Raw genomic sequence first — 144,179 nt, forward strand, 5'->3', positions numbered from 1 at the left:
GATGAATCATAAGTTTAGCTTTAAAATAGTAAATAATGAGCACAGATTCCTCTAAAAATTCCAGAGGGGGCACAACCGAAGTTCTGTCTGTCCGCGTGCCTATTATGCCAATGCCAAATTACACTCAAATGTCCTGCCAATCTCATTAGCATATGCCCAAACATAAAGATGGCATAAATAGGTGTAAATTAACAGAAATCAGCATAAACAATCGGGCCTAAGGAAAGCACTGAACTCACACCATATACCTTCTTTATGTATGAAAAACAAAGTTTTAGCTCATTTAGCCATCATGGAGGCAGTTCAGAGATGGTTCAGGTTGATTCCTGGGATGAAGGGGATGTCTTATGAGGAAAGGTTGAGCAGGTTGGGCCTATATTTATTGGAGTTTAGAAGAAAGAGAGGTGATCTCATTGAAACATATAAGATTCTGAGGGGGCTTGACAGGATAGATGCTGAGAGGATATTTCCTCTCATCGGGGACTCTAGAACTAGGGTCAGTTTCAGACGGAGATGAGGAGGAATTTTTTTCTCTCAGAGGGTCGTTAATGTTTGGAATTCTCTACCTCAGAGAGCTGTGGAAGGTGCATCATTGAATATATTCAAGGCTGAGTTAGACAGATTTTTGATCTATAAGAGTGTCAAGGGTTATGGGGGGCAGGCAGAAAAGTGGTGTTGAGGCCACAATCAGATCAGCCATAATTGAATAGAGTGTTGGAGTAGGCTCGATGGACTGAAAGGCCTACTCCTTCTCCTATTTCTTATGTTCTTATCCACGCCTACTAGGCACAGCATGTTTAAGAAACTGCAATCAGGGAAACTTTTCAAATGTTTAATTTGACTGATATTGATGCCATTAAACTGCATTCAAAGACACAGTAAATACAGCACAGGTCACAGTGAAGATTTTTTTTTTAAAAGAGCACTCAAACAATTACAATCAAACACCAGAAAAATGACTGTTTCCTGTTGTGCCTGAAACTCTGGGCATAATTTGAAGAGAGCCTCTGAGCAGTGGCAATTGTAGGAAACTCATGTATAAGATTCTATAAACCTCAAGAAACATAAGTTGGCCTTGGAGCTGGTACAGTGCAGATCAATCAGAATGATTGCAGAGTTTAAAGGTTTAAATTATAAAGGCAAGTTGCATAAACTTCATTTGTATTCCCCACAGTTTCCAAAGGATCCCAAAGCTCATTACATTGAATAAAATACTTTTAAAAGGTAATCACTGTTGTAATGTAGGAAATGTGGTAGTCAATTAGTGCACAGCAAGGTTCCACAAACAGCAATAAAAAGCAGATGATTTGGTTTAATTATGTAGTTTGAGGATCTTTTATAGCCACCTGTGTAGTTAGACAGGGCCTCAGTTTAATATTTCATTTAAAAGTTGGCACCTTTAACAATGGTGCTCACCCTCGGTACTGCGCTGAAATGTCAGTCTAGACTTGGAGGTGAGAGCACTACCATTAAGCCAAGGTTGACTCTTAGGGTAACAACTTGCAATGGATAAAACCTTAAGCCTCAAACCAAACCCATAGGTCCCGAAATCTGTGACTCACGCAGACCTCATCCCGAACTGTGGAAATAGGGTCATTTAATTACTCAGGTTGGACGGTCTAGCTTGTAAGGGAGTAACCAGACCTTTACTTTTCTCCAGGATTGATTACCTTTATCCTGGGTACTCTTCAGATCTTATTGAGGCCCTCAATGGAACTTGTGCCAGCAATCAGCTAGACAGAGATCCATTGGACTGTACAAGGGTGTAATGGATAGAGTTCCCTTGGGAACACCTCCAGCTACACCCCCTTGATGCAAGGGGGTGGTGGGTGGCAGAAGACCCGCCTAACCCTCCCCCTCCACGCCCCCACCTGAATTTCCAGTGCTTCTTGCATGTGGCAGAATCCCAGTGGAACCAGATTTCACCAAAATGTCGACCCCAAAAGGCAAAGCACCTCCTTTCTGTGATCTGGGATAGAATCTAATAGCAATCCAATTGATTACAATGAATGCCAATAAAATGAAAAAGCTATAAATTCTGGACATCAACCCTCACTTACAATTTTGATTACAAAAGCAAAATACTGTGCTGGAAATCTGAAACAATACTCAATAAATCAGGCAGCATTTGTGGACAGAAAAACAAAGTTAACGTTTCAAGTCTGTGTGACCTGTCATCGGGTTCAGAGTATTTCCAGCATTTTCTGGTTCTGTTTACAATTTTGACCAGTCGCATTCCATGGGTGACTCATTCACAGTTTCAGCAGTACATGAACCATTTTGTTCCACAGAGAATTTGTTCACCTGTGGCTGTTTTTATCCGTATAATCTTGATTCTAGTGCTGAAACAAATATTTATCTAGTTCCTTTAAGAAGAGTTGGCAGTCTTTGGAAGCAATCAGGAGGAGCAAGGCTTCCCTGTTCATGAAATGGCTGTGCACAATTTATTTAACTTGTGAAATATATTGCTCTACATCCTTTTACATATCTTACAAATTGATAAGCTAAAGTATATCAGTATGAAATAATTTGCCTTCCAAACATACTATATTTGATATTAAATATCAAATAAAGGAATTTATACTGTGCAAACAATACACACACTCAATTTGTGAGTGCCAAGTCAAATATACCAAGTGGGAGAAAGATCCGTGCATTACGATGTACTCTTATCAAAACTTCACTTTCCACTGTCAGTAGCTGATTCCAGCGATAAACTGTTACCAAACTATCTGCCTTTTATTGGAGAAACCTGTGTGTAGTGCAATCAGTTGTAGTTATCAATTAGCCCAAGTAGTCACTAGCCCAGAGGATTGCAGTACAGGAATTCCCAACATGTACTGGACTACTGAATAGTTCTGCTCAGAACTCACCAGCACCTCAAGAAGCTGATTTGTCAGGTGTTCAGGCATTGCTCTCAATGGGGGCAATTTTGTCCTGGTGGGACCTTGCAAAATAGGTAAAGGGAATTGGAAGCCCGTTTTGCATCTCATCCCTGCTATTTATTTCCGTTAACCTACACAATCACGCTAAGTTAAAATTACCTCCAATTTCTGCGCTTAATTTCATCTTTTTTTTTGTTTCGTTTCATTCATTTAGTTCCAAACGGACATTGAGTGGAATCACCCTTAGCACCCACAGGTACAATAGAACGATAAAAAGATCGCAATAGAAGAACTTTCTTAAAAAGTTACCAGAAAACCTACTGCCTGATTACATTACAATTATCGTAGCAATGGCACAGATTTGGTTTGAAAATGGTAACAGCAACTAAATTTCATTCAAATTCAGAAGCACCCCCTCTGCTGAGACCCACTGTGTTGGTTGCCTAGTTAGGAACTAGAACTCATCAGCTCCATTCTAACAACCCCAGTATCAAATGCTTGTCATCACATCAGAACAATTCTACACCTACATCAAGACCTTTTGATTGATAAGTGAAATAGCAGTAAATGTACATGCACACTTGAAGCACACCAAGAAGATGAATTGGCAGAGGAACTGCGTAAATCCTAAAAAACTTAAAAGTTTTTCCATGCCTTCCACAGTCCTCCCGCTCAAGTTTAGCAGATAAGCAGGAGAACCCACTATAGAAAGTCACTCCTCAGCTTTCTCCAATATTTGAACATCCCTGTAAGTGTATAGACATGTATATGACAGATGAGAAAATACCCAAAACACACATGGCAAAGGTAATTAATGTGCCTCACTCCTACTGGCCATGTAAACAAAGATAGGCCTTAGCTACTCATTCTGATAATTCTCGTTTTCTTGCACTGAAGTTGAACAGTATGTATTAAAATTAAAATGACAACTTGATTTGATTCAACAATTGTTAGGTATTTAAGGGATAATTTTATTAAATTACACTTTGCCCAACAGAAACATATGTTGGGAATTTGGGTGCATGCACAGTACTATATAATGGGCTGCATTAAAAGCAAGATATGGGTGCACAGCAGAATTCTCAGTATGAGCTGTTAGCAGGGTGTGTGATTTTACAAAGTTATCCCTTTAATATTGAGGAAATAAATATGGAACTGCCTAATTTAAATGTAACAATCTTTCTTGTAAAGCAGTGTATTATACACTGCACCGTACATGACTCTTGCACACATTTACTGCTAAATGCTCATACTTGTCAGCTTGTCTGATGCATAGAGAGTGCTTCTCATTTTATATTTTGCATTGCAAAGGGGAGTGATATTTGCATACTAATTTGTTGAACTAAATGGGCACCAGAAAGATATTGGCTGGAGATATTTGAAATTCAGCAAATGAAAGTTAACTTTTTTTAAAATTGATACTTAGGTGCAAGAACCACACTCACCAGTGGCTATGTAAAACATTTGGGGGTGATAAATGGATGCAGATCCGTTTGTGCAGATCTCCACCTCATTCCAAGTTGCGTTGGGATTTTCTGTGGGGCAGGGGTGGGTGGCTTTTTACAACATTGCAGCCAGACATCCTCAATCAGTGGGATGACTGCTCCTGCTGCAATCCATGCTAGTCTTGCCTCTAGTGTCCCAAATGCAGATTTGTCTCAGACTGGTTAAAGCCTGGGACAGCTAAAGAAATTTAATTTGAGGCACTGGGTGAGCAGCCGTCCTGCAAAGAGCCAGATTTATTGAGGAACCTTTATCCTTTTGCCTGACCTGCAGGCTTTGGCCTCAAGCAACTAGTCAGCAATGCTGCATTTCTGTTGCCCAATAAATTGGTGCCTTCCCATGTTATACAAATTATCCAACTCCAGGAAAGTTGAGGGGGCACTTAACTCTGGTGTGTCACAGAAATCCTGATCCACCATAGTTACAGCCATGTCCACTGTGTCTTCAGAGACACAGAGTGACCTTTTCAAAGCATTCTTCAGTTGGTCGCCACACAACAGCCAATATACATGGTGAAAGGTTATCAGGGGTATTTGGGAATGTGGAGTCGAGATTACCATCAGTTCAGCCATGATCTTGTTGAATGGCGGAGCAGGCTTGACGGGCTGAGTGGCCTACTCCTGCTCCTAATTTGTATGTTCGTATGTACATCAAGGAAACCACTGCATTGAAGTTTGAGCCAGCCACAAGAATGGGCAGGGGAGACAGTGATCAGGTTTCAAAGATTACTCTTGATATGAATTAAAATTTAATGCGACATTAGTTAGATTTCGTACAAAATATCATGCTCTGCAGTTAGTACTGAAATGCAAAAGTGTAATTAAGTTCGCACATACGAAGAGATCTGAGACAAGAGGCAATGGTGCATTGGGTCACAGTGTAGACAACGGCCCTGAAATTCCTGAAGTGGCGCAATCCACGTCCCACTATAACTTTGGCAAAAAAAATCTGTGGAACACCTGTATTTTAGCCATTTACCCCACTTCTCCAGGAATCTGCTGATCTCCCGCCAAAGTTACCGCAGGACATCGGGAGAACCCCTGCGGAAAATCAGGACCAATAGGCCTTAGGATTTTGCAAATAAACTACTAGTTTTCAGTTGCAGGATGCAGTGGAGATTATCTTAATGTGAACATGTTGCAACCCAAATTGGGGCATAAAAGCAATCTCTGTTCAAGGCTTTAACTGGATCTCCTTCTTGTAATGCAAGATAAATTATGATAGTTGGACCACAAACAGTTATAGATTAGAAACAAATGGTAGCAAGTGTGATCAGTACTCAATGATGACAAGAAAAGCAAGGGAGAAAGGCAGATTGTAAATAATATTAATGAGGCACAATGAATTCCAAATAGTCTACGAAATAGGTGTGCAGGAATCAAACCAATGTCTTCAGGAGAAAAGTGTTTAGCAAATCTTTTTCTGTGTATCGGGGAGAGAGCAATGCCTCATTTCATCAGAATGATGTTGGGTGCCAATGTGACAATGATGGAGTTCGATGAGATTGAATGCATTACATCACGGATTTGTAAATAAATATTTGTGAAACATCTTTTTTCATGAAGGAACAGTTATTATGGTCCCATATGGAATGCTATCCTCTGGCCAATTCTTTCCTAGGCCTGTGTGAAAAGGTTTAACAGCACACAAGCCAGACAGATTAGCTGCAGCTCACTAAACCACTACACACTGCAAACAAATATGGGATTTGTTATGTGTTGCCAAGATAACTATTGGAAGGCATAGATTATCCACGTTACTCCTCTGTTTGATAATGAGAAGCAATGGCGGCGCAGTGGTTAGCACCGCAGCCTCATAGCTCCAGCGACCCGGGTTCAATTCTGGGCACTGCCTGTGTGGAGTTTGCAAGTTCTCCCTGTGTCTGCGTGGGTTTTCTCCGGGTACTCCGGTTTCCTCCCACCACCAAAAGACTTGCAGGTTGATAGGTAAATTGGCCATTATAAATTGCCTCTAGTATAGGTAGGTGGTAGGGAAATATAGGGACAGGTGGGGATGTGGTAGGAATATGGGATTAGTGTAGGGTTAGTATAAATGGGTGGTTGATGGTCGGCACAGACTTGGAGGGCCGGAGGGCCTGTTTCTGTGCTGTATCTCTAAATAAAAAAAATAAAAAGTGTTTACTTGGTCTCCACCAGATGAACACATTTTGCATTTGATGCTCACACGGGTGATATTATTGCCAATGTGCTCAGAATATGGGCATTACGACAGGATGGAATAATTATAGCTGACTCTTGTTTTGTTGATTGTAAACATAGTCATTGTGCTGTTTTTCAATTTATTTCTCCCCTAACACATGACTGGAATTGTTTTGAATAGTCCAGGAAATGTTTCTAGGTGGATAGAGAGTTTAGCAATCTGTTCCATACTTTGTCACTTCACCAAGTGTCCTTTTCTTCCCTTTATGTCCATAATATTTGCCAGCAAAATCTGTAACTATTAAGCTTATGTGCTTACTATTGCCAATGAAAAATAACTGCATCTCTAGATGTGCCACCCTTCCTGTCCGTAGTAAACATCATTCTGGACTGCGCAATTAATAGTAAATGATATGGACCTTTAAAAGATAATAAGTACAAGAACAGAAAGTGATTGGCAAATCAATAACTTAATTAAGAGAAAAGTTCCAAATAAGCCTTGTAATATCGTTGTACCAGTCATGTGATTCATTATTGCATCTTCGCAGCAGGCATCACTCCAGCAATGTTCTCAACATGTTTTCCACTGTAGAGATGGAAATAATAGAGGCAAATTCTTGAAACTTTACAGTCTGCAAATATAATGTTTTTATACGGTAGAATGGAGTGGTCTGCTTGTGTCTTTTTAACATCATACCTTTTCAATCAGGTTATGACTGCACAACTCTTTCCTATCTGTCTGTTACTCCCCACCCACAAATGGTATACTTGGAAGATCTTCCTTGTATCATAGCATTGCACAACTGACGTTAACCTGGGGAATGTCTCTTTAATGATTAGTGTAGCATTTCCAATGTCAGCCAAGGCAGCACACAAGCAAAACATTGTAGAAGTGAACTAAGATACAATAAGGCAAGATGGCAAGCAGCAAACAAGATCCATCCCAGTGATTAAAAAACTTGACTGTTCCAAGTCCAGTTGATATGACCAATACTACCTTCCTTTTAATACAGCAAAAAAGTTCTATGGTGGTAAACCAGGATATAAAGCAATGTTTGGCGACATAACGAGAGGCTTTTGTTGTGCTGAATCTATGAAGTGTTTTGATAACAAACAGCCAAGCTCAGAGCCAGCTCCGCACGAGGCAAATGATTTGGGGTACAGGTGGTCCTTCATAGAACTATGGTTCAGAGTCCTATGATAAAGAAAACAGAACAAAAGATTAAGGGAAGTTTTTCTTTCGCAAATAACTTTAAAAGGTAATTACAATGGAAGCCCCATTATCCACCCTCCTGTAATTCAATATCCCAAATGTCACACAGCAAAGCCTTGCACAAGACATCATCCAATAGCACAGCTTCATATGTTTGCATGTCATCTCCTTTTCTTGTTGAACAATATTACATAATGCTGACAATTTTCTTCTGTTATATTACAGGAGATTCAGTAATTTGGAAAAGAAATATTCCCAAGTTTGCAATCCGTAAGCCTTCCCCTGTGTCTGAAAAAAAAAATCACTGCCACTTCTCTAACAGCCTGCTTGAGCAGGCCAAGTCATGGCACTCCCAAGTACCAATTATAGACTGGTGTGGTACTGCTGTTGACAGAGTCTTGCCCAAAGTTACAAGATTCAGCACGCAATCGATTTTAATCGATTTCTAAATATTTTAATGAGGCCAGTAGCAAAGCCTCATTTTATCCCTCAAATTGGCCACCACAAAAACAAAACAGCACTAGTATTCCTAAAGTTTTTCTTCAATCAACAGGCTTATGGCTGCAAATTATTGAACCAATAAAATAAAGTGTCTGTGACTTTGTGCTGTACCTGGGTCACTACACAGAATATTAAACAATACCACAGACCTGATTTTAACTCGGTGAGAGATCAGCATGGGATGGTTGGTGCAGCAGCAGGCTATCCTCGACTCACTAATGTAAGACCTGAGCCATTTTAACTCCTAGAGCTCAAAACCATACTCCAGGTGCATCTCCCTTTCTAACCCAGTGGGAATGAGTGAAGACCGGCGGGTGGGAATGGGAACCAGTGACCTGAAGGAACCATTCCTTGCTCCTGGCAGTCAGGTGAGTGAAAGGACGTTAAAAAAAATTGTCAGACACTTGGCTGGAAAAGCATTTGCATACTAACAGACAGTGCTTGGAGAGACAAAGGACTATTCCCTGGTCCACTTATCCAAAATGGGCTGTGATCACCAGACATTGAAGGTGAGGACAGTCACATTCCAGGATGACTGTTGAGATGGCAGAATCCACAAACAGAAGTGGTCAAACCAGCTGGTCACTTGACTAATCTGCTGGGCAACCTGGGGTTTTTTGAGTTGTGCCACAGGGAAAGAGGCAAAAGGCTATTGAAACTGAAGCTGAAACAAGGAAGTCTCTCCTGACTGTCTCCCTCTCTCACTTTCTCCCAAGCCACTGGACCCACGGAAGACACGTAAACCTTAAGAGAGAAAAGACAAGACCTCGAAACAAGTTGAAGCGTGCTCTGGGCCCCAAAGAGTTACAAGTCTGACCGGAAACTAAAGACTTCACAGCAAACTCAAAGGACAGTAAAATAGAAACCCATCTATTGCCTCAAACTTTTCCCCTTTATTCCTTCTACTTTTTCTGTCTCTATCTGTGTGTGTGTGTTTATCGCGTATGCATGCTGGCGTGGTCGTGTCTCATATTTGTAGTTGTTAACCGGATTAGACTTTAAGATTAATAAACTTCTACCTTTCTTGTTTAAATCTAAGGAAACTTGTTTGATTTCTTTGCCTTACAATTGGAGCAGTGAACAAGGATTCACTAAGGGGGAGCTAAAACACAGTGTTTTTTAAAACATTAAACCCTGTTACGGTTAAACCAGGCAAAGGCAGAGAGGGAATCCCTAGATCCCTCTCACCTGATCATAACAGCAACCACTAGGTGGCGAACCACTGACACATGCGCAAATGCAGCCTCATCGATCGCTCCTTTAATACCCGCATTCCGTTCCTGCTCCCTCCCGCAATCACTGCTTCAATCGCCACTTCTCTTCCCCGCTCCCTCCTGCGATCGCCACCTAAATAGCTGCGTCCCCCCTCACTATTCGCTCCCCTCCTTGTCACTTCCCTCTCCCCCCCACTACCCCTCCTCCTGGTAGGCCACTCGCCCACTCGGTGCATGGTGATGTCATAATGTGCGGACATCATTACGTGTGACATCATTATGTGGTGACGTCAGTGTGCACATGAGCAGATTCATGCTGGCAAATGTTCTGATGCACTGATGACATCAGCGATCGCTCTGCACATGCTCTGTGTTGTCAGGAGACATGGTGAAAGAAAATACCTTTCTTTGTAATCTGAGGCATCAGCTCCTTACAAAGTACTATTTGGGGATTTCTTTTAATTTAGTTGTTATAATAAGTCTGAAAATGTGAAATCTTGTGTAAGTTTTAAAATTGGGGCGGGGGTGGGGGGTGGTGGTGTGCTGCAATTCATATCTCGTATTTTAACGTTAATGGTCTCACTGGGGTTGTAACAGGAGCTTCAGGTGTCTACCCTGCATTTGCCTATCTACTAATCCCTGAAAAGATAAGTTGCTATTGCCACAGACAAATGCAAAAATGAGTTGGTGGCATCTTGTCAGGTGGGGCCAATAAGGTAATAATGGTTTTCTCTAACCCAGTCATGCTTTTTGTCACGCTGTACCATGAGAACAACGACATACTAAAATCAAGCTGCTTCTGAAATCCCAATGCTGAAGTTAGTCAGGCATTCACATATCCTTGTGATGCTGATGCGGGTTGTTGGTTCAAGACTTCACCAGCACTACATCTGCCAAAGTGAGATATGTTCAACTGTATCTGTGCAGGTACCGGCAAGTGAGCATAGTGCGTCCCCTCGGTAGCTGTCTTCTCCTAAACGTGTCAGATGGTGGTGGGGGGAAATCTTATTTGAAACTCGCTGCCACCAGTAGTGGCAAAAAATAATTTACAAATGATTGACATAGATGCACGTGGTAATTTAAGTGGCAAGTAGGGAATCAAAAAAAAAAAATGGTTTAAGAGATGCAAAACTGCACTCAGCCTTATGTTGCCATGATTTCCAGCCCTGACATTACGAAACTGTGAAATCTTGTCAACACTCTTTAAAAACTGGAACTAGTCTGTGAACTAGAAAAAATGTCCCATGTTTCTGTAAAACTTGGTGCTCTTACTCATTAGTCAGACACCAAGTAATTCACTTTCAGAATCTGTAACCAATAGGAGAATTTATGTTGATAAATATAACCACTTAAAAAAATCCCCTGCATCATTAAAAGATTTTATAATGCAATGCTATTCTCTCAACTCTTGAACAATTGGTCACTGAGTGCTAATGGGGGAGAGCTACAATTCACAATTAGAAGTAATAATACATTGAATTCTACTGTAAACCAATCAAATCCCTCATTCTTTAGACAAACCAAATTCTGAAATCACCAGGGAACATTAACTCCATCCCCACAACCCAATGAGTTGCAATTAATTAACAACCACAAATAATTCTGATACTTCAATTTCAATTTCTCATACCCAACTTCAAAACAAGACAACACAAAATGCACTAGGTGAGAAATTGGGCTTGTTAGCACTCATTTTTTGGGCTCTACAAGTTCCTTTAGAGCTCCTTTGGCAACTTGCACCTGTGGTGCATGCGCACACTTTTGAAGTGAGCAGGACTGGATGCCATGTTGGCGAGGGCATTAGCGTAAAGTGAACGGCTGCTGGAAATATGCAGAGCAGGCAGATCATGACTTCAAACAGTGTGAAACACTGATTTGTCGCCCGTGCTGCCATTTTGGTACTCAACACTCCGTCTTAGGTCCTCTCTCAACCTTGCACAGCTGAGTACATGTTCAGCAGAAAGGACCCTCCACTAACTCTATTTAAACGGATCATCAAGTACTTTAAGGTTAGTTGCATGTTGATAGCTTCTGGATGTTGCTTTGGTTCTACAAGTGTTTGGTGTTTTCATTAGGATCGAGAATGCACTGCCTGAGAGCATGGTGGAGGCAGATTCAATTGTGGCCTTCAAAAGAGAATTGGACAATTATCTGGAGAGAAAACATCTGCAGGGCGGGCGACTGGGACTAGGTGAGTTGCTATTGCAGAGAGCTGGCACAGACATGACGGGCTGAATGACCTTCTGTGCTGTAACCAATCTATGATTCGATAGTTGTTAAAGTTGCCAAGGTCTACAGGGAGTGGGTGTGGCAGGTACTGAAGTGGCTATCCCCCTCTCTAACAAGTATACCGTTTTGGATACTGTTGGGGGGGATGGCCCATCAGGGGAAAACAGCAGCAGCCAGAGCAGTGGCACCACGGCTGGCACTGTTGTTCATCAGGGAGGGACAAAACGCAGAAGAGCAATAGTTATAGGGGACTCTATAGTCAGGGGCACAGATAGGCGCTTCTGTGGACGTGAAAGAGACTCCAGGATGGTATGTTGCCTCCCTGGTGCCAGGGTCAAGGATGTCTCTGAACGGACAGGGGGCATTCTGAAGGGGGAGGGTGAACAGCCAGAGGTTGTGGTACACATCGGTACCAGCGACATAGGCAGGAAGAGTGATGAGGTCCTGCGGGGGGAGTTTAGGGAGTTAGGTAGTAAGCTAAAAAACAGGACCTCTCGGGTTGTAATCTCTGGATTACTCCCTGTGCCACGTGCCAGTGAGGCTAGAAATAGGAAGATAGTGCAGCTAAACACGTGGCTGAGCAGCTGGTGTAGAAGGGAGGGTTTCAGATATCTGGACCATTGGGCTCTCTTCAGGGACAGATGGGACCTGTACAAGAAGGACGGGTTGCATATAAACTGGAGGGGCACTAATATCCTGGCTGCAAGGTTTGCTAGCGTCACTCGGGAGGGTTTAAACTAGTGTGGCAGGGGGGTGGGAACCAGAGCAGTAGGACAGCTAGTGAAATAAATGAGGAGGACATAGTAAATAAGGCCAGTAGGACTAAGAGGAAGAGCAGGCAGGGAGATGTTGCTGAGCACAGCGGGACAGGTGGTCTGAAGTGCATTTGTTTCAATGCGAGAAGTATAACAGGTAAGGCGGATGAACTTAGAGCTTGGATTAGTACTTGGAAATATGATGTTGTTGCTATTACAGAGACTTGGTTGAGGGAAGGGCAGGATTGGCAGCTAAATGTTCCAGGATTTAGAAGCTTCAGGCGGGATCGAGGGGGATGTAAAAGGGGTGGGGGAGTTGCATTACTGGTTAAGGAGAATATCACAGCTGTACTGCGGGAGGACACCTCAGAGGGGTCATGCAGCCAGGCAATATGGGTGGAGCTCAGGAATAGGAAGGGTGCAGTCACGATGTTGGGGGTTTACTACAGGCCTCCCAACAGCCAGCGGGAGGTAGAGGAGCAGATATGTAGACAGATTTTGGAAAGATGTAAAGGTAACAGGGTTGTAGTGGTGGGTGATTTTAACTTCCCCTATATTGACTGGGACTCACTTAGTGCTAGGGGCTTGGATGGGGCAGAATTTGTAAGGAGCATCCAGCAGGGCTTCTTGAAACAATATGTAGATAGTCCAACTAGGGATGGGGCCGTACTGGACCTAGTATTGGGGAATGAGCCCGGCCAGGTGGTCGAAGTTTCAGTGGAGGAGCATTTCGGGAGCAGTGACCATAATTCCATAAGTTTTAAGGTACTTGTGGATAAGGATAAGAGTAGTCCTCGGGTGAAGGTGCTAAATTGGGGGAAGGCTAATTATAACAATATTAGGCAGGAACTGAAGAATTTAGATTGGGGGCTGCTGTTTGAGGGTAAATCAACATCTGACATGTGGGAGTCTTTCAAACGTCAGCTGATTAGAATCCAGGACCAGCATGTTCCTGTGAGGAAGAAAGACAAGTTTGGCAAGTTTCGGGAAGCTTGGATAACACGGGATATTGTGAGCCTAGTCAAAAAGAAAAAGGAAGCATTTGTAAGGGCTGGAAGGCTAGGAACAGATGAAGCACTTGAGGAATATAAAGACAGTAGGAAGGAACTTAAGCAAGGAGTTAGGAGGGCCAAAAGGGGTCATGAAAAGTCATTGGCAAACAGGATTAAGGAAAATCCCAAGGCTTTTTATACATATATAAAGAGCAAGAGGGTAACCAGGGAAAGGGTTGGCCTACTCAAGGACAGAGATGGGAATCTATGTGTGGAGCCAGAGGAAATGGGCGAGGTGCTAAATGAGTACTTTGCATCAGTATTCACCAAAGAGAAGAACTTGGTGGATGATGAGTCTAGGGAAGGGAGTGCAGATAGTCTCAGTCATCTCATTATCAAAAAGGAGGAGGTGTTGGGTGACTTGCAAAGCATTAAGGTAGATAAGTCCCCAGGGCCTGATGGGATCTACCCTAGAATACTGAGGGAGGCAAGGGAAGAAATTGCTGGGGCCTTGACAGAAATCTTTGCATCCTCATTGGCTACAGGTGAGGTCCCAGAGGACTGGAGAATAGCCAGTGTTGTGCCTTTGTTTAAGAAGGGTAGCAAGGATAATCCAGGAAATTATAGGCCGGTGAGCCTTACATCGGTGGTAGGGAAACTATTTGAGAGGATTATTCGGGACAGGATTTACTCCCATTTGGAAACAAATGAACTTATTAGCGAGAGACAGCATGGTTTTGTGAAGGGGAGGTCGTGTCTTACTAATTTGATTGAGTTTTTTGAGGAAGTGACAAAGATGATTGATGAAGGAAGGGCAGTGGATGTTATCTATATGGACTTTAGTAAAGCCTTTGACAAGGTCCCGCATGGCAGACTGGTACAAAAGATGAAGTCACATGGGATCAGAGGTGAGCTGGCAAGATGGATACAGAACTGGCTCGGTCATAGAAGACAGAGGGTATCAGTGGATGGGTGTTTTTCTGAATGGAGGAATGTGACGAGTGGTGTTCAACAGGGATCAGTGCTGGGACCTTTGCTGTTTGTAGTATATATAAATGATTTGGAGGAAAATGTAGCTGGTCTGATTAGTAAGTTTGCGGACGACACAAAGGTTGGTGGAGTTGCGGATAATGCTGAGGATTGTCAGAGGATACAGCAGGATATAGATCGGTTGGAGACTTGGGCGGAGAAATGGCAGATGGAGTTTAATCCGGACAAATGTGAGGTAATGCATTTTGGAAGGTCTAATGCAGGTGGGAGGTATACAGTAAATGGCAGAACCCTTAGGAGTATTGACAGGCAGAGAGATCTGGGCGTACAGGTCCACAGGTCACTGAAGGTGGCAACGCAGGTGGATAAGGTAGTCAAGAAGGCATACGGGATGCTTGCCTTCATCGGTCGGGGCACAGAGTATAAAAATTGGCAAGTCATGTTGCAGCTGTACAGAACCTTAGTTAGGCCACACTTAGAATATTGCGTGCAGTACTGGTCGCCACACTACCAGAAGGACGTGAAGGCTTTGGAGAGGGTACAGATGAGGTTTACCAGGATGTTGCCTGGTCTGGAGGGCATTAGCTATGAGGAGAGGTTGGAAAAACTCGGATTGTTTTCACTGGAACGACAGAGGTGGAGGGGCGACATGATAGAGGTTTACAAAGTTATGAGCGGCATGGACAGAGTGGATAGTCAGAAGCTTTTTCCCAGGGTGAAAGAGTCAGTTACTTGGGGATATAGGTTTAAGATGCGAGGGGCAAAGTTTAGAGGGGATGTGTGAGGCAAGTTTTTTACACAGAGGGTGGTGAGTGCCTGGAACTTGCTGCCAGGGGAGGTGGTAGAAGCAGATACGATAGCGACGTTTAAGAGACATCTTGACAAATACATGAATAGGAAGGGAATAGAGGGATATGGGCCCCGGAAGTGCATAAGGTGTTAATTTAGGCAGGCATCAAGATCGGTGCAGGCTTGGAGGGCCGAATGGCCTGTTCCTGTGCTGTACTGTTCTTTGTTCTTTTTACTGACTTTAAGGCTTCTGCACAAACCAGTTGCTCCCAGACATGGGTGCATCAGTAGTCACTCCCTTTGGAATACAGCCTGACTTAAAGAATGAACAGACAATCTGCTGGAAGAGGGAGGAGGAGGAGGGGTAGAAGTGCTCTCAGCAGGAGGTTATATCCACCCAGAATGTTTACGGAACAATTCCCCTACCTGATTCTCAGCGAGGAACAATTTGAGAGACATCTGTACTTCAATAAGAGCAAAGTAGCCTGCTTGATTGGCACCTCATCCACTACCTTAAACATTCACTCCCTTCGTCATGGATACACAGTGGCAGCAATGTGTACCACATACAAGATGCATGGCAGCAAATCGCCAAGGCTCTTTTGACCACACCTTCCAAACCTGTGACCTCTACCACCTGGAAAGACAAGGGCAGCAGACACATGGGAACATACCACCTGCAAGTTCCCCTCCAAGTCACCCACCATCCTGACCTGGAACTATACCACCATTCCTTCACTGTCGCTGGGTCAAAAACCTGGAACTCCCTCCCTAACAGCACTGTGGGTGTACCTACATCACATGGACTGCAACAGTTCAAGAAGGTGGCTCACCACCACCTTCTCAAGGGCAATTAGGGATGGGCAAAAAATGCTGGCCTGGCCAGCGATGCTCACATCCCATGAAAGAATAAGGACATAGTCACTGAAATCTGCCACCTGCTGCAGCCACAACCACAAACTCAGAGCAGGGAAAGAACCCCATTGGCAGTGACTGTGAAGATGACTGTGTTGATGACCTTTTATACGTCTGGCTCCTTCCAGGCTGGAACTGAAGATAGTTGAAACATTCCGCAATTTGCCATCTAATGTTGCCTAAGGGAGGTCACTGAGACTCTTTAATGAAAGTTAACTACATTTCTTTCTCTCTTGCCAGAGAAATGCAGGAGGAGCGAGCACACAGCTTCACTTGGATTGCAGGCTTCCCCAGGGTGCAGGGTTCCATTCCATTGACTGCACACATATCGCTTTGTCATCTTTGCCATCTACCAGAACCAAAATGGATTCCATTCCCTCAACATCCAGCTGGTATGTGAGCATAGGCATGATGCCACACAAAATGCGAGAGCAAACCACTGGCATACTGAAACAACGCTTCCACAACCAGGACCACTCTGGAGGAGCCCTGCAGTACTTGGCAGAGCTGATGTCAAGATTCATAGTGATTTGCTGCATGTTGCACATCCTCTTCATCATGAGTGGCCAGAGCTTGCCACTAGCTATCGGGCAAGCAGCTGAGGAACAGAAACATGAAGGGGAGGAGGAGAAAGAGGAAGGGAAGAGGCAACTTAGACAGTTCCTTGTGAGTGTGAAATCATGCGATGGTGCTGTGTTTTCATCATCACTCTCTTGGTGTTCTTCCACTGCCTGCCCAGATTGTACCTCTTGAGTATCTGAAATGAAAAAGGCAAGGTTGTGATGAGGGAGGGGGAAATAAGAGGTGCATGCTTACACTGACTTGTAAATCAGAAGCGTGTGTGGGATGAGGGGAAGGGGCGATGTGAGCAACATTAGGTATGTGGATACCATCATCTTTGATGCTGTCATCCCCGCTGCCTTTCGAGGGTGTGTTTGAGGGACTCCTAGCCCCCTGTGAGTACAGGACATCTCTCCTACATTCCACCTTCTCCACTAAGACCTCCAGTGCAGCATCTGAAAGCCTTGGAGCCCGCTCTCTCCCATGTTATACCATTCTTCACAATTTCCTGGGTCAGAGTCAATTCCTGCATGGCTTCCAGCACATGCTCCAACCACAATGCACCTTCACTTTAAGAGGTGCAGGCTAGCTTTAAGCAGCACAGGTTAGCTTTAACTGGTGCTGGCAAGTTTCGATTTTGGGCCTCTTGTTGATGCATACAGCTGATGAACAGCACAGATAGTGAAGCCGGTGTGTTGCCTGCATTACATTGAACAAGTGTGGCTAATCACGCATAGTGACCTCTATGCCCATTTTTGGGGACTATCCCATTTCGCCCCACTGACATCTTATGCAACTTCATGAGGTAGCCAGCAGATGGCGCATTTCCCAAGCAGCATCGGACTGAACTGAATGCTTACCTAAAGCCAACAACTGGCATCTCTGTTGGGTTATAAATATTAACTAAGTGAGCCAAGAACTGATGAATATTTCCTTCTGTGCAAAATTACATGTGCCTATAATCCAGGCACAAACATTTTTTTTTATTCTTTCATGGGATATGGGCATCACTGGCAAGCCCAGCATTTGTTGCCCACCCCTAATTACTGTGGGTCTGGAGTCACATGTAGGCCAGATGAGGTAAGGATGGCAGATTTCCTGCCCTAAAGGACATGAGTGAACCAGATGTGTTTTTACGACAACTGACGATAGTTTCATGCCACCATTACCAAGACTAGCTTTCAATTCCAGATTTGTATTAATCAATTGAATTTAAATTCCACCAGCTGCCATGATGGGATTTGAACCAGTGTCCCAGAGCATTAGCCTGGGACTCTGGATTACTAGTTCAGCGACCTTACCACTACGCCACCGTCCCCCCAACACGATGAGACAACAGCCCTGACTTTCTGAAGCCTTGCCAGTGGCATGGGGTTTCCCTGGAAGTGTGTCCAGGTCAGAAAACCTGGTTTGGGATCTTGCTTACCACTTCCACATCACATGGTCCAATGGTTGAATTAGAGAGACATCCTTATAGACCAAAACTCAAACTGGGTTGGCTACAGTACAGCTGTGTACTGCTCTGAAGCTCTGTAGACTGCAACAAAACATCATTAGCATGAGTGGCATCAGTTGGCAGTGGGCACAGTTGCCATATCTCTCGAGATTGTTCACTGAAGATAGCTGAGGTGTTCTCGTCCACAATAACACGATAATGGTTTGCTTCTATAGGCTTGGAAAATTCAGACTATGATGTATGAAAGATTTGGAGACCTCAGGGCAGTGACTGTATTTGAGCAAATCAGTGGCCAGTGCAAGGATTCAGCTTCAACCGGGGCACAGGAAAAGACAGGTTGCTGCCATCAAGTACCAGTTTTTGTCTCTGGATAAGTAACTGAAGAATCCTTGCAAAGTCAGCTGGCCCCTGCAGATTATTCTTGGCATAGAGACAGCAGTGTCTTAGTCTCCAACAAGACAAGGTAAGCTATAATCAGATCTTCAACAACCCTCTATTCCTATTAGTAATGCATCATTTAATAGTGCATTAGGAAAATAGCACACCACTGCATACAGTACAAGAGAAACTGACTGCAGCACAGCAGGTTAAGTACATGCTACTGTTACGACCAGGTGAGAAAGATGTCGAGAGGTCTTTTACTGTCTTCACCTGATCTTACTGTAACAGGGTATTATTTTTCAACACACTGTGTTTTGAGCTCCCCTTTTGTGAATCCTTGTTTACAGCTTTCCAATTACAAGGCAAAGAAATGAGCATAAACAGGCTTTCATTGGTTTAAAGGCGAAAAGTGAAATTTCTTAAATCTTAAACTCTAATACGGTTAACGCCTATGGATATACAACACACCCACGCTAGCATGCACATGCAATACACAAATGCAAATAGTGACAGAAAAGAGCAGAAGAAAAATAAAATAGAGAGGTTTGAGGCAGCCTGTAAAGGGGGTTTCTTGTTACTGTTTCTGTGTTTCCAGCTCGCCGTAGAGTCTTTGATTGTATACAACTCTTACTTTTCGTTGGGACCCAGTATTCTTCTTAAACCTTGTTCACTGTAGGAGACTTTTCTCTCTTGGGGTTCATATGTCTTCAATGGTTTCTGAAGCTGGTGAGAGCGAGATGAGAACAGACAAGAGAAAGGTCTTCTCAGTCCAGGAGAAAAGTGCTTTCTTGATTTCAAATCTGTGTTCAAAAAGCTAACAGCCAGCCAGTTATGTGACTAAAACTGGTCTGACCACTTCTTCTGTGTATTGGGGAAGCAGAGACTGGGTCCTTTTGTTCCAACACTGTCTGTTACTATGCAAATGTCTTTCCAGTCAGGGGCTTGCAATTTTATGTTTTAATGTTCATGTGGCGAAATAATGTGTACCTCAGTCTTGGCAGGTGAGCTGATTGGGGATGCGGTTTGCCTGACATTACACTTTATTTTATACTTTTACAGAATATTGGCAGCGCTGGGTAGGCCAGCATTTATTGCTCATCCCTAATTGCCCTTGAGAAGATGGTGGTGAGCTGCCTTCTTGTATACAATTGAGTGGCTTGCTAGGCCATTTTAGAGGGCAGTTAAGAGTCAACCGTCGGTCTGGAGTCACATATAGTCCAGACCTGGTAAGGATGGCAGATTTCCTGTGCTGAAGGACATTCATGAACCCATGGGTTTTTATGACAATCCAATAGTTTCATGGTCACCATTATTGATACTAGTTTTTTATTCTAGATTTATTTAATTAATTGAATTTAAATGCTCCAGCTGCTGAGGTGGAATTTGAGTTCATGGTCGGGATTTTACATTGGGGCAGAGGCCCCATCCACTGGCTTAAAGGTCAGGGGCGAGCCTGCCTCCGTAGGCTTGGGGGCCACGCAAGATTCTACGTGGCCCAGGTCCTTAATTGGCCTCTGGCAGGACTTCTGCCCCTCTGAGGCTGGAAGTCCTGCCTCCAGGAGCTGTCGGCCAATGAGGACAGGCCATTTATCACCTCTCCCGTCGCTTGTAAAACTGCAGCAGGGGGCATGAAGATGATAGGAATGGCACCCCCTGCCTCCCACACAATTTTACGCCCCCCCAACCCTCCCACCCACCTCCAGCCTGCTCCCATGGTGGCAGGGGTCGTAACATTCCATGTCTCCAGATCATCAGTCCAGGTCTCTGGGTTACTCGTCCAGTAACATAACCAGTACACTGCCCAGTAATAATATTTGCTATTATTGAAATAAAAACACAGCACATCTCTATAATTTTATAGTAATTTTTTGATATAATGTTTTCCAGATAAATAATTAACAGGAATGCTTCATGAAACATAATATAAAGTAAAAATTACCAGTCCAAAACCAATGACATATAGCCTTTGGAGAAGTGAAGACGGTAGTAGGAATTACAGCTAGTACCCTTCAATATAAACGAGGGACAGAAGACCATTCCGCCATTCAATTAAATCATGGTTGATTTGCATCTTAATTTGATTTATCTGCCTTGGTTTCTTAACAAAAACTTCTGTTCTTGCCTAACAAAAATCTAAATCTCAGTTTTGAAATTCTCAATTCATCTAGCCTTAATAGCTTTTTGGGGACAGAATTCCAGATTTCCACTAGCCTTTTGAGTAAAGTAGAAGAAATACAATACTTTGTTTATAACAGGCTTTCGTGCAGCCACATCTAGAATTCTGTGTTCAGTTTTGGTCTCCTCACATGGCAAGAAACAGTGAGGCCCTGGAGAAGTTCCAGAGGAGGGCGACCAGAATGTTAGCTAATCTTAAGGCTTTTAATTATCAGGGAGACCCTGGGAACTGGGGTGTGAAAGGCAAGGATGAATAATTTTGCTTGTTCACCATCAACTAGCGCTTAACAAGCCAGAAAACTGTTACTATCTCATCTCTATCTTAGCAAGCATTGGGAGACAGCTGTCCACAAGTGGCAAGTAGCATATTAGGGCAATTAAAGGGCCTATTAGGGCCACTCAGCAGAAGCATGCAGGACCCCCGTTGAGGCCAAAATACGGCAGAGAGATGGAGGTGGCCTCCCGGTGGCACACTGGGGGTAGGTGGGGGGTGGGGGCACCAGCACTCCATCCGGAAAGGACAACCTGCTCCCTCTACTAGCATTGGAGGCAGTTCAGAAAAGGTTCACTAGGCTGATTCCTGGGATGTAGGAGTTGTCTTATCAAGAACAGCTAGACAGGTTAGGCCTTTATTCATTGGAGTTTAGAAGAATGAGAGGTGATCTTATAGAAACATATAAGATCTTAAGGGGGCTCGACAGGGTAGATGTTGAGAAGATGTTTCCACTAGTGGGGGAATCTCGAACTAGGGGACATAGTTACAGAATAAGGCGTCACATATTTAAAACTGAGATGCAAAGGAACTTCTTCTCTCAGAGGGTGGTGAATCTCTGGAATTCTCTGCCTCAGAGAGTTGTGGAGGCTAGGTCACTAAATGTATCTAAGGAGGAGGTAGATAGAAATTTGAAATCTTGGGGAGTGGAGGGTTAGGCAGAGCAGGCCCGAAAGAGAAGTTGAGGACTGGGACAGATCAGCCATAATCTTATTGAATGGCGGGGCAGGCTTGAGGGGCTGAATGGCCTACTCCTGCTGCTATTTCTTATGTTCTTATGTTCTCTCACACCTGCCACAGTCTATTGAACCACAGCAGCGGCTGCTGACTGTCCAGTAGAGGGGTTACCTCTCCAGGATGACGACTTGGCAGTTGCAGCCTTTTTGAATTTAAAAATTAATAAAAGCTTTTCAGAGGCTGCCTCCATCTTCAGGTGCCCTTTTGTTCCCTCCCTTTCTCAACAGCTCCCACTTTTGATGGTGGGGCTGTCTATCTTTCAGTGCTAGAGGTCCTCCTATTGGCCCTCCAGCCTCAGGAGCCCACCCACTGCCCATTGTCTTTAATTGAATGGCGAGCGCACACCATTGCCAGTAATTAGCCTGCTCATTGAAAATTGCATCGGACATCAGGCACTGGGATGACGCGAGGGTCGGGACCCTGACATGTTCCAACATCAGGGTCCCAAACTGAGAACAAAAACTCAGCTCAACATTTCAGGTCGATGACCTTACATCAGAACCCCAGATGAATCCTAGGTTCTGATGAAAAGTCATCAGTCTGAAATATTAACTCTGTTTCTCACTCCACAGATGCTGCCTGACCTGCTGAGTATTTCCAGCATTTTCTATTTTCTTTCAGATTTCCAGCATCTGCAGTATTTTGTTTTTGCCAAGATGCATAATATTGTTTTCTGAAAAGCAAAAAAGAGATAGAAACAATTTAAAAAATGAAAGTATCGACTTCATTTGGTTCTTGAGTCTTTCACTGCATAAATGAAAGCTTAAGCACTTAAGGACAAAGACTTTTAACATTTTTGGTGCTATCCATTGGAAGCGTACAACCTGCAAATACTTGAGTGACTAAAGTAGCTGCCCAGTGAAGTACTACTCCTCTCTCAGTCATTGGATAATTCCGTTAGACATCAGCTTCTCCTGATCTATTTCTGGTTCACTTTCAATCCATCCCCTTTCATCGTTAATGCCCATCTAATGGAAGAGTATTTGAACAACAAAGCTACAAGTGCTATACACTCAATACGTTTTATTATTATGGCTGGATTCATTTAAGGATTTATATACGGAATTTTTAAAAACAAAATAACAAGCTGCCGAACCAGAGACCAAAACCCTCCCCTAATATATTCCTGCTTCTGATATATACGTAGCGAAACCTCAATTACGAACCTTTCCTGTTACTTTTTTTACAGCCAAGCCTTGGAAGAGAAGTGAAATTAAATGTTTCTTTTGTTCTTTGTTTTTCATTTCCTTCTCTTGGTGATTAAAAATGGCACAAATGTTTATCCTGCTTTGGGGATTGCCCTGACTATTTTGTCACTGGTTACAAATAAACAGGAGTTCAGTATAAGATGACAATGGATGGTATTTGAGTGGAAAAGTGTGGAATAGGATGGTTTGGCCATGGTCACTTTGCAGATGTGGTTTTTCCTCTTTAACAAATGGGCTTGCTTTCAGACTCCTTGAAATTAGCATCTGGCACATCAATCTTTTTCATTGCACTGCCAGTACTGTTACTAATTCCTTATTAGCATTTCCATCCTCTTACTTTGCCATTCTGATCTTATGGAGCATACCGCAAACAACAATTATGCTGAAAACAATAAAGGGTTTACTGGAAGGCTGCCCCAGTTCGTTCAGACGCATGAAATGCTGCTTCAAGATGCTGATGATATGCTACAATCAGAATTAGAAAATAAGTGCTCTGCTTCTGTCCATTATTGGAACACAAGTGTCATGAACCATGGCTGTATAGGTTAACTGTGATATCTCCATAAGTCATGCTTCCAATCTTCATTAACCATCAAATAAAGATGGCACAGATGGTCATGCTAAAATGAAGGCATCATGAGAAGCTCCCAGGGTTTAGGCATTGACTTGCACATTTCTGTGTTGTTGGTCACAGGCCATATCCACACCAAGATTAAAAAAGTTCCTTCTCGGGTAATACGGACACAGCATTGTGCCCGGGGGCCCAAATGGCAACAGGAGTGCAGTAAACTACTTTTTGGACTCAGGGAAAGCCGGCGGTTCTGCAGAATTGTGTGGTCCTATCATGCAAGTGTTGTTGGCCAGTGGTGAAATTGAGTCATTGTTCCTGTTACATATTACATAAGTTACCTGGTCCAAATGGAATACATCTTATTTCTCTGAAGGAAGCAGAGGTAGAAATAGCAAAGGCATTGGTCACACTCTTTCAATCCTTATTGGATACAGGAGTAGTGCCGGAGGACCGGAAGGTTGCTAGTGTTATACCACTATTCAAGAAAGGGGAGAGGGATAAACCAGGAAACAGTCAGACTAACATCGGTGGTGGGGAAATTAATTGATTGGAAATCGTTATCAGAGACAAAATAAACTTATAGTGGCGCAGTGGTTAGCACCGCAGCCTCACAGCTCCAGCGACCTGGGTTCAATTCTGGGTACTGCCTGTGCGGAGTTTGCAAGTTCTCCCTGTGACTGCGTGGGTTTTCGCTGGGTGCTCTGGTTTCCTCCCACAGCCAAAGACTTGCAGGTTGATAGGTAAATTGGCCATTGTAAATTCCCCTAGTAGGTGGTAGGGGAATTGAGGGAAGGTGGGGATGGGGTAGGAATATGGGATTAATGTAGGCTTAGTATAAATGGGTGGTTGATGGTCGGCACAGACTCGGTGGGCCGAAGGGCCTGTTTCAGTGCTGTATCTCTAAATAAAAAAATAGATAAACTTTCATTTGGAAAGACATGTGTTAGTCAAGGAGGGCCAGCCAAAATTTGTTAAAGGCATATCATGTCTCACTAACTTGACTGAATTCTTTGATGAAGTAACAGAGAAGGTTAATCAAGGTAGTGCAGTAAATGCTGTATATGTGGCCTTTAGGAAGGCATTTGACAAAGTCCCTCACAGGAGGCTTATTAAAGAAGATGGAAGCCCACGGAAGTAAGAGGAAAATGGTGGTATGGATACAAAATTAGCTCAGTGACAGGAAGCAAAATGTATGGATATTTTCAGACCAAGAAGTGGTTTGCAGCGGTGTTCCCTCAGGCTCAGTTCTGGGTCCATTACTCTTCAATTTTTATAAACAACCAAGACTCAGGTGAAGGGAGCAGCATTATAATATTTGCAGATGACCAAGTAGAAGATCGTGTTATGGTCAAGTGAGGATAAAGGGCTTCCCTCTTTTCCCTCTCTTTGTTAGACCACAACAGGTTTAATTCTTTCTTAAAGTAGATGTACTGGCCAATTCTGTAGGTGCTTGATTGATTACTTAGTTGTTATGATCATAACAACTAAGTAATCAGACAGGTTTTCCTGAGTTAACAAAGAAAGTGGTTAGATTTATTGTACGTAAAGCAAACTAATAAAATAATAAACAACACGCCAACTTTGATACACACACACCAACCACACACACACCCACACCCACACACACACACACACACGGCTGGATTTTACGTCTGGCGGACAGGAGCTAGCCACTGACGTAAAAGTCGGTGGTGAACCCGCTTCCGCTTAGCCTGGGGATCCGTCCTGCATTTTACGGGTCCCAAGGCTTTAATTGTTTTGAGGCGGGACTTCCACCCGCTTTCACCAGATGGCTTTTCCCGGCTCCAGGACGCCTGCTAGCCATGGATAAAATCCCCGTGGAGGCGGGCGAAGGCTCTTAAGTGGTCGTTAATTGGCAACTTAAGGGCCTTGATTGACCTGGGGCGGGCAGCCAGTTTTTCGCCCTCCCCCAGCCCTACATAAAATGGTGCAGAGGCAGGAACGGGTCAGGAAGGCTCCCGCTCCATTTCACGCCACCCTCCTGACCCCCCCCCACCCCGCCCCCGCAACCATCCAGCTCCTGGAGTGGCATAAAATTCCAGCCTAGAAGTTTACACACACAGATAGGCTACACAGTGGGCAAGGTAGATTGGTTGAGTTAGAATCCATAAAAAATGTATACAGTCTGCAGAGTTTGGTGATTCAACTTGCTTCTAGCTGAATTCAATGATCCTGAGACTTTTAGTTTGAAGAGGTAGATGACTGATTCAGTGAGTCTCTTGGAGATAGCAATGTGAATGATTTCCTCCAACAAGATTTTGGATTGTAGCCAGAATATGCAAAGGTGGTCAGTCAACAAGCAGGATTTGAAAGTTTTCAAGCTGGAATAGAGAGAGATAGAGGGACCCCACTTAGTGTATGTTCATGTCAGCGTCCAGTTGCTTCTCCTCTGCTGCAGAGAAAACAACTTAGAACCACAGATGTTGACAGGCTTGTCACATGACAGTCACTCAGTGATTCAAAACATAGCAGTTAGCAGTATTTCTCTCTTGCAAAAAAAAAACATGCAATTCCTTTAAACTTCCTGGGTCTTGGTTCTTACTGGGGAAATAGCAGACGTTTCGTCTCCCTCCCCACAAGCATTGCAGTATAAGATACAGTGTTGCAAATTAGGTTACCAACATAAGCTGCCAGCAAAATCATCATTTTAGCTTGTCTTTTAAAAATGCCTGTGAAAAAAAATATAAATTCAGATCTCCACTCAGTGGATTAAGGAAAATTATCATTCAACACAGCACATTGGCGTAACAATCATGATGATAGTTATAGCCTTCAGGATGGCAAAAACATGATGGTAAAATGGGAAGAAGCATGGCAGATTGAGTTCAATGCTGAGAAGTGTGAAGTGATGCACTTTGGGAATTATAATGTGGAAAGACAGTATACTATAAATGGGACAGTTTTGAAAAGTGTAAATTAGCAGAGAGACCTTGGTGTCCATATACACAAATCCAAAGTGGTTAAAAAAGCCAATGGGTTACTTGGGTTTATAAATAGAGGAATAGGATATAAAAGCAAAGAAATCATGTCAGAGCATTAGTTTGGCCTTAGCTGGAGTACTGTGGACAATTCTGGGCATCCCGCTTCAGGGAAAATATAAAGGCATTAGGAAGGGTGCAGAGGCGATTTTACCAGGGATGAGGAATTTCAGTTAAGAGGAGAGTTTGGAAAAATTAGGTCTGTTCTCCTTGGAACACAGAAATTTAAGAGTTAACCTAATACAGGCTTTCAAGATGATAGGTTTTGATAGAGTGGAAGGCGAAGAAACTATTTTTCTATATGGCGTATGGGTCAATAACCAAAGGTCACAGATTCAAAACCATCGGCAAAAGATCTAGTGGGGAGATGAGGAAAAATGAGTTGTCAGGATCTGGAATACTGTACTTGGAAAAGTGCTGGAAGCTGATTCCATAAATAATTTTAAATAGGGATTTAGACAGGTATTTGAGGATGAGGAATTTACAGGGTTACAGATGAAAAAGCCTGGATGTGGGATTAAGCAGGACTGCTCTTTCTAACAGCCTGTACAAGCATGACAGATGGGAAAAATAGAAAAGTATAATATTTAAGTGGTGAGAGATTGGGAAATGTTGGTATTCAGAAGAACCTGGGTGTCCTTGTATATGAATCACAAAGTTAACATGCAGGTACAGCAAGCAACAAGGAAAGTAAATGGCATTTTAGCCTTTATTACAAAGGGATTGGAGTATAAGAGTAAAGATGTCTTACTGAATTATATAGGGCCTTGATGAGACCACACCTGGAGTACTGTGTACAGGTTTGGTCTCTGTGAATAAGGAAGGACACACTTACCTTAGAGGAAGTGTAACAAAGGGATTTTTCATGGGATGTGGGCGTCGCTGGCAAAGCCAGCATTTATTGCTCATCCCTAATTGCCCTTTACAACTGAGTGGCTTGCTAGGCCATTTTAGAGGGCAACCACATTGTTGTGGGTCTGGAGTCACATGTAGGCCAGACCAGGTAAGAATGGAAGATTTCCTTCCCTAAAGGACATTAACATTCCCTAGAGTTTAGAAGAATGAGAGGTGATCTCATTAAAACGTATAAAATTCTTAATGGCTTTGATGGGTTAGATGCTGGGAGAGTTGTTTCCCCTGGCTGGAGAGTCTAGAACTAGGGAACATAGTCACAGGATAAGAGGTCGGCGATTTAGGACTGGGATGTGGAAAGGATTCACTCAGAGGATTGTGAATCTTTGGAATCCTCTACCCCAGAGAGCTGTGGATGCTCACTGGCTGAGTATATTCAAGACAGAGATTGATAGATTTTTGGATACCAAGAAAAGCAAGAGATATGACAATAGTGCGGGAAGAAGGTAGAACATCAGCATGATCTTATTGAATGGTGGAGCAGGCTCAAAGGGCCAAATGACATACTCTTGCTCTTACTTATGTTCTGAATGACCTCCTACTGTGCTGTAAGTTTCTATGATTCTATGATCTTCTTGACACATCTATGGACAAGAAATGGTCTCTGCAACTGTGCACCATGCTGGCACAGAAGGCAGTGAAAAAATAAAAACTGAGGATCATGCTGACTTTGATGGTCGCTGATAATGTCATATGGATGTTATATCTTGTATGAAGGTCTTCTGAAAAATCAACGTTAAACCTCCGGCTCTTTATCCACAACTCTACTGTCATTGTCAGACTAGCAGAGGGACAGCACTTACAGTATGCAAATAATGCAAGTTAACATAATGCTTAGCCTTTTCCTGCTCTTGCTGGTCCCCTTCGCCAAGTCTAGTGCTAGTGCTAGTACACTGAAATTCATTCAGTGTAAAAACTAAACTAGAAAGTAGAAAGAAAATTTGGACCAACTTACCTTTAACTGAAGTCCGAGCACTCTCATTTTTGCCTGTCCAGTGATATGAACGTATTGCACCAACAATACGTTACGACTGCAATCCCTCGAATGCCCAATCTGCTAAGTTAATTGCCCCTAAACCAATCTTTAATAATTCAATAGAGTCAGGGATAGTTCCCTTAGATTAGAAGCTAGCTAATGCACTTCCTCTTTTCAAAAAAAAAAGGGACAAACAGGAACCAGGGAACCAGCCTGACATCAATTATTGGGAAAGTGCTGGAAGGGATCATAAAGCTTCTTATGATCACAGGTTAATGGAAAGGAGTCATCAGAAATTCACAACATGGCTTCTAAACAAATAGGGTGTGCCTAACAAATTTGATGCAGTTTATGAAGAAGTCACATAGGGTAGTGGATGAGGGAAATCCTGTCAACGTTACTTACCTAGAAGGACTTTAATAAGATACCTCATGATAAAATTTTGTGGTCTCAGTAGCAATCTGAAATGCTGGATTAGGATTTGGCTCCACTCCCACAACCAAAAAGTTTAGTTAACGGATGTGGTTCAGCCTGGAGACATGTTACTAATGTTGTCTTCACAGTCTTTATCAATCACCTGAATTGTGGAGTCGAGTGTATGGCAAGTTTGCAGATGATATCAAAGTCCATGCAAGGGTTAAAACAGTAGAGGAATGTGGTCAAATCCACGAAGATTTAGATGCATTAGGAGAGTGGGCCACACAATGACAAGTGCTGTTTAATTTAGATAAATGTAGTGTCATGCATGTTGGTAGGGCCAGCCCAGAACAGATATATCATTTGCTGGCAACAATACTGAAAGCGGTTCAAAGAGAAACAGATCATGCTGTTATTGTACACAGATCACTGTAGATTCATGACCAATGTAGAGAAACTGTAGCCAAAGCTAACAGGGTATCATTATTGGGTTGCATTAATAAAACCAGTCAATATAAACCAAAGAACATCATTTTGACACGATACAAGTCACTGGTCAGACTGTATCTAGAGTACTGCACCATCTTGGTATCTCCACATGGTGGAGATATAGCAGCCTCGGAAAAGATACAGAGAAAGCTATGAGAATGATTCCTAACTTAAAGGACCTCAGTTACTCAGATAGGCTCAAGAACATTGGTCTATTTACTTTAGAGCAGCGTAGACTTAGGTAGAGGTCTGTAAAATTATTAAAGGGCTGGATAGCATCCCTACTGATAGATTAGTCCAGTTTAACAACTTGGGGAGGAACCGGCGTCATGAGTTTAAGCTAAGAATAGGAATAGAATCATAGAATTATGGACGTTACAACACAGAAAGTAGCCATTTGACACATCATCCTTGTGGTAGAGTTATCAAATTAATCCCAATCCCCTGCTCTTTCCCAATACCCCTATACATTTTCCCTACAAGTATTTATCCAATTTCCTTTACAATATTACTATTCAATCTGCTTCCTCCACCCTCTTGGGCAGTGCATTTCAGAACATAATTAACTGTGTTAAAAAAATGTTCCATGTCACCTTTGGTTCTTTTTCAATCACCTTAATTCTGTTCCCTTTGGTTACTGACCCTTCTGCCATTGGAAACAGTTTCTCCTTATTTACTCTATCAAAACCTTCCATGACTTTGAACACCTCTGTCAAATCTCCACTTAACCTTCTCTGTTCCAAGAAGAATAACCCCAGCTTCTCCACTCTCTCACATAACTGAAGTCCCTCATCCCTGGAACCATTCTACCAAATCTCTTCAGCACTCACGCCAAGGCCTTGGTGCCTTTCCTAAAATGTGGTGCACAGAATTGAACACCACATCAGTGTCTTATAAAGGTTCAGCAAAACTTCCTTGCATTTGTACTCTATTCCTCTATTAATAAAGCCAAGGATCCAACATTTTTTTTTAAAACAGCTTTCTCAATTTGTCTTGCCACCTTCAAATATTTGTTACATACACCCCCAGGTGTCTCCTTTGCTGCACCCCCTTTAAAATTACACCATTTAGTTCATATGGCCTTTACTCCTTCTTCCTACCAAAATATATCACTTCATACTCCTCTGCATTAAATTTCATTTACCAGTCATTTCACCAGACTATGTCCTCCAGTAGTCTGTAACTATCTTCCTCATTGTTTGATACGTTCGAGCTTCATATCACCTGCAAACTTTGAAATTATACCGTGTACACCCAATTAGAATCATAGAAAGTTTAGGCACAGAAAGAGGCCACTTGGCCCAACAATAACAATTTCAGGTTATTAATATATAATGGACCGCTGGGTTGAGCACTACCTCGAACTGTACTCCAGGGAGAATGTTGTCACTGAGACTGCCCTCAATGCAGCCCAGCCTCTACCAGTCATGGATGAGCTGGACATACAAAATCGGAACTCAGTGATGCCATTGATTCTCTAGCCAGTGGAAAAGCCCCTGGGAAGGACAGCATTACCCCTGAAATAATCAAGAGTGCCAAGCCTGCTATACTCTCAGCACTACATGAACTGCTATGCCTGTGCTGGGACGAGGGAGCAGTACCCCAGGACATGCGCGATGCCAATATCATCACCCTCTATAAAAACAAAGGTGACCGCGGTGACTGCAACAACTACCGTGGAATCTCCCTGCTCAGCATAGTGGGGAAAGTCTTTGCTCGAGTCGCTCTAAACAGGCTCCAGAAGCTGGCCGAGCGTGTCTACCCTGAGGCACAGTGTGGCTTTCGTGCAGAGAGATCGACCGTTGACATGCTGTTCTCCCTTCGTCAGATACAGGAGAAATGCCGCGAACAACAGATGCCCCTCTACATTGCTTTCATTGATCTCACCAAAGCCTTTGACCTCGTCAGCAGACGTGGTCTCTTCAGACTACTAGAAAAGATCGGATGTCCACCAAAGCTACTAAGTATCATCACCTCATTCCATGACAATATGAAAGGCACAATTCAACATGGCGGCACCTCATCAGACCCCTTTCCTATCCTGAGTGGCGTGAAACAGGGCTGTGTTCTCGCACCCACACTTTTTGGGATTTTCTTCTCCCTGCTGCTTTCACATGCGTTCAAGTCTTCTGAAGAAGGAATTTTCCTCCACACAAGATCAGGGGGCAGGTTGTTCAACCTTGCCCGTCTAAGAGCGAAGTCCAAAGTACGGAAAGTCCTCATCAGGGAACTCCTCTTTGCTGACGATGCTGCTTTAACATCTCACACTGAAGAGTGCCTGCGGAGTCTCATCGACAGGTTTGCGGCTGCCTGCAATGAATTTTGCCTAACCATCAGCCTCAAGAAAACGAACATCATGGGACAGGACGTCAGTAATGCTCCATCCATCAATATCGGCGACCACGCTCTGGAAGTGGTTCAAGAGTTCACCTACCTAGGCTCAACTATCACCAGTAACCTGTCCCTAGATGCAGAAATCAACAAGCGCATGGGAAAGGCTTCCACTGCTACGTCCAGACTGGCCAAGAGAGTGTGGGAAAATGGCGCACTGACACGGAACACAAAAGTCCGAGTGTATCAAGCCTGTGTCCTCAGTACCTTGCTCTATGGCAGCGAGGCCTGGACAACGTATGTCAACCAAGAGCGACGTCTCAATTCATTCCATTTTCGCTGCCTCCGGAGAATACTTGGCATCAGGTGGCAGGACCGTATCTCCAACACAGAAGTCCTCGAGGCGGCCAACATCCCCAGCTTATACACACTACTGAGTCAGCGGTGCTTGAGATGGCTTGGCCATGTGAGCCGCATGGAAGATGGCAGGATCCCCAAAGACGCATTGTACAGCGAGCTCGCCACTGGTATCAGACCCACCGGCCGTCCATGTCTCCGCTTTAAAGACGTCTGCAAACGCGACATGAAGTCCTGTGACATTGATCACAAGTTGTGGGAGTCAGTTGCCAGCGTTCGCCAGAGCTGGCGGGCAGCCATAAAGGCGGGGCTAAAGTGTGGCGAGTCGAAGAGACTTAGCAGTTGGCAGGAAAAAAGACAAAAGCGCAAGGGGAGAGCCAACTGTGTAACAGCCCTGACAAACAGATTTTTCTGCAGCACCTGTGGAAGAGCCTGTCACTCTAGAATTGGCCTTTATAGCCACTCCAGGCGCTGCTCCACACACCACTGACCACCTCCACGCGCTTATCCATTGTCTCTCAAGATAAGGAGGCCAAAGAAGAAGAATATATATCAAAAAGATCAGAGGTCTAAATAAATAACCCCTGCAGAACACCACTGTATACTTCCCTCCAGTCTGAAAAATAACTTCACCACTACTGTCTGCTTTCTGTCCTTTAGCCAATTTTATATCCATCTGCAACTCTCCCTTTCATCTCAGGGCTTTAATGTTGCCAACAAGTCTATTATGTGGTACTTTGTCAAATACTTTTTGAAAGTCCATATGCACATCAACCACATGACCCCCATCAACCCTCTATTACTTTATCAAAAACTCAATCACGTTAGTCATGCATAATTTGCCTTTAACAAATCTGGGCTGACTTTCAATTAATAGCCCATAACTAATGGCAATTAAGTGTTTAGTCATATAATAATAGCAAAATACTGCAGATGCTGGAAATCTGAAACAAAACAATAAGTGCTGGAAATACTCAGCAGGTGGCCGCATCTGTGGAGAGTGAAGCAGAGTTAACGTTTCAGGTCTCTGACCTTTCATTAGAAAATGTTTAGCCATGATGCTCTGACCATCATGGAAGGCTTGATGGATTAGATGGGCCGGGATTTTGTGTGGCCCCTTGAGGCAGGGCCAGAGGCGGGGAGCGTGGAATATCATGACGGGGGGAGGGCAGAGGGACCGTTGCCCAGCAATCTTCCCAGGGGTGGGATAAGCCAACGATGGCCTTCCTACCCAGAGGCCAACTGAGGCTCTAAGTGGCCTATCAAGGGCCTCTTCCTGCCGCCGCTGGGATCTTACCAGCAGTGGAGGGTGCCTTCGCCGTGTCGGGAGGACGCCACGTAAAACGACGTGCCCTTCCTGCCGGCTTGGGAGGGGGTCACTTCTTCATGGGAAATGTGTGGCTCATGGGGGATCCCAACTGGGAACAAATTTATCCTGCAAGACGCCCCCACCGCTGGACTGCATGCCACACACCCCCAACACCCACCTTGCCGGGGCCTTCTAGATTGGCCCCGGCAACCCTGCTTCGCCTACTGCTGGTCTGGGATTTCACTGCTGGGCCTGGGTCTAAGGCCTCTGCAGTACCGGCAGTGGCCACTGCTCCTGGTCTCGCTTCCTGGACTGCTGAGCTACCGGCCCTCTGATTGGCCGGCAGTTCTTGGAGGCTGTATCTCCGCCTTTAAAGGGACGGGGATCCCATCTCCGGAAACTTTGATTTTAAAAGATTGGAGGATCACTCCGGGGGAGGCACAAAAAGGCAGAGACGGGGTTCCCCTGCTTTTTAAGCCCAGGCCTGGAGCACCACCTCCAGCACAAAATCCAGCCCTTTTCCCAAACAGAAACATATCCCCCTCAAGTAAGTAAAAGCTAACTATATACAATTCAACAACAGTATTAGGAGGTAAACATACATGGTAATAAAATAATAGTAGAAACATGTGAGTACATCAGTAATGGTAACGTAAGGGTGGTTTGATCAAACGACCTGATTTAGAAACAAGATAACAGTTCTTGGAATCCAGAGCAGATGTGTGTGGACTCAGCTCTATGGAAGTGGAGTGCATAGACTCTGCCCAGGACATTGTCCTCACTCTCGTCTGATTTGTGATACAGTCTTTCATGGATCTGGGATCATGGACTGTTCTGATCTGACCTCCATTTCTACGCAATGTAGCAGCAGTAGAAGGAGTAACCTCATACGAATGTGGTACTGGTTAAACCCTGGAGACTTGCCCAGCACTCCATGTACCAATTACAGGATTCTGTATCATGAACTGCTGCCGATCGCTAATTTTGAAAACTCACTCCCAGCATGACTATTGTGCACCTCCTTCATCCCTAGCATCAGGGTAGATTATTTTCACAAGGATGTGATTTGTTTTGGGTGCCTTTGCACTTGGCACAGTCTGAGCTGGAGATGCTGTAGAGTGGGCAGTAACAGGCTGTACATCTTTCTCAGTCTCTTCTTTAGGTGTCTTGAAGCCAAAAGATGGGCAAAAGTTGAAAACAGCTTCTATCCTCTGGCCACAGTATGGGCAAACTTTAAAGATCATTCTGAGACTGCAACCTTCCTTGCACTCACTTGCTTCAGGGCCTTTCCAAGTTGGTGTTTGAGGCCTGGAGGGAGGTGGTGCTTGGTGCTGCCCAATACCATGCATCGTTACCAGGCTCAAATCCTTGCATGCCTGTAATCCAGTGATAGCAGGTCCAGCCCTTTGAATGATATAAAAACAATTGGGATTTCTAACCTGAATCATTGTATTAAACACAGGATCAGGGAACCATTGTATGTGTTGGGTATTCGTCAGCATTATCACGGCTTGCCATTTACCCAGATACATGCCCTTTCAGATGTGTAGAGGTAAAATATTCACACTGGCACCCATGTCCACCTTCACTCAGAGCACATGCAGCCCTCCTTTTCAGGATGAAAAACACGAATAGATCCAAAGGAATCAATGCGTTCGGTGATATTGACCTTGGACTCTCACCATCATCATCCACAACCTCGTGGATGTATCAGTTGTGATTTGAAGTACGACTGCGAAGCTAGTCAGGGAGTGAAGCCTTTTACAGTCTGTCTGACTGTGGTCAGGAGTCTTACCAGCAGCCTCTATCTTGGCTTTCCGACACTGACGTTTCCAGTGACCCCTGATACCACATGCTTTGCAGATGTTGTTGAATGCTGGGCAACCCTTAGGCGTATGTAAGAGCCTGGACCTTTTATGTGGTTTCCTGTACTGGAATCCTTATTCAATGCACCTATGGTATTCGCAGCACATAGGGTTCATTAGCCTGCAATGATGGACAAATTTTCAACCGTCTTTGAGCAAGGCATCCACTGTAAACTCTTTGGGCTTCTATAAGAACCACTTTGGCTTCTCCTGCTATGCAGGCAAACAGAGAGCTGGCTATAGTTCCACTTGGAAGGCATGGTGCTGTTGCCCGATTCGTGGGCTTTTGTTAGGCCCTGCCCACAAAGCAGTCAGCCCAGGGAGAGACTCTGCAATGGCAGCCCAGCATTTTTTTTTACTTTTGGCTGGATCAGAATGGGGAGATCCTGGAGAAACCTGCAGCGAGCTTGGACAGATGGACTTGGACCGACCTGTTTCTTCTTTTGACCCCTGGTTCTGTGTGTGGCTCTTCCTGATTTCAGGCTGGTTCCTCTCCACAACCTTGCGCACCACGATCCCAATCTTCTGGTCCATGTTTCAACTTTAAATTGTTTAAATTTTGAGGTGTGGTCCGGTCTTCAAACGCACACCGCTGCCCCTATATTGCATGTTGTCTTACCCTCTGTGTTAGCTTCTACTATACGCAAAGCACTGACCACTCAAGACGGAATCAGTAACGGAGTAATAGGAACATAGGAAGAGGAATAGGCCATTCACCCCATCAAGCCTGCTCCGCCGTTTAATATGATCATGGCTGATCATCCACTTCAATACCTTTTCCCCACACTATTCTCATATCCCCTTATGTCATTTGTATTTAGAAATCTGTCAATCTCTGCTTTAAATGTACTCAATGACTGAGCTTCCACAGCCCTCTGGGGTAGAGAATTCCGAGGAGACTCTTTGAGGACTCTTTATTTAAAGACGGTTCTGCAGTACAGACAGGTCTTCACTACACAGGTACTTACTTAAGAATTCCCCCAACCCACAGGTCACATGGTGTGTTACATCACTACTCTTGCATTGCCAGCAAGAGAACATAGTCACACCTCTTAAAGGTCTACACACAACACTGCCACCAATTTTGTATGCTCGTAAGTTATCATAGCAGTGCACCAATGTCCACAGCCCTGCTCAAATTCATCCACTGCTTAGATGTGTTACTAATAACAAAACCTCATCAAAAGGTTAAGAAAGAAAACAAAACAAACTGACAGTAAATCAAAAGGTTATATTTACCCGTGTTGTAGATTTTGGTTTTAAACCAAAAAATGCGGAGACCGTATTGTTTTCCTTCGATTCAAAGAAAGCATCATAATCCTAGAATCAAAAGGAAAAGGAATTAGTACCAATAGTGTGGTATTTTCAATAGGCTAGAACATATGGAGGGGTGGGGTAGAAAAGAAGGCAGAAATATGCTGGTGGTGTAATTTGTACTGAGTAAATCTATTCCTGTTGAAGATGCATTGCCTTCATGAAAAAGTGCTTGCAAAATAGTTTTAATTAAAGAAAGATCATTGAAAAATTATGCCTCAAATGGATTTGGGATAAAACGCAGGGGACATACATCTGAATTGTTAAAAACTAAATGCTCATATCTTAGAACTAATTACTGGAAGGATTTCACACAAATCATCTGGTTAAGGTGGGTTATCCTAGAGTAAAATCTGAGTAAAGTCTGTATTTATATATTGTAGCCCTGTTCAGGCAATGAAGTTGCATTATTGGACTTCAACCTCATTAACATACTCTTTGGGCCTTTGATGAGCTTTGTGCATAGTTTGTGCACAGAATACAGAGTCCTGGTATTGCCTTGAGCCTGCACTGGGCACAGAGAGCACTTCAGACACATGGGCTGGAATTTTACAGGCCCACCATGGGCCCCGCTCCCGGGATCAAATGCAGGTCTCAAGCCTGCGCGGGCAAAAGGCAGGACCACGGAGGGGATTTTACTGGTGGCAGCCAATTAAGGAGCTGCTGCCAGGACTGCTGTCCAATCTCCGAACTGCTTGCCCAATCAGAGGGCTGGCAGCTCTGTAGCCTTGCCAACACCACCGATAGAGGTGGCCACTGCTGAGGTTGCAGGCAGAAGGGGACGCCTCCATGTTGAGGCTCCCTCGAAGGGCTGGTGAGAAATTTTTTAACGCGCTGGGGCCAAGTAGGCAGGCTCCAGTGATCAGAAGGGTGAAACCTCCAGAGGCAGTGTCGGAGCTATGGGGGCTGCCATGGCCCCCGGGTGGTGGTGGTGGAGGGGGACATGGCAGCCCCCATAGCTCTCTGTGAGACATGGAGCCTTCGGGAATAAAGGCCTCCTCCCCAGGGAAGCCGCTGGGAGACAAATGATTTACCTGGTGGTCTCCCCACGTGACAGGGGGCTGTCCTGATGTAAAGAACTGGCAGGGATGTAAAACGGCCATTAAAAAAAAAGCCTGTTAATTGAATTAATTGGCCACCCGCCTCCAGCAAATGGGCGGCCGAGCTGTTGCTGTTCCTGTCTTTCGAAACATCCCACAGTGGCAGAAAGATGGTCAGGGTTCCCTCCCAGTGCCTTCCACCACCATTTTACCAACTCTCCCGCCTCTCGACCTGTCTCCAGAGAGCTGGTAAGATCCATGGCAGGCTGCACCTGACAATACTGGCAGCCAGTCACTGCTCCTTTGTTCCTTTATATTTTAGAACCTTTAAGCCACATATAATGAATCTGCAGTAGCCTGAAAAAATGAACAGATATGTTATGAGGATCATTGCCCAAGCTTCCCTAATGCAACGCAGTGTGTGTTTGCTCAGGAAGTAGGACACACAAGGAAATAATTAGGAATGATGAGTCATTATTAAATCCTGTTTATCAAATTAAATGACAAAACTAATCAGTTTTTTTTTAAAATATTATTTTCATTTGTTATTTATAGTTTTAAAAGCTGAATTATCACAAGCCATACACTCAAAAATGATTTTAACCCCAATTTTAAAAAGTGAAAACTTGATGCAACAGTATTTGTAACAAAGATGTTTGCCAACTATTTACAGTGAATGTATAAGAACTTACACACACATACCCTCATTAATTTGCAATTTCACTGTGGAGACAGTCCTGTCCATTAGATAGATTTTGCAATCGCTAAGGCTGCAGCTTGCAGTCGGAGGTCTAAGAGTCAGTTGGCTCCAGGTTGTCAGATTTCTGCTGGTTTTGCGCAGAGTACGATCTTCCAACTGGTCTTTCAGCGCTGGCATGCAAGATGTGCGAAAGCTTTATTTGAGTATTATCACGCATGTAAATTTAGTATAGCATGATTAACCATCCAGATAGAATGGTTCCAGTCTGGAGTAACCCTAAGAGAAGCTCCACAAATAAAAGAGTTCCTACCAGCCACCTTGTTTCAAGTTACAGGTTTTAATGCGTGTTTTAATTGTGTTTTTATGACATTTTTGTGTAAAATTTTGCAGAATTATGTTTTTATGATAGAGTAGGTGTGTTTATGTGCAAACTAAATTGTCAAATATTGTTTGCTAATTAATCATATATAATTGAAGTATTTACAAGCAGATGAACATAAAAAGGAGCTTTTACAATACAGGAGCTCAGGAACAACAAGGCATCAGGATAAACTATTGAGTCCTGTGGAGGCTGGTCAGTTAAATAAAAACGTACCTGGCAATGACCAATGAGAAAGGGGCGGCACAGTGGCGCAGTGGTTAGCACCACAGCCTCACAGCTCCAGGGACCTGGGTTCGATTCTGGCTACTGCCTGTGCGGAGTTTGCAAGTTCTCCCTGTGTCTGCGTGGGTTTTCGCAGGGTGCTCCGGTTTCCTCCCACATCCAAAGACTTGCAGGTAATAGGTAAATTGGCTGTTGTAAATTGCCCCTGGTGTAGGGTGGTGATAGGGAATATGGGATTACTGTAGGGTTAGTATAAATGGGTGGTTGTTGGTCGGCACATACTCGGTGGGCCGAAGGGCCTGTTTCAGTGCTGTATCTCTAAATAAATAAAAAAAAAGAAAAGCCTACCACAGATTTTGGATCAGCAGGGAGGCAGTTACAGAGTTTTGCCATCTGCTTAAAAGACACCTACGACTAACTTGCATTACAGGGCCAGTACCATCAATAGCAGTCAAGGTCACCTCCTGCCTCAGTTTTATCATCTTAGTCTCCCTTGCAAGCCAGCTGCCACTTGTCTGCCCATTCTGCTAGCCTCTGTCCTCTTGCAGTTGATTGGTTTCATCCTCACTGTTTGCCACAGCTTCAAGTTTGGTATCATCAGCAAATTTTGAAATTTTACTGTGTATTCCAATACCCAAGTCATTTATATGCATCAAAAAAAGCAGTGGTCCTATCATTGACTCTGGGGGAATAACACTGTTTACCATCCTCCAGTCTGAAAAACAACCATTTACCCCAAATTACTATAATACTATAATACTATTCTCCATTCCGAAGGAGGGTCATTGACCCGAAACGTTAACTCTGCTTCTCTTTCCACAGATGCTGCCAGACCTGCTGAGTGGTTCCAGCATTTCTTGTTTTTATTTCAGATTTCCAGCATCTGCAGTATTTTGTTTTTATTACCACAAATTACTGATTGCTGTTCTTAAGCCAATTTTTTATCCAAGCTGACACTGATCCTCCTATGCCATGAGCCGCAATTATGTTAACCAGCCTTTCATGTGGTACTTTGTAAACCACTTTCTTAAAATCCATATAAATAACATCCACTGCATTCCCTTCATCAACCTTCTCTTTTACTTCATCAAAAAATTCAATTAGATTAATCAAGCACGATCTGCCTTTCACAAATCCATGCTGGCTATCCTTAATTAACTCGAACCTCTCCAAATGCCTGCTGATTTTTTTCCCTGATCTAAAACCTTACCCACACTGATGTTAAACTGACTGGCCTGTAGTTAGTAGGTTTTTCCTTACACCCTTTCTTGAATAAGGGTGTTACATTTGCCACTCACCAATCCTCTGACACCTCCCTCCCATCTAGGGAAGTTTGGAAGATTATAATAAGTCCTTCTGCTATCTCCACTCCCACTTCTTTTAGCAATCTGGGATGCAAGCCACTCGAAGCAGAGCCAGCCTTCCCAGTACATCCTGCCTATTAATTTTCTCCTCCTCCATTACCTCCAACTCTGCTTCTACTGATATTTTGTCAGCCTCCTCTTCCTTAGTGAACACCAATACAAAATATTCATTAAGCATTCCAGCCTTGCCCTGCACCTCTAAGCATATATCACCCTCTTTGTTCCTAATAGGCCCTACCCAGCCTCTTACTACCCGCTTACTATTTACATACTGGTCGAAGATTTTTGGGTTCCCTTTTATGTTAACTGCCATTCTGTTCTCATATTCTCTCTTTGCCAGTCTTACTTTCCTCTTCATTTCTCTCTCAACTTATTGCATTTGTCCTGGTTCTCGCTTGAAGAAATCACTAATATGCATCATACACCCTCTTTTTTTAGTTTTATCACATTCTCTATCTCCCTTGTCATCCAAGGAACTCTGGCTTTGGTTCCCTTACCTTTCACCGTTGTTGGAATGTACCTAGCCTGTACCTGAAACATCTCCTCCTTACAGATCACCTATTGTTCCATTACAGTTGTTCCTGTCAATCTTTGGTTCCATTTTACCCTGGCTGGATCCCCTCTCATCCTATTGAAGTTAGCCCTCTTCTAATTTAGAAGCATTACTTTAGATTGCTCCTTGCTTTTCTCCATTGCTCTTCTAAACCTTACGATATGATGATCACTCTTACCCAAGTGCTCCCTCACAGACACTTGGTCCAATAGGCCCACCTCATTTCCCAGCATCAGATCCAGCAATGCTTCCTTCCTTGTTGGAACAAGAACATACTGGTCAAGGAAATTTTCTTGAACATATTTTAGAAATTCCTCCCCTCCTTACTCTTTACTCTAAAATTATCCCAATCGATATTTGGGTAATTAAAGTCCCCCAATATCACCATTCTATAGTTCTTGCTCATCTCTGTGATTTCCATGCAGATTTGCTCCTCTACTTCTCTCTCACTATTTGGAGGCTTATAGAATAGACCCAGTAGTGTGATCATACCCTTTTTGCTTCTCAACTCTTTGCCCCCTCAAGGACATCCTCTATTTCCAACACTACAATATCTTCCCTGATCAGTACTGCCACCCACCCCCCCTTTTCTCCTTCCCTATCTTTTCTGAACACTTTATATCCTTGGATATTAATCACCCAGTCCTCACCATTTTTTAAGCCACGTGTTTTATTGCCACTATAACATATTCAGGCTGTTGCTGAAATAGTGTGAAATTTCTCATTTTATACTGCCTTAGTTACTGCAGAAAGCACGACACATCCTCATTTGTTTTATCACACAAGAGCTATGTTTGTGTTTTGAATGTCTAGCAAAGTAGCAGTGCAAGAGATTAGTGCTGGTGCAGAAAACAATACGTCAAATGTCAGTCATTGTAGAGTTCAGTGTCAAATACTTGTTGTAATAGCTTGCAAAGAAAATGTCGCACAATTGTACACATTAGCTATGTGTGAACACCAGTGGGGTTATAATGAATGCAGCTTTATTAACTGTTGCAATAAACATGTCAAGGATTAATGAGAGGTTTTAAGTATATATTACACACAAACACACACACACACACACACACACACACACACACACACACAGACATGTATGTGCTGCTTTCTCATTGGGATAAATGCTTTAACACCGGATTAAAATGAAACTTCATGTAGACCACTGATATTGACAACCAAACAAGAGGTTTTTAGATAAGTGGTGGAGTCTGCATCAATACAAACATAGAGATAGATTTTATTTTTGCGATGGGGGTCCCGGTGACAGGCCGGAATGTGGGGGAGGCAGCAGGTGATCCCTGTCTTGGCCCTTTATTGGACCCCTGCCTGTATTCAATAGCGGGCAAGTAATTAACTGCCTGCAGTTGGGGCTGCTGCCCCCGTTAAGGGACAAGATCCCGCCCCAAGAGCTGCCAGCCAATCAGAAGGCGAGCAACTCAGCCGTGTCAGCAGCACTACTGGGAGCAGTGGCCACTCCTCGTACTGCAGTAGGCTCAGAAGAGGAGCACCCATGAATCTCCAGACTGCAGGTAAGTGGGACAGGCTCGCCGGCACCAGTCAGGCAGTCCATGGCACTGGGGGGGGTGGGTGGGGAGGAGGGGGTGCGGTGTTGTCGAGGGCAGGGTTGGGATGTGTTGGTGCAGAGGCCGGGGTTCTTCGAGGACCACGGAGTTCCCAGGCAGGAGGACACACCCCTCAGCCCACAAGTAGGCCGCCTGGTGTTACGGGACCCCCACCACTGGTTAAATGCCAATGGCAGCAGAAATTGACCACTTAAGGGCCTTAACTGGCCTCTGGACGAGAAGGCCATCCTCTGCCTTCCCCACCCCTGACAAAATTGAATGGCATCAGGAAGGCAATGGGCACTCCAACCCTGCCTTCCCTTGTTATTTTATGCTTTCCCCAACTCCCTACCCATCCCTAGAGGGCTGATAAAATTTAGCCCATAGAGTTTGTACAGAAAGCAGCGTAAGCAACAATGGGAAGAACAGCAAAGTGTGGACTACACTCTGATATGAAAAATAAGATTAGAAATAAGATTAGTCTGGAGAACATGGGTATGTAGAATGTTTGTGGCACAGTGGTTAGCAGGGTTACATTTTCAGCCAGATGGTGTCTAGTTGGAATTCTATCTGTCAAAATAGTTCTACTCAACTAATCCACTTAACCAAGTGATTCACTTGAACTGTTAACCCAGCTGCTAAAGGTGCATCGACGTTATGGTGTGTTGGTTGTGGTACTAGACTAGCAGCTCAGAGGCAGAGAATTCAAATCCAACCATGACAAGTTATGAAACTGAAATCAATCAATTTGGTAGATTTTGATGTGACATGAAAGATCAAGAATGATCATATTGAATTGTGGGGCATCTATCCCTCAACCAACATCGCTAAAACAAGTTATCTGGTTATTTATGTTATTACTCCTTGCTGTGCGTCCCAACAGTGACTACACTTCAAAAGTATTTCATTAACTGTGAAGCACTTTGGGAGATCCTGAGGTTGTGAAAGACGCTATATAAATGCAAATCTTCCTTTCTTTGGTATGCTTGGCAAAGAGCAGGCACAGACATGAAGAAACAAGTAACCTCCTGCTGTGCTGAAAACATCAATTTTCTATGGATTATTCCTTCAAATAAAGGCCAAACAAGGGAAACCATTTGATTTTTTTAAATTCCTAAGTGGAGGCCCTGCCCAAATTATTACATAGAGAAGTGTTTTTTTTCAACAAAAAGACTCTCCCTATGTTTTTTGCAATTTCAACAGAACCACTGCATGTTAAGTTACTCATAACCTTACAAGGGAAAGCTTATACTACTGAATTGTTTCATAAACCTAAAATATAATAAAGTGGAGGCGTCCAAGAGCTTATCAACATATCTCTGTCATCCCTGGAGACAATGTTTCTTTGCTTCAAAACTGCTGGTTAGATATAGCCTGGGAGCAAATCCTGCCATTCTGTGACATCATGAACTGAGAGTACTGCCTAATCTCTCTTTACTGGCTAGGCAGCCAACTCCTATATCCTTCTCTGAAGCACCTTGGGATTATTTTCTTAAAAACATATTAAGAGCATGGTATAAATGCAAATTGCTGTCCATAACCCACTGTTTTCATTTATGTCATCACATCAGAGACAGCTCTACACAAAATGTCAACTCTCAAACCTCTGGCTGTTTTAAAGCACCACATAAAGCACAGTAAAGAGGGAAACTGAGGAAACAACAATTGGCACAACACCAGTAGAACTCCTGTGACATTGCTCACAGACAAAATGAAAAATAATAGCATTTGTCTCCCTCTTCCTGTAACTATCCTGCTATTTCTTACCCACTTCAGAATCTTTCTTCTCCTCTTCTCTCTCTCTTTCTTTCTTTCTGTCTTGCTCTGACACCACTGTTGTTGGAGCCTTCCTTGATCATGTTGGTATTTAGTGGCTCCACTGGGCATGGAACTGCACCAAAGAGAAAGGCGGGGTCTACAGAGACGTTTGGTTGAAAAATCTATGTTTTTTTCATTCATTCACGGGATGCAGGCATCACTGGCCAGGCCAGCATTTATTGACCATCCCAAATTGTCCTTAAGAAGATGGTGGTGAGCAACTCACCTGAACCTCTGCAGTCCTTGGGGTATAGATACACCAACAGTGCTGTTAGGAAGAGAGTTCCAGGATATAGACCCAGCAACAGTGAAGGAACGGCGATATAGTTCCAAGTCAGGATGGTGTGTAGCTTTGAGGGTAACTTACAGATGGTGGTGTTCCCATGCATCTGCTGCCCTTATCCTTCTAGAATGGTAGAGGTCATAGGTTTGGAAGGTGCTGTTGGAGCAGCCTCGGTGAGTTGCTGAGGAGCATCTTGTAGATGGTACACACTGCTGCCTCTGTGCATCAGTGGTGAAGGGATGAATGTTGAAGGTGGTAAATGGGGTGCCAATCAAGCGGGCTGCTTTGTCCCGGATGGAGTCGAACATCTTGAGTGCAGTTGGAGCTGCACCCAGCCGGGCAAGTGGACAGTATTCCATCACACTCCTGACTTGTGCCTGTAGATGGTAGATAGGCTTTGGGGAGGCAGGAGTGGGTTACTCGCCGCAGGATTCCTTGCCTCTGACCTGCTCTTGTAACCATGGTATTTATATGGCTGGTCCAGTTCAGTTTCTGGTCAATGGTAACCCCCAGGATGTTGATAGTGGGGGATTCAGCAAATGTACTGCCATTAAACATCAAGAGGAGATGGTTAGATTCTCTCTTGTTTGAGATGGTCATTGCCTGGCATTGAAAATTGAGTGGGGCTCAGTTATGGGCCTGCAATCCTCCCTGCCCAATTTTCTCTTTGAATTCAACTCAGGCCATGCTTTACACTCTGACAGTATGCATCAGTATGGGCCGAATGGCCACTTTCTGTGCTGCAACAATTCTGTGATTCTATGATCAAGTATTGGGACTTGCTAGCCCCCACAGTTCATGATACCCTCAATGATGGAAGACTTGCATAAAATAATTACAAAGAACAAGATAGAGTATGAGTGCTTACAAGATGGTTTTTGTAAGGATCCCAAGATGGTAAAGTAAAGGAATTTACCCCACAAATCAAGAAACGGTTTAGTGAAAACAAGATAGTTCAAATTTTCAAAATAAAAATCATACAAGCATGAACCCTGCTTTTGTAGGCCTGATTTTCTTCGCAAGAGGGAGCAGCAATTTTGCTGAAATGGCTGCAATCCAGCACGGTGTTACTTAGCAATTATATCGTGCCCCTGTACAGAAGATAAACTGAAACAGTCTGTGCAGAAAAACAGCAGGACCTGGTCAATTTCCAGGCTTGGACTGATAAGTGGCAAGTAACATTTGCACCACACAAGTGCCAGGCAATGACCATTTCCAACAAGAGAGAATCTAACCATCTCCCCTTGACATTCAATGGCATTACCATTGCTGAATCCCCCACTATCAACATCCTGGGGGCTACCATTGACCAGAAACTGAACTGGACCAGCCATATAAATACCGTGGCTACAAGAGCAGGTCAGAGGCAAGGAATCCTGTGGCGAGGAACTCACCTCCTGACTCCCCAATACCTGTCCACCATCTACAATGTGCAAGTCAGGAGTGTGATGGAATACTCTCTACTTGCCTGGATGGGTGCAGCTCCAACAACACTCAAGAGGCTCGACACCATCCAGGACAAAGCAGCCCACTTGATTAGACCCCAACCACAAACATTCACTTCCTTCACAACCGATGCACAGTGGCAGCAGTGTGTACCATCTATAAGATGCACTGCAGCAATGCACCAAGGCTCCTTAGACAGAACCTTTCAAACCCATGACCCCTACCACCGAGAAGGACAAGGGCAGCAGTCGCATGGGAACACCACCACCTGCAAGTTCCCCTCCAAGCAACACACCATCCCGACTTGGAACTACATCGCCGTTCCTTCACTGTCGCTGGGTCAAAATCCTGGAACTCCCTTCTCAACAGCACTGTGGGTGTACCTACCCCATAACTGCAGCAGTTCAAGAAGGCAGCTCACCACCACCTTCTCAAGGGCAATGAGGGATGGACAATAAATGCTGGCCTAGTCAGCGGCGCCCACATCTCAGGAACGAATAAAAATAAATCCTGATGATATATGGCCTATATTTCATCAAAAATCCAATTGAATGATAATAGTAGAGGTCTGCCTCCTGGAACTGGCAGAGACAGAGGTGAAGGGTTGTGTTTCTTGAATAGAATCATCAATCCCGAGTGGTTTGTACCCAGTCCTCTAATTACAGTGTAAACGATTACAATTTACACCCAACAGCTTCTGTTCAGAAAACACCATTATGTCCTTCAGCTGGATAAGCAGAAATTCACAAATGAAAAAGAAACACACACTAGGAGAAGAAATGAAATATTTCACTTGAACCAATGCTTAGGCCTTTTGACGTGGATGGGTCAAATTAATTTTGTTGAAAGTACAGCATTACCGGCACCACAAAATAAATAGAATAGCTTTCTCCATTCGTATGATTTATTCCAAGAGCCTGGATTTTCTCCTGTGACACTGGTCATAGGTATTTTAATGTATGCACAGAGCAGTTTTGATGTTTATTTTGGTCCCATTTGGAGCCAGGGAACACAGCAAATTGGGATGAGGGAGAGAAAGAGTATATATTGTCAGGCAACCACCCCGGCGACCTGCCAAGACTGAGGCACACATGATTTCACCACATGAACATTAAAACTTAAAATTGCAAGCCCCTGACTGGAAAGACATTTGCATAGTGACAGACCCCTAGACACCTTTCTCACCTGGTCGTAACAGAAATATGGGTGCTAGTGTCCAGAGTTTTACCCACAGACAAATGAGTGAAATTGGAAGTGGGAAGCCAAATTGTTCCCAATCAAAAAATAGTAAGTTTTCAATATGGGTTTTCTTGCGGCTGTGTGTGATTGAATACTAACATGTCTGCAACTGAATCGAGTAACTCTCCAAGCCAGGGTGAAGTAACTTGGGATAAGTTAAAAGCACTGTCGATGGAGGAGTTGAGGAAAATGACTGAGCAGTGTGGGATAGAGGCCTGCTACCCGACCCGAAGCCGACGGGACCTGCGACGTGTCGGGTTCACGTCGGGTCGGGCCCATCTTCCGGATCCGGCTTTCGGGCTCGGGTCGGGTCGGGTCGGGCAGAGTCCAGATCGAGTCGGGCCAGACACACACGATAAGTGCTCTGCCAGTAAGTATTACAAATAAAAAAACTTACCTGAGCTGGGAGTCCGGGATGAAACTGAGTCCGCGCAGTGAACAAGTGACATCACTATGACGTCTCGCGCATGCGCTGCAGCTTCTTGCAGGTTCAATGTCAGGAAGGTAAGCAAAGGGATGGTTGGGTCAGGCTCGGGTCGGGCCGACTAGTGGTGGGTTCGGGCCAGGTTGGGCTCGGGGCAAAATCAGAGGGACTCAGGCAAGGTTGGGCTTGGGTCTGCTGTGGTTCGGTCGGGTTCGGTTCGGGTTCTTTTTCCTGACCGAAAGCAGGCCTCTAGTGTGGGATCACTGTATATGGCAAGGCTAGGAAGTCTGAACTGCTAAGACTATTGGCCAACCATTTTTCCCTTGAATCTGAAGAAGCAGAAGCAGGGTTAGAAGCAGATCCAGACAGGCTATTGATAGCAAAGATACAATTGGAACAAAGGAAACTTGAATTTGACGAAAGAGAAAAAGAGAGAGAGAGACAGGAGACAGTGGAAGAGAGAGCCTTCCAAAAGGAATGAGAAGAAAATGAAAGGCAGGAGAGAGAGAGAGAAAGACAGGAGAAGGAACGAGAGAGAGAGGAGATAGAGAAAGAATATTCCAGAAGGAATGCGAAGAGAGTTACGGCAGCTTGGGTTAGATAGGGGGCGACAGAGTAACCCCAGTGAAAGCATGGCAAATATGGAGGAGAATAATTCAGGGCTGGGTACAAGATTGCTAAAACTCGGTCAATTAATTCCAAAATTCAATGAGGAAGATATGGAAGAATTTTTCGTGTCTTTTGAGAAACTGGCAAGGCAGCTAAAATAGCCAGCTGAGACCAGGTCTCTCTTATTGCAAAGCAAACTAACTGGAAAAGCCCATGAGGTTTATTCCTTGTTGCCATGTGAGAGTTCATCAAATTATGAACTGACCAAAAATGCTATCCTCGGGGCATATGAATTAGTACCCAAAGCCTATCGACAAAAGTTTAGAACCCTCAAAAAGCAAACTAATCAAAATTATCTGGAGTTTGAAAGAAGCAAGTTCTGGCTTTTGACCAGTGGCTGAGGGCTCTTAAAAATACAGCTCAGCTATGAGACTCTCAGAGAAGTAATTCTGTTAGAGGAATTTAAAAACTTTCTCCCATTCTCAATAAAAACCCATATAGAGGAACAGCGGGTTCATGGAGCCCGGCAAGCAGCTGTTCTGGCCGATGAGTTTGCTTTAATTTATAAATTGGTTCCTAGGGGAGAACCTTTCCTGATCACCCTCACAAATCCGAAAAGGACAAAGGGTGGGAAGGTGATAGAAGCCCAGGCAGTTCTGGAAGAGAAAGGAAAGCCGGAGACACAGGGGGTCCTCCTCCAGCCAAAAAGGAAGGTGCTGTGAGGAATAGTGAGACCCAGTAGACCTGTGTGCTGCCATTGTAATATGGTAGGGCATTTAAAAGCTGAATGCTGGAAACTAAAGAGAAAACCGGTAGGGTTAATCAAGGCACACCCGCTCAATGCAGAAGGGATCCTGATGGAAAACACAGAACAAGCTGTGGCTTTAACTGCAGTAAGAGTGCAATTCAGGAAGCTTACTACGGTCAGTGCAGGAAAGGTTAATAGGATTCCTGAAGGTTATCAAGGTTTTGTGTTTGAAGGAAAAGTAACCCCATACCTCTCGAGTGGGGCAAGCAAGCCCATAGTGATTCTTAGGGACACAGGGGCCACCAGATCCCTTTTACTTGGAAAAGATCTAATCTTTCCCCCAAAATGGTATTGGAGGACAGGTATAGACCTGTACACCCGGTGCACCTGGAGTGCGACCTAGTTTGGGAACGGTGACTGTAGGGATTGTCCCTAGTTTGCCTGTGGACGCGGTTGACCTGCTGCTAGGTAACGATCTGGCAGGGGTGAAGGTGGTAGCCACCCCAGTATTGAAAGAAAGACCGCAGGAGATCAGAGAGACAGGACAGTGGCAGGAGATTGTCCCCTGCAGCGTCCCTGAATGTGTAGTGGGTCAGGTCATGATAAAACCAGCTCCCCCAGAGGAGACTGCATTGGCACTGCAGGCAGATGACCAAGAGGTCTACCTGCCCGAGACTTTCTTTGGAAAGTTAGGAGATCCAGGGAATGAATTAAATGGATTTTCCCTAGCTGAGGCTCAGCGAGCCGACCCAGTATTGAGAGAGTTAGCACAGGCTGCCCAGTCTGAAAGTGAAGGAGAGGGAGTCCCTGACTGCTACTATTTAAAGAATGAGGTACTGATGAGAAAATGGAGCCCTCCTCACAAACCTGAGGGCAAGGAGTGGACAGTAGTTCACCAGTTAGTGGTGCCACAGAGGTACTAGGGAGAAATATTAAGAAGGGGCCCACGAGACTACAGTAGCTGTACATGCGAAAGACGAAAAGACCAAAGCCCGCATAAGACAGCAGTTTGACTGGTAAAACTCCACAAAGATGTGGTGGAGTACTGCAGGAGTTGCCACATGTGCCAGGTTGAGGGGAAACCCTAACCTGCAGTGAAACCTGCACCCCTAAGTCCTGTACTGGTGTTAGGAGGACCCTCCAGCAGAGGGCTGGTGAACTGTAAGGGACTCCCGCCGAGAACAAAAGGGACAGGCAGGCACATGGCTCGCAAAAGTTTAGCAAGAGAAGGGGAAAAAGTGACCAAAAGGGCAGTTTAAAGGAAGTCCTGGAATAACGTTGGATGAAAACCCCAACCGCCCAGTCAACCAATCCCGAAAAACGTGAAATATTAGACCCTACATCCTCCTATGTAAATGCAGACTTGAGAAGCACCCCACCAGAGTTGCTAACAGCATTTACAGGAACCTGCAGAGACAAAGAGAGACCTCTAGGGGGCAGAGAAACCATGAGGGTGATGCCTCACCTTGTTGAAGTGTCACTGGAGAATACAGGTAGGAGTGTCCCAGAGAACAAAGGGGAGAGTAACAAAGACTCCTCCGCCACAGTCAGAGGAAAAGGGAACCACCCTTCCCCTGAAGTAAAAAGTCTTTGCATGACTCAGAGAGTTCAGGATAGAGCCGCCCCTCTACTAACTCTCCTGAGAAAAAAAGGGGGAAATTAAAACAGCCCTGGCATCAGAAAAGACAATTTTTAATCGTCTTTGAAGTTGGCGAATTATTGAGAAAAATGCATGGTTTTTCTTTCTGTATCTTATATTTCTCTCAAACTCTGTAATGAAATGTGCCATTTTTCTTCAAATTGTATTTCATTCCCCTGGGTGTGGAGGTGTCAGGCAAACCCCTCCACCTGCCAAGACCCAGGCACACATGATTTTTGTCACATGAACATGAAAACTTAAAATTGCAAGCCCCTGACTGGAAAGCCATTTGCTTAGTATCAGACCCCTAGACACCTTTCTCATCCGGTCGTAACAATAATCTTAACGTGGAAACCAAATCCCAGTGGACTTCAAAAGAAAGTAGGGACTTGTTACTGTTTTCTTTCAGGTGATTACTTAATTCTAATAATAAATTCAGTTAACTCATCAAAACAGTTAATATAAACATCCCAGGAGGACATTGATTTATCAGCTAGTGTGTGTAAAAGCAGCACAGGCAGGAATAGAGTAATGAATAAATTCAGCCAATCAGAATTTCTACCTGGTATTTTGTTCAGCTTTCCTGCAAGGGATCATCGACAGTGCTATCAAGCGGCACTTGCTGAGCAATAACCTATTCACTGACATTCAGTTTGGGTTCCGCCAGGGCCATCTAGCTCCTGACCTCATTACATCCTTGGTCCAAATGTGGACAAAAGATATGAACTCCAGAGGTGAGGTGAGAGCTACTGCCCTTGACATCAAGGCAGCATTTGACTAAGTATGGCATCAAGGAGCCCTAGCAAAACTGGAGTCAATGGGAATCAGGGGGAAAGCAATGGCCATCTCAAATAAGAGAGAATCTAACCATCTCCCTTTGATGCTCAATGGCATTAAATTCAAATGTCTTTCCAGTGACTCACCGAGGCTGCTTCGACAGCACCTTCCAAGCTCACGGCCTCTACCATTTAGAATGACAAGGGCAGCAAATGCATGGGAACATCACCAACTGCAAGTTCCCCTCCAAGCCACACACCATCCTGACTTGGAACTATACTCCACTGTCGCTGGGTCAAAATCCTGGAACTCCCTCGCTAACAGCACTTTTGGTGTACCTACACCCCAAGGACTGCAGCGGTTCAAGAAAGCAGCTCACCCCCATCTTCTCAAGGACAATTAGGGATGGAAAATAAATGCTGGCCTAGCCAGCGACGCCCACATCCCCCGAATGAAAATAAAACTCTTGCTGCCTGTCTTGTAGCGAATCAGTCAGGATGTCGAGTTCCCACCTTCATTGCCAGATTCTGCAGGGCCTTGCTTGGGGCAGATTATTTGCTCGCCCCAAACAAGGGGTGTGCCCAGGTGGAGATTGCCAAGTTAGGAGGAAATTTCTTACCCTGGCCTGGGGTTTGGTAATATTGGTAGTATGCTGAGTGTGCTGGCAAAAGAAAATCTCACCTGGGGTCCCAGCTTGGAATGCAGCCTGAAATGTTCAAAGATTTTGGACAAAAAGGTATTTTCAGTCCTTTTTATAGGGAGGGCTTATTGAGATCAATATTTTCTAGCTTCTGGTCTAATGTTACTCTGAGGAGGGGGGCAGTGAGTCGCTGAGCAAGGCTTTATTTCCCATCCACCTTACGGCAGGGACTCGCCATTGAAATTATAAAGAGGTATCCTCCCTCTGAGTTTAGAGAGTCCAGCAGGGTGAGCAGTGAGGTTCCCAACCCTAATTATTATAGTTACCATCCAGATTGCTTCATAATGTCCCTATTAGTAGATGAACCACCTCATTTTAGGAGCTAAATACTGTCTGTTATTCCACCATGCTACAGAGGTTGCCCATTTAAAAGCACCAGAAGTGTGGCAATCTCTCCTGGAAGCTGTTCAGAGGAAACTTTTTTAAAAATTTGATCTGATTTCCTAATCAGAAATTTGCATGTAGCAGTAAATGACTGTCCGATCAGAAAATCAGTACACATCTTTGAAGCTCCAGATATCTTGATGATCAGCAGTGATGTTGGTCTATCATAAAACATTGTCACCATGTTGTACCTGATCTGAGAGTACTTCGCTGGTGGCAGTGAGTGTAAAAAGTAGGGGAAAAAACAGAAATATTCTATCCATCAACACAGAGATCAATCACTTTGCTGATTTAGCTGAGTGATCTATCAACTGGGGTGAAAGGGGGGAGATATTCTCCATTTAGTCAGGCAATCTCTTTGACATTGCTTTGCTTAGAATACATGTGCTATTCTGAAATGATACTATTCTGGTTCACAGCTATTCCTGCAAGGAAATTGTTACAGGCTTCGCAAGGGAATTCCACAATATGAGATAGGAAAAGTAGCTAAAATGTACAGTTATAAATGTCTTCCCTTTCTTTGAAAAGTATTTTCAATTTTTAGAATTCAGATTTGCTCTCTGCCAAAGTCACAGAATTAATCCATCGACAAAAATAATGAATAACAAATGTGACAAAAATAACGAATGATAACAAATGTAACAAAAATTGGTGAATTCGTGGCAAGACATTTCACAACTTGCCAATATTTTGAGTTTAGTTTTAGTTTAGAGATACAGCACTGAAACAGGCCCTTCGGCCCACCGAGTCTGTGCCGACCATCAACCACCCATTTATACTAATCCTACCCTCATTCCATGTTCCTACCACATCCCCACCTGTCCCTATATTTCCCTACCACCTACCTATACTAGGGGCAATTTATAATGGCCAATTAACCTATCACCCTGCAAGTCTTTGGCATGTGGGAGGAAACCGGAGCACCCGGAGGAAACCCACGCAGACACAGGGAGAACTTGCAAACTCCACACAGGCAGTACCCGGAATCGAACCCGGGTCGCTGGAGCTGTGAGGCTGCGGTGCTAACCACTGCGCCACTGTGCCGCCCTATTGTATATTAATGTGCTGGTATTTAGGGGCAAGGAGGTGCAAAGAATATTCTTAAAGAGGAAGTCTTGTCATCCACTTCATAATAAGAAAATTGGTTGACACTGTGGCACAACACACTTTATATACGGAAGAATAGTGAACAAAGGTTCACAATTGCATCTATTTTAACGCAAGGAGTCTTACAAGCAAGGTAGATGAATTGAGGGTGTTGATTAACACATGGGAACATGATATTATTGCTATCACACAGACATGGCTGAGGGAAGGGCAGGACTGGCAGCTCAATATTCCAGGGTATAGAATCTTCAGGTGTGACAGCGGTGGGGGGTGAAGGAGGGGTGCAGGTGTAAAAGAGGTGGCATTGCACTATTCATCAGGGAGTCAATTACTGCAGTAAGGAGGGATGATATCTTAGATGGTTCCTCAAATTAAGTCATATGGGTAGAACTTAAAAACAAAAAGGGGGCAATCACTTGGCTGGGAGTGTACTACAGGCCTCCAAACAGTCAGGGACAAATAGAGGAGCAGATATGTAGGCAAATCTCAGAGAGGTGTAAAAATAATAGGGTAATAATAGTAGGGGATTTCAACTTCCCCAATATCAACTGGGATAGTCTTAGTGCAAAAGGCTTAAAGGGGGCGGAATTCTTAAAGTGCATACAGGAGAGCTTTTTGAGCCAGCACGTAGAGAGTCCGACAACAAAAGGGGTGGTACTGGACCTAATCCCAGGGAATGAAGCCGGACAAGTGGTAGAAGTGTCAGTGGGGGTGCATTTTGTGGATAGTGACCATAACTCTAAGATTTAAGGTAGTTATGGAAAAGGACAAAGATGGCAGGGAAATAAAGGTACTGAATTGGTGGAAGGCCTATTTCAATATAATAAAACAGGATCTGGCCAAAGTGGACTGGAAGCAGCTACTTGTAGGAAAGTCTACAAAGAACAGAGAACAAAGAAAATTACAGCACAGGAACAGGCCCTTAGGCCCTCCAAGCCTGCGCCGATCCAGATCCTCTATCTAAACATGTCGCCTATTTTCTTAGGGTCTGTATCTCTTTGCTTCCTGCCCATTCATGTATCTGTCTAGATACATCTTAAAAGACGCTATCGTGCCCGCGTCTACCACCTCCGCTGGCAACGCATTCCAGGCACCCACCACCCTCTGCGTAAAGAACTTTCCACGCATATCCCCCCTAAACTTTTCCCCTCTCACTTTGAACTCGTGACCCCTAGTAATTGAATCCCCCACTCTGGGAAAAAGCTTCTTGCTATCCACCCTGTCTATACCTCTCATGATTTTGTACACCTCAATCAGGTCCCCCCTCAACCTCCGTCTTTCTAATAAAAATAATCCTAATCTGCTCAACCTCTCTTCATAGCTAGTGCCCTCCATACCAGGCAACATCCTGGTGAACCTCCTCTGCACCCTCTCCAAAGCATCTCCATCCTTTTGGTAATGTGGCGACCAGAACTGCACGCAGTATTCCAAATGTGGCCGAACCAAAGTCTTATACAACTGTAACATGACCTGCCAACCCTTGTACTCAATACCCCGTCCGATGAAGGAAAGCATGCCGTATGCCTTCTTGACCACTCTATTGACCTGCGTTGCCACCTTCAGGGAACAATGGACCTGAACACCCAAGTCTCTCTGTACATCAATTTTCCCCAGGACTTTTCCATTTACTGTATAATTCACTCTTGAATTGGATCTTCCAAAATGCATCACCTCGCATTTGCCCTGATTGAACTCCATCTGCCATTTTTCTGCCCAACTCTCCAATCTATTTATATTCTGCTGTATTCTCTGACAGTCCCCTTCACTATCTGCTACTCCACCAATCTTAGTGCCGTCTGCAAACTTGCTAATCAGACCACCTATACTTTCCTCCAAATCATTTATGTATATCACAAACAACAGTGGTCCCAGCACGGATCCCTGTGGAACACCACTGGTCACACGTCTCCATTTTGAGAAACTCCCTTCCACTGCTACTCTCTGTCTCCTGTTGCCCAGCCAGTTCTTTATCCATCTAGCTAGTACACCCTGGACCCCATGCGACTTCACTTTCTCCATCAGCCTACCATGGGGAACCTTATCAAACGCCTTACTGAAGTCCATGTATATGACATCTACAGCCCTTCCCTCATCAATCAACTTTGTCACTTCCTCAAAGAATTCTATTAAGTTGGTAAGACATGACCTTCCCTGCACAAAACCATGTTGCCTATCACTGATAAGCCCATTTTCTTCCAAATGGGAATAGATCCTATCCCTCAGTATCTTCTCCAGCAGCTTCCCTACCACTGACGTCAGGCTCACCGGTCTATAATTACCTGGATTTTCCCTGCTACCCTTCTACATCAGACCAGGGAGTCAAAAAGGAAACAGCGAGAGTTCAGGGCCAACATGTTCCCGTAAAGGTGAAGGGTAGGACCAATAGGTCCAGGGAACCCTGGATATCAAGGGATACAGAAAATTGGATCAGGAAACAAAAGGAGGCTTATGGCAAATTCAGAGTGCTGAAAACAGCAGAGGCCCAAGAGGAGTATAGAAAGTGTAGGGAGTACTTAAAAAAATAATTAGGAGAGCGAAAAGGGGGCATGAAAAAACACTGGCAGGCAAGATAAAGGAAAATCCCAAGGCATTTTATAAGTATATTAAGGGCAAGAGGATGACCAGGGAAAGAGTAGGGCCCATTAGGGACCAAAGTGGCAATCTGTGTGTGAAGCCAGACGACATAGGTGAGGTTTTAAATGATTACTTTTCATCTGTGTTCACTATGGAGAAGGACGATGTAGGGGTAGAGATCAGGGAGGGGGATTGTGATATGCTTGAACAAATTAGCATTGAAAGGGAAGAGGTGTTAGCTGTTTCAGTTTAAGAGTGGATAAATCCCCAGGCCCAGATGAGATGTATCCCAGACTGTTATGTGAGGCAAGGGAGGAGTTAGCAGGGGCTCAGACACAAATTTTCAAATCCTCACTGGCCACAGGAATGGTTCCAGAGGACTGGAGGACAGTGAATGTGGTACCATTATTCAAGAAGAGTAGTAGGGATAAACCAGGTAATTACGGGCCAATGAGTCTGACATCAGTGGTAGGGAAACTATTGGAAAAAATTCTGAGGGACATTTAATCTCCACTTGGAGAGGCAGCGTTCAATCAAGGATAGTGAGCATGGCTTTGTCGGGGGGAGATCATGTCTAACAAACTTGATTGAATTTTTCGAGGAGGTGAGTAGATGTGTAGATGAGGGTAAAGCAGTTGATGTAGCCTACATGGACTTCAGTAAGGCTGTTGATAAGGTCCCGCATGGGAGATTGGTTAAGAAGGTAAGAGCCCATGGGATCCAGGGCAATTTGGCAAATTGGATCCAAAATTGGCTTAGTGGCAGGAGGCAGAGGGTGATGGTTGAGGGTTGTTTTTGTGATTGGAAGCCCGTGACCAGTGGTGTACCGCAGGGATCGGTGCTGGGACCCTTGCTGTTTGTAGTGTACATTAATGATTTAGACGTGAATATAGGAGGTATGATCAGTAAGTTCGCAGATGACACAAAAATTGGTGGTGTTGTAAATAGTGAGGAGGAAAGCCTTAGGTTACAGGACGATACAGATGGACTGGTAAGATGGGCAGAGCAGTAGCGAATGGAATTTAATCCTGACAAGTGTGAGGTGATGCATTTTGGGAGGACTAACAAGACAAGGAAATATACAATAGATGGTGGGACCCTAGGGCCCTAGAAAGAGGGTCAGAGGGACCTTGGTGTACTTGTCCATAGATCACTGAAGGCAGTTGCACAGGTAGATAAGATGGTTAGGAAGGCATATTGGATACTTGCCTTTATTAGCCAAGGCATAGACTATAAGAGCAGGGAGGTTGTGATGGAACACAAACAAGAAATGCTGGAAATACTCAGCAGGTCTGGCAGCATCTGCGGAGAGAGAAGCAGCGTTAACGTTTCAGGTCAGTGACCCTTCATCAGAACTGGCGGATATTAGAAATGTAAAAGGTTTTAAGCAAGTAAAGCATGGGAGGTGCAAGAGATAGAAAAAGAGGTGTTGATAGGACAAGGTCACAGAGAATAACTGACCAGAAGGTCATGGAGCAAAGGCAAATGGTATGTTAATGGTGTGCTGAAAGACAAAGCATTCGTACAGAGAGGGTGTTAGTGGACAGAAAACTGAGCAACCTGGCCCCAAGCACAAACGTTAACTCTGCTTCTCTCGCCATAGATGCTGCCCAGACCTGCAGAGTATTTCCATCATTTCTTGTTTGCATTTCAGATTTCCAGCATCTGCAGTATTTTGCTTTTATTTTAGAGGTTATGATGGAGCTATATAAAACGCTTGTTAGGCCACAGCTGGAGTACTATGTACAGTTCTGGTCGCCACACCATTGGAAGGATGTGATTGCACTGGAGAGGGTGCAGAGGAGATTCACCAGGATGTTGCCTGGACTGGAGCATTTCAGCTATGAAGAGAGACTGGATAGGCTGGGGTTGTTTTCCTTAGAGCAGAGAAGGCTGAGGGGGAACCCGATTGAGGTATACAAAATTATGAGGAGCATAGCTAGGGTAGATAGGAAGAAACCTTTTCCTTAGCGGAGGTGTCAATAACCAGGGGGCATAGATTTAAGGTAAGGGGCAGGAGATTTAGAGGGGATTTGAGGAAAGATTTTTTCATCCAGAGGGTGGTTGGAATCTGGAACACACTGCCTGAAGGGGTGGTAGAGGCAGGAACCCTCACAACATTTAAGAAGTATTTAGATGATAACTTGAAATGCCATAGCATACAAGGCTACGGGCCAAGTGCTGGAAAATGGGATTAGAATAGATAGGTTCTGGATGGCTGGCATGGACCTGATGGGCCGAAGGGCCTGTTTCTGTGCTGTATAACTCTATGACTCTAAGGGTCTATCTGCATGCCAATTAATTCTCAATTTCAGACTCTCTGTTAATTGGGAGGCACCAAGTATTGTGAAGGGAATAAAATCAGACAGTCACCCTGAGCTACATTCATAGCTCAGGGCAATGCTGAGGTCACTACCAGCTGAATTAGTTTTTTTATTATTCTTTCATGGGAGGTGAGTGCACTGGCCCATGGGGGCGGCACAGTGGTGAGCACCGCAGCTTCACAGCTCCAGTGACCCGGGTTCAATTCTGGGTACTGCCTGTGTGGAGTTTGCAAGTTCTCCCTGTGTCTGCGTGGGTTTCCTCCGGGTGCTCCGGTTTCCTCCCACATGCCAAAGACTTGCTGGTTGATAGGTTAATTGGCCATTATAAATTGCCCCTAATATAGGTCGGTGGTAGGGAAATATAGGGGACAGGTGGGGATGTGGTAGAAATATGGAATTAGTGTAGGATTAGTATAAATGGGTGGTTGATGGTCGGCACAGACTCGGTGGGCCGAAGGGCCTGTTTCAGTGCTGTATCTCTAAACTAAACTAAATGCCCCTGAAACAGTGGTGCTGAGCTTCCTTCTTGAACCGCTGCAGCCCATGTGGTGCAGGTACACCCACAGTGGGAGGGTATTCCAAGATTTTGACCATGTATTGATGAAGAAATGGTGATATATTTCCAAGTCAGGATTGTGTATTACTCAGAGGGGAACTTGCAGGTAATGCTGTTCTCTTGCACATTCTGCCCTTTGTCTTCTAGGTGGTAGAGGTCACAGGTTTAGAATGTGTAGCTGAAGGAGCCTTGTTGATGGTACACACTGCTGCCACTGTGTACCAGTGGGTAGCGGGACTGAATGCTTAAAGTGGTTGATGGGGCACCGATCAAGTGGGCTGCTTTGTCCTGGATGGCATCGAGCTTCTTGACTTAGAGCTACTCATCCAGGCAAGTGGAGCGTATTCCATTACACGCCTGACTTGTGCCTTGTAGATTGTGGGAAGGCTTTGGGGAGTGAGGAGGTGAGTTACTCAAAACAGAATTCCCAACCTCTGACTCTGCTCTTGTAGGCACAGTGTTTATATGGCTAGTCCAGTTCAGTTTCTGGTAAATGGTAACCCCATGATGTAGATTGTGGAGGATTCAGCAATGGTGGTGCCATTGAACATCAAGGGGATCGTTAGATTCTCTTTTGTTGGAGCAGGTCATTGCCTGATACTTGTGTGGCACAAATGCTGCTTTCCATTTATTAGCCCAAGCCTGAATGTTGTCCAGGTCTTGCTGCATGTGGGCACAGACTGCTTCAGTATCTGAGGAATTAGTTGAGCTCAGGTGAGATAGGAATTGGCATCAGTGCCCCTGGTTTGGGAAAGGAAATTGAGCCAGAACTCCTAAACACGATCCAATGATACCTGTTGGACAGCGTGCATAGAACCATAGAGTAATTACAGCACAGAAGGAGGCCATTCAACCCACTGAGTCCATGCCAGCTCTCTGTCGAGCAATCCAGTTAGTTCCATTCCCCTGCTCTAATTCGTAGCCCTGCAAATTTATTTCCCTTAAGTCCCTTTCCAATTTCCTTTTGAAATCATTCATCGTCTCCGCTTCTACCATCCTCGTAATCATCAAGTTCCAGGTCATTACCAATCACTGTATAAAAACGTTCTTCCTCTCATTTCCCCCTCCTCGTATCTCTTGACCAAAATCTTAAATCTGCTTCCCCTAGTCCTTGTACCATCAGCTCATAGGAACAGCTTTTCTATGTCAACCTTATCTAAACCTGTCATAATTTTGTACACCTCTATCAGATCTCCCCTCAATCTCCTTTTCTCCAAGAACAACCGCCCCAGCTTTTCCAACCTAACCTAGTTGGTAAAATCCCTCATCCCTGGAACCATTCTGATAAATCTCCTCTGCACCGTCTCAAGAATCTTCACATCCTTCCTGAAGTGTGGTGACCAGAACTGGATGCATTAGTCTAGTTCTGGCCTAATAGGTCAATGTCAACTGAGAGCAGGGGTTAGATTTGTATATGATATCTGACACTCATTAGATTCAGCAGGATACTAGACTGTTGGCACTTCTATGGATGTAGGGAAAACACATCTGCAGGGCAAAGAATACTCAGGTAAGTGTTATTTATATTCAAGAGTTAATTTTATAATTTTGTTTTCCAGATTTACAGTTTGAGCATGCACTCCCCTGATTTTCTATCCATTATAAATAGATAAAATCCTGTTAGGTGTTTCCATCATGCAAAGGCCCCAGACGAGAAGCTCAAATTTGCAAAATTACCTCTTGAGGTTAAGCTCAAAAGGAATATTTCAGAATAAGATGCCCCAAAAATTTTATTTGAGCAAATACAGAGTATTCATACATCCTGTTAATAAATCTTCAAAGAAAACACTGTGAAGCCACTCTGATTGGACCTGTCATCTTCACCATATTTGTAAGGCTATCTGCTGAAATGTAACATTCCTTTGCCTAGCATCAGGAAAGCATGTTCCAGGGCTAAGCCTTTAAGACAGCGGAACAGATTAAAAGGCAATTCATTGTGCAGATAGAGTCACAGTGTCATTTACAGCATAGAAGGAGGCCATTGAGTCCATGCTGGCTCTCCACAGAGCAATCCTGTCAGTCCCACTCACCTGCTCGATCCCTGTGATCCTGCAAGTTTATTTCCTTCAAGTGCCCATCCAATTTCCTTTTGAAATCATTGATTGTCTCCGCTTCCACCACCCTTGTGGGCAGTGAGTTCCAGGTCATTCCCACTCACTGTCTAAAAAAGTTCTTCCTCACATTCCCCTTGCATCTGTTGCCCAAAACCTTCAATCCATTTTTTTTAAAAGCAACTCTTTGAAATTTAGACTGATATATATTCTTTAGGGTAGTCCTCAGGAATAACACGGTTACAGATCCTCATCATGGGGTTATTTTTTAGTTTTTCCCCCTTTTTTCAAACTGATGTTATATTTGAGCATTAATGATATTCATTCAAGTAAGTGATGTTGCTGTTAGGGAGGTTATCTCTGAAGAGCCAGCTTCAACATTACATACAAATCAGATGCTGAGTAAATCTCCTTCCTTTCTAACACAACAATCAACTAAGGCTTTATCAAAAAGATTAATTCTGCTTTTGATAGCTGAGGAAGCCAGTGTGGGAATTATCACAGTATGCTAGCTCAAGACAAAGATAATTTTAGATTACTTCCCTTCTGTACAACTACAAACAAATTTACCACCAATGCAACAAAGCTCTCAACCAATTTTGCGTGATACCAGCATAAAATCCTGTTACTCCACGAACAGAACAGTGTAACCAACAGTAAAGTTTATCCTGGGCTAAATAATTTTATTTAAAAATAATTGAAACTTAAAGGGTACTGACAAAAAGATTTTCTGCAGAAGAAACTCAATTAATAGACACAATTTTATTTGTTCTTGAGTGTTGCTGGTAAGGCAAGCATTTACTGTCCATTCCTAATTGTCCTTGAGAAGGTGGTGGTGAGTCGCCTTCTGGAACTGCTGCAGTCCATGTGGTGTAGGGACACCCACAGTGCTGTTAGAAAGGGATTTCCAGGATTTTGACCCAGTGACAGTGAAGGAACAGTGATGTAGTTCCAAGTCAGGATGGTGAGAGGTCATAGGTTTGGAAGGTGCTGTCTGAGTAGCCTTGGTGCTATACAACCTTATCTAACAGACTGTAGTGTTAGAGAAACTTCCAAGCCAGTTTGTGAAGGAGACACTGAGACTCAGATGCTTTGGTGAAGACTGTTTATTGCTTATCACAGAGCTCACTACACCACTCCTAACAATCTCCAGCCAATCCTGACTGTCTCTTTACATGTACATCTGAGTACAATTAACTAATCAACACCCAACACCTGTTCACCCTATTACCTTCAACTACAAGGTAATTAACATCCATCAAAAGAAATTATTAGACACTAACATGGAGATGGTAGGAGCAGAGATATCTTACTTACTCCACAGTATGCATCACTGTTGAACATCTGAGGTGGGAGTGGGTTTCCATTGGCAGGCTGCTTCTCCTGTGGGATGTTGTTGTACATCCACCTTCTCTGGTCTTCTAACATTGTTATGTCAATCTCTTCAAATTCAATCTTGTTGGACTCCAGGAATCCCACCACCTCTTGTTGTCGCTTCTTGATCTGCAATTAAATCAGAACTTGGTCAAGAGTATTTAATTGATCTCTTTCTACTTTGTTCATATATTGAAGAGGAAGTCTTTGTTTTTATTCCTTGTTTAAAGTTCGTTCATCTGAAGGTCCAGAACAGCTTAATAAGGTCGGTTCAACAGGAAGATTTATATCAAAGTTTCACAGATGCTTGAGCTCATTTGTTTCCAATTATAAAATGTTCCAGTAACTCACCTGGACCATGATGGAGAGTTAGTTTGTTAATATGAACCATCCCACAGGAAAAGGAAAAGAAAAGGTGAGTTGAAAGTTAAAAACATACATGCTAAAGCATTTCTCTTGTTTTGCCGCAAATGATAGCCTTCTGAATTTTTTTTGTCAACAACCCAAACAAAATAGACTAGAACTGAATCATTTTGGTCCGATTAGAGCCATTTTCATCTGGAATATCCAAATCTCAATCGATAACATCAGCAGAAAATCAGAGGAATCCCTGCAGAAAAAGCTTTATCGTCAATCTTCCAGCAAAGTTAATGCGGGAGATCAGGAGAAGCCCACAGAACTTCTACCCTGTTGTTTAGATGCAATGGTTCCCTTGTCATAAATTGAGCTGCCTGCATAAAAAAGGGAAAAGAATATGCATCTTAAATAAAAAATATCTCTACCTTGAATGAAGTTTTCTTTATCATCATTGTTATGGTCATCAACATCTATATTTTTAAATAGATGCTGCTCTGTTAGAGAGGGATGAAGGATGGAAAAGGGAAAGAATACCTATTGCATTCTCTTCTGGTCTTGAGATTGACTTGCACTTTTAGTAATAAGCATTTACAAAACTAAACACTTTAATTCTTCTTCCGAAGAGAAAGTCCCTCCCTCCCCATCTCAAAAACAAACATCAGCCACATACTATCAACTGCAAGCAGAGATTGGGTCGACTAGGCCTATGTTCACTAGAGTTTAGAAGAATGAGAGGGGATCTCATAAAATTCTAAAAGGACTAGACAGGCTTGATGTAGGGAGGATGTTCCCAATGGCTGGGGAGTCCAGAGCCAGGGGTCACAGTCTCAGGATACAGGGTGTGCCATTTAGAACCGATAAGGAGAAATTTCTTCACTCAGAGGGTGGTGAACCTGTGGAATTCTCTACCACAGAAGGCAGTGGAGGCCAAGTCATTGAATATATTCAAGAAGGAGATAGATATATTTATTAATGCCAAAAGGATCAAGGGATATGGGGAGAAAGTGAGAACAGGGTGCTGAATTAGACGATCAGCCATGATCTTTTTTGAATGGCGGAGCAGACCCAAAGGGACTCCTATTTTCAGTAGAACAATGGTAGAATCGTACAGAGTCAGCATAGATTTACAAAAGGGAAATCATGCTTGACAATTCTATGAGAATTCTTCGAGGATTTAACGAGTAGAGTTGATGAGGGGGAGCCAGTGGATGTGGTTTATTTGCACTTTCAGAAGGCTTTCGACAAAGTCCCACATAAGAGATTAGTGTGTAAAATTAAAGCGCATGGCATTGGGGGTAGTGTATTGCGATGGATAGAAAATTGGTTTATTTTTATTTATTTAGAGATACAGCACTGAAACAGGCCCTTCGGTCCACCGAGTCTGTGCCGACTAAGAACCACCCATTTATACTAACCCTACAATAATCCCATATTCCCTACCACCTACCTACACTAGGGGCAATTTACAATGGCCAATTTACCTATCACCTGCAAGTCTTTGGCGGTGGGAGGAAACCGGAGCACCCGGCGAAAACCCACGCGGTCACAGGGAGAACTTGCAAACTCCGCACAGGCAGTACCCAGAATTGAACCCGGGTCCCTGGAGTTGTGAGGCGGCGGTGCTAACCACTGCGCCACTGTGCTGCCCTAACACTGCGCCACTGCGCCGGTTGGCAGACAGGAAACAAAAAGTAGGAATAAACAGGTATTTTTCTGAAAGGCAGGCAGTGACTAGTGGAGTACCGCAGGGATCGGTACTAGGACCCCAGCCATTCACTATATATATTAATGATTTAGATGAGGGAACTAAATGTAATATCTCCAAATTTGCAGATGACACAAAACTGGGTGGGAGGGGGAGTTGTGAGGAGGATGCAGAGAGGCTTCAGGGTGATTTGGACAAGTTGAGTGAGTGGGCAAATGCATGGCAGATGCAGTAAAATGTGGATAAATGTGAGGTTATCCACTTTGGTAGCAAAAACAGGAAGGCAGATTATTATCTGAACAGATATAAACTGAGAGAGGGGAATATGCAACGAGTCTAGGGTGTTCTCGTACACCAGTCGCTGAAGGTAAGCATGCAGGTGCAAAAGGCGGTAAAAAAGGCAAATAGTATGTTGGCCTTCATAGCGAGAGGATTCGCGTACAGGAGTAGGGATGTCTTGCTGCAATTATACAGGGCCTTGGTGAGGCCCACCTGGAATATTGTGTGCAGTTTTGATCTCCTTATCTGAGGAAGGATGTTCTTGCTATAGAGGGAGTGCAGCGAAGGTTTACCAGACTGATTCCTGGGATGGCGGGACTGACGTATGAGGAAAGATTGAGTAAGTTAGGATTATATTCGCTGGAGTTCAGAAGAGTGAGGGAGGATCTCATAGAAACCTATAAAATTCTAACAGGACTTGACAGGGTAGATGCAGGAAGGATGTTCCCGATGGTGGGGGAGTCCAGAACCAGGAGAGATTGACTCGGTTAGGATTATATTCGCTGGAGTTCAGAAGAGTGAGGGGGGATCTCATAGAAACCTATAAAATTCTAACAGGACTTGACAGGGTAGATGCAGGAAGGACGTTCCTGATGGTGGGGGAGTCCAGAACCAGAGTCATAGTCTAAGGATATGGAGTAAGCCTTTCAGGACTGAGATGAGGAGAAATTACTTCACCCAGAGAGTGGTGAGCCCATGGAATTTGCTACCACAGAAAGCAGTTGAGGCCAAAACATTGTATGTTTTCAAGGAGGAGTTAGATATAGCTCTTGGGTCTAAAGGGATCAAAGGGTATGGGGCGAAAGCGGGAACAGGTTACTGAGTTGGGTGATCAGCCATGATCATAATGAATGGCGGAGCAGGCTCGAAGGGCCAAATGGCCTACTCCTTCTCCTATTTTCTATGTTTCTATGCAATAACTTCAAAAAGCCAACATTTTACCGATACCAATCTTCCACTCCCAAAACAAACCGCAATCTGTAACCAATGAGCAGCAGGAAACAAAAAGAATTATGCAGCTTTTGAGAAGCAGGTAGTTGAATTTCAACAGTTTAGTAAGCTTTAAAGTTTTTTTGTTACAATTCAGGCTGTTTAACATGTGCCCACTGCAAAAGCAAAAAAAAGCAAGCATGATTTTATGGATCAAAATGTGATAGTGTGCACAAAGTATCCAGTAATAGATCTCTGAAAGAATGATTTACTGCTATAGCAATGTTATGGGATATCGCCAAATACTTCTGATCTCTCCAAGTGGCTGCAAACATCACAGTAATAGACTAAAAATACTAATTTATGTTTATTAAGATCAATTGGATTTAGGTAAATTTCAGTGCTTCATCTAATACAGTAGCTGTTCCAAAACAACAAATGCTTGAAAGTTTTATCAGTTTTCTTTGATAACTTTGGACTGTGTCCATAATAGGAAGTTGGGAGAAACTAATCGCATGGAATCTTTGTTTGCTACCATGACTCAGATGAGTGTTCTCTAAATGAAGGATTTATCCACATGCTGCTGTTAAGAGACAGAACTGCCCATGAAAATCAGAACATAATGGCAAGATATCATGTTCATAAACAATGGCACACAGACCCTGTGATGACCAAGAAATACTGATGCTGACAATAGTGTGTAGACATTCTAATCAGTTATATCTGATAAATATATGTAAGTGATGGAAAATGTATAGAGGTCAGTTACATGGGATCTGTGCCCATTTAATACCCCAGTTATTTTTCCAGTCGAGTTTTCAATAGGCACCATAGTTTTCTAATTATATTTGAATGAGGTCTCAATTGTCTAATTTTGCCCATCCAGTAATTTTCCCATGTACACAAACCTGTGCCTGTAAAATGGGCAACCAGGGCTACTAGAATTTGGGTTGTCTGCAGAAATGAATTTAATCATGCTGATATTTAAAAAATTATTGCATTAAATGGAAATTTTTTTTTGCTTTTTAAAAAAATATTGTTCTTCATTCCTTTTTGTCTTGCCACCATTGCATTGTTTTGGGGCAGGGACTCATGCCAGGTGTTTTGGCACTTTTTTTTTTAATCATCCACAATATTGGCACAATAAATGGCACATGGGGATCCCCTTCTGCTTATTTTTTTAATGCATTGAAGGATGAACAAAGGAATGCCAGCCATGTTAAGCTGACTAAAGAGACTCCACCTACTTCTCAACACCCCTCAAATCTGAATTCATAGCTGGAATACAGTGATCTGGATTTTTCAAAGATATCCAACCTGCTAAGTTCCTGTCATGCAGGCCCCCACCTGCCAAGAATGAGGCACATTAATTTTGCCACATGGACATTAAGTTACTGGGGAGAAAAGTGGGCCGATCACAAGCAATTGCCAGGTCCCTCGCCAGAAAGACATATTTGCATACTAGCAGACAGTGTTGGAACAAAGGAACCTGTCCCTGCTCCCCAATACACAGAAGATGTGGTCAGACCAGTTTAGTCACATGACTAACTGGCTGTTGCAGAGTTTTGAACTGAGAGTTTTTAATTAGCCACAGAGAATTTGAACTCAGAAAGCTGTTTGCTCCTGAACTGACACGACCTCTCATGGCTGGCTCGCCGCAGCCTCTCCTGTCTGCTCTCATCTCTTTCTCACACAACTGAAAACCATTGAAGACACATGAACCCCAAGAGAGAAGTCTCCTATAGTGAACAAGGTTTAAGAAGAATACTGGGCCCCAACGAAAAGCAAGATCTACCTACAAGCAAGGACTACAGTGAGCTCGAAGCATAGTAACAAAAACCCCTCTTCAGCAATTACCTCAAACCTCCCCACTATTTTTCTTCTGCTCTTTTCTGTCTCTATTTGCATGTGTGTATCGCGTATACATGCTAGCGTGGGGCATGGCGAGTATCTGTAGGCGTAAACCGAATTAGAGTTTGTGTAAGTTTTAATAAATGTCACTTTTCTTCTTTAAACCTAAGAAAGCCTGTTTGTGCTCATTTCTTTGCCTAATAATTGAAAAGTGGTGAACAAGGATTCACCAAGGGGGAGGTCAAAACACAGTGTGTTTAAAACAAAACCCTGTTACAATAAGACCAGACGAAGGCTGAGCAACACCCCGAGACACATTACTCACCCAGTTGTAACAGTTCCAAATAATTTTTTTTTTAGTTTTTAGAGAGACAGCACTGTAACAGGCCCTTCGGCCCACCGAGTCTGTGCCGACCATCAACCACCCATCCATACTAATCCTACACTAATTCCACATTCCTACCACATCCCCATCTGTCCCGATATTTCCCTACCACCTACCTATACTCGGGGCAATTGCTAATGGCCAATTTACCTATCAACCTGCAAGTCTTTGGCATGTGGGAGGAAACCGGAGCACCCGGAGGAAACCCACGCAGACACAGGGAGAACTTGCAAACTCCACACAGGCAGTACCCAGAATTGAACCCAGGTCGCTGGAGCTGTGAGGCTGCAGTGCTAACCACTGTGCCACTGTGCCGCCCCAAGTAGTGATGCAATAATTGAGCTGTGTCACCTACAGTGAGGACCCTTGCAGTTAACATGTACCATATGGCAACAATGGTCGACTGTGCCCTCAAGCTTTCTCCTTTCTTCCAGACATGCTGCAACCCTGTCCTTTAGGGGTGATATCTTAAAATGGCAAATAGGGCTCCGGTCATGCAGGCTTTGGACTTAAGTGTCGTTCTACATCCTGCCTTAAAGAGTCAGTTGCCTACCTTTGTATTTACTGTGCCAGCCACTGGATTGTGAAAAGTATTTTTTTCTTATAGGAAGAAAGAACTTGCATTTACATAGTGCCTTTCATGACCTCAGGGCATCTCAAAGCACTTTACAGCCAATGAAATACTTTAGAAGTGTAGTCACTGTTGTAATGTAGGGTCCAAGTCAGCCTTTGCAAAGTGTTACAACCAGGCAAGAATGGTATCTAGGGGTCTGTTACTATCTTTACTTGGTCTTATTGTAACAGGGTTTAATTTTAAACACACAGTGTTTTGAGCTCCCTCTTTGTGAATCCTTGTTCACAACTTTCCAATTATAAGGCAAAGAAATTAGCACAATCAGGCTTTCTGTGGTTTAAAGAAGAAAGACAAAATTCCTTAAACCTTAAACTTAAACTCTAATATGGTTAACGCCTACGTATATATGATGCGTCCACACTAGTATGCACAAACAAATAGGGACAGAAAAGAGAAGAAAAAATAGAACAGTTTGAGGCAATATCTTGTTACTGTTTCTTCAGCTCGCTGTAATCCTTGACTGAAGATATGGTCTTGCGTTTCATTGTGGCCCAGTATTCTTCGTAAACATTGTTCACGTAGGAGATTTTTCTCTTTCTGAGTTTACATGTCTTCACAAGATTCAGTTCCGTGGGAAAGAGATGGAGGCAGGCAGACAGGAGAAGAGATGTTCTCAGTCCATGAGCCCTTAGCTTTCTGATCTCAAATACTGTTTTCTCCAATTTAAAACTCTCAGTTAAAGCGCTGCAACATCCAGTCGGTCATGTGACTAAAACTGGTCTGACCACTTCTGTGTATTGGGGAAGCAACTACTGGGTCCCCATTGTTTCAACATTGTCTGTTACTATGCAGATGTCTTTCCAGTCTGGGCTTGCAATTTTTCAAGTTTTAATGTTCATGTGGCAAAAATCATGTGTGCCTCAGTCTTGGCAGGTGGGGCGTTTGCCTGACAAAAGGCTGAAATATACATGAAGATATGAGGAACATTTGCACAGGCTACGAACATTTTTGTCCTGATATACAATATCAGGCCAGGTATTCAAGTGGAAAATGTACTCCAATGTGCACCTGCCCTTTCAATAACTCCTTATGTGAAATCATCAGATCAATCAATGAGGCTTATTCTTTCATAAACAGCATGCCTTCATTCTCAGAAAAAATATAGTTTGCTTGTATTCTCTCTAATATATCTTCTTCTTTGGCCGCCTTGTCTCGAGAGACAATGGGTAAGCACCTGGAGGTGGTCAGTGGTTTGTGAAGCAGCGCCTGGAGTGGCTATAAAGGCCAATTCTAGAGTGACAGTCTCTTCCACAGGCACTGCAGATAAAATTGGTTGTTGGGGCTGTTACACAGTTGACTCTCCCCTTGCACTTCTGTCTTTTTCCTGCCAACAGCTAAGTCTCTTCAACTCGCCACTCTTTAGCACCGCCTTTATGGCTGTCCGCCAGCTCTGGCGATCACTGGCAACTGACTCCCACGACTTGTGATCAATGTCACAGGATTTCATGTCGCGTTTGCAGACGTCTTTAAAGCGGAGACATGGATGGCCGGTGGGTCTGATACCAGTGACGAGCTCGCTGTACAATGTGTCCTTGGGGATCCTGCCATCTTCCATGCGGCTCACATGGCCAAGCCATCTCAAGCACCGTTGGCTCAGTAGGGTGTATATGCTGGGGATGTTGGCCGCCTCGAGGACTTCTGCGTTGGAGATACGGTCCTCCCACCTGATGCCAAGGATTCTCCGGAGGCAGCGAAAATGGAATGAATTGAGACGTCGCTCATGGCTGACATACGTTGTCCAGGCCTCGTTGCCATACAGCAAGGTACTGAGGACACAGGCTTGATACACTCGGACTTTTGTGTTCCGTCTCAGTGCGCCATTTTCCCACACTCTCTTGGCCAGTCTGGACATAGCAACGGACGCCTTTCCCATGCGCTTGTTGATTTCTGCATCGAGAGACAGGATATTGGTGATAGTTGAGCCGAGGTAGGTGAATTCTTGAACCACTTCCAGAGCGTGGTCGCCAATATTGATGGATGGAGCATTTCTGACGTCCTGTCCCATGATGTTCGTTTTCTTGAGGCTGATGGTTAGGCCAAATTCGTTGCAGGCAGCCGCAATCCTGTTGATGAGTCTCTGCAGACACTCTTCTGTGTGGGATGTTAATGCAGCATCGTCAGCAAAGAGGAGTTCCCTGATGAGGACCTTCCGTACTTTGGTCTTCGCTCTTAGATGGGCAAGGTTGAACAACCTGCCATCTGATCTTGTGTGGAGGAAAATTCCTTCTTCTGAAGACTTGAACGCATGTGAGAGCAGCAGGGAGAAGAAGATCCCAAACAGTGTAGATGTAAGCCTTTGACGAGGTCCCTCATGGCAGACTGGTACAAAAGGTGAAGTCACACGGGATCAGAGGTGAGCTGGCAAGATGGATACAGAACTGGCTAAGTCACAGAAGACAGAGGGTAGCAGTGGAAGGGTGCTTTTCTGAATGGAGGGATGTGACTACTGGTGTTCCGCAGGGATCAGTGCTGGGCTTTTTGCTGTTTGTAGTATATATAAATGATTTGGAGGAAAATGTAGCTGGTCTGATTAGTAAGTTTGCGGACGACACAAAGGTTGGTGAAGTTGCGGACAGTGATGAGGATTGTCAGAGGATACAGCAGGATATAGATCAGTTGGAGACTTGGGCGGAGAAATGGCAGATGGAGTTTAATACGGACAAATGTGAGGTAATGCATTTTGGAAGGTCTAATGCAGGTGGGAGGTATACAGTAAATGGCAGAACCCTTAGGAGTATTGACAGGCAGAGAGATCTGGGGGTACAGGTCCACAGGTCACTGAAAGTGGCAACGCAGGTGGATAAGGGAGTCAAGATGGCATAAGGCATGCTTGCCTTCATCGGTTGGGGCATAGAGTATAAAAATTGGCAAGTCATGCTGTCCAGAACTTTAGTTAGGCCACACTTAGAATGTTGCAATTCTGGTCGCCACACTACCAGAAGGACATGGAGGCTTTGGAGAGGGTACAGAAGAGGTTTACCAGGATGTTGCCTGGTCTGGAGGGTATTAGCTATGAGGAGAGGTTGGATAAACTCGGATTGTTTTCACTGGAACGATGGAGGTTGGGGGGTGGGGGGCGACATGATAGAGGTTTACAAAGTTATGAGCGGCATGGACAGAGTGGATAGTCAGAAGCTTATTCCCAGGGTGGAAGAGTCTGTTACTAGAGGACATAGGTTTAAGGTGATAGGGGCAAAGTTTAGAGGGGACGTGCGAGGCAAGTTCTTTACACAGAGGGTGGTGAGTGCCTGGAACTTGCTGCCGGGGGAGGTGGTGGAAGCAGGTACCATAGAGACGTTTAAGAGGCATCTTGACAAATACATGAATAGGATGGGAATAGAGGGACACGGACCCCGGAAGTGCAGAAGGTTTTAGTTTAGGCAGGCATCAAGATTGGCGCAGGCTTGGAGGGCCGAATGGCCTGTTCCTGTGCTGTACTGTTCTTTGTTCTTTGTATGAGAACACAGCCCTGTTTCACGCCATTCAGGATAGGAAAGGGGTCTGATGAGGTGCCGCTATGCTGAATTGTGCCTTTCATATTGTCATGGAATGAGGTCATGATACTTAGTAGCTTTGGTGGACATCCGATCTTTGCTAGTAGTCTGAAGTGACCACGTCTGCTGACGAGGTCAAGGCTTTGGTGAGATCTATGAAAGCAACGTAGAGGGGCATCTGTTGTTCGCGGCATTTCTCCTGTAGCTGGCGAAAGGAGAACAGCATGTCAATGGTGGATCTCTCTTATCGAAAGCCACACTGTACCTCAGGGTAGACACGTTCAGCCAGTTTCTGGAGTCTGTTTAAAATGACTCGAGCAAAGATTTTTCCCACCATGCTGAGCAGGGAGATTCCACGGTAGTTGTTGCAGTCACTGTGGTCACCCTTGTTCTTATAGAGGGTGATGATATTGGCATCGTGCATGTCCTGTGGTACTTCTCCCTCATCCCAGCACAGGCAAAGCAGTTCATGGAGTGCTGAGGTATAGCAGGTTTGGCACTCTTGATTATTTCAGGGGTAATGCCGTCCTTCCCAGGGGCCTCCTCACTAAATGAGGAAGCCATTTTCAAGATGGCTCCTGGACGGGCAAGGGAGCTCCTTGCTGTATAATTCTATCCTTGGTCATCCGTTCCCATCCATTGCCCTTTCCCTCCCAATCTCCTCTCTTCCACTGTTTAAGTTCCTCTGCCTCTAATAGTGGGTGCATTTCAACCCTAGGTATTAATTAATTGCTAGTTTATAGAGCTGAGAGAGATCGACCGTTGACATGCTGTTCTCCCTTTGTCAGATACAGGAGAAATGCCGTGAACAACAGATGCCCCTCGACATTGCTTTCATTGATCTCACCAAAGCCTTTGACCTCGTCAGCAGACGTGGTCTCTTCAGACTACTAGAAAAGATTGGATGCCCACAAAAGCTACTAAGTATCATCACCTCATTCCATGACAATATGAAAGGCACAATTCAACATGGTGGCGCCTCATCAGAGCCCTTTCCTATCCTGAGTGGCGTGAAACAGGGCTGTGTTCTCGCACCCACACATTTTGGGATTTTCTTCTCCCTGCTGCTTTCACATGCGTTCAAGTCCTCTGAAGAAGGAATTTTCCTCCACACAAGATCAGGGGGCAGGTTGTTCAACCTTGCCCGTCTAAGAGCGAAGTCCAAAGTACGGAAAGTCCTCATCAGGGAACTCCTCTTTGCTGACGATGCTGCTTTAACATCTCACACTGAAGAGTGCCTGCAGAGTCTCATCGACAGGTTTGCGGCTGCCTGCAATGAATTTGGCCTAACCAACAGCCTCAAGAAAACAAACATCATGGAGCAGGACGTCAGAAATGCTCCATCCATCAATATTGGCGACCACGCTCTGGAAGTGGTTCAAGAGTTCACCTACCTAGGCTCAACTATCACCAGTAACCTGTCTCTTGATGCAGAAATCAACAAGCGCATGGGAAAGGCTTCCACTGCTATGTCCAGACTGGCCAAGAGAGTGTGGGAAAATGGCGCACTGAGACGGAACACAAAAGTCCGAGTGTATCAGGCCTGTGTCCTCAGTACCTTGCTCTATGGCAGCGAGGCCTGGACAACGTAGGTCAGCCAAGAGCGACGTCTCAATTCATTCCATCTTTGCTGCCTCCGGAGAATACTTGGCATCAGGTGGCAGGATCGTATCTCCAACACAGAAGTCCTCGCGGCGGCCAACATCCCCAGCTTATACACAGTACTGAGTCAGCGGCGCTTGAGATGGCTTGGTCATGTGAGCCGCATGGAAGATGGCAGGATCCCCAAAGCCACATTGTACAGCGAGCTCGCCACTGGTATCAGACCCACCGGCCGTCCATGTCTCCGCTTTAAAGACGTCTGCAAACGCGACATGAAATCCTGTGACATTGATCACAAGTCGTGGGAGTCAGTTGCCAGCGTTCGCCAGAGCTGGTGGGCAGCCATAAAGACGGGGCTAAAGTGTGGCGAGTCAAAGAGACTTAGTAGTTGGCAGGAAAAAAGACAGAGGCGCAAGGGGAGAGCCAACTGTGTAACAGCCCCGACAAACAAATTTCTCTGCAGCACCTGTGGAAGAGCCTGTCACTCTAGAATTGGCCTTTATAGCCACTCCAGGCGCTGCTTCACAAACCACTGACCACCTCCAGGCGCGTATCCATTGTCTCTCGAGATAAGGAGGCCAAAGAAGAGAGCTGTAGACCCGAGGTAACTCAATGTGACCTGATCATTTACTCTCCAAAGGACTAGGGTAATGTTCATCCTTTGCGCTTACCGCCTTATTAATGCTTGCAAGTTGCTGCTTGGATATCATCTGCTGAGGAACTCGTCGTCCGCCTGGGTTGTTCTGCTCGTCCTGGTGCGGCCATTATGTGAGCTACGTGCCCACCTGGAAGGCACTGGCCAGGGACGTGAAAGGCGGACCGAGTGCTAATGAGGCTGTCGTCGAGGCTCAGGGCCTCAATCCGGACTCGGTTGTCCTTCTGCCGTCACAGCTCAGAGCCGGGAAAGAAGCTCCACCTTGAGCTAGATGGCGACCACGAGCACAGCGTCGGTCTGGAGGACGCTATTGAGGAGGACGCTATTGAGGAGGCCGTGCAGGCTGCGTGCTGGCCCGCTCGCCAAGGTCGCGACCCCCGCCGGACGCCTCCCTCCTTCCCCCCCCCACACCACTTCCTCCCCTACACCACTTCCCCACCTAGCACCTCCTTCCCCCATCACATCCCCTTCTCCCCACCTCCTCCCCCTCGCACCCCCTTCCCAGTTCACCCCCCCACAGCCCATCCGCCCGCACCGCCTTCCCCCCACCCCCACCCCCTCGCACCACCGTCCCAGCTCACCCCCCGCATCCCCTGCCCCCACCCCCTTTCCCCTTCCCCCGAACCCCCTTCCCAGCTCCCCCCTCGCACCCCCTTTCCCTGCACACCCTTCCCCTCGCACCATCTTCCCCTCGTGCCCCCTTCCCCTGCACCCCCTCCAATACCCCCCTGCACCCCCCCTTCCTAGCTCCCCCTCGCACCCCCTTTCCCCCACCCCCTCCCCCCGCTCACTTCCCCCTTGCACCCCCTTCCCCCCACCTCCTTCCCCGGCATCCCCCGCACCCCCTTCCCTCTCCCTCCATGAAATCACACAGCTTACTTGTTAGGGCCCCTGCTCAGGGATAGGAGCTAACAACCCCACTGCCTTGTGGGTGTCTCGGGAGAGAGCAAGGCTAAGGGAGTTAACCCTAATAGAAAATCTGGAGCGGAACCCCGAAGGCGGTCATGTGTCACCTTTGGCATGTTTCCGGCAGTTCCTGCAGGCATACCGGTGCCAAACATCGTGCTCTGCACTCCTTTGGACCCCACCAGGAATGCTGAGAGGGGGGTTTTGACGCTTGGGCAACTCGCAACCTCCATACATCCAGCCAGGCATGTGCCATGGATAGGTCACTCCATAGTCGCCTCACAGCGACCAAAACAACACAGAAGGCAGCAGTTATGGGTTATAAGCCCAGCTCAATTGGTGTAGAGATTGGGCGCCACGGGTTGCCTTTGTCGGTGGGAGAGGTCATCGCATCTCACTGGACAGCTACTGCCCGCCTCAAACCGGGCAGCCCCGGTCAGTAAAGTTCTGTCCCGCCACAGTCCACCTGCTTCAATGGGTGCTTGGAGCTCAGGGTCATTGCCCGACAAGTGGACTGTAACACCACATCAAACAGGACGACAAAAAAAGGAAAGGAGGTACCAGCACTTTGTTTTGCAAGCTGGAACGTCAGAACAATGTGTCCTGGCCTGTCGGAAGACCTTACACAAATCAACGATTCTCGGAAGACCGCCATCATTAACAACGAGCTCAGCAGACTCAACGTGGATATTGCAGCACTTCAGGAGACACACCTCCCTGAGAGCGGATCTCTAACAGAGCAAGACTGCACCTTCTTCTGGCAGGGTAGGGATCCTGAAGAACCAAGACAGCATGGAGTGGGCTTCACCATCAGAAATACTTTGCTCAGCATGATAGAGCCACCTTCAAGTGGCTCGGAATGCATATACTGTCCATCCGACTGCTCACCGCCTCTGGTCCAGTACACCTACTCAGCATCTATGCTCCAACACTCTGCTCCCCACCTGAAGTTAAAGACCAGTTCTACGAGGAACTCCATAATATCATTAGTAGCACCCCCAATACTGAACATTTGTTCCGGTTGGGGGACTTTAACGCCAGGATTGAGGCCGACCATGACTCATGGCCCTCCTGCCTTGGGTGCTATGGCATTGGAAGGATGAATGAGAATGGACAGAGACTGCTGGAGTTGTGTACCTATCACAACCTCTGCATCACCAACTCGTTCTTTCATACTAAACCCTGTCCCCAGGTTTCATGGAGGCACCCTAGATCACGTCGTTGGCAGGAGCTGGAGCTCATAGTCACAAGGCGAGCCTCTATAAACAGTGTCCAAATCACACGCAGCTTCCACAGTGCGGACTGCGACACCGACCACTCCCTGATGTGCAGCAAAGTTAGACTCAAACCAAAGAAACTACATCACCCAAGCAGAAAGGCCGCCCATGCATCAACACTAACAGAATTTCTTATCCACAGTTGTTACATAAGTTTCTAAATTTACTTGAAAAGCTCTTCAAAACACTCCTACAGGGGATGCAGAGACCAAGTGGGCCCACATCAGAGACGCCATCTATGACTCAGCAATGACCACCTTTGGCAAACGTGAGAAGCAGAATGCAGACTGGTTTCAATCTCACTTTGAAGAGCTGGAACCTGTCATAGCCGCTAAGCGCATTGCACTGTTGAACTACAAGAAAGCCCCCAGCGAGTTAACATCCGTAGCACTTAAAGTAGCCAGAAGCGCTGCACAAGAACAGCCAGGCGCTGTGCAAATGACTACTGGCAACACCTATGCAGTCGAATTCAGCTGGCCTCTGACACCGGAAACATCAGGGAAATGTATGATGGCATTAAGAGAGCTTTTGGGCCAACCATCAAGAAGATTGCCCCCCTCAAGTCTAAATCAGGGGACACGATCACTGACCAATGCAAGCAAATGGACCGCTGGGTGGAGCACTATCTAGAACTGTAGCCCAGGGAAAATGTTGTCACTGAGACCGCCCTCAATGCAGCCCAGTCTCTGCCAGTCATGGATGAGCTGGACGTACAGCCAACAAAATCGGAACTCAGTGATGCCATTGATTCTCTAGCCAGTGGAAAAGCCCCTTGGGAGGATGGCATTACCCCTGAAATAATCTCTAATATATAAGGAATATATAAGACCACCATTTTGTAATGGAACCAGGATGGACTTCAAGACAGAAGCAGGCTGTTTGGGTGACAGAGGAGCAATTGTTGTTCTGTTTCCTTTAGGTGACTAGTTGCATTCAGCAACTAGGAATACACATGGCTATAAGACAAGAACAGTCACCGAAAAGAGATTAAGATAGAAAAGGTCTATTGGGAAAAAAATTCTGTTTAAACTACAAGCAGGATTATATCTCAACACTGCTGACCATGTAACAGGTCAATGTGACCAAAACTGGAATTTTAGGAAAGGTCAGGCTGGAATAAATTCAATAGGATAGCCACACTTGAAGGAAGCACAGGTTGGAAATCTGCCCTAACTCCAACCTATGCTGACTTCATGTGTATGTGACTCCCTACTGGGACCTTTCATTTCATTGCTTTATTAAAACAGAGATTGCCTATATGTGTGTGCACTCACACACCAGTTGTATTCAGTTTACTGAAAACATACAGGATTTTTTTTTTTAAACGCACACTTGTTTAAATGTCAGTGCATAATCCTATCAAAGTCCTTTAGATATTCTCCCAAAGCAGTTGTGAAGACAAATTCTTTCACATCTTATCTATTGCTGAGTGAAGCAGCTTCCACTAAACATCAGCATGACTGGAATAAAAACTGAATGCTTGTTACATTAAAAAATGTCAGTTATATTTTTATCTTCATTAGCATTTGCCCTTCATTCTGCCGCTATCTTCAATGAAACAACATACTGACCTTGGCTCTTATTGACATTTTGTTCTGAATAATACATGAAAGCTTTCAACTTAAAGCCCTGCACCAAAGCTACTTGTATAATGAAAGATAAACATTATAAGCTTACACCAAAAAGAGGAGATGCACAATGAGAAATTGATACAATATCTTGAAACAGCAATCAACAAACAATAAAAAAAAGTAATTCCTGCAGGGATACAGTAGCATTGTGGTTGCGTTACTGGACTAGTAATCCAGAGGTCTGGACTAATAATCCAGAGACATGAGTTCAAATCCCACCGTGCCTATTGTGATCCAGACCCACAGCAATGTGATTGACTTTTAACTGCCCTCTAAAATGATCTAGCTAGCCTCTCAGTTGTATTCAAGAAGATGGCTCACCACCACCTTTTCAAAGGCAAATAGGAATCTGTAATAAATGATGACCTTGCCAGTGATGCCCACATCCGTTGAATGAATATAAAAAAACTTAGTAACAGATAGAGTTGTGGCTGAAAATGCACCATGTCTTCAGGCTGGCCGGGTAGCTGTTCAGGATTTATGGTTATTGTGCAAATTGCTCATTTTTTTTACTGTTCAATATATAATGATTGATGTAGGTAATAAAACAATTAAATCTGAATAAAGTTGTCTGGCATTCAATTAACAGCCAAATCCTGTATGGGTATTGGCAGAAATACTTGTATTTCTATAGCACTTTTCAAGACCTCAAGATGTCCCAAAGCCAATGAAGTACTCTTGAAGTATAGTAACTGTGGTAATGCAGAGAAACATGGCATCAAATTTCCATATAGCAAGATCCCACAAACAACATTGAAATTAATGACTAATTACATTGTTTTAGTGATGTTGTTGATGGATAAATGTTGGCCAGCCCTTCTTTGATGAGTGCCATAGCACGTTATGTGCACTGGAGAGGACAGACAGAGCTTAATGGTCCAGATCTAGAAATCTCTATGGTGCCGATTTTCCCTTTCCTGCCGGCAGTTTAAATCTGGCACCAAGTCAAGTGGGTGCCTTGGCATGCAGTGATGTCAGCAAGCAGGGTAGGCAGCCAATCACATTAAAGTATTCACACACACACCAACCAGGAAGTTAAAACACTTAACATCCTTCACTTTGATTTTGCTTTCTGAAAAATTAAATGATTATGATTGCATTAAGAGAGATGCTAAAATAAAAGGTAAACAGACTCTTCAAAAATATTTTTTTTAAATGTGGAATTTATTTTGGAAAAAATTGACATTCCACAAATATAAAATTAGCTTTTCAGGGCCAGTGAGGATGTTTAGCAGTAATTACGACATTAGTATGCTGTTAAATACTTAGAGTTATGAACCCTGTGGAGATCAAAAAAAAGAATCGAATTTACTGAATGACCCCAAAAAAACAAACGGACAAGATTTCACTTTTATAACTTTAACTCTAACAATCAAACCAAAATCAACATAAATTAAACATCAAATAACAGACAAATCACGGTCAATATATATAGTTTACAGATTACTGTTAATCATCAGATGCACCAAAGATAGATCTCACAAAGTTACTGGGCAGTCCACTCAGCAAAGATGGCACCGAACAGCCACAAAGTTCTTCAAAACTTTGAATTTCTTCAAGTAGCTTTCCAGCTCCTGCGCTCCAAGATGCAGTCACCGATTTAATGCCTTCTCGTCGATAGCGAGCGTTGCAATCTTCACTTCAATATTTCAGTCTTGTTGGTACTTGAACCTCCTCGGCTCTGCTCACGACAGTCTTGATGGTGTGGATTCTCCAGTATTTCTTTTAGTCACCAAAAGCAGCTGCTGCAACTCATTTTTGCCAATGGTCAGCACCCAGAATCAGCTTCCAGTCTCAGTAGTAAAAACAAGAAATGCTGGAAATACTCAGCAGGTCTGGCAGCATCTGTGGAGAGAGAAGCAGAGTTAACGTTTCAGGTCAGTGACCCTTCATCAGATGCTGCCAGACCTGCTGAGTATTTCCAGCATTTCTTGTTTTTATTTCAAATTTCCAGCATCCGCAGTATTTTGCTTTTATTCCAGTCTCAGTAGCTTGTCTGCAAAAAACTCTGCCTGCAGCCTGCTTGAACTCTCCAGTCTTGTAATCTGAGCTTGGATAGCTTTACGCACATGCCTCTGCTCAGATGACTCTGTGCCTTATCTTGTTCCAAACAGTTCTGTCTCCCCAGAACCCTGAAATTTTTAGTGTCACGTTTAAGTTAGGGACTGTCTCAAAACAAAAACAAGCTTTGAAACCAGGGTCATGGCTTTTCTTGCCCCTCTCCCACCTCCTCAATAATAACTAAATTAATTATTTGCCCTTCCCCCACCCCCCAAAACACTTACCTTCACAATCTGACCTTTCCCCCAACTGCACAAACTTTAAACTATAACCCTTCCCACCATTCCCTACACCCATGACGTTCATTTGACCCCATTTCCCACCCCCCCACACTGAGAAACTTACCTCCTCTCCGTCCCCACCAGTGTTGCTCCTCGTTTCCCCGGACGGGGATCCGAGGGCGCAGCAGTGCCGGCCGCCAGGATGAAGATCGTGGCGGCACTTCAGGAGGCGACAGGAAAGTCATTAATGCAGGTAAGTTAATTTATTTAAATATTTAAATTACGGTTCCGTCACCAAGCAGCAGGGGAGCCGCCACGAGGCCTCACCACCGCCAGCAATATCGGAACGGGCCCTGCTGGCGTCAAGGTCCATGGCCAGCCCCATTTGGGGAAATCTTCATGCCCGCCCCACCACGGATCCCGACATCGAGGCCTCTACAAAATCCAGCCCCAAGAGTGCGATCACTAATCTAGGGCCGATTAACATAAAATTAAATGCTTATTTTTCATCTGGCAATAGTAACGAAAAAACAGGGCAGACAAATAAAATTAGCTCTGAAAATGGATTAAATATTTTGTTACAAAGAGTGATATTACAAATTTGGGTAGAGAAGGCGGAGCATAAAATTGAACTTATAGTGCAGTAGATTTAAGACTCCCTATCTTGCTCTCCCCCCATCCCCTCCAGCCTAATCTCAAACATCAACTATAAGGAAATCATCTGTGTAGCTGCCTCCACCGCTTCCTCCTTTTCCCAGCCTCCCAACTACTCTAGCCCAGCACCCTGTATTCTTTCAGTTTCTCAAACATCTTCCTTCACCTGCCTTCTCCAAGTTCATCTCAACCGTGAGGCCCACCTCCTGCTGCCCAAATAATGCTCTACTCAACCCTGCCCACCAACACCATCTCATAGGCCCCAAGTTAGCTGACACCTATGGTTACCTTTCCTCAGGCATCATCTACCTCCTGTTAAAAAACAGTACTATCCCAATCATCAAAAGAATTACCTGTGACCCATCCATCCTTTCCAACTACCATGTCATCTCCAATATCCCAGTTCTCTCCAAGGTCCTTGATGGCCAAACTATCAGATGCTTCAATGACCTTCCCTCTGACGTAATGTCGGACGTGGAGCTGGTTGTTAATGATTGCATAGTGTTCAGCTCCATTCACAATTCCTCATATAATGAAGAAGTTTATGCTTGCTTGCAGCATGACCTGGAAAAATATCCAGGCTTGGACCGATAAGTGGAAATAACATTTGCACCACACAAGTATTAGACAATGACCATCTCCAACAAGAGAGAACATGCCCCTTGATATTCAATGGCATTACCATCACTGAGTTCCTCGCAATCAACATCCTGGGGATCACCATTGACTAGAAACCGAACTGGTGACTGTGCCAGACATATAAATGCTGTGACTACAAATGCAGGTCAGAAGCTGCATGTTCTGTGCTGAGTGGCTCACCTCATGGCTTCACAAACCCTTTCCATCACCTATAAGGAACATCAGGAATGCGATGGAATACCCTGGCTTACCGGTTGGGTGCAGGTCCGATAACATTCAAGAAACTCAACATTATCCAGGACAAAGCAGTCCACTTAATTGGCACTGTAGCTACCGTTCCATCTACAAGACACATTGCAGCAACTCACCAAGGCTCTTTCGGCAGCTCCTCCTAAAACCGTGATCTCCACCATCTAGAAGGACAAGGTGGCAGAAGGATCATGGAAATGCCATCGTCTCTAAGTCACACATCATCCTGACTTGGACATATATCATCATTCCTTCATTGTTGCTGGGTCAAAATCCTGGAACTCCCTACCTAACAGCATTGTGAGAGTAGCTATATCATGGGACTGCAGAGGTTTAGGAAGGTTCACCACCAACCTTCATAAGGGCAACCAGGGACAGCCGATAAATTCTGAACTTGCCAACAACACCCACTTCCCAAAAACAAATTAAAAATCATTTGAAGCAGGCAAATATACAAGCAGAGAGAGTAGAAGAGTGCGATTAGTACAAGACTGCTCCAGCAAATGGCTTTCTTTTGCACTCTAAACTTCTTTGTTTTACTTGGTGTTCGAGATGAAAATGGAGGGGGTTTACAGAAGTGGTTAGTCATGGATAGAAAGTCTAGAATTTATTAGAAGAAAGGATATGCACGAATCATGTTAAAATCGTCAGATAAAATCATTAATACAGTTCTTAACTTTCCCCAGTACAATCAATCTAATTGATGTACAAGAATTTCAAAATGAAGCAAAATGTGCTACTCCTTTCACTGCAACTACTTGGACTTGTGGTTTTCAAGTGAACTAGGGATGGGCAAGAATCTCAAAGCTTTTAAATCAAAAGTAGTTTTTCTTGTCACAAGTGCTAATGTTGACACACAATCCTAGCAGGATACCAGTTATGCTAGTTCAGGACTGACAGTGGCATACACTGAGGAATTAATCAAACCAATTAATTTCTGATAGGGGCTTGTCTTCAAGTAAAGTAAGGCTGGTCATCCTATGCTCCAAACAGGTTCTGCGTATTTGACTGTACTAAAAAGCTATTGAAGAGAAAAAGGGACAAAGGGAAACTGCAATAGAAACAGAAGTTAACAGAAGCTAGTTTAAGCTTGCCAACTCTCCCCAGCAAAGATTTGAATGAAGAAACATAACATAGGATTCTCAATTTGAAACAATTTGAAATCTCAATTCTATTACTCACCATGCATTGTGTCATCAAGAAAGCAGATACTCACACAGTCCTTTTATGCCAAGTTACTTCAAGGTGCTAACACGTTCTTCATTCATTTACTCATTATGACTTTTCAAAAAAGAAACATCTTGCAGCAGATTACAAATGTGTCATTCCCCACTACCCCCTCCAATTAAATTATTTTCCCCTCACACCCCTTTTCCACTGAAGGTGGCTACTCATACAGGGGGGCGGGGGTGTGGGGAGCAGGTGGAAAGATGGCATTTTCACCGATGCTAATGACATTGCCTGGAAAGGTACATCAATGAGAGATTCAATTGTCACCGTTCCTGAACCTGATGTAGTACTCAGCCAGCAGCTCTAAACATTACAGGTTACCATTTCCGCTTTGGGCATAATCTGGTAATTGCACCTAAAATGTGCTGGTTAGGTCAGGCTTCAAGTGTCCACTAAAATTAATTTGCTTAATCATGAACATTTAATCTTCCATGAACAAGTGCAGTTGGGTAGCATACTTTTCACTAAACGTATTCATTTATATATTTAAGAATGATAACCTGGCGCAGTTTTACTAATTCAGATGGAAATGGGTTTATCAGCAAAAAGAAGTATTTTTAATAAGAGTGTCTAGTCCTCCATCTGTGAACAAACTGGTTTAAAATCACCAAAAAATGATCTGAAATGACCTAAAAAAGACTATACTGTACCATTTAATAGTTTCATTGGTGTAGTCAGTTTTTCTGCAAATTAAATATGTTTGAAATGAAAAACCTTTTAAAACGTGACTGTGCATTTGAGAACACGAGCCTGTCAGCACCAGCACAATTACAAAGTTAGAAAGGCATGAGACAGCCTGAATCATAGCACTATCCCTGCCTGTTGTCAGTGGCACTCTGCGATTGGTTAGCTGGAGACACAATTCCAAGATGATGAGTCAGATGAAATGCTAAACTTCATCTGCCCCCACACAACTGCCTCGCCATTCCTCCCAGCAAGAGAGAATGTCTCACTTTTGTCTAATCCAGCTCAGAACTCAAAATCAGCCAACTAAGGAAGGGAAATAAGAGAAAAATACTGCAGATGCTGGAAATCTGAAATAAAAACAGAAAGTGCTGGAAATACTCAAGTCAGGCAGCATCTGTGGAGAGAGAGAAGCAGAGTTAACAGTTTGGGTCTGTGACCTGTCATCAGAAGGGGAGGGAAATGCACACCAATTTTGTCCCCTCACTTCCACTCCTGAAAGTGTACGCTTTTTGCTGGAATACAACTTCTTTTATGCCTTCCAGTACCTCACCAATGCTGATATGTAAGCCTCAACAGCCGGTACTCACAAGCTATTAAACCAAAGAGACAATCAGACAAGACCAAGTTAGTGCTCATCTGATAATGCTCATATATGCTCACTTCTAGCAGGGACTGAGTAGGTAGAGACAAGGGTACTGGCCAACTTTCCATCTTAACCCCAGGAATACTAACAATCCCCAACAAGGATTGAAACATCCTAAAGTGCCTCCCAGGAACATTATTTTAAAAAATGACACTGAGTCACATAAGGAGATATTAGGACAGATGATCAAAAGCTTGATCGAAGTGGTAGGTTTTCAGGAGCATCTTAAAAAGACGAGAGAGGCAGAGAGGAGTAGGGAGGGAATTCCAGAGTTTACGGTCTAGGCAGCTGAAAACACGGCCGCCAATGGTAGAGTAATTAAAAGAGGAGATGTTCAAGAGGTCTGAATTGGAGAAATGCAGAGATGTTGGAGGGTTGTGGGACTGGAGGAGATTTCAGAGATAGGGAGGGGTGGGACCATGGAGGGATTTGAAAACAAGGATGAGAATTTTAAAATTGAGGGATCCAGTATAGATCAGCAAGCAGAGGTGTGATGAGTGAATGGGACTTGGTGCAAGTTGTGTTAGGGGTAGCAGAGTTTTAGATGACTGCAAGTTTTTGGAAGGTGGAAGTTGGGAGGCTGGCCAAGAGAATGTTGGAATAGGCAAGTCTAGAGGTAACAAAGGCATGATGACAGCTTCAATAGCAGCTGGGATGAGGTAGGGTAGAATTAGGTAATGGATATGTGGTTGAAAGCTCATCTCCAGGTCAAATATGACACCAAGGTTGCGAAAGGTCTGGTTCAGCCTCAGACAGTTGCCAGAAAGATGACTGGAGTCGGTGACTCGGGAACAGAGTTTGTGGCTGGGACCAAATTTCTGCTCGGGATGGTGAACAAGCAGTGAGCCAAACTGAAGAGCATGGAGGGTGTTGGTGACGTAGAGCTGGGTGTCATCAGTATACATGTGGAACCTGACAATGTACATTTTGACAATGCTGCTGAGGGGCTGCACGTAGATGAAAAAAAGGAAAAAAGGTAATGGTGCAAGAGTGGGAAAAGAAGCCATTGCAATATTCTTTGACTATATATGGATAGATAAGAATTGGACCAGACGAGTGCAGACCCCTCCCACCCCGCCCAATATGTAAGACAGAGCACAGATATTGGTGAGGATGGTGTGGTCAACTGTGTCAAAGGCTGCAGACAAGTTGAGAAGAATGAGGAAGGATAATTTACCACGGTCAGTCACACAGGACGTTGTTATTTCTGATTTTGTTATAGGCATTTCAGTACTGTTGCAGGAGTGGAAACCTGATGCACAAGATTCAAACATGGAGATCCAGGAAAGATGGGCACAGTTCTGCGAAGCGACAGCACGTTTGAGGACTTGAGAGGAAAGGGAGATTGAGGACGGGGTCAAGAGTGGGTTTTTGGAGAAGAGGACATGTTGACAGCATATTGAAGGGGAAGGAGACTGTACCTGAAGAGAGAGAACCGTTAACAATATCAGCTAACATGGGGCCCAGGGAGGGAAGTTGTGAGGGGACAAGAGGTGGATCTCATAGACAAGATGAGCTTTGAGAGGGTGCAAGAGGGAAGATAGTACAGAAACAAGAAAAAAATGTGTGTTCAGGGCTAGGGCCGGGAAGGAACTTTACAAGAAGTTTGACTCAGTGAACAAGGGGAAGGAAGAGAAGCGACAGAGACAGTTGAACAGTTTCAATTTTAATGACAAAGTCCATGAGCCCCTTGGACTTCTTTTTGACCAAGTTCAATTGTAGTCAATCTATTGTCACCCCAGCTGATCATGCAGCTCAGTGCAATTGAGGGATTTAAACTGAGATATGCCTGGGGCTGGATTTTCACTATGGAGCCAGGAAACAGGAACTGGGTCTGGTTTTGGGTCTGAAACCTGTCTCCTGTGGGAAGCTGATTCAGATTGCAATTTTCACATGCAAAAGCCCTTAATTGGTATGGAAACGAGTTTCCTGTCCTCTTACAGCCAGTGGGATTGAAAATGGCAGTAGGTCAGATCAAGTGAGGGGTTCATATAGACGTCCATGGCAGCCATCACTGAGGCTGCTTGTTGTCCTGAGGGAGAAATCTGCCTTCCACAACACCTGACGAAAGCAAGATATCACAGGGGAGCTCAAAGCCTAGCACTAGGGGAAGACAGTGGCATAGTAGTAATGTCACTAAACTAGTAACCAAGAAGCCCAGGCAAATGCTCTGGGGACATGGGTTTAAATCCCACCATGGCAGCTGGTGGAATTTAAATTCAATTAATTAATTTTTAAAAAATCTGGAATTGAAAACTAGGTCTCATCGATTGTCATAAAAACCCATCTGGTTCACTAATATCCTTTCGGGAAGGAAATCTGCTTTCCTTACCTGGTCTGGCCTACATGTAACTCCAGACCCACAGCATTGTTGTGGTTGACTCTTAACTGGTCTTTGAAATGGCCTAGCCTAGTAAGTTGTCAAGAGCAGTTAGGGATGGGCAACATATGCTGGTCTTGCCAGCGACGCCCACATCCCATGAAAGAATAAAAAAAGGCAGATTCTTGTTTCATCGATTAATACTACAGGCCATGAGGGAGAGGAGGAAGCTCCTCTTTCCAGAGGGTGGCAGGAGGAGGCCACTTCATTCTGCAGCAGGGGCACCTCTCTGTTCCGAGTTATCCCCCACCACCGCTTTTCCTCCTCCTCTCTTACCTCCTGCTCCTCCCCCAATGAGTTATCTCCTTCCAGGGCCTCACTGTCTTCAAGGTCCATACCTCTCTGGAGGGCCATGTTATGGAGAGTACAGCAGACCACCACAATGATCAAGACACTTGCAGGAGGGTATTGGAGGGCGCCACCTGACTGATCCAGGCACCAGAATCGCATCTTCAGAAACCCGAAGGCCTGCTCAATGGTTGGCCTGCTGAGCAGGTGGCATTGGTTGTTTCGCTTCTGTGCCTCTGTCTGGGACTCCCATAAAGGGGTCAATAGCCATCTTTTCAAGGAATTTCCCTTGTCCATTTGGATCCATCCATTCACTTTGGGGGATGAAGTGAAGTACCAAGGCAGCCTAGAGCTGTCAGGAAAGCGAGTCCACACATAGAGGAAGCTCTTGTTGTGGTCATGGACCAGTTGAATGTTGAGGGACTAGAAACCCTTCCTGTTGATGGAAATCACTGGCCTGGTGCCTTGATGACCACATAGGTACAAGTGATGATGCTTTGCACCTGGGGGAATCCAGCGATGAAGGCTGAACCTAATGCCCTCTGTGCCAGCACAGGCCCATCTGTGTCAAAGTGGGTGTAGTCCCCCACCATCCTGAAAATGGTATCCGTGACCTGCCTGATTGCTTGATGAGCTTCTGACTGTGAGATGCCACCTATGTGCACAGTTGATCCCTGGAATGACCCGATTGCATAGAGGTTTAGGGTGACCAAGACCTTGACGGCTGCAGGTAGGCGACTGCTATGGGGGCTGTAAGGCCGCAGGTCATTGTAGATCAGAGCACACAAGACTGAGACCATCTGCTTGGATAGGCACACATGGCACTGGAGCTCTGTCATTTGCAGGTAGATGACTCTTGGGCTGTGCACCTTCCTCCCCTTGCAGCCCCCCGCTGTGCTCCTCTGGCCTTCTGCCGTCCAGGAAGTTGCATCTGCCCAGTTCATCCTGGCTGCTCTGTCCAATGTCAGAGTAGCCTGATCCCATCAGTACTTCCACAGCTGGGCTTTGTGCATTCACCAGACCTATCCCGCCAATCCCAGCTGCCTAAGTAATGGCAGCAGCCTCACATCCCTCTCCGAATTCCTGCTACTCACTACTGAGAAAAGCCTTACAGCTACAGCAATGGCCACTCTGACAGTTTTGAAGCAGTTGGCCCTTTTATTGGGCCTCTGCACTATTTTAATCAGGCCTTCCCATATCCCTCATGCAGTGTTCACATTTTGAACACTCTGCTGTGGTCCCCACATGGTGTCCTCCACGTTCCCAGCCTTATGAAAATTAAAACCTGCTGCTGACAACCTTGTTAATGAGCTCTTCAATGAGCTCAAAAGGCAAATAATCAGAGGCGTGCGCCCAACCCATTCCCTCCCTCCCAGCATCCCTTTAAAAATGGTGTCGCATTCCGGAGGTGGTGGGTCCCAGTGCCGACCTCTGAGAACACGATCATCAAATTATGCTTGCCTTGTACCCGCATTCAGCGGACTTCAAAAATCCAGCCCTCAGTCTGTATGCTTTGGATACTCAGTGGATAAACAGGAAGCTGAGTAAATCAGGCTCAAAATCACCCAGCCGATGAGTGACACAAATTATGATATCATCAAATTGTGAAATCCCATGTTAAAGGTATCAAAGTGATATGAGGCATTTTTATAACCTGATCACATTCCTGTAATACAATCAGCTAGTTTAATTCACATAATAGTTATATCTGGAAATGTAAGCCAGAAGCTAAAACCTTACAGAATTAAATTATGTGGTCACATCAGCAACCATTAACCAGACATCCGGCTGCTTATGTATAAGGATCATTCAAATCTTTTGTATCAGTTTGGACTATAATTTCCAATACACGTGGGGGAAGGCTGATGGATCAGCAAAGTTATTTCTTCCCAAAATTTGTTTTGAAAAATCCTCCAAAATCCCTGTTATTTTCCCACCTAAAACCAGATCTAGTGATGTGCAAGCATAAGATTTGTAGCACTAGCATTTGCATTGTGTGTTGTGCTGACCGCAAGGATGCAAAGCGTTCACATCTCTGGGATTGTTTACTTCCACAGGAGAAAGTTGGGGTGGAGTTTCTGCTGGTTTCGGCCGCAATATCAGTACAATCCAGGTGGAACTGGCCAAATCCGCAAAAGATTGGAGAATTTTAAATATGAGCCATGCCCAAAACCACTTATGCTTATGTTTTCACCTCAATCTTTTACACTGGCACAAGATTCTATTCACCAGAATCAGATGCTTAGTAGTTTCCTCACCACTGCCCCTCCTTCCCAGAACTGTGACAGGGTTCCCCTTGTCCTCACTTTCCACCCCACCAGCCTCCACATCCAAAGGATCATCCTCTGCCATTTCTGCCACCTCCAGCATGATGCCACTACCAAATGCATCTTCCTCTCCCCTCCCCTTTCAGCATTCCGAACAGATTGTTCCCTCCGCGACACCCTGGTTCACTCCTCCATTACTCCCACCACCTCGCCCCTTCCCACGGCACATTCCCCTGCAATCGCAGGAGGTGTAATACCTGCCCATTTACCTCCTCTCTCCTCACTATCCCAGGCCCCAAACACTCCTTTCCGGTGAAGCAGCGATTTACTTGTACTTCTTTCAATGTAGTATACTGTATTCGCTGCTCACAATGTGGTCTCCTCTACATTGGGGAGACCAAACGCAGACTGGGTGACCGCTTTGCAGACCACCTCCGCTCAGTCTGAAAGCATGACCCCAAGCTTCCGGTTGCTTGCCATTTCAACACTCCCCCCTGCTCTCATGCTCACATCTCTGTCCTGGGATTGCTGCAGTGTTCCAGTGAACATCAACGCAAGCTCGAGGAACAGCACCTCATTTACTGATTAGGCACACTATAGCCTGCCGGACTGAACATTGAGTTCAATAATTTCAGAGTATGATGGGCCCCCCTATTCATTTTCTTTTTTCTTTATGTGTTTATTTTATTTTAGTTTGTTTAGTTTGTTTTTACTGTGCCTACCCACTTTTTTTCATGTTTGTGCTTGGGGCCAGGCTGGTCTGTTTTCTGTCCATTAACACCCTCTTTGCATTAATGCTTTGTCTTTCAACACACCATTAACATACCATTTGCCTTTGTTCTATGACCTTCTGGTCGGTTATTCTCTGTGACCTTGTCCTATTAACACCTTCTCTTTTGTTATCTATTGCCCCACCCTTGCTTTACTTGCTTAAAACATTTTACATTTCTAATATTTGCCAGTTCTGATGAAGGGTCACTGACCTGAAATGTTAACTCTGCTTCTCTCTTCACAGATGCTGCCGGATCTGCTGAATATTTCCATCATTTCTTGTTTTTATTTCAGATTTCTATCATCTGCAGTATTTTGCTTTTATTTCAGATGCTTAGTGGGTTTGAGGAACTTCAGTCACGTGGATAGGCTAGAGAAGCTGGATCTGTTCTCCTTGGAGAAGAGACGATTAGAGGAGATTTGATGGAGCTTTTCAAAATCATGAGGGGGACGGAGTAGATAGAGAGAAACTGTTCCCATTGGCCAAAGGATCTAGAACCAGAGGGTACTGATTTAAGGTGATTGGCAAAAGAAGCAACAGCAACATGAGGAAATTGTTTTTTTATGCATCGAGTAGTTAGGATCTGGAATGCACTGCCTGAGAGTGTGGTGGAGGCAGATTCAAATGAGGCCTTCAAAAGAGAACTGGATAATTATCTGAAGAGAAAAATTTGCAGGGGTACGGAGAAAAGGCAGGGGAGTGGGACGAGGTGAGTTGCTCTTGCAGAGACTTGGCATGAACATGACAGGCTGAATGGCCTCCTTCTGTGCTGCAACCATGCACTGATCCTCTGATTCTAATTAAAAAGTATTTAAATGACTAAGAAATGGCAATGAAACTCTAAAATGGTTGAATATAGTTTTAAGTCATTTTCAGTGATTTAAAATCAGGTTGCTCACAGGTGGAGGACTGGACACCCTTATTAAAAATGCTTATTTATGCTGAAAGACTGAACCAGTCTACCATTGTTAAATATTCTTAACAAAAAGGGGAGGAAAAGACTACATTCTACGACAGTACCCAATCGCACTGATTCACAGAAGATTTTATATTCGTAATTGTGCGAATGAATTTTAGTGGAAACTTAAACTAACCAGAGGAATTATAAACAGGAAATTGTACTCAAAGCAGAAACTTACCCTGCTGTTTTCATTTTGCACTTATGTTGCGTCAATATTGCACTCACACTGCACTCACGTGGCAGATTTTCTTCTTTGAGTCGTAATTGGGCTCACCTGAATTTCCCATTCATTTAAATGAATAGATGGAAAAATTGAGTAGGCTGCATTACAAGTGTGCAGTCCTCCCCTGACTCAATATTCCTCTTTGCACCCAAGTGCTGAAGAGAAAAATTGCCCCTGCATGGTCATAGAACAAAGAACAAAGAACAGTACAGCACAGGAACAGGCCATTCGGCCCTCCAAGCCTGCGACGATCATGATGCCTGTCTAAACTAACACCTTCTGCACTTCCGGGGTCCATATCCCTCTATTCCCATCCTATTCGTGTATTTGTCAAGATGCCTCTTAAACGTTTCTATCGTACCTGCTTCCACCACCGCCCCCAGCGGCAGGTTCCAGGCACACACTACACTCTGTGTAAAAAACTTGCCTCGCACATCCCCTCTAAACTTTGCCCCTTGCACCTTAAACCTATGTCCTCTAGTAACTGACTCTTCCACCCTGGGAAAAAGCTTCTGACTATCCACTCTGTCCATGCCACTCATAACTTTGTAAACCTCTATCAGGTCGCCCCTCCACCTCCGTCGTTCCAGTGAAAACAATCCGAGTTTATCCAACCTCTCCTCATAGCTAATACCCTCCAGACCAGGCAACATCCGGGTAAACCTCTTCTGTGCCCTCTCGAAAGCCTCCACATCCTTCTGGTAGTGTGGCAACCACAATTGTACACAATATTCCAAGTGTGGCCTAACTAAGATTCTGTACAGCTGCAGCATGACTTGCCAATTTTTACACTCAATGCCATGACCGATGAAGGCAAGCATGCCGTATGCCTTCTTGACTACCTTATCCACCTGCGTTGCCACTTTCAGTGATCTGTGGACCTGTACGCCCAGATGTTGTATTCAAGCTGCAGTTTTCTGCAGGGTTTCTCCCAATCATTTGCTGTAAATTTGTTGGAAGAGCCGTAGAAACTGTGGGAGAATGGTGCTTGCACCATTTCTATGAGGTGGATTTTCCACCTTTTTCATCAAAATTGTGTCAGAACATCCCTGCAGAAATTCACCTTAGTTCTGTCTTCATGGGCTGGAATTTTAGGCCCTGATGGGGGCAAGCATGGAGGTGGGTAGGTACGGAATTTTGCACTGCCGACTGGCATACTGGTTCCCCGCCCACGCTCCCCCCCACCCCCCCCCCCCCCCACCACCCACCCCCTGGCCATTTTCCAGGATGTGGGATGAGGAAGAGGCGGGTAGCGAATTAAGCCTGTACAAAGGCCCATTGAGGCCTGTTGTCAGAAGCTAACTAGAATTTTCCAGTCAACCTCCACACACCCAGCAGCGTTGGGGAACAGCGTAGCTGCGTGGAGGTAGCCTACTGGCAGTAGACTGGGCGGCCAGCGCTCCAGGTAGGCTTAGTGGCCCTCCTCGCCTGCCTGCCTTCAGCTGCAGACGCAATCCACCCTGTGGAGGAATTCCCCCTCCACAATGGTGGCCCGGCTGTTGATTCTATTTTTTTATTGAAAGCTTTAAAAAGTTAGAGAGAGGGCACCTCAAAATGGTGGCATCTCTCTCTCACTTACCTGAAAAGGCAGCCTGCTGCTACTTCAGTGCCTCCTATTGGCCCTCCAGTTTTGAGAGCCCGCCCACCGTCCTTAATCGGAAGGCAAGCCCACTCTCTGGCCACTAATTGGCCGAATTCAGGGAAATCACAGCTGGATGACTGTTTCCCATAGGTGCAGGCTTCTAACTCCTATTTGACCCTGACATCAGGGTCATGAAGCCCATGGGGGAAAATTCTGTTCATGTATGTTATAGCCAGAACTGCTGTGGTCATTCAGCTTAAATGGGCCTTTTAATTAGTCAAATTGCTTTTTTACTTGACTTTTATGACTATTTCAAATAAAATCCTATTTTCTATTACATTTACCAAGTTTATTTGGGGGTGGGGGGGCGCAAGCTTTTTAAAAAAAAAAAAATTTTTGATACAAAAAATAAAACTTGAGTATTGCTGAAAATAGAGACATGTGGTCGAAGCTTTTCATCTTGCACTCATCAGGACAATCCACAAGAATAACCAATGTAAGGGAAAACAACTTAATACTGTATGAGATGAAAGCGCTCATTGGTTGGCAGCGAACTCTGATTGGTAGAGGTGTTGCCATGGAGAATTCACCAGCTTTTGGTGACTGACAGTTAACTGCCAAGCTTTGTTTGAAATGTAAACCTCAGCTAAACAAAATAAGTGACAGCCATTCCTCAGGGCAATGCCTTGACTAATCAGAGTCAAGCTGCCTGGATTAAATTTCAAACAAAGCTTGGCAGTTAACTGACAGTCACCATAAACTGGTGCATTCTCCATGGCATGCCGCTATCAATCAGAGCTCACTGCCAACCAATCAGCACTCTCTCCTCATACTGTTGTTTTCCCTTACATTGGTATTCTTGCAGATTGTCCTGTTGAGTGCAAGATGAAAAGCTTCAATAACATATTTATTTCCAGCAATACACAAGAAATAAAACTTTAAAAATACCCAAATCATATAGGTTTTAAAAATTAACAATAAATAGTAGTTTGCATGAATTTGATTGTGAAAAATCTTCAAAGGCTAGAAGGAAATGAGCCTATGTCCCTCCTGCAAATCAACAAACTGTGAAAGTTCAAAAAGTATAATATTTCAAAAAAGAACAAATGATGGAAGGTGATGCCTGCAAGGAAAACAAGGAAACTAAATATTTCCCAAAGGATCATGAACCTTTCAGCTAGTTTCACTCCACAGCTGAAAATCTAATCAGTACGATAGAAATGAAGCCATTAAGTCTGATACAATCTGGTCCAGTATTGATGAGTGCTCATTGCTGTGAGTAAATGACAAATGACTCTGCGTTTGTGGTGTTATTTCTTAAAACGTATGTCAGACATCATAGGCTGCAATGTTACACTGAGAATTAATATTTAAATAAACATTCTAGAGTTTGGCCTCACCCCTTTGCCAAAAATGAAATGTTGCTGTACAGTGAGACAACAGAAAGAGAGGAATTATGCCAGAAATGTTATATAAAAATAAACCCCACAGGCTCGTGAAGAGATTTTCATATAAGATAGCAATCCAATACGGACTTAATCCCATTGGCTCAGTGGGTGGATGCTCTGCCACGGAGGCAGAAAAAGATGTGGCTGATTTTAATGGCTGAGCTTCATGTAAATCTTGCTGACTTACTGACTTCCCAGCCATTCTGGTAAATGTAAACGGCAGGCAAATGGAGGGATTGGCTGCTGAACCATCCCACAGGGGTCCCTCAATCCGCAGGGAAGGCAGGGGAAAGCAAAATCGCAGCAGGGAAGGCATCAGCTTTCCTCATGGGCCCCAGAAGAGTACTTCTGCACTTTACTGCCATCACAAGCAAAGTGAAAAATGTACCCTTTTCTGCTCTGATCTGCTTTCTCGCTGGATTGGCCTGGCAGGAAACTAACTGCCGCTTCTCACTCAGGTGGCCTAGTTACAACTGAAGTTATGTTCATATAACATAATTGGGATTCAACACGTGTTTGTTGAAATAATGTACCCCGCTGGCTTTGGCGGGTGCCCTAGGTGCTCAGACGATTTTAACTGCCGCTGGTTTGTGCTGTCAGGACAGCAGCATGGTGCGACAGGTTGACCTCGATGTCCCAGGTTGGGGAGTGGATGCAAGTCAGCCACAATTCCTTCTCTTAATCACTATTTTGTGATTCTTGTCAGAAATCAAACAGTAGAGACAAGACAAGCTCGACCAAGATCCCCTTTTCATTGTCTCTTATATCTTACTGCTTCATCCCCCCACTGCTGGGTAACCCACAAGTATAGGGGAAAAAAAGATTCACACAATTAGCTAATTTCTTGTGGCGTTGCTCATGGCAAGTTAGAGGACATATAGTTTTATAATAATAGGGGTGGTATCAATGAAATGTGATGGGGAATTTTAACAGAAAAGGTGAGTGTGGAAAATAAATTGAAAAATAAGGCTGCTTCCGATAAACAGGAGAATAGATGAGCTTAAAAATGGGACAGTGGCCTCTCCTATTCTCGTTATTTCTTTTTTAAAACCATGAACAGAACTGAAACGATACCTGGAGTAGGGCAATTGGCATAGCAATAAGCGTCTGAAAGAGTCAGAGCTGAAGTGGGAAAAATTGGGGACAGGAAGAGTTGAGGCAGGGCAGCATTGGACATGGGAAGAGTTGGACAAGGAAAGGTCCATCTGGGAATATCCAGGATGTGGGCTGGAAAAGCTGGGGCTAGGAAGAGCTTATACCTTGACATGAAAGTGTTCACGCAGGGCAAATGTTGACGTAGGGACTTTGCTATCAATCATTTATGTCAGGAATTTCAATTGTAAATGTTGACATTAAGAAGCATTACTTGAAATGACATTGTAAGTTGGACAGAAAGTTCATACCATAGAAAATTAATCTTAATTGCACATTTACCAAATTGATGGTCAGAGTACATTGTTGGCACAAGCTTCAATGGAAATCAAAAATTGCTTATTGGTTGCTGAACCATAATAAAATGTGTTCTTTAAACTTTTTATGGATGGAGCAAAGTTATAATATGTTTAGCTTATTCAGACATGTTTTGTTCAATTTACTGGGAGCAGCCAGCTGGAATGTTTAACTTATCCAGTTCTGTAAATTCCTGTGTAATTCAGAACATTCAGCCTTTAGGACAGAAAGTATCTTAAAAAGGTGAGAAGAGTGTTACCACAATTACAATATTCAGAGGCTATAGTAGTTACTTTCCTACCATTCTGCCAACATCCCAGACACAGCTGGAGTATTGCGTACAGTTCTGGTCACCACATTACAGGAAGGACATAATTGCACTGGGGAGAGTCCAGAGGAGATTTACAAGAATGTTGCCAGGGCTTGAAAGTTGCAGCTGTGAGGAAAGATTAGATAGGCCTTAGAACAGAGGAGGCTGAGGGGTGACTTAATTGAGGCGTACAAAATTATGACGGGCATAGATAGAGTAGACAGAAAGGACCTGTTTCCCCTAATGGAGAGGTCAATTACCAGGGACAACAGATTTAAGGTGATTTGTAGAAGGATTAGAGGAGACATGAGAAAAAAACTTTTGACCCAGAGGGTGATGGGTGTCTGGAATTCGCTGCCCGGAACGGTGGTCGAGGCAGAGACCCTCAATTGTTTTAAAAGGTATCTGGACATGCACCTGACGTGCTGTAAACTGCAAGGCTATGGACCAGGTGCTGGAAGGTGGTATTAGACTGGGTGGCTAGTTTTTTCGGCTGGCACGGACATGAGGGGCTGAATGGCCTCCTTCTGTGCTGTAAGTTTTCTGTGGTTCTACCTCCATCACCATCCCTGGGTATGGCCTGTCCCACCAGCAGAACAGACCCACCAGAGATGGCAACATAGTGGTATGCAGGCAGAAGGGAACGGCCCTGGGAATCCTCAACATTGACTCAGGAACCCATGAGATTTCATAGCATCAGGTCAAACACGAGCAAGGAAACCTCCTGCTGATTACCACCTATCACCCTCCCTCAGCTGATGATTCAATTCTCCTCCATGATGAACATTAATTGAAAGCAGCATTGTGGGTAGCCTTCCTTCCTTCCTTTGGCCTCCTTGTCTCAAGAGACAATGGGTAAGCGCCTAGAGGTGGTCAGTGGTTTGTGAAGCAATGGCTGGAGTGGCTATAAAGGTCAATTCTAGAGTGACAGACTCTTCCACAGGTGCTGCAGATAAAATTGGCTGTCGGGGCTGTTACACAGTTGGCTGTCTCCTTGCGCTTCTGTCTTTTTTCCTGCCAACTGCTAAGTCTCTTCGACTCGCCACTCTTTAGCCCTGCCTTTATGGCTGTCCACCAGCTCTGGCGATCAATGACAACTGACTCCCACGACTTGTGGTCAATGTTACAGGACTTCATGTCGCATTTGCAAATGTCTTTAAAGCGGAGACATGGACGGCCGGTGGGTCTGATACCAGCGACGAGCTCGCTGTACAATGTGTCCTTGGGTATCCTGCCATCTTCCATGCAGCTCACATGGCCAAGCCATCTCAAGCACCGCTGGCTCAGTAGGGTGTATAAGCTGGGGATGTTGGCCGCCTCAAGGACTTCTGCATTGGAAATACAGTCCTGCCACCTGCCAAGGATTCTCCAGAGGCAGCGAAGATGGAATGAATTGAGACTTCGCTCTTGGCTGACATACGTTGTCCAGGCCTCGCTGCCATAGAGCAAGGTACTGAGGACACAGGCTTGATACACTCAGACTTTTGTGTTCCGTGTCAGAGACAGGTTACTGGTGATAGTTGAGCCTAGGTAGGTAAACTCTTGTACCACTTCCAGAGCGTGGTCACCGATATTGATGGATGGAGCATTTCTGACGTCCTGTCCCATGATGTTCATTTTCTTGAGGCTGATTGCAAAATTCATTGCAGGCAGCCGCAATCCTGTCGATGAGTCTCTGCAGACACTCTTCTGTGTGGGATGCTAATGCAGCATCATCAGCAAACAGGAGTTCCCTGATGAGGACCCTCTGTACTTTGGTCTTCGCTCTAAGACGGGCAAGGTTGAATAACCTGCCATCTGATCTTGCGTGGAGGAAAACTCCTTCTTCTGAAGACTTGAATGCATGTGAGAGCAGCAGTGAGAAGAAGATCCCAAACAGTGTAGGTGCAAGAACACAGCCCTGTTTCACGCCACTCAGGATAGGAAAGGGGTCTGATGAGGCACTGCTATGCTGAATTGTGCCTTTCATATTGTCATGGAATGAGGTGATGATACTTAGTAGCTTTGGTGGACATCCAATCTTTTCTAGTAGTCTGAAGAGAGCACGTCTGCTGACGAGGTCAAAGGCTTTGCTGAGATCTATGAAAGCAATGTACAGGGGCATCTGTTGTTCGCGGCATTTCTCTTGTAGCTGGCGAAGGGAGGAGAGCATGTCAATGGTGGATCTCTCTGCTCAAAAGCCGCACTGTGCCTCAGGGTAGACACGCTCAGCCAGCTTCTGGAGTCTGTTTAAAACGACTCGAGCAAAGACTTTCCTCACTATGCTGAGCAGGGAGATTCCATGGTAGTTGTTGCGGTCACCTTCTTCTTATAGAGGATGATGATATTGGCATCGCGCATGTCCTGTGGTACTGCTCCCTCTTCCCAGCACAGGCAAAGCAGTTCATGGAGTTCATGTGTCCTGGCCTGTCGGAAGACCTTACATAAATCAATGACTCTCGGAAGACTGCCATCATTAAGAACGAGCTCAGTAGACTCAATGTGGACATTGCAGCACTTCAGGAGACAGGCCTCCCTGCGAGTGGATCTCTAAGAGAGCAAGACTACACCTTTTACTGGCAGGGTAGAGGTCCTGAAGAACCAAGACAGCATGGAGTGGGCTTCGCCATCAGAAACTCTTTGCTCAGCATGATAGAGCCACCTTCAAATGGCTCAGAACGCATACTTTCCATCCGACTACTCACCGCCTCTGGTCCAGTACACCTACTCAGCATCTATGCTCCAACACTCTGCTCCCAGTTCTGCAGACCAGTTCTACGAGGAACTCCATAATATCATTAGTAGCATTCCCAATACTGAACATTTGTTCCTGCTGGGGGACTTTAACGCCAGGGTTGTGGCCGACCATGACTCATGGCCTTCCTGCCTTGGGCGCTATGGCATTGGAAGGATGAATGAGAATGGACAGAGACTGCTGGAGTTGTGTACCTATCACAACCTCTGCATCACCAACTTGTTCTTTCATACTGTCACCAAGTTTCATGGAGGCACCCTAGATCACGTTCTTGGCACCAGCTGGACCTCATCGTCACAAGGCGAGCCTCTATAAACAGTGTCCAAATCACATGTAGCTTCTACAGTGCGGACTGCAACACCAACCACTCCCTGGTGTGCAGCAAAGTTAGACTCAAACCTAAGAAGCTACATCACTCCAAGCAGAAGGGCCGCCCGCGCATCAACACTAACAGAATTTCTTATCCACAGCTGTTACATAAGTTTCTAAATTTACTTGAAAAAGCTCTTCAAAACACTCCTGCAGGAGATGCAGAGACCAAGTGGGCCCACATCAGAGACGCCATCAATGACTCAGCAATGACCACCTACGGCAAACGTGAGAAGCAGAATGCAGACTGGTTTCAATCTCACTTTGAAGAGCTGGAACCTGTCATAGCCACTAAGCACATTGCATTGTTGAACTACAAGAAAGCCCCCAGCGAGTTAACATCCGTAGCACTTAAAGTAGCCAGAAGCGCTGCACAAAGAACAGCCAGGCGCTGTGCAAATGACTATTGGCAACACCTATGCAGTCGTATTCAGCTGGCCTCCGATACCGGAAACATCAGAGGAATGTATGATGGCATTAAGAGAGCTTTTGGGCCAACCATCAAGAAGATTGCTCCCCTCAAGTCTAAATCAGGGGACATGATCACTGACCAACGCAAGCAAATGGACCGCTGGGTGGAGCACTACCCAGAACTATACCCCAGGGAAAATGTTGTCACTGATACAGCCCTCAATGCAGTCCAGTCATGGATGCCTGTCATGGATGAGCTGGACGAACAGCCAACAAAATGAGAACTCAGTGATGCCATTGATTCTCTAGCCAGTGGAAAAGCCCCTGGAAAGGACTGCATTACCCCTGAAATAATCAAGAGTGCCAAACCTGCTATACTCTCAGCACTCCATGAACTGAGGGTAGCAAGGACACAGAATGTACACTGGGTGGGGGACTTCAATGTCCATCACCAAGAGTGGCTCAGTAGCACCACTAATGACCAACTGATGAGTCCCGAAGGACAGAACTGCCAGGCTGGGCCTGCAGCAGGTTGTGAGAGAACCTTCAATGGAGAAAAAACTGCTTGACCTCATAAGGTCAGAAGTGGGGATGTTCACTGATAATTGCACAGTGTTCAGTTCCTTTTGCAAATCCTCAGATAATGAAGCAGTCCGTGCCTACATGCAACAAGACCTGGGCATATTCAGACTTGGGCTTTTTTTTTTATTCGTTCATGGGATGTAGGTATCGCTGGCTAGGCCAGCATTTATTGCCCATTCCTAATTGCCCTTGAGAAGGTGGTGGTAAGCTGCCTTCTTGAACCACTGCAGCCCATGTGGGGCAGGCGCACCCACAGTGCTGTTAGGGAGTTCCAGGATTCTGACCCAGTGACAGTGAAGGAACGACGATATATTTCCAAGTCAGGATGATGTGTGGCTTGGAGGGGAACGTGCAGGTGGTGATGTTCCCATGTATCTACTGCCCTTGTCCTTCTCGATGGTAGAAGTTGAAGGTTTGGAATGTGCTCTCGAAGGAGCCTTGGTGCATTGATGCAGTGCATCTTGTAGATGGTACACACCGCTGCCACTGTGCGTCGGTGGTGGAGGGAGTGAATGTTTGTCAATGGGGTGCCAAACAATTGGGCTGCTTTGTCTTGGATGGTGTCGAGCTTCTTGAGTGTTGTTGAAGCTGCACCCATCCAGGCGAGTGGAGAGTATTCCATCACACTCCTTACTTGCACCTTGTGGATGGTGGGCAGGCTTTGGGGAGTCAGGAGGTGAGTTACTCGCTGCCGGATTCCCAGCCTCTGACCTGCTGTTGTAGCCACAGTATTTATGTGGCTACTCCAGTTCAGTTTCTGGTCAATGGTAACCCCCAGCATGTTGATAGTGGGGATTCAGTGATTGTAATGCCATTGAATGTAATGGGGAGATTCTTCCTTTTTGGAGATGGTCATTGCCTGGAACTTCTGTGGCGCAAATGTTACTTGCCACTTATCAGCTCAAGCCTGGATATTGTCCAGATCTTGCTGCATTTCTACACGGACTGCTTCAGTATCTGAGGAGTCGCGAATGTGCTGAACATTGTGCAATCATCAGCGAATATCCCCACTTCTGACCTTATGATTGAAGGAAGGTCATTGATGAAGCAGCTGAAGATGGTTGGGCCTAGGACACTACCCTGAGGAACTTCTGCAGTGATGTCCTGGAGCTGAGATGATTGACCTCCAACAACCACAACCATCTTCCTTTGCGCTAGGTATGACTCCAACCAGCGGAGAGTTTTCCCCCTGATTCCAATTGACTCCAGTTTTGCTCGGGCTCCTTGATGCCATACTCGGTCAAATACTGCCTTGATGTCAAGGGCAGTCACTCTCACCTCACAATATTGCTGATAAATGGTAAGTAACATATGTGCCACACAAGTGCCAGGTAATGACCATTTCCAACACAAGAGAGTCATACCACCTCCCCTTGATATTCATTGGCAATACCATTGCTGAATCGCCCACTATTAACATCCTGCGGTTATCATTGACCAGATACTTAATCGGACCAATCACAAACACTGTGGCTACAACAGCAGGTTAGAGGCTTGGTGGTGGAAAGTGACTCATCTCCTGACTCCCCAAAGCCTCTTCATTATTTCCAAGGCAGAAGTCAGGAGTATGATGAAATACCCCGCTCTTGCCTGGATGAGCACAGCTCCAACACTCAAAAAATGAGATACAATATAAGGCAAAGCTGCCCGCTTGAACAGTGCCCCATCCACCACCTTAAACATTCAGTCCCTCCTCCACTGGCGCACAGTGACAGCACTGTGTGCAACCTATAAGATGCACTGCAGAAACTTGCCAAGGCTCCTTTGACAGTACTTCCCAAACAAGTGATCTCCACCACCTGGAAGAAAAAGGGCAGCAGACACATGGGAACTCCACTACCTACAAATTCACCTCCAAGTCACACACCATCCTGACTTTGAAATTTATCTCCGATCCTTCATCGTCATCCTGGAACTCCCTCCCCAATAGCATTGTGGGTGTACCTACACCACATGGACTGCAGTTTATATTAGATTAGAGATACAGCACTGAAACAGGCCCTTCGGCCCACCGAGTCTGTGCCGAACATCAACCACCCATTTATACTAATCCTACACTAATCCCATATTCCTACCAAACATCCCCACCTGTCTCTATATTTCCCTACCACCTACCTATACTCGTGACAATTTATAATGGCCAATTTACCTACCAACCTGCAAGTCTTTTGGCTTGTGGGAGGAAACCGGAGCACCCGGAGAAAACCCACGCAGACACAGGGAGAACTTGCAAACTCCACACAGGCAGTACCCAGAATCGAACCCGGGTCCCTGGAGCTGTGAGGCTGCGGTGCTAACCACTGCGCCACTGTGCCGCCCATGTTGTTTGAGAATGCAGCTCATCACCACCTTATCAAAGGCAATTAAGGATGTGTTATAAATGCTGGCCCTGCCAGTGACATCAACATTCCACAAACGAATAAAAAAAAATGCCAGAAGAACTTTGTTGGATCACTGGCCCTTGGTGTCACACGACTCGATGAGACATCATAATTATCCCCATTGTACCTCTCACCCAATCGCTTTATAGCTTAGTGATTCTGATTCTAATACCCAAATAAATGGCTTACATCATAATCGAAAGACCTAGACCTACATATCTTCAGAAGTCAGTCACAGTCTAGTAAATCCTTGTGAAATACAAAAACAGCCTTCAATAATTGGTGAGTTGAAACATGTTATAAGAGTATAACAATTTCAGGATTCAGGGTCTATGTACAGCCTTCATTCTCCTTTGGTTTTGGACACAGCGTTTAATTGTATGAATTGAACAAATTATAAATTTTATTGCAGCCTGATTTTTTTAAAAATCTGTTGCTGATTTTCTTCCACTCCAGTTTCTCTTCTCCTCTACTGAAACTATGGTTCCTTGCTGAGCTAAGGTCCCAAAGATATTAGTCATCATTCAGTACATGGCGCAATGGAGCTACTTGAAATCGACCTTAACAGGGTTATCAAAAGACTATTCAGCAAATGTCTTCAGATAGTGAGCAGAAGAACCAAATGACCTCAGCTTTTTCCTTCCAAGCTTCGAGCTCTGAGATAAGTTTTAACCCCTCTCCTGGCGCCTGAACTGACATCAGCTAGTTCTGCACCAGATTGAGGAATCTTCCTTCCTGGTTGGTATGACTTAGATACTCACTGGATGAATTCACCATCACTGGTCATTTTGCAGTACAATAGCTGGGATGTTTGAAATAGATGGAAGTGATTTTAGGATCTACAGCCAGAAGGTACAATGTTGTTAAAAATGTCACAACTATCTTCAAAAATACATTTTATAATACTGCTTAGTCACAATTGATTGAATAATATGTATCAGAGCATCCATGCTGCCAATAAAAATACTTTAAACATTCTCTATTCCAAATGGTAGAAGTGTGTACCATTTCTGTAACAGTTGCTATTATTTATGAGCATTATTGTGGATGTAATTTTAGTTTCCTGGCAATGACTGAACTGTGGCTCTGTTTAACGATGAGATCAAACAGGGTAAGTGCTAATGGAAGATACTCTCATTTGCGGAGTAATATTTCTTCTTATATACACCATTAACCAAAAGGGCAGCCAAATGAAATTAAGACAATTTTGCTAGCACAAACTCAACATAGCAGGAATCAGCAGACCATGGAGTTATTAAACCAATGTTGATGACTTCAATCATGAAGGAGGGCGCAAATCACAAAAAAATGTAAAAACTGAAACAAGTTAGTCATCAGTTCAATTAATTTTCCATCAGCTTATATTTTGCACTGAGGCTTTTTGCTGACCTCTATGCACATTACTTCACATTGTTTCTGTAATCAAATGCCAACTGATTCATATTTTCCTTATTACAAGTCTGAACTGGAGCCAGAGTAGAAATAAAAAGGATAAATATATCTTCAAGTTTATGAATCATTAATAAAATGAAAACAATTTTTAAATATTGTGAATTACTTTCTTTGCAGGCTGCTCTCCTTATTTCATCTGTCGTGCAGACAGTGGCTTAGAAATTCAGACACAGGGAATAATCCCAGAGTTGCAGCTGATATTGGGCCTCATTTTCAACAAACCAGTGAGCTGTGGATAGCAATAGGCAGCTCAGCAAAGCATGACTGGAGATTGGGTAACAATCTTGGGTAATTAAATGGGGTGGGAGGGATGAGATTGGATCAGGGTGTAGCATTGACTGGGAGGGAGGTAGCGACGGCAATCGGAGAGGTGGGGGGGGGGACCCTTTAAGGACCATATGTTCGGCCACACATAGACATGTTTTCTGGAGTGCAGCTGGTGCTGGGTGCCTTGGGACAAACCAGTCTTGCAGTAGTGGTCTCAAGCAGGCTCCTGTGACCCTTATTTGGGCACTGATTTTCTGGCCTTTACCAATATGGTTGTGCATTTCTGGCTCGTAATGACCATACACTTCCTTAAAACCATTTAGCCCCCAGAAAACAGGCACTACACAACTGCATTTCTAGGCCAGTGACTTGTACTGGGGCATACTCCATAAGCACTGGCAGCATTCCAATACCATGCCCAAGGGATCATTCTTCAATGTGTGAGCAAACACAGTGAGTGTAATATGCTATTCAACCAGTGAGAGCTTCATAGCCAATGCTGTCCTCATGGGCATTCACACAAGCAAACTTAAGCAGCAATCACCAGCAAGAGCACTGAAATTATTAAAAATAAATAAAAGCAAAATACTGCGGATGCTGGAAATCTGAAATAAAAACAAGAAATGCTGGAAATATTCAGCAGGTCTGGCAGCATCTGTGGAGAGAGAAGCAGAGTTAACATTTCAGGTCGGTGACCCTTCTTCAGAACTAGCAAATATTAGAAATGTAAAAGGTTATAAGCAAGTAAAGCGGGGGTGGGGCAAGAGATAACAAAAGAGAAGGTGTAAGTAGGACAAGGTCACAGAATAGCTGACCAAAAGGTCATGGAACAAATGCAAACAATATGTCAATGGTATGTTCAAAGACAAAGCATTAGTACAGATAGGGTGTTAATGGACTGAAAATTGAACAGCCGCAAGTGTAAACATGAAAAAAAAGTGGGTAAGCAAACTGAACAAACTAAGATAAAATAAAATAAACACAAAAAAAATTAAAAAATATATTAAAAAAAGGAAAAAGAAAAAAATAACTAAAAGTAAAAGTAAAATGGGGGACCCGTCATGCTCTGAAATTATTGAACTCAGTGTTCAGTCCGGCAGGCTGTAGTGTGCCTAGTTAGTAAATGAGATGCTGTTCCTCGAGCTTGCGTTGATATTCACTGGAACACTGCAGCAATCCCAGGACAGAGATGGGAGCATGAGTGCAGGGGGGAGTGTTGAAATGGCAAGCAACCGGAAGCTCGGGGTCCTGCTTGCGGACTGAGCGGAGGTGTTCCGCAAAGCGGTCACCCAGTCTGCGTTTGGTCTCCCCAATGTAGAGGAGACCACATTGTGAGCAGCGATTACAGTATACTACATTGAAAGAAGTACAAGTAAATCGCTGCTTCACCTGAAAGGAGTGTTTGGGGCCTGGAATAGTGAAAGAGAGGAGGTAAATGGGTATGTATTACACCTCCTGCGATTGCAGGGGAAGGTGCCATGGGAAGGGGACGAGGTGGTGGAGGTAGTGGACCAGGGTGTCACGGAGGGAACAATCCCTTCGGAATGCTGACAGGGGAAGGGAGGGGAAGATACGTTTGGTAGTGGCATCACGCTGGAGGTGGCGGAAATGGCGGAGGATGATCCTTTGAATATGGAGGCTGATGGGGTGGAAAGTGAGGACAAGGGGAACCCTGTCGCGATTATGGGAGGGAGGGGAAGGGGTGAGGGTAGAGGTGCAGGAAATAGGCCGGACACGGTTGAGGGCCCTGTCAACCACAGTGGGGGGGAATCCTCGGTTGAGGAAAAAGGAAGACATATCAGAGGCGCTGTCATGGAAGGTAGCATCATCAGAGCAGATGCGTCGGAGACGGAGAACCTGGGAGAATGGAATGGAGTCCTTGCAGGAGGCAGGGTGTGAAGATTCAATCACTGAAATGATTGTTCCCTTCCCTAGTGCAAGGCACTGAAAACACCTGTAGTTTCTCTGCTGCTACTCACCACAGAGATCAGTACAGACAGAGAATGACCCGGAGGTCTTTCTGGCCTGTATGATGCAGGACTAAGCAGAGCACCCAATAAAGATTTTCATTGTATTTTTGATGCACTAAACTATTTGGAGTTAAAAGCTATAGAAGCAATGAATGTACTTTGCAGCTACAGTGATTGTCAAAACCAGAATTCAATCAAACGAAATGGATGTGGAGGCTTTGGAGAGGGTACAGAAGAGGTTTACCAGGATGTTGCCTGGTCTGGAGGGTATTAGCTATGAGGAGAGGTTGGATAAACTCGGATTGTTTTCACTGGAACGACAGAGTTGGAGGGGCAACCTGATAGAGGTTTAGGCACAGTGGCGCAGTGGTTAGCACCGCAGCCTCACAGCTCCAGGGACCCGGGTTCAATTCCGGGTACTGCCTGTGTGGAGTTTGCAAGTTCTCCCTGTGTCTGCGTGGGTTTTCTCCGGGTGCTCCGGTTTCCTCCCACAAGCCAAAAGACTTGCAGGTTGGTAGGTAAATTGGCCATTATAAATTGTCACTAGTATAGGTAGGTGGTAGGGAAATATAGGGACAGGTGGGGATGTTTGGTAGGAATATGGGATTAGTGTAGGATTAGTATAAATGGGTGGTTGATGTTCGGCACAGACTCGGTGGGCCGAAGGGCCTGTTTCAGTGCTGTATCTCTAATCTAATCTAATCTAATCTAATCTTTACAAAGTTATGAGTGGCATGGACAGAGTGGATAGTCAGAAGCTTTTTCGCAGGGTGGAAGAGTCAGATACTAGGGGACATAGGTTTAAGGTGTGAGGGGCAAAGTTTAGAGGGGATGTGCGAGGTAAGCTTTTTCTACACAGAGGGTGGTGAGTGCCTGGAACTTGCTGCCGGGGGAGGTGGTGGAAGCAGGTACCATAGAGACGTTTAAGAGGCATCTTGACAAATACATGAATAGGATGGGAATAGAGGGATACGGACCCCGGAAGTGCAGAAGGTTTTAGTTTAGACAGGCATCATGATCGGCGCAGGCTTGGAGGGCCGAATGGCCTGTTCCTGTGCTGTACTGTTCTTTGAAATCTGTAAAAGATTTTATGTAACGCTGGAAGACAAGGAGTCAATGCATCTTAGTGAGAATGGGAATTATGGACAAGCAGGACTTAATGCAGGATAGAATACAGATCGCAGAGTTTTGTCAAAAGTGGGCATTAAGAATGGTGGGGGAATCGGAGCAAGGAGAGTTACAGTTGTCGAGTCTGGAGGTGAAAACGACAAAAGATAAAGATCTCAGCTACTGTAGGGCAAGGAGGCAGGCAACATTGCAGAGGTAGAAGTAAGTGATCTTCGCGATGATGAGTTTAAAGCACAACTCCAGGTCAAAAAGAAAGCCGAGATTATAGAAACTCTGGTTCACCCTGAGATAGTATTTGGAGAAAGGGAGTCAATGGCAAGAGAAGAGAGTTTTTGGAGACAAGCTGAAGATCTCCCCTATATTGGAAGTGATAGAGATTACATCAAGGAGCAGCATGAAGTTACAGAAGAATAGAAGGCCAAGGATAGACATTAAGGGATCCTAGAGGTGATTGTGTGGGGGAGGCAAGAGAAGTCATTACTGGAGATGCACTGGCTAATTTTGCATAGGTGGGATGAAAATATACAACAGCAGTCCCAAAGAGCTGGCCAACAGCAGACAGACATTCAAGGAGCATGGCATGGTCAACCGTACCAAATGCTAGAGAGGCCAAGGAGGGGTAAAGCATCCAGAATGTCACCAAGGCCACTTTCTTTTACCTTTAGAACATTTCTTACTTATCTACCTCCCCATTCTTTGTCCTGAAATCTTCATTCTCATTTTCATTATCCCACTTTCTCATTTCGCTCATTAGCTTCCTCACCTTCACAAACTCTTGCAAAACCAGAATTGTGCCCAATCTACTTTTGCACAAAGTCCCCATGCTCGTCCAACTCCACTAGCTCTCTATGTCTCAGAAAATCAACTTTAATATCCTTTCATTTTCCCTGCCTTCTGAACTCTCTCGCTAAATCACTTTGTCTTGCTGCCTTTCTGTACCTTTTGAAAAGGTCCTATAAAATATTTTGCTCTCCTCATCTTATCAGTCTTGCCTTTAAACTTCTTTAACTGCTGCTCAGTGATTCTCTTCCACCCAACTCCCCTGTAAAAACAGTAGGATATATTATTTTATGTAAACAGCATGGCATAAGTGGGAGTAGTTGCTGCAGAACCTGAATTTCTTCCACTGCTACAGATGCAAAGATTTTACCACTACAAAGGGTCAGGTGGCAGCCTTGGCTCAGCAGTAGCACTCTCACCAGAGATTCATGGGTTCAAACCCTACTCCAGATTTGAGTGCATAATCTAGGCTGGTACTTCAGTGCAGTGTTGGGAAAGCACAGGCACAGTTTGAAGTACAACCTTTCAGATGAGATATTCAACTGAGGACTTACCTAAGTCTTTCTGATGCAACATTAAACTGAGGCCCCATCAGCCTCTTAGGTGGAAGTAAAAAATTCTATGGCACTAATTCAAGTAGAGCAGAGGAATTCTCCCCAGTGTACCAGTCAATACGTATCCTCACCCAACATCACTAAAACAGATTATATGATCGTTATCACATTTCTGTTTGTGGGACTTTGCTTTGTGCAATTTAACTGTCAAATTTTCTACATTACAACAGTACTTCAAGTACTTAATTGGTTGTAGAGTGCTTTAGCACATCCTGATGTTGTGAAAATCACAATATAAATGCAAGTCTTTCTTGAAGGTAGATGTAAAAAATGTCATGGCACTATTTGCAGAGCACTGATTGGGAAGAACTGTGGAGCATCCTGCTGTCATAAAAAACCACTTTGTAAATAGAACTTCTTACTTTTCTTCATAACACACCTGTACTTCACACGTTTGCACTACTTTAAGACTAAGATATTACTATCAATTTTCTGAGAATATATTAATGCATTTAATATCTGTATACTTAAATTGCACTATTTCATGCATATATGGAAGTTCATCAACCTGAAATGTTAACACTGTTTCACTCTCCACAGATGCTGTCTGACCTGAATGTTTCCAGCGTTTTCTGTTAATATACTTAATATTTGAACTGTTTTGTGGTAGATTAGCTCGGAGGGATTATCTTTCCACTGCATCTAATACAGTGGTAACTCTAGAGACACTCTTATAGCCATGACTTGGTGCATCAATGTCTCTTAATTATCTAATTTTCAGTAGTGTCCAACCCAAACGTACAGCCCAACTAAAGCGTCCCACTCTACAAGAGAGGTTATCAGCAGTAGTGTGTGCACACTGAAATCAGCTGAATGCCCTGTCGCAGAAGATGCTAATGAGAGCTTTGTGAATGATAGGATGAAATCATAGAGACTGAGAAATTTGAATCAGTTGATGTTAATGTGCCCACTGCTGTTGATAACTGAAGAGTCCCACACTCTCCCACACTCCTAAAGATCCACACTCTACAATGTGGCCAATGCTCAGAAAGCGCAACTGTACAGTGGAAAAACAAAGACTGGAGCTAAAAAGAGAAACTTTATTGAAGATTTATTTTGATGTGCTGGTTAATTTCACACATTTCACATCTAGGGACTTGAAGTGCAGTAACAGTTCAATCCATCATGATAATATATTAGCGTTTAATATATCAAGGCTTCACTGTAAATCACAAAGTTGTTTCCAGATGCAACTAAAGCTCAGGATGACGACAAGTGTGTGAGACAAAACATTCTGCAGTGCATTGATAGATCAAGTAAACACGGTATAAAAAATTCACACACTCCACCATTACACTTAACTGAATAATAATTCCCACAGTGCAGCTGGGTGAAAATTTTATATGTCCACTATTACACATTGCCAAACACTGCAGTTGTTGCATTCCTGGTCCTGATGCCATATTACTAAAAAGGAAACAATTGAAATGATTATTTCATCACTGAAATTCATTTTTCCACATACCAAGAAGGATCCATGCCTATCTAATCATTGTAAGATAATACACTAAATTTTTACCTATAGGTGAAAGCTGGGCCATATAAAATAGTGAGCTAGATTTTGTTCCCAGCCCGACGTCAGGTTCTGTGGCAGGGGGGGTGGGGGGGAGGGGGGTGCAGAGAATTGGAGCGGCAGCAGCCACCAAGGAACCCGACATGGAATTGCTGGATCCGATCTTCCTGGGGGCGGAATAGGCCAATGTTGACCTTTCTGTCTAGAGGCCATTTGAGGCCCTTAAGTGGTCCATTGATGGCCTCTTCCTGCTGCTACTGGGATCTTAGCAGCGGCAGGGGAGGGGGGAGAATGGCTTGGAAAATGAGGTCACCTCCCTATGGGCTTGGAAGGGGGTGTCCCTCCTTCAAAGGCAAATCGTAGCTGAAGACCCCCCCCCCCCCATCCCCCCAAGAACCACTGAACCCCCCCCCCCCTCCCCCGGACTGAACGCCGAACCCCCACTCCCCGTCCTCCACTTGCTGGGGCCTTTGGACCAGCCCCAATGACCCCACCTCACCTACCTTGGGTCCAGGGTTCCAATGCTGGACCTGGGACCAAGACCTGTGCAGTACCAGCAGTGGCCATCACTCCTGGTGACACTGCAGATACTGTTAAGCTGCCAGCCCTGTGATTGGCTGGCAACTCTTGGGGCATGATTCTGGTCCCTATTAAGTGTTTAAAGGGACAGGGATCCCGCCTCCTTCAACTTTGATTGCCAAAGCCCGGAGGGTTGCTCTGGGGGCCTGAAAAGGTGCAGAGGCGGGGTCACCCCGACTTTTCGGTCCAGCGCTAGGACTCCCGCCTCTGCACAAAATTCAGTCCAGTAAGTGGAAAGCTCCCTCGAAATTTTTATTTACTCAATCATTTAGCCTCACACTTAATGGAGCAACAGAGGAGTTAGAGTTTCAGAAGTCATGTAGTTTCTCTTTCCACAGATGGTGCCCGGCCTGCTGAGTATTTCCAGCATTTTCTGTTTATATTTCAGATTTCCACAGAATTTTGCCTTTGTTTCCAAAATCATACCCGATTGCAAAATAAAGTGCCTTATTATACAAGTCACATTCTCATTCAAATTTTATTCACAAGTCTTACATGGCCTTGAAGAGGGTGCAGAGGAGGTGTACTGGAACGGTACCAGGGATAAGGGATTTTAGTTATGTGGAGAGACTAAATAAGGGATTGATATCTTTAGCAGAGGGAAACTTAATGAGAGATTTAATAGAGGTGTTCAAAATTTGACAGGTTTTGATATTGTAGATAAAAACAAAAGGAGGCAAACTAAAATGTAAACAAAAAATTATACAAACATTTCTAATTATCTAATACAATATAACATATGCCTTGTTGCATTTCTAATAGGATAATACTTTAAAGCGTATTATCACTTGAGTACAAAAGGTTAATGAATCTATTGTGTTCCTGTATCAAAAGCATTTTACTATGATGTAATAAAGGCCAGTTGATGCAAGTTACAATGCATAGGACCACATGGAATCATAGAATGGTTGCAGCACAGCAGGTTTTCCTCACGTCGTCTCTGGCTCTTTTGTCAATCACCTCAAATTAGTGTCATCTGGTTCTCAACCCTTCTGCCAATTACAAATGCAAGTAACAGTGATTATGTTGAATACAAAAGTGTATACAGATCTGTTAATCTGCATGCTGAAGAGCTGTTACACGAGTTTGTTAAACTTCCCGTAAGGACCCCTCTCTGTCCTACTCCTGAACTCGCATAGTGTGATAGATTCTTAAAGTCATTTACGGCATTGAAGAAGGCCATTTGGCCCATCGGGTCTGTGCCAGCTCTCCACGGAGCTATCCAGTCAGTCCCACTCCCCCACTCGACCCCTGTAGCCTGCAAGTTTATTTCCTTCAAGATGCCATCCAATTTCCCCTTGAAGTCATTCCCCCTGAAGTCTCTGCCTCTGCCCTTGAGGGCAGTGAGTTCCAGGTCATTAACACCAGCACATAAAAAAATTCTTCCTCATATTCCCCCTGCAATTCTTGCCCAAAGCCTTCAATCTGTTTCCCCTAGTCCTTGTACCATTAGTTAATGGGAACAGTTTTTCCTTGTCTAACTTATCTAAACTTGTCATAATCTTGTACACCTCAGTTAAATCTCCCCTCAATCTCCTTTGCTCTAAGGAGAACAACCCCAGCTTTTCCAGCCTAACCTTGTAACTAAAATCCCCCATCCCTGGAACCATTCTGGTAAATCTCCTCTTCACCCTCTCAAGGACTCTCATATCCTTCCGAAAGTGTGGCGGCTAGAAATAGACAATACTCCATCCTTCTCTAGTTTCTCTCCTATCTCACATGCCCTGTCCAAGCTCATCATGTCCACCAGACACACATCCTGTCCCCTGAACCAATTTCCTACCAAACTGCTGACCATCCAACTTTCCTTCCCAAGCCCCATGTTAGCTGATGCTGATATTTTTATCCATTCCCTCTCCTCAGGTTCTGTCCCCTTTAAATATGTCATCACCCCCTCATCAAAAAATCCACCCTTGACCCCCCCTGTCCTTGCACATTACTATACTATCTCCAACCTCCCTTTCCTCTTCAAACTCCAGAACATGTCACCTCCCAAATCCATGCCCATCTTTCTTTGAAATCCATTTTTGAACCCCTCCAATTAGGTTTCTGACTGTGCCACAGAGCTAAAATGGCCCTCAAAGTTACAAATGACATCCTATGTGACTTCAAACATGGTAAACTATCATTCCTTATCGTTCTCCATCTGTCTGCAGCCATTAACACAGTTGACCAAACCATCCTCCTGCAACGCCTCTCCTCCTTTGTGCAGTTGGGTGGGACTGCCCTAGTCTGAATACTCTTATCTATCCAGTCATAGCCAAAGAATGAACTGCATTGGCATTTCATGAACCTCTCTTGCACAGATCTATCTTTGGTCCTCTGTTTCCCATCTATGTGCTGCCAGTCAGCAACATCATTCAAAAATACATCAGGTCCCACATGTATGCTGATGACACCCAGCTCTACTTCACCACTACCTGTCAAGCCATCCACTGTTACGCTGCTTGTCCAACATCCAGTCCTGGATGAGCAGAAATCTCCTCCAACTGAATATTGGGAAAACCAAAGCCATTGTCTTTGGTCCCCACTACAAAATCTATTATCTAGTCACCAACCACATCCTTCTCCCTGGTCACTGTCTGAGGCTGAAGCATTCACAACGTTGGCATCGTTTTGAACCCCGAAATGAGCTTCTGACTACATATCCGCTCCATCACCAAGACCACTTATTTCCACCTCCATAACATCATCTGTCTCTGCCCCTCACCGCATCTGCTGCTAAAACCCACATCCAAGCCTTCGTTACCTCTAGACTTGACTATTTTAACGCTCTCCTGGCCAGCCTCCCATCTACCAACCTCCATATACAAGGCCTTATCCAAACCTCTGCTGCCCACGGCTTTATCCGTACCAAGTCCCCTTCACCCATCACCCCTGTGTTAGCTGACCTACATTGGCTCCTGGTCTGACAACAGCACAGTTTTAAAATTCTCACCCTTGTTTTCAAATCTCACCATGGCCCTGCCCCTCCCTATCCCTTAACCTTCTCCAGCCTTACAAACATTGAAGACCTCTGCGTTCCTCCAATTCCGGTGTCTTGTGCATCCCTGATTTTAATCACTCCACCACTGGCAGCCAAGCCTGCAGCTGCCTGGGCCCTAAGCTCTGAAATTCCCTCCCTAAACCTCTCCATCTCTCTGTTCTCCTTTAAGACACTCTTTATAGCCTAGCTTTTTGACCAAGCTTTTGCTGACTTGTCCTAATTTTTACACAGCGAGTGGTTAGGATCTGGAATGTACTGCATGAGAGTGAGATGGAGGCAGATTCAATCGTAGCTTTCAAAAGGGCATTGGATAATTATCTAAAGAAAAAATTTGCAGGGCTACGGAGAAAAGGTGGTGAAGTGGGATTAGCTGAGTAGGTTTTACAGAGAGCAGGCATGGACACAATGGGCCGAATGGCCTCTTTCTGTGCAGTAACCATTCTATGATTCTATAATATCTCTTTATGTAGTTCAGCGGCAAATTTTGTTCAATAACACTTCTGTGAAGCAGCTACATAAAGGCACTATATAAATGCAAGCTGTTGTAGTAATGTATTACACTGCAATTTGAGCTCTAGGCTAGTTTTATAGCTGCCAAGGGAGCTGTGCTTACATCAAAGCAAAAAAGTAAACAGATTTGAAACGGAAGAATGGTATTGCAGGTAACAATTTCACATTAGATTCATGCTGTTTAATCAGAAGACTGCTATAGCAACAACAAAGTTGGCATTAAGTCATAGTATAACTACAGAGAAGGTCATACCCACCACTTAACCAGCAATGATAAATTATAGATTGGGCATACCATCTTACTATGGATTTTTCTGTGTTGTATACATGCCCGTCTGAATTTTGTGTTCAAATGAATGATCTGGCTGGATAATTAAGCATTTTTCTTCCTTGTATTAAGTGACAGCATCATGAACTTCTGCCTTTTTGTACAAACCCAAATGTAACCAATATCTGAAACTATTGTTCCTCTGTACTAGCAGACTTGGAAACATCATGTATCCTGAATGAAACTGCCAAACCAGTTAAAATGAATGCCAAACTATGAGACAGTTTTGTGCTGTTGACCTGTGGTCACTGAAAGCACTGAAACCAAGCCAGAAATTGTTCAAATTTAGATTATTTAACAACTAAAGAATAAGATTGTCTCTCTCTCTGATTAAAGTCTTCGTCAAAGGTGAAAGATCAGTAAATTACCTTTACTTCTGTGCCTATTTCACCCTCACTGAAGCCGAAATCTTCATCCATATATTCATCTCCAAGCATGACTTCTCCCGTTCACTTTTTACTGCCCTCCTGAGCTCCACTTTACATAAATACTACCTTATATGTCCTTATTCTCACCAATCTCCACTGGGCCCAAAGCAACACATGCATATTGTTAGCTTTGAACCTGATGCAAAAGCTTGAATTCTCCTGATCTCAGTAAAAATTAGATTATATACATTTTATACCAAGAGGTTGGATGCGGTCACCCCGGAAATCGTCAAAGAGATTTGATTTTATATAAATACTTAAATATCACCACCTACATTTTCACACCAGGCTACAGTAAATTATTTGCTTTGAAAAGCACAGTGTGTTCACCAGGATAAAGCACATGATTAGTTTGCGAAAGCATGCTGTGATTTCCTTGCACCATTGATAACAGTGAAAGATATTAATGATTTATAAGTGAACTTAGATTTTTTTCAAATCAAGTCCTTTTTAATGTTTCTTTTTTAAAGTGTGTTTCGGTTTTGGTCAAAAATGTGAGTGTCAACATAAATACAAAAAGCATTTGACAATAAGGTAGCAATTCAAAAAGATTATAAAGCAGGGTGACACCACTTGAAAACGAGTTTCACTACTTGCTTCCCAAGACTTGTATCCTGAATGAAATTGCCAAACCAGTTAAAATGAATGCCAAACTATGAGACAGTTTCCTTCTCCAGAATCCCAAAATCACGATTTTGCACAAAAAGCTGAATGAGATTACAGAAGCACTAACTAGTGTTCAACATACAGGGTTAGCTAACTGCTGTTATCTATTTCCAACCAGAATCACAGAATAATACAGTGCAGAAGACGCCCTTCGGCCCATCGAGTCTGCACCAATGCATTAAAGACACCTGACCTGTCTACCTAATCCCATTTGGCAGCACTTGGCCCATAGCCTTGAATGTTATGACGTGCCAAGTGTTCAACCAGGTACTTTTTAAAGGATGTGAGGCAACCCGCCTCTACCACCCTCCCAGGCAGGGCATTCCAGACCGTCACCACCCTCTGGGTAAAAAGGTTCTTCCTCAAATCCCCCTTAAACCTCCCGCCCCTCACCTTAAACTTGTGACCCCTTGTAACTGACCCTTCAACGAAGGGGAACAGCTGCTCCCTATCCACCCTGTCCATGCCCCTCATAATCTTGTACACCTCGATCAGGTCACCCCTCAGTCTTCTCTGCTCCAGCGAAACAACCCAAGCCTATCCAACCTCTCTTCATAGCTTAAATGTTCCATCCCAGGCAACATCCCGGTGAATTGCCTCTGCACCCCCTCCAATGCAATCACATCCTTCCTATAATGTGGCGACCAGAATTGCACACAGTACTCCAGCTGTGGCTTTACCAAAGTTCTGTACAACTCCAACATGACCTCCCTGCTTTTGTAATCTATGCCTCAATTGATAAAGGCAAGTGTCCCATATGTCTTTTTCACCACCCTATTAACCTGCCCTTCTGCCTTCAGAGATCTATGGACAAATACGCCAAGGTCCCTTTGTTCCTCGCAACTTCCCAGTGTCAGGCCATTCATTGAATACTTCCGTGTCACATTACTCCTTCCAAAGTGTATCACCTCACACTTTTCAGTGTTAAATTCCATCTGCCACTTTTCTGCCCATTTTGACCATCCCGTCGATATCTTCCTGTAACCTAAGACACTCAACCTCACTGTTAACCACTCGGCCAATCTTTGTGTCATCCGCGAACTTACTGATCCTACCCCCACATAGTCATCTATGTCGTTTATATAAATGACAAACAATAGGGGACCCAGCACAGATCCCTGTAGTACGCCACTGGACACTGGCTTCCAGTCACTAAAACAGCCGTCTGTCATCCCTCTCTGTCTCCTACAGCTAAGCCAATTTTGAATCCACCTTATCAAGTTACCCTGTATCCCATGTGCATTTGCTTTCTTGATAAGTTTCCCATGTGGGACCTTGCCAAAGGCTTTGCTGAAATCCATGTAAACTACATCAACTGCACTACCCTCATCTACACACCTGGTCACATACTCAGAAAATTCAATCAAATTTGTTAGGCATGACCTCCCTCCGACAAAGCCATGCTGACTATTCCTAATCAAATTTTGCCTCTCCAAGTGGAGATAGATTCTCTCCTTCAGAATTTTCTCCAATAGTTTCCCTACCACTGACGTGAGACTCACTGGTCTGTAGTTCCCTGGCTTATCTCTACAACCTTTCTTAAATAGTGCTATATCTCTAAATAAATTTTAAAAAAATAAAATAAATAAAAATAGTGGGACCACATTAGCTGTTCTCCAGTCCTCTGGCACCTCCCCCGTGGCAAGAGAGGAATTAAAAATTAGGGTCAGAGCCCCTGCAATCTCCTCCCTCACCTCCCACAGCATCCTGAGACACAAATCGTCCGGACCTGGAGAATTGTCCACTTTTAAGCCTTCCAAAACCTCCAGTACCTTGTCGCTCCCTATGACAATTTGCTCAAGAACCTCACAGTCTCTCTCTCTATGTTCCATATCTACATCCTCATTCTCTTGGGTGAAGACAGATGAGAAGTATTCGTTCAACACCCGACCAATGTCCTCTGGCTCCACCCATAAATTTCCCCCTTATTCCCTAATGGGTCCTACTCTTTCCCTGGTTATCCTCTTCCCATTGATATACTTATGGAATATCTTGGGATTTTCCCTACTTTTACCAGCCTGAGCTTTCTCATATCCCCTCTTTGCTCTCCTAATTGCTTTCTTAAGCTCCATCCTACACTTTCTGTCCTCCACTAATGCTTCCATTGATTTTCTCTCTTTGTATTTGCTAAAAGCCTCTCTTTTCCTTCTCATCATACCCTGAATGTTTCTGGTCATCTATGGTTCTCTGGGCTTGTTGCTCCTATCTGTTACCCTGGAGGGAACATGTCAGGCCTGTACCCTCCCCATTTTCTTTTTGAAAGCCCCCCACTGCTCTTCTGTAGATTTCCCGACAAGTAACTCTTTCCAGTCTACCTTGGCCAGATCCTGCCTTATTTTACTAAAATTCGCTCTCCCCCAATCCAAAACCTTTTTTTGCAACTTGTCTATTTCTTTCTCCATAACAAGCTTAAATTGTACCATGTTGTGGTCACTATCACCAAAATGCTCCCCCACCAACACATCAACCACCTTTCCGGCTTCATTCCCCAGAATTAGGTCCAGCACTGCACCCTCCCTTGTTGGATCCTATACATATTTAGCTAAAAAGTTCTCCTGTATACATTTTAAGAACTCCACTCCATCTAAGCCCTTAACACGATGACTATCCCAATTAATGTTGGGAAAGTTGAAATCACCTAATTACCCTATTATTTTTACACACCTCTGCAAATTGCGCACATATTTGCTCCTCAATTTCCCGCTGACTATCTGGGGGTCTATAATAAACACCTAGCAATGTGGCTGTCCATTTTTTATTCCTAAACTCTACCCATAAAGCTTCATTTGATGCCCCCTCCAAGATATCATCTCTCCTTACTGCAGTAACTGACTCCTTAACTAATATTGCAATGCCCCCTTCTCTTTTACCCCCTCCTTTGTCTCGCCTGAAGATTCTATATCCCGGGATATTGAGCTGCCAATCCTGCCCCTCCCTCAACCATGTCTCCGTGATAGATATATCACAATTCCACGTGTCAATCCTTGCCCTTAACTCATTCGTTTTACCTGCAATACTCCTGGCATTAAAGTAGAGGCCTTCCATCCTGGTCTTACTCCCTTGAAACTTACTTCCGCTGTATTCCCTCTGACTTGTTCGCTTTCCTGTGTTTAGCTGTGTCCCTATTCTGCTAGGAGTCTGCATCCCCTCCCCCTGCCAAATTAATTTAAACACTTCCCAACAGCACTAGCAAACCCGCCAACAAGGATGTTAGTCCCCCTCTGGTTCAGATGTAGACCGTCCCACTTGTACAGGTCCCACCTTCCCCAGAAATGGTCCCAGTGGTCCAGGAATCTAAAACCCTCCCTCCTGCACCAACTCTGAAGCCACGCGTTCATCTGTGCTTTTCTCCTATTTCTATACTCGCTAGAACGTGGCACTGGGAGTAATCCAGAGATTACAACCCGAGAGGTCCTGCTTTTTAGTCTACTGCCTAACTCCCTGAATTCTTGATGCAAGACCTCATCCCTCTTTCTACCTATGTCATTGGTACCAACATGTACCATGACCTCTACCTCATCACCCTCCCCATTCAGGATGCCCTGCAGCCGTTCAGTGACATCCCGGACCCTGGCACCAGGGAGGCAACACACCATCCTGGAGTCACTTTAGGACTGATCCTAAAGTGGCAATATAACAATTGTTTTGATGAGGGTATTCAAAGGAAGTTTGTGTTTATATTTTAAACTTTAACTCTTCCAGTGTTCAGAAGGGGTTTTAAATAAAATAGAATTTATTTTTGCAAGTGTGACGTCCACCATGAGACAAATGATAAATTCACTTGAATGAAAAATAAATTATCCGGGAGATGAACAGTCAATAGCTTCATTCATTTCCTTTGAATAAAGTTAAATATTGCATTAATAGTCCACATATTAAAATCCTAGAAAAACATTGAACTCATCCCATGCTTATCAATAAGAATTTTGTTGCCATCTATCTTGATTCACTATAGTGAAATTAAAAACAATTGGTTTAGAATGGCTCAATAGCATTATGCAACGGAGCACCAAAATACAAGTGGTGCAGAGTAGAGAGAGGCAGTTTCAATCCCCAACTCCACTGGGAACTATCAAACGAAGAGCATGTGTCCCTCTGCTGCAGTGGCAAACAAAAATTGGCTGTGCAGTCCCCACTCTCTGCCTTCTCACAGTTGGCTGAGGGTGGCATGAAGAAGTGGGTGAGAGTAAGAGTGTATGTTATATCACAGAAACATAACACAATCATTTAGTTCAGTAGAAATCTTTCAATCTACTCGAAACACATCGACAAATCGAATAGGCTCACTTGCGACTTAAATTATCACACCAATGGCAACGCATTTCCAAAGTTTTGTCACGTAAGAAAAACAAATCGGAACTCCCTTGTATCTGTGACAGCAGCAAAAAAGGTTTACTTCTAAATCCACTAAGCTGCATTGGTTATTGCAAGAAATGTCAAAATATCCATGGTATTCATTGCATCATAGACACGAAGACGTTATTTTAAGTTTGAGACCCAGTTCTATTAAAATATAATGTGCATATAGATCTCTATAAAAGGAGGGTTATTGAATTTATTTTGGTTGCTGAAGTGAAGTCCAAATGCAGTACAAACATGACCGTAACCTCCCGCAGCAATAACCTGCTGCTGCTTTCCTACTTACCGCAACAGAGGCAGAAGAGGAGGCGATGAACACACGAATAACCATCTTCTCAAATGCAGAGAGAAAAACTGCGGATTACGCGAACAAGAATTTGATTGGAACCTAAGCGACAGGCTGAGCTATCCAGCTGCTGCCTATGACTGCATGACACGGAGTTGGAAGGAAGTAAATAAATAAATGCACGTTTCCCAATCTCATTACCGATCGCACCCTTCCTGGGATTTGCCAAGCGCTTTACTCATTCACCGCTGTGCTGCCAGCGCAGCTCGGCCCCGCGCGGGATGCTGGGTAATGTAGTCTTTCCTCCGCGCCTTTCACGAGGGAAGACGGCAGCTGCGGACTACATCTCCCAGTGGGCAGCGCGGTGCGCACGGCTCACGTCGGACCACCAGCTGCAGTGCCCACAGTCACCAACAGGGTTGACTGCACCTGACATTGACTGGTTCAACCCCAAGAAGGATTAGCACCATTCATTAATTCCTTCTGAAGATGCGTGGCTGAAAGCCACCTGTTGTCAAGACCTTATCAGCAGTGGATATCCTTGTCTGCTTCCAAACTGGAAGTTTGTCAAGCCCTCCAATGGATCAACTGCGATGATCCATTGGAGAGCATCTATATTGGAAAAGAAATAGGAATTAAAGGCGGTTCAGGATATAAGGATAACAGAGTGGTATTTGCATTATTTAATCTACCAGTACCACGGCCATTGGGTTTCGTAGCTCAACCTGGCAGTAATCTCCTGGGATATAGCAACAGGATTCGGCCATTCAACCTCTCAAACCTGTCGTGCCATTCAATTAGATCTTGGCTGATCTGTAGCTCAACTTCATTTACCCACCTTGGTTCCATATCAATCATTATCCTTACCTAACAGAAATCTATGAATCTCAGTTTTGAAATTTTGACCTGGCCTCAACATCTTTTTGGCGGAATAAGATCCAGATTTCTACTACCCTTTGTGTGAAGAAGTACTTCCTGACATCACCCCTGAACAGCCAAGCTTTTATTCCAGCATTTTCTGTTTTTATTATATGAAGCTCAAGTGTTTGCAACCATCTTCCAAGCATGTGATTTTTCTCGGCCTCCTCTTGAGGTCCCCGATCCTAATGTCCAGGAAATCTAGCTCACTCCATGTGACATTAAAAAGTTGCTAAGTGCACCAGTCACAGTAAAGTCTATAGGCCCTGATAATATCCAGCTGTAGTGCTGAAAACCTAGGCACCAGAGCTACCTACTCCCCTCGCCAAACCATTATAGGACAGCTATGATATTGCGATCTACCCAGTGATGTGGATGTTTGCTCAGGCATGTCCTGTGCACCTTCAAATATTTGTGTACATTCACCCATATCACTCTCTTTTCCTGCATTCCCTTTAAATAAAATTGTACCATCCAGTTTACATTGCCTCTCCTCATTCTTCCTAACAAAATGTATCACTTTACACATCTGTTCTAATACCAGCAAAGATATACTAATTTTGTATTATTATGCTGAGTGGGCTGCAACATTTTGTTCCAAAATGCATTGCAAACTCCTACCACTTGCTCTTTCAATGCCAAATCTATTTTACAAGTGTTCACCTTTAAATGCCTGTAGGTGGTGCTGTGATCGGCCATTTTCATGTTAAATAATTGATTAAAAAGCAAGAGCACTAATCTGATAGTTGAGGTTTCATGCAGTTCTGCACTCTGGCCTCTGGATGGCTCTTTACCAGTATTTCTGTTCTAACAGCAATTCTCACAAGCATTACAAGTTGAAATGTTGTTTGCTCTGATTTTTTGGTAGTAATGACAGAAAAACTGTCAGCGTTCACCCTCATTACTCCTCTGAAACTGACAGCAACTTCTGGAGCATGGACATAGAGAGAGAGAGCCACATGCGTGCTTTAACACAGCAATCCAGAGGTTATGTCAGTTGTTCTATGCTTCTTCAGAGGCTTTGTTTTTTTAGTCTGCTTTTTAGCAGACTGCAAACAATTAGAAATCACTGAACTGATGAGAACTTCCTCCCTTATGCTGTAATATGGCTATTAAAAACCCCAAAAAGTTATGCCTCCTTAATGACACGTAACTCGGCTTTTAATGTCGTACTAAGTCATGACTACTGCTCAAGAAAGGAGGGAGAGATAGACAGGGTAGATAGTCTGACATCAGTGGTCGAGAAAAAGTTGGAATCCATCATTAAGGAAATGGTCACACAGCACTTAGAAAATCATAGAAACTTAGAAAGGCAGAGTCAATATGGTTTTATGAAAGGAAAATTGTGTTTGACAAATCTATTACAGTTCATTGAAGATGCAACCAGTGGGGTAGATAAAGGGAAATCGGTGGATTCTTCAGGTGAGGCGACAATGGGATAGGGAAGCAAGTGAATCTTGAACTTGTGCCTTTTTAAGGAGGAACAAAGGCAAGCACCATCACTGCGTCACCAACCATGAAATTTGGGCCATTGATAATCTGATAATGGATTCAAATAAACTGTTTATCCTTGACCTACCTCTGGCCCATTTATAACCTTCCCAGATATATGAAAACAGCCTTCTTTGACACCCACCCCTGCCACGTCCCAAGTCATTATAACCTGCACCACCTCAACAATAAAATGTAAGAGTTTTAGAATAAACATTCTGGAATTCGAAGGTCTACTCAACCTAGAAATCAACCGAGGTCGTAACTGTAACACATTTTGTATTCTTCAGCTAATAACTTGCCAGGTTTTGCCATAAGTGCAGCTGTTAAGTGCATGTTTAATTATTGTCAATAATAACTATTAATGCACGTTTATTAAATCTGTGAATGCCTGACAGCCAATGCTGTAGACCGTATTACCTTGAGGAGTAACTTATAAATAGTCACTTGGAGAATACCCGTACTTGCAAAACTCAGCTCATAGTGTCTATTGTTAGATGTGATCCTGCAATTGGACAGCACTTACTGAACAATCCCGAGTGTGTTAAGAATTACACTAACAACCAATTTAAGATTATCAATCTGGCTCACAATGTGGCTCATTTATGCTTGCTTGAAGCTACATATATTCATACACAGGGACCTGTCCTCTGCTGGCACACATCCAGGCTTTGCACCTTTTTTGAATTAAACAAAGCGTGGGGGACAATAATTCCCTGGCATTCTCCAGGGAATGCCTCGACCAATCAGAGTCGACTTGCCAACCAACCAGCATCCCTTTTCTCATGCAGTATAAATTGTTGCTCCCTTTGAAATTTATCATTCTTTCATCTGTCCTGATGAGTGCAAGACAAAATGCTCCAACAGCATGTCTCTTTTTTCAGCAACTTATAAATCAGAAAACCCCTCCTCTAACAGTACGATACTTTGGAATTCATGTGACAGAATGTTGACCATAATGACAAAAGTCCAAATGCCAGCATGAATAGGTTTCCTACTTGTCTAAAAAAACACAGGAACTATGGATTCTTTTTATAACCTGACTCATGCATCCTAGAATCTAGTGCACATCATGTAAGTTTTTTATGCCCTACAAACTTGATTTATTTCCTGGTACAGGGCTCTTTTATTTATTTGTCAGTCCCCGCTAAAGCTGTGATCATGTTTTTTTTAAGTTCTGATTCAATGAGCAGAATAGATGTCACAATAAATAACAATGTTAATTCCTGCTTTAAAAAAGCTAGTGCTAAAGTTTAATACCATCCATCATATTTGTCAGGCTGGATTCAAAGGTATTCTTTTTTTCTCACCGCACTGCTGCCAAAACTAGCTACTGAAGTTGTGCCAAGCGTTTTGAAGCCACTAGACTTTTAACGTTAAAAAATGAATGGGGTTTAGTATAAACCTTTTGAGCACTGAAGGTTATATGCAACTTGGAAAAGGCAGGCATTGTTTTAAAATCACAAAGGGCCTCCAACGTGGTGGCGCTCTGAAAATCAACCACAATATGTAGTTCTTAGATATTCATATTGCCTTCCCTTTTTTAACATTATTTCCCTTTACTGCTTTTCCATGCACCATTATCTGAATGAAAGTACGCAGGGGACGGCCTTGCTTCTAGGTCTATTTTGTGATATAAGCAGTAACCACTTGTTATATCGGAGTGAGTTTTTGTTGTCACTATTCTACAATTTCGCTTGGATGTCTGAGTTATGTCCAATTTCTATTTGTTACTGGTCTCCCGTACTGCCCAGATGAGAAGCTTACCATGTGGGGGGAATCATAGTATTATGCATATTTGTTAGCAATATAGATTTAGAACATTGCCAATACATTATGTCAACAAGCTGAAGTACTACAGTAGTTTTAAAATGGCATCAATTGCTTAGTTTATCAATTTGTTTTCTTGATTAACAACTAATTCTTCAGAATCCTCAGGATGGGATACCTCACCCAAGTGGTCACTGTTCACATATGTCTAGATAGTGAGTATTTTTTGGCTATTTGACCGAGGTGGCATCTTGTCATACGGATATACGAACATACGAATTAGGAGCAGGAGTAGGCCACTCGGCCCTTCGATCACGCTCCACCATTCAATAAGTTCATGATTGAACTGATTATTCCACATTTCCACTTACCCCCAATAACCATCCACCCCCTTGCTTATCAAGAATCTGTCGACCTCTGTCTTAAAAATATTCAAAGACTCGGCTTCCACCGCCTTTTCAGGAAGAAAATTCCAAAGACTCACGACCGTCTGAGAGAAAAATTCTCCTGATCTCTGTCTTAAATGGGTGACCCCTTATTTTTAAACAGACCCCTAGCTCTAGATTCTCCCACAAGGGGAAACATCCTTTCCACATCCACCCTGTCAAGACCCCTCAGGATCTTATATGTTTCAATCAAGTTGCCTCTTACTCTTCTAAATTCCAGCAGATACAAGCCTAGCCTGTCCAATCTTTCCTCATACGACAGCCTGTCTTTCCAGGTATTAGTCTAGTAAACCTTTTCTGTACTGCCTCCAATGAATTTACATCCTTCCTTAAATAAGGAGACCAGTACTGTACACAGTACTCCAGATGTGGTCTCACCAATGCCCTGTATAGCTGAAGCATAAACTCCCTACTTTTGTATTCAATTCCCCTCGCGATGAACGTTAACATTCTATTAGCTTTCCTAATTACTCGCTGTACCTGCATACTAATGTTTTACAATTCATGCACTAGGATACCCAGATGCCTCTGCATCTCAGAGCTCTGCAATCTCTCGCCATTTGGATAATATGCTTTTTTTTTATTCTTCCTGCCAAAATGGACAATTTCCCACTTTCCCACATTATACTCCATTTGCCAGGTCTTTGCCCACTCACCTAACCTATCTATATCCCTTTGTAGCCTCCTTATGTCCACTTCCCAAGTTACTTTCCTACCTACCTCTGTGTCATCAGCAAATTTAGCAACCATACCTTTGGTCCCTTCATCTAAGTCATTTATATAAATTGTAAAAGGTTGAGGCCCTGACACAGATCCCTGTGGTACGCCACTTGTTACATCTTGCCAACCAGAAAATGACCCATTTATGCCTACTCTCTGTTTCCTGTTAGCTAGCCAATCTTCTATCCATGCCAATATGTTACCCCCTACACCATCAGCTTTTATTTTCTACAATAACCTTTGATGTGGCACCTTATCAAATGCCTTCTGGAAATCTAAGTACAATACATCCATCAGTTCCCCTTTATCCACAGCACATGTAACTCCCTCAAAGAACTCCAATAAATTGGTTAAACATGATTTCCCTTTCACAAATCCATGTTGAATCTGCCTGATTACCTTGAATTTTTCTAAATGCCCTGCATTTTAATAATAGCTTCTAACATTTTCCCTAAGACAGATGTTAAGCTAACTGGCCTGTAGTTCCCTGCTTTCTGTCTCCCTCCCTTTTTTTCTTCACCTTAAATGTGTTTGCGTGCTCACACATCATCATTATCCTGCCAAGTTTGAAAAGCTAGTTCTTAAAATTTGCCAGCAAAATGATTGCTCCCTTTTTTAGTGGTCTTGAAGAAATCAGTCATTGAACTGTGTGGAGTTTGCAAGTTCTCCCTGTGTCTGCGTGGGTTTCCTCCGGGTGCTCCGGTTTCCTCCCACAAGCCAAAGACTTGCAGGTTGATAGGTAAATTGGCCATTAGCAATTGCCCCTAGTATAGGTAGGTGTTAGGGAAATATAGGGACAGGTGGGGATGTGGTAGGAATATGGAATTAGTGTAGGATTAGTATAAATGGGAGGTTGATGGTCGGCACAGACTCGGTGGGCCGAAGGGCCTGTTTCAGTGCTGTATCTCTAAACTAAAACTAAAACAACTTAATAGGAATTTGTTTGTGGCAAGTGTTAGCTATTAGGATTTCTGACTTTTTATATGAAATTCCAGTGTTAGTCGATGTTCCCGGGTTTGTTGACAAATGTTTTTACAAAAACTGGTTAACAAAATATCAGCTGCATATGACGGACTAGAGTACAGATTTGACACAATTATGTGCTCATATTATCTGGATAACAAATAAGCATTGCCAAATTAATGCAAATACGGGGAATATCACCTCTGTAAAGATCTGAATCAAGTTCTTTAGGGTTTTTAAAACATTTCTTAAGATCATCTAAAATGGTGAATTACACTCAGAAAATGCCACATTATGAGATTTAAGAAAATTTCCCATTGGCTGTGTTTTGAAGCACCCTCTAGTGGAAAATGAAAACATTATTTTTGTAACACAAATAACAATCTGGTTTGGATATTGATGCAACTATATTAAAAATAGAGGAACATTATATTACATACAGAACATAAATGCAACATCTATTGTTACAGAAAATATCGTCACCTGATAAAGTAGGAGTATTGGATATTGGTTAGAGGAAAAAGGCTTAGAAATCATTTATTCATTATTGTAATTTGCATTGTTCTGCAGTTATGTGATAGAATTTAAAGAAAATGATGAGAAATTTAAATTTGAGGCATTGAGGGACAAGATGCCAATGCAGGTCAGCAAGAACAGGTGTTTTGGTTTGGGATAGGAGACAGGCAGCAGAGATTTGGGCATGCTGAAGGTTCTGGATGATGGGAGGGTGGCCAAGGAACCACTGTAATACTCAAGGCTGGAGGTTACAAACAAATAAATGAGGATTTCAGCAGTAGCTGAGGTAGGAATGGAAGCAGGCAATGTTATGAAGGTGAAAGGGAGAGATATTTTGAAGATATAGGGCTGGATTTTACGGTGGGTGGAAGGGAGGTGGCCTCCGATGTAAAAGTAGGTAGAGAACCCGCTTCCACCTCGCCTGGGGATCAGTTCCATATTTTACGGGTCCCCGGGCTTTAATTGATCTGAGGTGGGACTTCCACCCACTTGAGGTAGGAAGTTCCGCCTAATAGAGCTGCCGGCCAATCAGCGCCACTGGGAGTGGTGGCCACTGCTGGGACTACAGCCCAGCATGAAGACAAGATGCCTGGGAGCAAAAAGTAAGTTTTGGTTGCCTCGCTGGGGGAAATCGGTCGGGCCCCGGCGAGCCAAGCGTGGTCGTTTGGGGAGAAGGGGGGTGTGTGTTGAGTCTTGGGGGTGGTTGGGGAATCGGGGACGGCGCCCTGTGCCCGATGAGCAGGCCCCCCCCCCCCCGGGACACTGAGAAGTCACCTGCTTTTCCTGGCTCCAGGATGCCCGCTTGCCACGTGTAAAATCCGCATGGAGGCGGGCGAAGGCCCTTAAGTGGCCACTTAAGGGCCTTGGTTGGGCGGGTCATTTTTTGCATCCCCCCATGCAAATGGTCGGGAAAGCCTCCCGCTCCATTTTACACCACCCTCACGCCACCATCCAGCTCGGTGGGGTGGCGTAAAAGTCCGTCCATAGGGTCGGAAGCTCATTTTGGGGTCAAATAGGTTGCTAACATTTCAATTCAGTTTGTGGCAGTGGCCAGCAATGGTAATGGACTAAGCAGGAAGACAACTGAATTTGTGGTGGTTGCTGAAGACAATGACTTTGGTCTTTTTGATGTTTTGCTGAAAGAAGTTACAGCTCATTCCAAAACTGAATGTCTGACAAGGATTCTAACAGCACGGAGGTGGTCGAAAGGCATAGCTGGGTGTTGTCAGACATGTAGAAACGACTTCAGAAAATATCACCTAATGGGATTGTATAGGAATCTTCCAGGTTTGTTTTCCCATTTTGGCCCTGGGTTTCTTTTCTGTTTGTTTTGCCGCACCCAGGAGATTGCATGGCTGAATTGTACAGTCATACAGCATGATTGTAGAGCTTGTTTTATGGACCAGCTGGCCATTTTTCTTATGTCCCTAAACATGGAAATCTGCAGATTTGGCAAGTGCCCTCGTTGACCCCAATTTGCCAACCTCTGCTCCAAGTGTGCAGTTCTGCCGAAAAGAGATCCAGCTGAAGCGTTAGCTCTGTTCCTCACTCCACAGATGCTTTGTTTCAAAAAAAAAACAATAAGGAGACACTAGGGGTGGCCCCAGTGTCCGCAACTGTGGAATCTCACCTCACAGATGCTGCCAGACCTGTTGAGCATTTCCAGCACTTTCTGTTAGAAAGCGAAAGAAACGTCTAACTCAATGCACCACCCTAACACGGTTGCTTGACTCGGCATTATTTTCTGTGTTCGTAGTTGCACTTGCGATGTTGGTGCAGGCGGCTGCGCGCGCTCGGGTTACCCAGGCAGCCGCTGTAAATATTTCCCGGGAAGCGCGCGCCGGACGGAGGGAGGGCGGTGCGGTCACCAAGAGCAACGGCGGAGACTGAGAGCGAGCGGGGTTACCAGCAGCAACGGCGGCGCAGGGGACTGGCCCAAAGCGAGTGCGGGCAGAGGGCAGCTAGAGGTAAGGAGTATATTTAGTGGGTTGAAGGCTCTAGTCACACTCGACCCTCTCACCCACCCACCCAAAGCGGTTGCTGCAGAGCCGCTTCTTTCCAGGCCCGGCCTCGCTGAAGGGCCTGGGCCCCCCCTCCCTCCGCGTCTGATCGTAGCCGGACCGCCAGTGAAGGATTGCATGGGACCGGCTCTTGAATAAGACCTTGAGCCGCTTGCTTTGCACACGGATTTGAGTGTTCACACGAGTTTATATTCTAGTTTTTTTTTTGTTTTGTATTATTGACTCCGCACGCCGTGGGTCTGACGTGCCTCGGGTTGTTAAGTGTCCTCGGTGGGATAGGTGAATTTTTCGCTCCTTTTATTTTCTTACCGATTACCGCTCTTGAGTCTCGAAACGAATAATTTGATTCTGTGGCCTTCATCTGCAATTACTCAACTCAATTCGGGATCTTTAGATTAGTAGAATAAGTGATAAGTTTATTAAAGTTATCTGTTTTTGTTGTTTAACTCCTGTGGGTTGTAAAGTTGCAGCAATGTTTACTTGGAATAGGTTGTACATGTAGGTCTCTGAGAAGAGCAATCTTCTGTGTCGTGCACTTGCATATTGTGGAATCCTTATAACTAACGTATGTCGTCAAAACACGATAGCAAATTATTTAGTACTGTCATTTAAAAAAAAACTGTCTTCAGTTTCTTGGAAGGTTGATCCAAAAACTGGCAGATAACTTGTATTTCCCAGTATAATAAAAGCAAAATACTGCGGAAGCTGGAAATCTGAAATACAAACAAAGTGCTGGAAATACTCAGCAGGTCTGGCAGCATCTGTGGAGCAGTTAACATTTCAGGTCTGTGACCTTTCAGCAGAATGGATACTTGTATTTCCCAGTGTTGCTCTTCCACCGGTTACGAACAAACAGGAGCGGAATTCTCCAGAAACGTCAAAAAAACATTTCAACTCTGCCCTGTGCTTCTTTCCGATGGCACATGCAAACCTCCGTGACTCTATTCTGTTGCTTACTGAGTGAACTGTTGTGTACTGTGCTGCTTGTGGCCATTAAAATAATCACCATTCTGAACAGGTGCATTCCAGCTGCAGATGACAGGAGCAAGGACTGAGCATGAAACGTTCGTACTTTGTGAATTCTTCCAAGCAGGGTATGCTGGAAAGGATTGTAAAATATATGATACTTATGTTCAAATTGTAACTGCAAATAACTTTTCTGTGGTGGTTCTAAACTTTCAAGTCACAACAAGCGTTTCACTATATGGTAATTTGATAAAAATGGATGTTGACCAAGAGAGATCTGTTTTAAGGAGGATCTCATAGAAGAGGGAAGCGAAGAGGCAGAAGGATTTAGGGAGAGAGTTCCAGAGGGTGGGGCCAAGATGGGTCAGTGCACTATGCTCGGGTGAGATAAAATTAACCAATAGCATAGATATAACTTTTGAACTGAAGTTGGAAAATAGAATTGGTACTGATCAGCCATGTGGTAATTGAATAGTGGAACAGGCTTGAGGTGCTGAATGGTGGATCTGACTTGAGATGCTAAATGGCCTACTCTTGTTCCTATGTTGGTGAATATTTGGAATGACTGCCCAGGGAGGTAATCAATGTTGAGAACAGTAATTTTTTAAAGCGAATTGGATAGGCATTTGATGAGGGATATTGGTAATTAACTCTGCAGTCTGCGAACTCTGGGACTGGCTGGATGAACCAAAACAAATTTTTCCAGACCTACCTATTTCTCTGTGCAACATGTGTCAAATAGCGTTCTAACCATCTGGACCCTCTTCAGGAAACTAGTGCATGGGGTGAGCAAAATCCAGTTTACATCATTACAGTATCTTCATCTGTAAGGATGAAAATGAAGCCCCATTTATTCTCTTGAAAGCTCTGATAGGCACATACTGTTTTACTGTGAGCAATTTGTAGTCGTTTTTTAAAATGAAGCGCATTAATATTTCATTGTATTCCTTCTCCCTCATTGTTGCCATTGTCATCATCCAGAGAAGAATATCAGTCATAAAATGAGAGTGCTATTTGGCCCATCAAGTCTGGTCCTTCACAGACTATTTCTATTTACCTGATGACTGACAGTGGTCCAAAAAATCTCTTGAGAGAATACTATTATATAAATTCATCCTGATCGCCAGTGTTAAGCCAAAGCAAAGGATATCCATTGAACTCCACCATTCAAACCTGAGAACCTGCAGTGGCATTGCCCTTATCTCTTGGCCCAGCAGCAAAGGATCGATCCTATCCTTTGAAATATTGTGGTCACCTTATGCTATAATTAATTGTAAACTTTCAATCCTGTAACCAACTAAATACTCATTCAGCTTCATTTTGAATAGAAGCATCAACTGCTTTTGTATAGTCTGTTCACATATCCTGAATCTGAGGGATAAGAGAGCACCAGAGAATTTTTCTATTCTTGCTTGAGACTTATTCATTTGAATTTTTGTCTTTTAGTTCAGTAACTGGATAAGCCATCCCCATAATCTATTCATCTCACTTTTTAAAGGACCTGAATTATGTTGCTCTTCAATCTTTATTCCAGTGAAAATAAATTCAGCGTTGCAAGCTTCTTGTGTTGGAAATGCTGCAGCAGATTTTATCATTAAACCTATCATCCTAGGCTTTTATTAGCATTTTGACTTTGTTTAAAAAAAAAAGACTGAAGGTTGCCCTTCATGACATCCTTTGATAAAGATGGCAATTTTTTGTTATGGAGTCCACCAAATAAAGTTACTTTCCTTGGTTGATGCTCATGTTCCTCTGATGAAAAAAATCATGCTTAATTTCCTCCGATCAAACGTTGTTTTCAGTCCCTGCCACAGACTCCTTTCCTAATCACTTACTCCATCCTCCTCCCTGGCCATTATCTGAGGCTGAACAAGCTGTTCGCAACCTCGGCATCCTATTTGACCCTGAGTTGAACTTCTGGCCCCATATCCTCTCCATCATCCTTCCACCTCTGTAAAATTGCCCATCTCCACTCCTGCGTCAGACCTTTGGCTGCTGAAATCCCCATTCCTACCTTTGTCACCTCCAGATTTGATTATTCCAGAGCTCTCTTGCCTGGCCTCCTATCTTCTCCAAACTTCAGCTCTTCCAAAGCTCTGCTGCCCGTATCCTACCTTGCATCTAATCCTGTTCACTCGATCACCCCTGTGCTAACTGACCTACATTGGTTTCTGGTCCAGCAGTACTTCGATTTTTAAATCTCATCCTTGTGTTCAATTCATTCCATGGTCTCGCCGCTCCCTATCTCAACAACCTCCTCCAGACCTGCAACCATCCAGGATCTCAGCGCTCTTCCTATTCTGGTCTCATGTGCACCCTTGATTCTCATCGGTCCACCATTGGTCTCTGTGCCTTCGGCTGCCTAGGCCCAAGTTCTGGAATTCCCTCCCTAATCCTCTCGGCATCGGCACCTCTCCTCCTTTAAGACCTGTCGTAAAACTGACTCTTCAACCAATCGTTTGGTCACCTGTCTTAATAATCACTCTGTGTCAAATTTTGTTTGATAATGCTGCTGTGAAGTGCCTTGGGATGTTTTACCACATTAAAGTTGCTATGTAACGGCATGTTGTTGTAATGCAGGAAAATGAAAACAGGTGAGACTCTCTTGGGGCACTTTGTGGGACTGCAGTGCAATCTTCAGTATTGAGTGATCTTCCTTCTATATGCATGTTTTTGTTTAAAAAGTCCTTGCTGGTAGGTCTATCATTTTTTCATGCTAGTTACTAACAGAGTGATTTGCCAGAGAAAGGTTCAATGTCTAAAAATGCATTAAAAATTAGGGGTGCACTTAACTAGTTCAATCTTTGTGTTAACAGCACAATGCAGTGCAGGAAAATTAGTAATTTAAGGCCTGCAATGCAAGTGCTTTTCTGTCTACTCTGTAGAAACCCTGGCTCTAACGCACAAAAGTATTTTAATGTAGCTGGAAAATTGACATTTTATGATTCAAAGTGTTGCACAGAATTTCATCAATTGTACTATTATTCATCAATTGTACTATATGTTCAAAGTTTGAGTTATAAATTGCTTCTCTGAAATTTAGACCCTCTGATTTTATCATTCTTCATGTCGTACTTCAATATTGCTGTAAGTAACAGTATGTTTCAGCATCAATCTCGAGCGAGCATTTCTTTTGTATATTTATTGTGTTTGATCCTTACCAGACAGATAAAAATTTTCACTCGCTGCTATTGAGTGTCGTAAGTGGAAGATTATAGACATGAAAATGCCTGTAATTTTATCATGTTTCTGTCATCTTATCCAGACTGTCGTAGAATAGATGTTGTGCAAAATGGAATCACACAAGTAAAGTTAGGGAATGACAAGTATGGTTCTTTATCAGTGGGGTTGGGCAGGGGGGCTTTTAGTCTATGCTGTCCCTGGTTTAGAACATAGAACATAGAACATACAGCACAGAACAGGCCCTTCGGCCCACAATGTTGTGCCGATCCTTTGTCCTCTGTCAAGGACAATTTAATCTATACCCCATCATTCTCCTTTATCCATATACCTATCCAAAAGCCTTTTGAAAGTCCCTAAAGTTTCTGACTCAACAACGTCCCCGGGCAAGGCATTCCATGCCTCGACCACTCTCTGGGTAAAGAACCTTCCCCTGACATCCCCCTTATATCTCCCACCCTTCACCTTAAATTTATGACCCCTTGTAACGCTTTGCTCCACCCGGGGAAAAAGTTTCTGACTGTCTACCCTATCTATTCCCCTGATCATCTTATAAACCTCTATCATGTCACCCCTCATCCTTCTCCTTTCTAATGAGAAGAGGCCTAGAATGTTCAGCCTTTCCTCGTAAGACTTATTCTCCATTCCAGGCAACATCCTGGTAAATCTCCTCTGCACCCTCTCCAAGGCTTCCACATCCTTCCTAAAATGAGGCGACCAGAACTGCACACAGTACTCCAAATGAGGCCTTACCAAGGTCCTGTACAGCTGCATCATCACCTCACGGCTCTTAAATTCAATCCCTCTGCTAATGAACGCTAACACCCCATATGCCTTCTTCACAGCCCTATCCACTTGAGTTGCAACTTTCAATGATCTATGCACATAGACCCCAAGGTCTCTCTGCTCCTCCACATGCCCAAGAACCCTACCGTTAACCCAGTATTTTGCATTCATGTTTGTCCTTCCAAAATGGACGACCTCACACTTTTCAGGGTTAAACTCCATCTGCCACTTTTCAGCCCAGCACTGCAACCTATCCAAGTCCCTTTGCAGACGACAATAGCCCTCCTCGGTATCCACAACTCCACCAACCTTTGTATCATCTGCAAATTTACTGACCCACCCTTCGACTTCCTCATCCAAGTCGTTAACAAAAATCACAAACAGGAGAGGACCCAGAACTGATCCCTGTGGCACGCCACTGGTAACTGGGCTCCAGGCTGAGTATTTACCATCTAAGACCACTCTCTGCCTTCTATCAGTTAGCCAATTCTTAATCCAACTGGCCACATTCCCCACTATCCCATGCCTCCTGACTTTCTCCATAAGTCTACCATGGGGGACCTTATCAAATGCCTTACTAAAATCCATGTACACCACATCCACTGGTTTACCCTCATCCACTTGCTTGGTCACCTGCTCAAAGAATTCAATCAGGCTTGTGAGGCAAGACCTACCCCTCACAAAACCGTGCTGACTGTCCCGAATCAAGCAGTGTCTTTCCAGATGCTCATAAATCCTATCCCTCAGCACCTTTTCCATCAACTTGCCTACCACCGAAGTAAGACTAACTGGCCTGTAATTCCCAGGGTTGTTCCTATTCCCTTTCTTGAACAGGGGCACAACATTTGCCACCCTCCAATCACCTGGTACCACCCCCGTCAGCAGAGAAGATGAAAAGATCATTGCCAGCGGCTCTGCAATTTCATCCCTTGCTTCCCATAACATCCTTGGATATACCCCGTCAGGCCCGGGAGACTTGTCTATCTTCAAGTTATTCAAGTTATAGGCTAAATGCAATAGTAAGAGGCAAAGAAAGGGAAGAGTTCCAATTCTCAGGACTGCATTGCCTTCCTTTGATAAGAATGTAAAGGATTGCATTTAACTCACTGAAAAATTGTTTATTTTCTTTAAGCCCAAAAGTTGTGGATGAGAGCTTGCTTGGACCAACATGGATTCCCAAAATGAATACTTTGAAGACATTACAGTAGATTCAGAAGCTGAACGAAGTCTACACTCTAGTAGAGCTAGTCCACAAAAAAAGTTTGTAATAAATGGTGATAACTCATTTTGTGACAAAGACAAGAAAATCAAACCACCTCAAAGCCGTGAAAGTGCAATGAGGGATCAAGGGAAGACTAAAAAGAACATCGACTATGATAAAAATAGTGACTCTTATTATTCAGAAGATTATGATGATTCGTCATATACAACTGATCCATGTTGTTCAGAAAACTCCAGATCTAGAACACCTAGTCCAAAGAGAAAGGGACAAGTAAAACAAAAGTCTGGCAGTCCTAGCCATGATCGAGGTAAGCTTGTTAATTTTTTTGTAAACATGGAGTTAAATCATTTTTGAGCAGAATGTTGAGATAAATTACTATTGGTATAACATTATGTTTTTAAAAAAGCCAATATGGATTTAGGAGAGTCATTCTGAAGAAGCTCTTTGACCTGATTAATAGTGGAATTCCCTACATTTACTGTCTTTTGGACTTTCGATGTCTGAAAAGTTTGATGTGAACGATACTTAACTAAAGAATCCAGGGTAGTATAACGATTGAACAAGAAGTTGGTTTAAAAAATGGAAAACCGAGAGTATTCAGGGGAGACGTGTAAGTTTTGCTGTCCTGTTCTGTAGAAGACATCCCTGACTGTTTACTCATTGGTAGAATAAAATTGTGTCTTCAAATCATCCCTGAATTATGCATTTGCCTAGTACTGTCTATGCACACATGCGAAGAGTCAGAATATCCCTTTTAAAATTGCATCCAGATAATTTGGGATTTCTTCGGTGCATTAATAAAATTATAATCTCACACTAATTGAGGTGTTGAATATATGGTCCTGTATTGTTTATAATTTGCATAAATGACATGAATCCCAAAATTGATTTCCGTTCTGATAACCCTAAATTAGCAGGAGCAGTAGAAGCTAAGGGTGCAGCTCAAGACCTGTAGAACACGTTAGATTCATTACCAGTTGGGCAACTAACTGACATGCTAATACTGAGAAATGTGCAGTAATGCACATTAGTCAAAAAAATGTATCCTGTATTTACAATGAATGTCTTGATTGTAATTGAATCAGAAACAATGTAGTGAAGCAAAAAAACCCCTAAAAGAATGCTAATAATTCATGCCTTTGTTACCTCTAGACTTGACTATTCCAGCGTACTCCTAGCTGGTCTCCCACATTCTACTCTCCATAAACTTGAGGTCATCCAAAACTGCTGCTTGTGTTTTAACTTGCACCAAGTCCCGTTCCACTATCACCCTTGTACTCACTGACCTACGTTGGCTCCTGGTCAAGCAACGTCTTGATTTTAAAATGTTCACCCTCGTTTGCAAATCCCTCCGTGGCCTCAGCCTCCTGATCTCTGTAATCGCCTGCAGCCCCACAATCCTCCAATTATCTTTGCTCCTCTAATTCTGGCCTCTTGTGCATCCCTGATTTTAATTGCTTCACCATTGGTGGCTGCGCCTTCAGTTGTTGGCCCCAAGATTTGGAATAATACCCTTCCCAAACCTCTCCGCCTCTCTACCTTGCTTTCCTCTTTTAAGACACTCCTTAAAACCAACGTCTTTGACCAAGCTTTTGGTCATCTGACCTTATAATCTCCTCTTGTGGCTCGGTGTCATACTTGGTTTTATAATGCTTCTGTAAAGTGTCTTGGGACGTTTTATTGCTTTAAAGGCACTATATACATTTAAGTTGTTATTGTGACACATAGAGTGAATATTAGAGTAGAAATCTATGGAAGTTACACTAAGGCTTTACAATTCAGTAGTCAGAGTACTGTGTCCAGTTCTAACCTAATGGGGGAAGAGCTCTTCGCAAATAAAACAGCCATGATCGACAAAAGAGGTGAGAGGTAACATAAAACTAACAGCATATAAAAGTGCAAATAATAGTATAAATTCAGGGGATTGTGAGAGATATAAAGAACAGCAAAGAAAGACAAAAAGAGGTAGTAAGAGCTGCAGAAAAGGAATGCAAGGAGGGAATAGAAAAAAAAATTTGAGGGATATCCAGATTAAAACAAAACTGTTTTTTACTATTACTACTAATTAGAAGAAAAAGGATAATGTTGGACCCTTTAAAAACAGAAATGGGTAATGTTGCAAATGAAAATAAAGAAATCACAACTGTCTATGGATATACTTTTAATGGACTTACAGAAAGCATTCAATAAGGTTCCACATAAGAGACTGTTCCTAAAATTAAAGCTCATGGAATTGAAGCCAAATCATTCATCTGGCTAGGAGTCTAGTTAGGTGGTAGAATACAGAGTAAGGTTAATGGATATGCACTGTAACTGGAAAAAAAGTGACTAGTGGTGTCCTACAAAGATCTGTAATGGGGCTTCAACGGTTCACTATATTTGTTAATGACTTTAGTTAACACAATAGAGAGCCATATAACTGCGCTTACCACAAGCACACAGATTGGTGGCATAGTAAGTAATGTGGACCGGAGCATAAAATTACAAACAAACATTGATGAGGTGGCAAATTTAAATGCAGGTGAGTGTGAGGTCATCCATTTTGGACCAAAAAAGATGCATCCGAGTATTGATCGGTGAAAAGTTAGGCACAGAGAAAGTCTCAAGAGATTTAGACAAGTTCCAAGAGATCTACATAGATCATTAAAATGTAGTGATCGTGTATAAAAAGATAATGGAATGTTAGCCTTTATATCTAGGGGTCTAGAAGATAAAGAGGAGGAAATTTTGCTACAGCTATATAAAGCTCTGGTAAGACCACATCTGGAATACTGCATACAGTTCTGGGCACCACATTATAGAAAGGATATATTGATCTTGGAAGGCATGCAGCACAAATTCAACATAATTGGGTGGCGCAGTGGTTAGCACCGCAGCCTCACAGCTCCAGCGACCCGGGTTCGGTTCTGGGTACTGCCTGTGCGGAGTTTGCAAGTTCTCCCTGTGACCACGTGGGTTTCTGCCGGGTGCTCTGGTTTCCTCCCACAACCAAAGACTTGCAGGTTGATAGGTAAATTGGCCATTGTAAATTGCCCCTAGTATAGGTAGGTGGTAGGAGAATTGAGGGAAGGTGGGGATGTGGTAGGGAATATGGGATTAATGTAGGATTAGTATAAATGGGTGGTTGATGGTCGGCACAGACTCGGTAGGCCAAAGGGCCTGTTTCAGTGCTGTATCTCTCTATGACTCTAATATTGTCAGGCCTCCTAAGTTTAAATTATGCATAAAACACCCTTATATTCCTTGCAATATAGAAAGTTAAGGACTGATGAGGTTTTTAGGATTTTGAAAGGAATTGATAGAGTAGATAGAGACAGGTTTTTTCAGCAGGTTGGAGAGTCTGGAACAAGGAGGCGCATCCTTAAAGTCAGAGCCAGACCATTCAGTAGAGAAGTCAGGAAACACTTCTCCACACAAATGGTGGTAGAAATATGGAACTCTCTTCCACAAAAAGTAGTAGATGCAAGCTTAATTAATTTTAAGTCTGAAGTTGCTAGATATTTGCTAGCCAAGGGTATTTAGGGATATGGAGCCAAGGTGGGTAAATGGAGTTAGGATACAGATCATTGTTTATCTCATTGTATGGCGGAACTATACCTTCCTATGTTCCTATTTTAATAGCACCTTTTAAATAGTTAAATATCCCAAGATGTTTCACAGGAGTGTTATCGAACAAAATTTGACACTAGGCCACACAGGGAGGACAGCTGACCAAAAGCTTGGCCAAAAAGGTAGGTTTTAAGGACTGTCTTAAAGGAGAAGAGAGAAGTAGCGGTTTAGGGAGGGAATTAAAGAGCTTAGGGTCCAGGCAGCTGAAGCACAGCTGCCAATGTCTGAGCATGCCATATCTTACTCTTGGTTCAGCAACACCTCGATTTTAAAATTATTATTTTTGTCTTCAAATCTCTTTGTGACCTCAACCGTCTCTATCTCTGTAACCTCCTCCAGCCCCTACAATCACCCGTGATCTCTGCTTTCCTCCATTTCTAGTCTCTTGTGCATCCCTGATTTTCATCATTCCACCATTGTTGGCCTGTCTTCAACTACCTAGGCCTGAAGCTCTGCTATTCCCTCCCTCTCTTTTTTTTCTTTTTTTTTTTCTCTCTCTCCTTTCTAAGTTATCTCTTTATTAGACTTTTGATCACCTTCCTAATATTTCTTCATGTGGCTCATTGTTAATTTTGTTAATGCAACTGAGAAGCACCATGGGCATTTTACTCCATTGAACATAAAAAAAAATAGGAGCAGGAGTAGGCTGTTTGGCCCTTCGAGCCTGCTTCACCATTCAATTAGACCATGACTGATTTACCTCAACTTCACATTCCCCTACTATCGCCATATCCCTTAATTTCCTTTAGTACCCAAAACTCTATCGACGTCTATCTTGAATATACTCAGTGACTGAGCATCCACTGCTGTCAGGGTAGAGAATTGCAAAGATTCACAACCCTTTTGAGTGAAGAAATTTCTCACCATCTCAGTCCTAAATGGTTGACTCCTTATTCTGAGACTGTGCCCCCATGTTCTAGATTCCCCAGCTGGGGCAACTTTTTCTAACTATGTACTCTGTCAAGCTCTTTAAGAATTTAACGTTTCAATTAGGTTACCTCTCATTCTTCTAAACTCCATAGAATATAGGCCTAGATTACTCAATCTCTCCTCAAGACAATCCTTTCATCCCAGGAACCAGTCTAGTGAACCTTCATTGCACTTTATGTACTTGGGTAAGGAGACCAAAATTGTACGCAGTACACCAGGTGTGGCCTTACCAGTTCCCTGAATAATCATAGTAAGCCTTCATCACTGTTATACTCTAATCTCTATGTAAAGCTAACATGCCATTTGCCTTCCTAATTGCTTGCTATATCAGCATGTTAACTTTCTGTGATTCATATAAGACGACCCAGGTCCCTCTGAATGCAAACATCTCCCAGTATCTCACCTTTCAAAAAAATTCATTTTTTTTTAGATTTTACCTACCAAAGCGGATACTTCACACTTTGTCACATTTTATTCCATCTGCCATGTTCTAGCCCACTCACCCAACCTGTCTATATCCCTATGCAGCCTCTTTGTGTCCTTATTGCTCACTTTCCCATCTAACTTTGTATAGTCAGCAAACTTGGATATATTATGCTCAGTCCACTCGTCTGACTCATTCATCTAGATTGTAAATAGCTGAGGCCCAAGCACTGATCCTTGCGGTATGCCGCTAGTTACAGCTTGCCAACCTGAAAATGTCCCGTTTTATTCCTACTCTATTTTCTGTCCATTAGCATAGATTGAGGATTAGTTCATGTATTTCCCCCAAATCCTATGCGTCCTAATTTTGTATAATAACCTTTTGTGTGGCACCTTCGAGTGCTTTCTGAAAATCTAAATGCACTACATCCATTGGTTCCCCCGATCCATCTTACCAGTTACATCCTCAAAATACTCTTAACAGATTTGTCAAACGCAATTTCTCTTTAATATATACGTGTTAGTTCTGCTTAAGGGCATCATATATGTAGGTTGTTCTAAAGCACTTTGGATCACTTCCATTAAAATGTTATAAATGCAAAAAGGGAAAAAATACAAAGGCTGGCACCGGGAGGCAGTAACGCACAAGAGGTAAGTCACCAAAGGCTCTAGCTGTGATATGTGGCCAAGAGAGAGGCAAGTGGTTGGTGAGGTATTGCAAGGCCGGGGGGGAAGTAGTCACAGCCCACAATTTTTCCCGAGGTCAGCAGTTAGTTGGCTTGAGGGCTGGTTTGGCGGCCAATTAGCGACAGCGGGCGTGGGACAGAGGCAGGATTACAGGCCCATTTTAAAGTCATTCTAGCTACCATTACAGCGACAGCATTCTTGCACAGCTGTGGAAGTCTGAACTCAGCAGGAAGAAAAGTAGAGGCCCAGCACTCGTGGTAGGGATGCCCCATGGTTTACCAATGCAGTCCTTGAGGTTATGTTGGAGGCAGTACGAGAGAGACGAGGGGGTCTTGTTCCCGGAAGGTGGCAGGAGAAGACCACCCAGCCAAACAAAGCAGGCAAGACTGGAAGCGGTAAAAAATGTCAGCAGCGTAAGTGTTGTCCAGAGGAACTGGGTGCAGTGCCGCAAAAGATTTAATAACCATTGCTCTGGCAAGGTGAGTGCAACGCAAGACCCAGCTGACAGGCCTCCAGGTTTGCAGCCACCAGCAGACACACCAGCTAAGCATGGTGCTCCTGTACAAGGGAGAAATGTGTGCTTGGGGTAATTACTGACCCATCAGCAAGGTCCAGAGCCCTAGTGCTGTTTTGAGGACCTGGCAGCACTGATGCATTCAGCTTCTTATTTAAATGAGCTGCTGGCATTGGTGAAAGAGGCCAGCATTGCCTTATTTATCTCTCTTTTGTCCTTGCAGGAGAAGAAGGAATAATTCACTCTATAAATTCACAGGAGATGGTGCGCGTTGGAAGAAGAGTGCTCCAGCTCGCCATCCTCACCGCTGTGGAGGCAGCTGCAAAGAAAGTTGCAGGGTGGTCCCGCATGACTATGTGGGCGATGGAGAGATGGGAATACATGGAGGAGAGGGTGAAAAGATATTGAAATATGTAAATGAAGGGGATTGAATGCACTCCTTCCCATCTGACAATGCCAGTGCCTCAGCTGCACTGGGAAGCCTCAGCTCTGCAGAGTTTTCACTGTCACAGGCAAGTTCTCAAAATCTCCTTGTGTCAGTTGTGGAGGGGAGGATGCCAGAGCAGCAGCATCGCTGGAAGCCTTTGAAGAAACCTAACCAGCATTGCCACATCATTAAAGTGCACCCTCCACCAACGCAGATACATTCACATTGGTGGGTCCTTGCCTGCAGTTAAAAAGTGTGGCACTGGGTGAAGAGCACAGCACTAGTCAGCAGGAGCCAGAGGCAGCTATGGGCAGTCTTCCTTAGAGGATGGAGGACAGATATAGCCATGTTCAGCTGGCACAGATGCAGGGTCCAGGGAGTCACAAGAAGGCGGCTCTACTTTGAGCAGCAGCATGAGATGAGTACCCACGTGCTGGAGTTCCCTGAGGCAGTGCCGGGTCATGGGTTTGGAATGTAAGAGTCCATTAAGCTCGTACACCACCATGGGCTTTGAACTCATGAGCTCCTTCATTGAGAGAATGGACAACCACATGGAGAGCCATATGCGGCCAACTGAATAAATGCAGGAATAGCACGCTGACATGCACAGAATGCATACAACGCTCTGTAGCATTGATGGGTCAGTGGCGCTAATGGCACAAAGAGGCATGTAACGGATTCCCATTGTGCCACAGGTGGTGGACCCCTTCGGTGATCCAGACCTCCATCCAAGGGCTGAGGCAGTCACTAATGAGGATGAGGGTGCTATCTCTCACAGCATTCCATCGTCATCCTCAGCCTCCTTGATCTCTGAGATTTCAGAACCAACTATGCAGCAGAGCCGTGTGACAGAGGCTGACCCTCATTAATGCCAGTGCAGAAGCCTCTGAAGGTGCTCCCATTGGCATCTCCACGACGAGGACGACTGCCATTTGTATCTCAGTGGCTGGCTGGCACATGTGAGCAGGCTGCCTTTGCCTAATTTGAGGCTGCAAGGGGAACACTGTGTAGAAGTGGCCAAGAGTGAAGGCCACCTTGTTGGTCATAACACTGAGTGGTTCACTGAGGTTTATTTCACTTGTTAATGTGTATGTTGTAATATATTCATAACACTGGAAATGTTGAGCCATGATCCCCGACATGTGAGCTTCCATTCTTTAATGGCAGGACTGCAAAAGACGGTCGAAGTGCTGAAGGAAAGTTGTGGTCTTTGAATGGGGACGGATCTGTGCACCATGCATTGGCGGTAAGACTGGATCTAATCAAGGTTGTGTTTTCAATGGATGTGTTCTCACAGGCAGATCAAAGTGAGTGCCAGAGCATTCAGTTCTGCTGGTTGAGTAGTGCTGAAGTGAAATGTGCCTGGATCAGATGTGCCCTGATGTTGACGCCATCCTGATGAGAGCTTTGACTCTGAGCTGGCCCCGGCCACCTCCCTGCTCAGCATGAGAACCTCTCTGCTCTGCATCTTCCTCCTCCACTTTCGATGAATTGTGTCGATCTAGTGCTTTACTCTCTTCAAGGTCCGCTCCTCTCTGGAGGGCTGTTAGAATTAGAATATTACAGCGCAGTACAGGCCCTTCGGCCCTCGATGTTGCGCCGAGCTGTGAAACCATCTGACCTACACTATTCCATTTTCATCCATGTGTCTATCCAATGTCCACTTAAATGCCCTTAAAGTTGGCGAATCTACTACTGCTGCAGGCAGGGCATTCCACGCCCTTACTACTCTCTGAGTAAAGAAACTACCTCTCACATCTGTCCTATATCTATCACCCCTCAACTTGAAGCTATGTCCCCTCGTGTTTGCCATCACCATCCGAGGAAAAGGACGCTCACTATCCACCCTATCTAACCCTCTGATTATCTTATATGTCTCTATTAAGTCACCTCTCCTCCTCCTTCTCTCCAACGAAAACAACCTCAAGTCCCTCAGCCTTTCCTCGTAAGACCTTCCCTCCAGACCAGGCAACATCCTAGTAAATCTCCTCTGCACCCTTTCCATAGCTTCCACATCCTTTCTATAATGCGGTGACCAGAACTGCACGCAATACTCCAGGTGCGGTCTCACCAGAGTCTTGTACAGCTGCAGCATGACCTCGTGGCTCCGAAACTCGACCCCCCTA

At 44.2% G+C, this 144,179-nt stretch overlaps 2 protein-coding genes across 3 annotated transcripts in view; one reads left to right on the plus strand and one right to left on the minus strand.

The window, feature by feature from the left end:
* Positions 1 to 7,694: 7,694 nt before the first annotated feature.
* Positions 7,695 to 74,146, minus strand: sh3bgrl2 (SH3 domain binding glutamate-rich protein like 2). Its single transcript, XM_068028587.1, has 5 exons — positions 74,126 to 74,146; positions 69,372 to 69,445; positions 62,295 to 62,484; positions 36,401 to 36,481; positions 7,695 to 7,742 (listed from the first exon to the last, which is right to left on the minus strand). Exons 1-5 carry the CDS (start codon positions 74,144 to 74,146, stop codon positions 7,728 to 7,730), a joined length of 381 nt encoding a protein of 126 aa, XP_067884688.1. The 3' UTR covers positions 7,695 to 7,727.
* A 54,865-nt stretch (positions 74,147 to 129,011) lies between these two features.
* lca5 (lebercilin LCA5) overlaps positions 129,012 to 144,179 on the plus strand; it is a 143,380-nt gene continuing 128,212 nt past the window's right edge. Inside the window, exons 1-2 of one of the 2 annotated variants that reach the window (XM_068026758.1) lie at positions 129,012 to 129,255; positions 135,374 to 135,770. In XM_068026758.1, coding sequence (XP_067882859.1) covers positions 135,410 to 135,770 — 361 coding nt within the window. In that variant the 5' untranslated portion in view covers positions 129,012 to 129,255; positions 135,374 to 135,409. Of the gene's footprint in view, positions 129,256 to 129,540; positions 129,589 to 135,373; positions 135,771 to 144,179 lie in introns of those variants that run through there. The other variant, XM_068026766.1, reaches the window with a different exon arrangement.

Source organism: Heterodontus francisci, chromosome 3, assembly GCF_036365525.1.
Source record: "Heterodontus francisci isolate sHetFra1 chromosome 3, sHetFra1.hap1, whole genome shotgun sequence".
In the NCBI taxonomy this organism is placed as follows: Eukaryota; Metazoa; Chordata; class Chondrichthyes; order Heterodontiformes; family Heterodontidae; genus Heterodontus; species Heterodontus francisci.

Coding starts and splice junctions, on each gene's coding strand:
- sh3bgrl2 (XM_068028587.1), bottom strand. CDS start 74,146: ATGGATACGCGCCTGGAGGTG. Junction 69,446..74,125: donor TGGATACGCGCCTGGAGGTG/GTCAGTGGTTTG, acceptor ATTGTATATCAG/GACAAAAATGTTCGTAGCCT. Junction 36,482..62,294: donor ACAGTGATGCATACTGTGGA/GTAAGTAAGATA, acceptor TTTTGATTCTAG/GATTATGATGCTTTCTTTGA.